Source organism: Acipenser ruthenus, chromosome 2 (assembly GCF_902713425.1).
Source record: "Acipenser ruthenus chromosome 2, fAciRut3.2 maternal haplotype, whole genome shotgun sequence".
In the NCBI taxonomy this organism is placed as follows: domain Eukaryota; kingdom Metazoa; phylum Chordata; class Actinopteri; order Acipenseriformes; family Acipenseridae; genus Acipenser; species Acipenser ruthenus.
In genome coordinates this window covers 46,187,599-46,314,109 of record NC_081190.1, presented here as the reverse complement: position 1 = coordinate 46,314,109, position 126,511 = coordinate 46,187,599, and the positions used below count along the sequence as shown (strand labels likewise).

At 39.9% G+C, this 126,511-nt stretch overlaps 1 protein-coding gene across 3 annotated transcripts; it reads right to left on the bottom strand.

Moving 5' to 3' along the window:
* Positions 1–26,043: 26,043 nt before the first annotated feature.
* On the bottom strand, positions 26,044–112,225 carry LOC117409388 (amyloid-beta A4 precursor protein-binding family A member 1-like). Of its 3 annotated transcripts, none has more exons than XM_058996596.1 (13): positions 112,118–112,225; positions 64,123–65,793; positions 49,114–49,215; positions 47,507–47,546; positions 45,927–46,072; positions 42,701–42,733; positions 41,815–41,901; positions 36,696–36,881; positions 36,313–36,492; positions 34,567–34,779; positions 31,765–31,884; positions 29,738–29,878; positions 26,044–28,407 (listed from the first exon to the last, which is right to left on the bottom strand). In XM_058996596.1, exons 2-13 carry the CDS (start codon positions 65,710–65,712, stop codon positions 28,336–28,338), a joined length of 2,910 nt encoding a protein of 969 aa, XP_058852579.1. In that variant the 5' UTR covers positions 65,713–65,793; positions 112,118–112,225; the 3' UTR covers positions 26,044–28,335. The 3 variants fall into 3 exon arrangements, with proteins under 3 accessions (XP_058852579.1, XP_058852574.1, XP_058852582.1); XM_058996591.1 differs by lacking the exon at positions 112,118–112,225 and adding an exon at positions 110,818–111,223; XM_058996599.1 differs by lacking the exons at positions 42,701–42,733; positions 112,118–112,225 and adding an exon at positions 110,818–111,223.
* Between the last annotated feature and the right edge of the window lie 14,286 nt (positions 112,226–126,511).

Genomic DNA, 126,511 nt, shown 5'->3' with positions numbered 1-126,511 from the left:
TAGTGGGCTTGAATTGCATTCGTGCCCATTCGATGTTATTGGTTAATTTGCCCAATAACCGATTAGTGCAGCCTACTGTTGTAGTCATGGTTGTCATGTCATCCATGTATGCTCGAGTTTGTGGTTGTTGCATTCCAGAAGCCAAGCACTGTCCTCCCACTACCCATTTTGATGCCCTAATAATTACTTCCATTGCCATGGTAAAAGCCAGTGGAGAAATGGTGCATTCTGCCTTTATTCCAACTTTTAGGCATTGCCATGTAGTGCTGAATTCTGAAGTTCTAAATTGCAAATCTCCAAAGTAGGCTTTCACTAAATTTGTTATTGTCATCGGTACACTGAAAAAATCAAATGCTGCCCAAAGTAGTTCATGTGGCACTGAACCATATGCATTAGCCAAATCCAGGAATGTCACATGGAGCTCCTTCCTCTCCTTTTTAGCTGATTGAATTTGTTGCCAGATCACATTGATGTGTTCTAAGCAACCTGGGAAACCTGGAATGCCCGCTTTTTGTATTGAAGTGTCAATGAAGCAGTTCTTTAATAGGTAAGCTGACAATCTCTGAGCAATAATGCTGAAGAAAATCTTGCCTTCTACGTTTAATAGGGAAATGGGACGAAACTGACTGATGCTTGTAGAATCTTTTTCTTTAGGTATAAAGACTCCACCTGCTCGGCGCCATGCTCTTGGTACAACCTGTTTTTCCCATGCCACTTTCATCAATTTCCACAGAATTCGTAGAACTCCTGAAGCACTCTTGTATACTCTGTACGGAACTCCATTAGGCCCTGGAGATGATGAAGCCCTTACTTTTTTCACAGCTTGCTCTACTTCTTTCCACTTAGGTGCACAGCCCTCCATTTGGTATTCTGGTGGATTGATAGGTGGGATGTCTGAAGCAATTGACATAGGCTCCTGCCTTTTTGAATCTGTATGTGTTTCCTCCACATATATCTCCAGCTCAAACTTAGATGATTTTAGTGTACCATTTTTCTCACTGGTGAATAAATTCTTTACAAATTTGAATGGATCTTTATAAAAGTTAGTTTCAGTAGCGTTTCCGTAGGCACTCAGCTCTGCACAATGTTGCAAGCTTATCTTTTATGACCCTTTGTAACAGATTGAGTCCCTCCTTCTGACCTTGTTCTGCTCTTCTCCATTGTTTCCTCAGCTGCCTCCTTTCTCTAACTAAGTGCTCAATCTCCTGCTGCCGTCTAGACTTTCCAGGAATAGTTCTACTTTTGTACTTTTTCCTTCCTTTTTTCAAGTCCAAACTTCTCGCTTCCATATGCGTAGATGATGTCCCCAAATGTATCCAGCTTCTTTTCAACTGTTCCACTAACCTTTCCAATGCAAAACAGAGATCTGTGTTTACTGTGTCCCACACAGTTTTCTCACAAGCTCTTGGCCATTTAACTCCAGGCTTGTGCCCGTTGAGGTTCTTTTCTCTCTTATGCTGGTTTGTCTGACCAGGTTCACAAGGATCATTATGTTCATCACTAGTTGTATCCATGCAAGTCCTCCTCACATCTATGACAGGGGTGCTGATATCCTGTGAACTGTGGTTTGCTTCCTGTCGCTGGATTTCATTCGACTGACTTGACTGACTTCGTAAGAAGTATTGATCAATGCGAGTTTACAAAGATGAAACATTAACATCCTAGTCAAAAAAAAAAAAAGACATCAAACATGATAGCTAAATTGGTAAACATGTTTAGTTTTTTTGTTTGACTAGGAACAGGAGTTTTGTCATGTAGCCTACCTAGGTTGGAAAATAAAAATGAGTACTGTCTGTAAAAATAAATGAAAGAACAAAGCGCAAATAAATAATAATAATACAAGTGCGTCAGTGATTGCTGTGCATCGTGGCCTAAGTTAGTAACCACAGCATGGAGCTCAATTTTGTCCATGACTGAAAACCATGCTTTAACTTTTTGATAGTCGCTTGCATACCTATCCTTACAGTACTGCTTACACGTTAAATATGTAACAAAATCATCTCGAGTTGCTATAACGTTTGTTAAACAAACAGACATATAAATGACACTGTAACAGGGCGAGGTGTATTGTACATTGTTGTGTTTATTTATTTTTAGAACGGGGATTTCCCCCTCCGCCTCCGTGTTATTTTGTATATTATTATTATTATTATTATTATTATTATCGTGTTGTATTTAAATTCAGTGACGGCAAAGTGCCGTGTGTTTTTGTTTTATGAAACCTTGTGGTAATGTGTGGCTGTCGGCTAGTGCGTTGTTAATCTAGCCGGCAGTCACACATAATTAATAAACTTGTGCAGATTGTGGCCGAGGGGTAATAGGATGATTACTAACTAGTGAAACCCTTCGGCCATGATATAAAAAGCCTGCAGCTCTCCAGCTCGTGGTGGGTGTTTTAGGAGCGGAGAGAGCGAGAGGAACGAGAGAGAGTGAAAACAAAACTTAAAAATAATTCCAGGATCAGTGAAGGCTACTGCCCAGCCTGACCTGGAACATTTATTGTTTATTTTGTGTGCGTGACTTGTTTTTGTTTAACTATTTATTTTGCTCTGTGAGCAGTTTCTTTTTGTTAAATATTTTATTTATTTTTGTTATTTAAAAATAAAACGGCGCGAGCGCCTTTAACTGCAGTCCCTGGTGTCAGTTATCCTTCCTGCTTCTGGTCTGACGTCAGACCACTTGTCCAGCCTGTCACAGACACTTATAAAGTTCATTTTAAATGATTTATTTTTAGTTAATATATCCGATGAGCTTATTCCCTGGGCTCGATCTACTAATTCCCCAGACGCAGTACTAGTAGGCATAAACCTTAGAAACAATGGAACCTCCCCTTTAAATTCTGGAATAACAGAACTAAATCAACTTGAACTTGAACAAAACTAAGAAAAAAAAACACAATAAAAGCTTTTGGACTGTGACTGTGAGCTTCAAGAAAAAAGTAAACCTGTTACCTTTTATTTATTTTCTCAGGAATGTTATGCTTCCGTAAGAAATAAAGATGGAGAGCAGTACAGCATTTCAAGCTTTATCAATCTATGAGCCGGTATCAATCGCTTTTTGAATGATCCACCGTACAGCAGAAAAGTTAATTTAGCAAAAGATGCTGCATTTAACACAGCTAACAACCCAGACAGCAAGAGTATGTTGGGCCAACATTGGCTAATGTCATTGGGCCAACGTCATTTTGTCCGTTGGGCCTACATTAACTTAACGCCAGAAACCAACGATGTTATGACATTGGTCCAACCTCCTCAGACATTGACCCAACGGCTGTCATTGGGCCAACATTAACATCAGAAACCAACGGGGCTATGACATTGACGCAATGTTGGCAAATGTTGTTGGGGCAACGTCATTTTGTCCGTTGGGCCTTGTGACAGAGATTGAATGATTCTTAGTGTTTAGATCTCCCTTCCGACCTGCGAGGGCACTGTGTAAAGGGAACAGAGTACCCTGGACTAAATGGCATGACAGTTTATTCCCAGAGTTAGGTGGAAGTCGGCCATCTAGAAAAGGGGCAGGGCTATGGTAGCCAAACTCAATGACCCGGACGGGAAACGGCGTGGCATCCGCGGATTGGAGGAGCGGATGCACTCGTTAACCAAGGGGTCATGAGGGAGGGTATAAATAGGGGACGTAGTAAAAGTGATCTGTTCCTTTGTAAATGGTTAGAACAACCTAGAAGGAGACCCTGTGATAAAAACGTGAGTGTTGTGTTTGTTTATTTGTCTAGTAAAAACTGTTTGTTTGTTATTTAAGACTACTAACACGGTCCAGAGCTGTAGCCGAAGGCCAACAGCACTTCCCTTGTTGTCACGAAGAATTGTATTCTGCACCATGAGCACTAAATTCACTCACTAAAGGAACTGTGTATGTGTTTTGTGTTACGTGTGAGTGTAAAAAGAACTGGACTTTTGGTTACCGGTCAAACCCAGGGAGTACAAGAGGTCTCCAGATACACGCCCCAGGGTGGTCGCACAAAAGCTATGTGACCACATGTAAACTGGCTCAACCCTGCCCAGAAGAACAGCCTGCAGATGGGAGAGGCAGTTGTGATTGAGCAGTTTTGCCAAGTGGTCGGTGCTGAGACCCAAGCGTGGATACGGCACCACAACCCCGACACCCTGGACAAGGCAGTGAAACGCGCCGAGGACTTTGAGGACTCCCTGGTGCCTGCCCAGACCGGCCTACTCACCGCTCCAGTCCAACGGAGCAACCGAGTACCACCTCCTCTCTCTGCTCCAACACCACTGGGACTGGGTCCATGACCTCCTAGACCACCAGCCCTAATGGGCAACCTTGTCTTCCCTCCATGGAGACCAAGGTTGACCCCCAACTGGGGTAGAGGTGCAGGTATCTGGCCGGGCAGCAGTGTGGAGTAGTGGTTAGGGCTCTGGACTCTTGACCGGAGGGTCATGGTTTCAATCCCAGATGGGGGACACTGCTGCTGTACCCTTGAGCAAGGTACTTTACCTTGATTGCTCCAGTAAAAAACCCAACTGTATAAATGGGTAATTTTATGTAAAATAATGTGTAAAAAATAATGTAATTGTATGTAAAAATAATGTGATATCTTGTAACAATTTTAAGTCACCCTGGATAAGGGTGTCTGCTAAGAAATAAATAAATAACACAGGGTGTGGTCAGACCTTAATTAGGACATCTCTCTTGGGCGGTGTGTTGTGGCAGCCACAAGGTCAAGTGGCAATCTCCTGTATCCATGGAGACACGGCAACATACCCCACAGTCAAAGTATACCTATCGGTCGGACCAATAAAACGTTACCTAGTTGTTGGGGTGATGGAAAGGCTTCCACACCCAATAATTCTGGGTCGAGACTGGCCAAACTATAAAGAATTGGTGAAATTAATGGCAGTCCCAACCACACACGTAAACGTGGCAGAAAAGAATGAAAGGGAAATGATTGGTAATGTTTTTCACTTTCAAACTGAAATATTTCCCCCCCTGTTCCATCCAAGAAAAACAAATAAAGAGAGACGGATGAGGAAATGGGAGGGAGCATTAATAAGACAAGGTTGGTGTCTGGTGGTGACAAACGCTAGTCAAAGGGGGTCAGAATGCAGTGTGACCGAGAGGGCGAGGGTACTGGGCCATCTAGGGCAGATGCTACTCCCACCCCTCTCAATATACCAGACATGTGGCACTCAAGCGCGGACATAGTGTGGGGCCAAAACAGCGACCCCTCACTAGTGCACACTTGGGGACAGGTCCGGTCTATTGAAGGTAAGGATGTTGAAGGTGCTGGGGCGCTAGTATTTCCACATTTCATTATCAAGGGGCAATTACTGTATAGGGTAAACCTTGCCACGGGCACAGGACAGTCTGTAACACAATTATTGGTTCCCCCATCTTGTCAACTGGAGGTCATGAGGCTGCCGCATGATATCCCTTTTGCGGGGCACCTCGGAGCTGACAAGACAAGGGAACGAATATTGTCTCGATTTTATTGGGTAGGACTTCATAAAGATGTGTCAAAATATGTAGCCACATGCCCACACGAGTGTGCCCCGTCCCTTTGGTTCCACTGCCGATTATTTCCACTCCCTTTGAACACATCACAATGGACATAGTCGGCCCTTTGCTACCTTCTGACTTGGGGTATACGCATATATTAGTGGTAGTAGATTATGCAACACGATACCCGGTGGCAGTTCCATTGAGATCCACTAGTGCCGCTGCGATAACAACAGAATTAGTGCAAATTATGGCTAGAGTAGGGATCCCCAAGGAAATCCTGACTGATCACGGAACTAACTTCCTGTCTAATACGTTACAGCAAGTTTATAAAATACGAAAAATACGTTCCATCAGGACAGATCTTGAAGCAGATGCTGAGACGATTTGTGAATCGAGCAAAAACACTGATCATCGCTTCTTCCCTACCTCCTTTTTGCAGTGAGAGAAGTGCCGCAGAGTTCAACAGGGTTCTCCCCCTTCGAGCTCTTGTACGGCCGACAGCCTCAGGGCATCCTCGAGTTGTTGAGAGAGGGGTGGGAGGAGCACAAAGGCTTGTCCAAAAATATAGTGCAGCAGTGCTCCTACTCAAATCGCCTAGATGTGGTTGGTCATTTTGCCCAGGACAACCTCAAATCGGCTCAGCACCGGCAACAGCAGCATTACAACAAAAATGCACTAATTCGAACCTTTCGATCAGGAGACAAGGTGATGCTGCTACTTCCCTCATCAGAATCGAAATTATGTGCTAAATGGCAGGGACCATATGAAGTGATTCGGGCTATAGGAAAGTGAATTATGAAATTAGACAGACGATCGCCGTAATGAACGTGAAATTTATCATGTAAATTTATTAAAGCCCTAGCAGGCAAGGGAGGTCTTATTTATAGCCCCAATGTAGAGGATGATTTAGGCCCCTGTCCAGAGACTCCTAGCACTAAAATAATTTTGATGGGGGAACAATTGGTTCCAGATCAGCAACGGAAACTGCGTAAGCTGATTGAGGAGTTCAGCAATGTTTTTTCCGACGTGACTTGGTTGAATATGACATTGTCTCTCCCTCAGGTGTCACAGTACGAGAGACCTTACCGGATCCCGGAAAGTCGACAAAGTGGTGTTCGCAAAGAGGTATGGGACATGAGCCTTCCAGGAGCGAGTGGTGCAGTCCAGTTGTCATAGTGTGGTCCAGTGGTTAAAGGGCTTGTAACCAGGAGGTCCCCGGTTCAAATCCCACCTCAGCCACTGACTCGTTGTGTGACCCTGAGCAAGTCACTTAACCTCCTTGTGCTCCGTCTTCCGGGTGAGACGTAGTTGTAAGTGACTCTGCAGCTGATGCATAGTTCACACACCCTAGTCTCTGTAAGTCGCCTTGGATAAAGGCATCTGCTAAATAAACAAAATAATAATAATAATAATAGTGGCCAAGAAAGACGGCACCAATCGCTTCTGTGTGGACTTCCGGAAGGTAAGCTATTGCCAAGTTCGATGCATACCCTATGCCTCGGGTCGACGAACTTCTAGATGGACTAGAAAAGGCGAAGTTTATCTCGACTCTGGACTAGAGAGTGATACGGGAATGAAACTTCAGTCCTGTCCCATCCTGTCCTGTCAAAAATTTTCCTGTCCCATCCCATCCCATGTTCCTGTCCTGTCCCATCCTGTCCTGTCCAAATTTTTCCCGTCCCATCCCGTAACTTTGTTTTTTCTTTAAATTCCTGTCCCATCCTGTCCTGTCAAAAAAAATCCCGTCCCATCCGATCCCGTGATAAACATTTTATTTGGAGGTACAGGTATTTTCGTATTCATGTATAAGATTAGGGTTTATAGGGTTTTGCATTAAACACTACCGGTATACGACTAGTAATTTGTTTTTAGTTTTTGTTTTTTCAGAAAAAAATACAGTGCAAGCACAGGGTCTTTATAAGCACAATGTGCAATATAATGATGTAATATATAAATTTGGTAATATAAAAACAACTGTTTAGAGTTTTGTGCGGCAGTTTCAGTTTCTAAATCGGTTACTAAGCAACCGGCTCAGAGATGTTAGTATGTCAATGCCACAATAAACTGTCATTGAAATACAGTACTGTATTACGAACCATTAATTCATTAAAAAAATAAACAAAAAAAAACATGGTATTGAAATAATATTTCTTAACATTCAGGGAGTATCCATCATGTATTTATTTATTAAAAATCGTAGTATTATACATACCCCTTCAAGGTAGCGCCGTAGCAGAACCTCAAATAATAGTAGCTGCTACGGCCAAATCGTAGCCGTTGGCATCTCTGCATTATGATTTGCACATCCTTAATATACTGTATAATGCATATAGAGAGAGATATGTTAAATACATGCCAGTAGCAATCCACAGCGTTCGGTTATTCTGCTAGTATCAATAATTCATGTATCAATATTGTTAACTAAAGGACTGACATAACTATACATAAGTATACAATTATGGGTAATATGAAATATTTTAAGTATCAATCTAGGTTAAACGTGAGGGTTTTTATTAACCATTCCGTGTTGTCTCTTTAATACGGAAGACAATCCCTGTTTTCTCTCTGTACATCAGATTATCACAACACATTCATAAGAGGTGTCTGAAACTGATAGAATTAGGCTACTCTCACTTTCACTGTCGCTGTCATCCATACTGGCAGATGCAAGGAGCCTGTGTGTATCTCCCTCTGTGAGGTCACAGTCTCCTGACCCCAAACCAGGACATTGAGATCGTCCTCTGTGTATTTCTGGGTATTATTTGATTAATTGTAGCGCGATTAAACATAATTTGGGGCAACATTGGACACTTGATGTAACTAACATCAATAGTCATTTTTCCAAATATAAAATGTACTTTATGTTTACAAGTTATATGAGGAGCTGTTTCACACACACTGCCACTGGAATGCTTAGTTATCGTTATAATGCCAGGTTTCTCAGCACTTCATGATTAAAAATGTTAAGAAAACCCTCTTGTAAGTCTGGACATGGTCTGCTAATTAAGATAACATTCTTTCAGAGCAGAAGTGAAAAGCATGTCATTTATATATAAGTTCACATACTATTTTAAATGCGTATGTGGGTAAAAAAAGTTTTTTTATAATAAAATAAACTTATAAAATTCAATGACAAACTTTTGGACTGTAGTCAAAATATTTGTTAATGCATTTTATAAGTTTATTTTTGCTGTTGTTTTTTGTACAAACAGATATCAGCCTCTGGCTTGTCCCTGTATCTTGTAACAGAAAACACTACAGTAATTATCATACTGGTATCATACTGAGTCGGCTGGATAAGAAATAGGCTATACAGTACCTTGCTTCCCAATGACATGTACTCTGCTGCCATCGCCAGGACATCTTTGTGAATGACAAATATATATTTTAAACAAATAAGCTTATATACACAGCCATGTATCTGTTCCTCACTCAAAATAACTGGATTTATTGATCCTGGTAACTCTTTCTTCTATAACAATTGTGACACGATGTCTGTTGGGGCTCCGTGCACTTAATTAGAAAAGTATAGAAAAGGTATGTGGGAGAACAGACTGACAAGTAGACTACTGATGAATGACAGGCAGGACAACAGAAATACAAACAACGGTAGGTTTCATTTTTAATTTCTTTCCTGTGGGGAAAAAGAAATCAGAGACAACAAAAACCTGTACCTGGGTTTAAGGGTTCAACCCAACTTAAAGTTCATCAAATAATAAGGATAACACACAAAAGTTCTGTGTTTTATAAAGTCCCAACCTGGTGCAGAGCTCCACCCACCGTCCATTTAAACCGCCTGGCGTGGAATGGCAAGGTGAGTATTTAAAACACTGTCCCTGAATTTTAATGAGCTCTGTGGTTTGGATGTTCTACTGTTTTTCGTCTTTTCCAGGTTTCCAATGATGACCAGTAGAGGGCGCTGCTGAGATGGCCTTCCCAGGTAAGTTACTGTAATTCCAAGGCTTGAAACAGACAGCACAGCTCCAGTGCTGCCACTCCTGGATCTCTGCGTTTTTACAAGACCACTGGCTCTGTACTGCCCCTCCTGGAACTCCGTGGAACCAGCGGTCACTTTGTGCTTGCAGTGATAAAAACAGTAAACAGTCCCCAACCCAACTCGGGGTAAAATAAAAGTCTTGCTAATCACTGGTTTCAGTGTGTTGTCTGCTTTCTTTACTAAAACCAGAGTGTTGGCTCTCTCAGTCTGTACCACATTGCTGGAGAGTTGTTATTGTAGTCCAGCTCTGGGGATACAGCGTTGTTCTCCCCCCCTCCCCCCCAGAGCCTTTTGGTGCAAAGTGTATTTCAGTATTGCTAGTACACAATACAACAAAAGTGCTGCTTTAACAGGTTTGCAGCCTGATACTACTATTTACTGTTTAGAAGCTTAATAGTCAGTATTAATAATTGATTTAAATTGGTGTGACGTGATGGAAATGGTGTTCAAAATGGGTGTAGGTACTGTAGGACTGCAGAACAGGTTAACGGATTTAAAAGTTTTAAAAAACAGTGCAACTTGTTACCCTTACTGTTTTTCTAATTTGCTTAAATAGGCAGAACATGTTTTAAAGTACAAGCTAGTGCTATGTTAAACTTCATTTATTTGGCCACCTTATGTTGGAAAAAACAAACAAATGTCAAATATATAGCATCCCTGAGCAGGCCCACCGAAAGCGCGGGGAGGACGTGGAAATTTCACTGGGGCCCATGCCCTGAAGGGGGCCCTGGTGAAGAGGGATTTTTTAAATTTTTATTTACTATATAAAATATTTTAAAACAAGTAGCCCTGCACAAGACCTTTGCATTATCACCACCACATAAAAAAATAAAAATAAAGAAAAAACTCCAGTACTGTACACCGGGCCGATGTCTTCTGTTGTGTAATTGTGAGGCGCCAGTGCAGGTGCTGTCAAAACACTGCCTTTCACGCAATGATTTTAACTTTCACATTTCATATTTTACTTCACCAAAAAGCTGAAAAAAAGGCATAGCAATTTTTTTTTTTAAGAAATCATAATTTAAAAAATGTAAAAGAACCGTAAAGTTGCACAATATATACCCAGTATGAATTATTATATTATATCTATAATTTGCTCAAAACAACGTGGTGCAGCAGTTTGTTAGAAACATTTTCTTCAGCTGGTGGTAAACACAATTAGAATGATTGGTTATATTGCTTAAAATACAAATATATTTAATAATACAGGTTTGCTGGAGTTTGTACAAAATAATGATATATGCACTTGCCTAAAAAATAAGTTTGAATACTGTAAATAACTTAAACATAACTATTTTGAGAAAAAGTAAACTATCCTGTTGCAGATTTTAATGAGATATTGAAACTTCTACGCATTGTTGACAGTTTCCTTCAAACCCATTATCAGCATACTGTATCAGTTGAGCAGATCTTCTTCAGACACTGCTAAGACTGCGAGTATCACTGCTTGGATTAGAAGCATGCCAATTCCTCCCCAGGGCCCATGACGGCTCTCGACGGCCCCGTCCCTGAGTGGTGGTTTTCAGGTCTGTTTTGTGCTATAAATTATACAGTACAAGTTCTCAAAAAGACGCAGGAGAATGAATCCGGTTTACCGCTTTTATTTGTGTCCGTCAGTCTGACTATTTTTCAAACTCAACACAATGAATGAAACTTAAATAAAATAAATAAATAATGTAAGTCTTAATTATATATATATACAGACGTGCTCAAATTTGTTGGTACCCCTCCACAAAAAACGAAGAATGCACAATTTTCTCTGAAATAACTTGAAACTGACAAAAGTAATTGGCATCCACCATTGTTTATTCCATATTTAATAGAAATCAGACTTTGCTTTTGATTTTTTATTCAACATAATATTGTAAATAATAAAACAAATGAAAATGGCATGGACAAAAATGATGGGATAGCTAACCTAATATTTTGTTGCACAACCTTTAGAGGCAATCACTGCAATCAAACGTTTTCTGTAGCTCTCAATGAGACTTCTGCACCTGTTAACAGATAGTTTGGCCCACTCTTCCTGAGCAAACTGCTCCTGCTGTCTCAGGTTTGATGGGTGCCTTCTCCAGACTGCAAGTTTCAGCTCTTTCCATAGATGTTCGATAGGATTCAGATCAGGACTCATAGAAGGCCAGTTCAGAATAATCCGATGTTTTGTTCTTATCCATTCCTGGGTGCTTTAAGCTGTGTGTTTTGGGTCATTATCCTATTGGAGGACCCATGACCTGCGACTGAGACAGAGCTTTCTGACACTGGGCAGTACGTTTCGCTCCAGAGTGCCTTGATAGTCTTGAGATTTCATTGTGCCCTGCACAGATTCAAGGCACCCTGTGCCAGGCGCAGCAAAGCAGCCCCAAAACATAACCGAGCCTCCTCCATGTTTCACTGTAGGTATGGTGTTCTTTTCTTTGAAAGCTTCATTTTTTCGTCTGTGAAAATAGAGCTGATGTGACTTGCCAAAAAGCTCCAGTTTTGACTCATCTGTCCAAAGGACATTCTCCCAGAAGGATTGTGGCTTGTCAATATGCATTTTAGCAAATTCCAGTCTGGCTTTTTTATGTTTTTCTTTCAAAAGTGGAGTCCTCCTGGGTCTTCTTCCATGGAGCCCAGTTTCGCTCAAAAAGCGATGGATGGTGCGACCAGAAACTGACGTACCTTCACCTTGGAGTTCAGCTTGTATCTCTTTGGCAGTTATCTTTGGTTCTTTTTCTACCATTCGCACTATCCTTCTGTTCAATCTGGGGTCGATTTTCCTCTTGCGGCCGCGCCCAGGGAGGTTGGCTACAGTTCCATGGACCTTAAACTTCTTAATAATATTTGCAACTGTTGTCACAGGAACATCAAGCTGCTTGGAGATGGTCTTGTAGCCTTTACCTTTCCAATGCTTGTCTTTTATTTTCTTTCTGATCTCCTCAGACAACTCTCTCCTTTGCTTTCTCTGGTCCATGTTCAGTGTGGTGCACACAATGATACCAAACAGCACAGTGACTACTTTTCTCCATTTAAATAGGCTGAATGACTGATTACAAGATTGGAGACATGTGTGATACTAATTAAAGAAACTAATTAGTTTGAAATATCACTATAATCCAATTATTTATTATCTTTTCTAAGGGGTACCAACAAATGTGTCCAGGCCATTTTAGAATATCTTTGTAGAATAAGCAATAATTCATCTCTTTTCACAGCTTCTTTGCTTTATTCTATGACATACCAAAGGCATGCAAGTATACATGATAACATAGCTTTTAATTTCATCACTTTTCAGGAGGAATGAAGCATTATTTCAATGAGCTGTAAGGGTACCAACAAATTTGAGCACGTCTGTATATAGAGGGGAAATTCCATTGGATGTACATCCAATCCGCAGAATGTGGCAAATGCACAACAACTCAGGGAGGCATCTGATTGGCTCCAAATTTATTCTGCAGCATGACGACGACCCCAAACATACAGCGAAAGTCATTAAGAACTATCTTCAGCGTAAAGAAGAACAAGGAGTCCTGGAAGTGATGGTATGGCCCCCACAGAGCCCTGATCTCAACATCATCGAGTCTGTCTGGGATTACATGAAGAGAGAGAAGCAACTGAGGCTGCCTAAATCCACAGAAGAACTGTGGTTAGTTCTCCAAGATGTTTGGGCCAACCTACCTGCCGAGTTCCTTCAAAAACTGTGCAAGTGTACCTAGAAGAATTGATGCTGTTTTGAAGGCAAAGGGTGGTCACACCAAATATTGATTTGATGTAGATTTTTCTTCTGTTCACTCACTTTGCATTTTGTTAATTGATAAATATAAACTATTAACATGTCTATTCTTGAAAGCATTCTTACTTTACAGCATTTTTTCACACCTGCCTAAAACTTTTGCACAGTACTGTACCTTGCAAGATGGGCCAGTGTTTGAAAAGCGTGAAGCACACCTCCATCTGTATTGCGATTCTGACTCTGATTCTGAATCTGAAGTTGCACTTTATCAACTATGTAATTTATGGTGACCACTGACATGGATTTTTGACTTCAAATTAATGTGCAGCAATGGTCGTTCGAATATTCATTAGTTTCTCAGCCGCACAAAAGAAAATAATTATTACTTCATAATAATGAAAATTACTCCATATCGCTTTTTTTACGTTGCAATGCTAAAGTCTTCTCTCGTTGATTAACGAATGAACACTGACACAAAGCGAAATGGGCTGAGATTTGTGACTCATGTCAAAATTAAATCTGATCAGAATGAAAGCTTGGCCAATCAACATGCAGTGATTATACTGACGTTCATGGTGGCCAATAGCAGCTAAAAGAAACAGAAGCAGTATGAGGAAACATAATGCAAGCAGCACAAACTGTGCTGAATGAAAAAGCACAGTGAGTGGATGGAATGCATCCGTGTTGGATGAAAAGCAGATTAAATAAGTCCTGGTACCCAGTACTGGCATCAAAATAAGTCCAGGTACAGAGTACCGGTGAGTACCGGCAGAATTTCACCTAATGCTTGTGACAGACTAGCCGTCTTCTGTGTGGATGCATGCATTCGCTGCTGAGTAACAGGCAGGCGATCCAGACGGAGGTTGAAGTTGACATGCCCCGCAGGGGTACAGGATTTATTTACATGTAGCGGTGAGATGTGGGGTTTCCAGGATATAATGAAACAGACAACAGTTGCAGTTCAAAGCAGTAGGAAACTGCTGTCTTTATTATTTTTTTAGCTTTTACTGAACAAGGCTCTCATTCTTCTCCTCTCACTCACAAACTCAGCCACTCTTAAATCTCTCCAAGGTTGCCAGATTTCTACTGTGTTTATAACTGTCACTTTAAAACTAGCCCAAAACTAGCCTTTTTTTTAACTTTTTGAAACCAAGCTTATTATTATTAACATGCATACTTTTTTTTTTTTTTTTTTAAATCTAAAGCTTTCGTAAGAAAAGATATCTAGTATAGATTTGATAAAAATGACAAGCCCCAGTACAGCTCATCCACACGTCATTATAAAAAATAAATCTGTACGGAAACTCTGAAGGCACAATCAACATTCATACCAACAACCGGATTACACTTTACAGCTTGATTCCTTTACTGAAGCACAAATGCTGCTACTGTTTCCCAAACAATAATGCAAAGAAAACAGTTAAATCTTTTAGTTATACCACCAATCTAATTAGATGATCAACATAAATTAAATCAATGAAACATCAACATCAATTAAATTCACCTTAACAAACTGCAAAAAATAGACCCAGAGCTTGTTATTTTTTTCTAATAAACACAAAAAAGTTAACAGTTAATTGTAAGTATGCCCCACACTTTGAGATATAACACATAAACATAAAAAAAAAAACATTTTTAACTTTTTACGTTAGCCTGCGTGGTTCAGGGGGCGTGGAGCTGGGGGCCTCTAATCTTCTAATCTTTTGATTTTCTAATCTCCTGTCAATTAGCATCTATTTACTATTTAAGATCTGATCACCTGCACCTTTTCTGTCTAGTGTTTCGTTTTAGTAGCAAACGCTCAGACGCCGTTGTTTCGTGCTTCACCGCTAATATCTAAACTTTGTTGTCTCGCTCACTGCAGGTCATTTCTCTGCACATCGCTGCCAAGATATTATCAATAATTTTCCTACCTGCTCAGGTGATCTTTCTTTTCATTCAGCTTCTCTTTTCGGCTTCAAGAACTCCAGCGTTACTCTTTCCTGTTCCATCCGGTCTCCACCTCGGCATCATAGCCGTCCAAAGCGCAGCTTCAATACTCAACTTGTCTGCAACTTTATCAGAAAGTCTGGTCCTCCGCTAAACTTTCAAGCTCCTTCGACAAGACATCGACATTTCCGTTGTCTGCGATTGCCTTACTTTAGCTCTATTTAATTTCCACCACGAGGCTTTGTCTGCGGAATCTGTTTGCTCCTCGCCTGCAATCAGAAGCCCCTCCCCCGCTCCCACAGAGCCAGCACAATTACCGTTCCATCAGAAGATCCTGCTCTGGACCTCCATCAGCTACGTTCAACCTTTTAAAGACGTATCCAGCCCATTATAAACTCCATTTCAACTAGTGGCGGCTCGTGACTTGACTGATCACAACATGCTCCAACTACACTATTGTACTGTAACTTTTCCACTGGCGCCTCACAGACCATGGTTACCACGGCAACGCCCTCATTGAGTGACTGCGGGGGAGTGGTAAGTTGCCATGGTGACCAGGCAGCTTCATCAGGCTCTGCGTGTTCTGTGCCTCAGTACTGCAATCTTCTGGCTTCCTGTTGCTGTGCTTTCACAACTGGCGGAGTCGAATTCAACGCGCCGAACCATGACATCTAAATACTGCGTTAACTTATTTATATTCATGACTAACTGTCCTAAAACATGTCTAGAAAATGTATTATTCAAATCTAAAGGAATAATCAAATGTTGTTCTACACAGACAAGGATTTTAATCGTAATAACTTCATAGATTCTACCCTGCTTCACTCAAGTCAATGGTTTAATTCCAATCATAACCTCTGGATGGCAGTATAATACTACAAGTTCTCTCTCTCTCTCTCTCTCGCTCTCTCGCTCTCTCGCTCTCTCTCTCTCTCTCTCTCTCTCTCTCTCTCTCTCTATATATATATATATATATATATATATATATATATATATATATTTTTTAAACCAGTTTGGTATCGCTGCGAAGCTCGGACACTACAGCTTTTCTATCTATTCTCGCAGTTATCACTGTGATGGATTCTCGGGAGTTCACCTCCTGCCTCATCCTTTGTCTATCTATATCAACTGACATTCTTCAATTTCAACTCTACCTGCCCCCCCGCCCCTTTGAGGACATGGTCATGAAGCCACGCACTTGTCGGCTTTCTGAGATGCTCCGAATTTACCGTCACATTAACTTCCAGCTTCCCTGCACCAGGCTTCCATTCCAGCGACCTCTCCCTGTTCCTGGATTCGTGCTTCCTCATCTGGCTCCTCTCCTTCAAACCGTGGTATGAGACTGGAAATCTGTCTTGATTATGAGACAAATTCACCAAGGCACCTTATTCAACCTTCAAGTTACCATTTCAGCAACGTAAGCTGCCAGTCAGAAACGGAAATCATGTCCTACAACTATAATCATTTCAGTCAAGTGTCCTCCTACCCTGCGATTAGACAATACACTCAGACTGCTCCCGACCAAATCAATAAATTTTGCAATAGTCTCAAAGCAACGCATTCTTCATCCTCTCAGGTTCTACAGCGGCCTCAGCTCTATGCATTCTTCATCTCTGGCTTAATCTAAATCACTTTCACTCAAAGACCAATATCCACCGCATTCAGCAGATCTCTGCGCTCTACAGCAGACCACCACACTACTGATGGCAGTCCACCGTTCACCATTACAGATCACTGCTTCAGCAGATCTCTGCGCTCTGCAGCAGACCACCACACTCTACCAATGGCAGTCCACCATTCACAATAACAGATCACTGCTTCAGCAGATCTCTCTCTCTACACCAGACCACTGCTCATCATTGACAGCGCTTCATCGTTACTTCTTCAGATCTCTGCACCGTTCAGCAGATCCCGTCCTCTACTGTTAATTGCTCCTCACTGCAGCAGATCTCTGCTCCCTCTTCAGATCTACTCACTATTATAGCATGCAAAGTTGCTTTAGTTTACAGTTTAAACCTGTAACTGCACTTCTCCAGAGCTTCCACCGGTCCCGCTTTCCTCCAATATGCAGATCGCGGCAGCATTCCGCAATCAAGGCTAAGGCTAATCCCCTTCTAATCAAAATACGAGGTGCTTGACCTTCTCAGCAATCTATTCAGATGTCCTCACATCCTCTCAAATATTACAGCATTAATGCATGGTGAGAGACGTGGTATGAGACTGGAAATCTGTCTTGATTATGAGTTAAGGAGTTCCACTACTAGGAGAAAGACTGGAGTTGTGAAACCCAATATCTGAATGTAAGTTCACCTTTTCCATTTCAAGCAGACAGGATAGTAGCAGACCGCTGATCGATCCCCTATTAACTAACACATAGGATGGTCAACCTCTCCTCTCTTCCCTTGTTTCCAGAAAATGGAGCACAAAGGGTGCTGAGCTTCCCCAGCAGTGGATTTACACATGTTCGTTCAGTTCCAGCCGCTACCTCAACCCTCAGTTCCAGCTCCCCTTCGGCCTCTACTTTCGGTATCCAAGTTCCGTCAGCTGGTCCCGTCTGCTGTCTCCCCCCCTCCAGACTCCCCAGCTTCATCAGCTGCTATTTGACTGAATTCTACTCTCAGTAACCGCCTTCAATCTGCTCCTCATTTCATGTCTGCAGCCCTCGCCCTTCTTCGAGAGCTTCACATTCTACAGCTTGGTCAGTGTTTTCAGCCTTCTGTGCCCAGAATCGGATTCATCCTATTCCTTCAAACAAAACCAGATTCTGGCTTTCATCATCCACGGTAGGGATTCTCTCTCTCTCTCTCTCTCCCCCATTTTCTCCATACCAGCAGTTCGTCTGATCCTCCGTGGGATTCTTAAGAGCCTTCCCTTCTGCCTCACCTTCCCGCCTGTCTACATCAATGAACATTCTCCGTTTGCTCATTCTACTCTTTGGAAACGCCACTTCGCCCAATACAAGGATCTACCTATGGAGATCATCTGCATCTGAGCCCTCTTCGGTCTTCTCAGGAGCTCAGAATCCACAGTTTCTTCTACTTCTAATTTTACTCCATCATTCAGTTGTGTACCTCCACGACTGATCCATTTCAGCGTGGTCACTTCATTCAGCGGTCAAGCAGAGTCCCCTATCTGCCCATTCTTTTCAACGTCAAGGTATCTCATCTGCATCTCAGCCTTCTTCAGTCTCCTTAGAACTCGCAGTTTCTTCTGCTTCTAATTTACTTCATTCGGTCATACCTCCAAGATGGATCAATTTCAGCATGGTTAGTTCATTCAGCTGTCAAGTAGAGCCCTGTATCTGCCCCTTCTTTTCAACATCAAGGTATCTCCCCAGCAAGAAACCTTAACTCCCCCCGCCTCCTAGACCCTCAGTTCATTGATTCCTCTCGCTCCTATCATCACTCATCGCTGGTTCTCAACCCACCTCTCCACCCTCCAGAGCAAGCCTCCCTCCTCTACTCTACCCCACTCCTTGGATCACTCTTCATTGGATCTCAACCTACTTCGCCTCCAGAGCATGCCCCTCCCCAAATCATTCTGTAGGCACAGCCCCCTCTGCTGCAAGGGCCAACATCAATCACAGCCATATCATGAATGTTCATCCAGCTCTCAAGGATTGAATCCTCTATCTGCCCTTTCTCAGCAATGTCAAAATATCTCTCCATCAGGAAATCCTTCCCCCCCCTGGACCCTCTATTCATCGATTCCTCTCACTCTCTTGTCACTCGTCACTGGTTCTCAGCCCACCTCTCCACCCTCCTTTCCAGAGCAGGCCTCCCTCCTCAGCTGTATTCTCCCCATTCATTTCGTATAGGTGCAGCTACCTCCGCTGCAGGAGCCAGCATCAACCACAGCCTGATCAAGACCATGGGCCGCTGGTCCTCTTCCGCAGTAGATTCTTACGTTCATTCATCTCCCTCCGATTTAGTTGAAGCCCAATTTAAAATCGCTAGCATGCCCGGAGTGGGGGCTACCTGTCCGCCAGGGCCACCAGAGGTTGTCCCCTAATCGGCCTCAAGGGGTTTTTTCCTCTCCACCGAGCGGCAGGTATACACATAGTCATATCCTACTAACAAATTACTAATCTCCCTCTGTTCGTCCTGTTCGTTCGTCCTGCTGTCTCTTGTTTGTCGCACGGTGTGGGAGTTTTCGTGAGGTGCCGGGGGTCCATCCTTTGGGGGGCAAGTCAGTCTCACTTCCCCGACCTCAGGGCTAGGCATCCGCCTCCCTTACCTTCAGGGGGGTTCTCACCATGTGAGTCAGAGCGGACCCCCGGCTCCTGTCGCAGCTCCTGCGCTCATCTTACCTTACTCGAGGCTCTGTTCTATTCTGCCTCTCTTTCCGGACGTGGTCACTCGTGCTGAGTCCTATACTAACCTCAATGCTTTGTCCTTATTTTCAGGTCCCAGGCAGCGTGACGTCTCGGCCAATCAAGGGTTTTACGAGCGCCCTTTACAGAAGCCTCAGATGCTGGGTACCTCTCTCATCACCTCTCGAGGGGTAGCTTTCCAAGTCATAACCCTCATATGTGTTTTCGGTTGCTGGGTCCTCTGCCCCTGGGATGTGTCGGCATCGTCGCCCTCAGTCAGCGACCATCTTTTCTATCCTGTTTTCGGTTGCTGGGTCCTTCGCCCCTGAGATGTGTCGGCATCGTCGCCCTCAATCAGCGACCATCTTTTCTATCCCGCTTCGGCTGCTGGGTCCTCTGCCCCTGGGATGTGTGGCATCGTCGCCCTCAGTCAGTGACCACACTCAAGTCCATTTTAAATACTTGTTATATTTGTTTTAGTTTCAAAAAAAGCTCCTCGAGTCGGCGTCACCTGCGTTATTTGCTTCATAGATGTCGCCGGTACACAGTGACAGCATTGCTTTGGATGGCTGAAATAGGTTGCAGAACATCTTTTTACGCTGCATATATGCTCTGACCCTGGGAATGTTTTCCAACAATTTCTTTTGCATTCTGTTCCTTAGTTTGGTTTCGATTAGGACCATTTGTGAAAAAGCATGTTCCACTGATGCATTGCAAAATGGTAGGGCTAAAAGTGATAAGACTAAACATGATAAGGCAAAAAGACCAGGTTCAGTGAAATCTTTATCACCAGCTGCATCAGTGTGTTTCGCCACTTCAACCCAGAACTCTTCAATGTGGCTGTCTTCTTCAGTGTGCACCCAGGGTACATTGTTTAAAGCTCACCATTGCTGTTCGAGTTTGCTGGCAAAAATGATACATTTGCCAGCTGTCGCTTTTTGGAACCGAATAAGTGACAGTTGGGCTGAGAACGGTAAGTGACTCAAGTTGCTGGATATTGGGAGGCAATCTTTGTTTTTATCTCTTTCAGAAACTCAAAAATGTAACCTCTGCTGCGTTTGATATCCTTCTGCTTTCTGAGGTTTGATCTTTGATTCTGACAGTTCTAAATGAAATTTTATCTCAAAGTCAACTGCTGAAAGTGGCAAGCTGTTTTTGTTGCACGTTATGTCAACATCCAGTACAGACTACCATGTTTGAAAATCTTAAGGTTTCATGATTTGTTGGATCAAACTGCGGTAAAATGTTATTAAATCAGCAAGAAGTTTTGCTGGATTGGCACTGTCAAGCTGAAACAGCTTGTTTATTCTGTTGACCTCACTGACAACAGGCTGAAGAAAAAACAGATACATTCTGTATAAGGGGGCTGAATACATCTTTTAGAGTAGTTCAGCATTGTAGTTCCTTTGTGTTCTTTGTAAGCTGAAAGTGCAACTTTAGCTCTTCGTATTGAGAAAGCACTCGATCAACACACTGGCTAATTGCGAGCCATCTACTGTCAGAAAGCTGGAAAATCTTCAGCGGGGCTTCTCCAACATTAAAGGTGGCATAGAGATCGCGGTACTTATTTTGACGCTGAGTGCTGTGGGAAACGTCTGTGATACCAGGTACTGAATGTTTCGAGGAAGTATGTCCATTGTTTTAGATGCACAGAGCGGCAGTGAATGACAAACACACCTTGATGTACACAATTTTTGGATTCACCTTCTGAAACTTTGTTAGTACCGAATTATTTTTCCCACACATTGTATTGCAACTGTCTGTTGCCAGTCCAATGCATCTTTCAACTTCCAATGTGTTTTCCTTTAAGAATTTAAACAAGGCTGTTGCAATTTTGTTAGAATCACCGGCTGGCAAGCTAACAATCCCGGCAAACGATGTCACGATACGTTCAAGTTTTCTGCAGAAGTACCTTAACACCACACAGAGTTGCTTGTTTGCACTGGTGTCTGTGCTTTCGTCCATAATTAGAGAGTATGGCTCTTTGCCGATGTCTTCAGGCATCACCTGATGAACAACGGTCCTGATAACAGATTTTATAGGTGCTGAGCATTTTGTTCTATGAAGACTAATATCCTTCTGTGGAACTTCCCTGACTATGCATCCCAAATGACCTACGACAAGGATGCTGGAATGGTAAGCAATATGGGCTGCCAGCAACTCACATATTTTAATGGAATTGTCAACTTGTACTTTCTTAAATTCTGTGTCAAATAAGCTTCTTGCATTTGAAAAGGGAGCCATATTTCTAATATGTTTCTCTGTCTTACTGTGAACTAACAGATCGCTGTGATGCGCTCGCACTTCACATTTACAGTGCCTACACACTGCTTGTGAGTCATCGCCAGGTACATTGCTGATCCATTCTTTTAACCCTTTTTCTTTCTCCCAGTCTTTGCAGTATTTTGTTTCGATGTTTCTACCGTTTCTTAAAATGGCTGCTTTTCAGTGTCATTTAATACAATTGTTCGTCTTTCACTCCTGAGTTCACTTGCATGGTCATGCGCAGTGGTGGTTGTGGACTCCTAAATATTTCCCTTTGGAAAACCGCAGACCTGGCAACTCTGTCTCTCTAGCTCAGTTCTCCCGCTGCCAGATCCCGCTTCTCTCTTTCAAACTGTCATCTCCACATATACACACCCCAGTCCCTCCCCCTTCCTCACTCATTGGTCCAACACTCCCTATCTCTGACTGGTCGTGTCAGACCTGCTCCCACCCCCGTCAGTGACGCACTCACACAGGCTGTCTTTCAGCTCTAGTCACACAAGCACCAAAACACACTAACAGATCTGAACAAGAAAAACACAGTTTACAAACACATCATTTATAGAGTACTCCCATCCCCTCCCCCAGTCCATAATCAGGTCCATTCCCACATTGTCCCCAAGTTTTTGAAGCAATGTTGCATTGTTTGCTGACTGACAGAGTTCCAAGCATGCTTTAGCAAGCGCACAGCATATCCCATATGGAAAAAATATATATAATTTGTATATGTACAAATTATATATAAAATATGTATACCACAACAGAGGGCGCTGTTGTTCGTGGCCTGGCTACCAACTATGTTATCCAGAACCTACGGAATACCACGGCAGGGTACACAGTACAGTTGCAGGTGCACTCGCAGGTGCTCAAAGAATAATGAAAACAAAAAGGCAAAAAGAAAAAGGGAAAATAAATGTGCTGCACTTTGCAGCAGGTTTTTTCCCAGTCACCGCTACCCGTATGACCCGGGTCTACGTCCTACACTTTGCTGTTCCTCAGCTAAGTTTAAAAACACTACTGTGGTCTGCCCAAGAATTTCCCCGCTTTCTCTCTATTTCTTTAGGTCCTTCTCTTTACGTTTATTTTAGGGACCGCTAGCTTGTTGTTCAGGTCTAAAGGGGCAGATCTGAGGAAACAACAAAGTATTAATTTATAGGACCAGCAATCCCCCCAAGACCCGCCTCCTAGCCACTCAGAGAGAGGGAAAGCCCACACACCCTCTTCCCCATCTCTCAGTGTCACTGCCATGACTGACAGGTGAATCCCACAGGGTTGCCGCCCTCTTCCTGCAGCATCTTGCATAAGTCAGACGGCCAGTCCAGGTCTCCCCTGTTACATACCTATACAGACCTAACATATGCACAACAATTTATACCTGTCCTTATTTGTTTCATACAAGCAAACTCATATGAACCATATAGTTATTGTGGTAAAATACGGGAATTTCTTATTAGGTGAACTATTAAAACATGTACTATGATTCATAAAAGCAAACTTGTACAAATCAAATTGTACAAGACAGTACTGTTTGCATATGTGCCTCATACAAGCAAACCAATGTGAACTATGTAAGTATTGTGACGAGACATGGGTATATGGATAACCCTTACAAGGGCTCCCCAGAAGCAATCACACTGATGTGATTGGCAGCAGAGAAAGAAAAGACTGACTATCAAACTCAATGACTGCTCAGGAAGTTTTTTTTTTATTATTATTGCAGAGCCCAAAGGGTGCTTGAACACTGGAAAAGCAAGGAGGGTCACAACAGAGGAGCGGCCACCCTCTCACGGTGACCAATGTCCCCCCAACCACTGCCACCCAGTGTCCCCCTATATTTACACAAGCATACACCCCCCGGTCTCTCCCCACATTTATAACAGCCCCCCCCCCAACGTTTAATTACCCCTTTTTCCTCAGTTACAAAAAAGCTTTACGATGCAATGATGGCCACTTTAGGTCACCTGACTATTCAAACACATGTACACACAAATACACATTTATACAAATATATGTTTTAAAAAAAAAACAATATGCACACTCTTTAGCCTATTTTGTGATAAGACTTCCAGAGTTAATCTTGACATATTCACTGCATCTTTTCTTATTAAGAGGTGTACTTTTACCTTTCAGGAATACAGTTATTAAAGGTGTCGTTGTCCATCCAATCAACAGTGTGAAGGTCACTCTTGAAATCAGAACTTAAAGGATGTGTTGCAGTAAGAATACCTCTGTTAAGAAAGGGGAACAAGACTAAAAGGCTAAAATATGCACAAGAACACAGAAATTGGACTATGGAACAATGGTCAAAGGTGCTTTGGACTGCTGATGGATGGACAGCGACACCTGTGCCTTCTGCCAGTTCTGTTGTCAATTCAATGCTTGTCTTCTTTCTATTCTAAGGATATTATTTTCAAGTATTGCTCATCCTTGTTAGGCAGCTTTCTGGGTCTTCCAGTCCTGGGTTTGTCAATTATAGATGATGTTTCTCTGTACTTGTTGATTATGCTTCAGATACCAAACCTTGAAAATCAAGTGATGCAAGCTATTTCACTCAATGTTTTTCCTTCTTTATGAAAGTCAAGGTTGTTATAATAGTAGAAAACACTAGTGGAGGCTTTGAGTAAATTGTTGATGCTCATAATGCATCAGAGTAGAAAAATGCAATATGTCTAAGACTTTTGCATAGCAGTGTATATATCTGACGGCTTTATAGGGAAAATGATATTACAGTCCTGCAATAGATCATTATTATAATTGTGCAATCCAGCAGGTTAGTTGTCTTTTACTGTACCCAAGTACCTTGGTTGTAAATACAGCTGTGAGTGTCTAGTTTTCTATTATTGTTTAACACACGTTAAACAAGGAGTCAGCATGTCCTGATGTTAAGGAAACATTTCTTTCTCTGTACACGATATTATTATATGCTTTTACAGTGGAAAAGAATAACACAGATCTATGCAGTGTATTACCACTTTATTGTAAGCACTAGAAATGCCAGTTTGTTTGCTAAGAAGCCTGAAGTTGCTGGTGTGTATTTAATTACTACCCTTGGTTACTTATACTGTACATCTTGTGGGTTAAAAGTAAATGCAAGCAACTCTACAGTATTTGATTTGCTGGGATATTTCCAAATACTGTTAAAAAAAAAGTACACAAAAGAAGCTTGTGAATACTATATATTGTTGCTCTTTTGAGGAACTTTTAGTTCAGCAATTGTTTCTGATTGTGTTGTGTGGTAAAGAAAAAAAAAAAAAAACTTTCAGCAACTTCATTTAATTTTTGTAGTAGGTCTTCAGCATCTGATGGCCCTGTCTCTGAACTCGTTTCAGAGCATACTTTGAACAGCAATGTCTTGTGCTTGTGTTATATGGCCTACCGAATTTCAACTGATTCCCTTCAAACTGGACGGGACCTTTTAGAGAACTGAATTAGCTGAATTAGCTTTATACTGAGTGCCTTTTCTGTGTTCCTGCCTCTATATACATATCACCACACCCCCTGAGGTAACTTACACTTTCCTTCAATAGACATTTCTATGGAACTCAAGAATCAGTATCTGCAATGCTCACATACTGTTACAGTCCTGAACCAGCTTGTCTGCAATCAGACTTAAGCCCCCAAATGGTGTATAAGTACAAACACACAACACTAGGGCTTTCAAGCAAAATTACATTTTTGTTAGTCTGCTGCAACAATCTGTCATCTGCTGTTGCATTCGGTTTCCTGGATTATATACTACATATAAGGAGGCTGCAGTTAATAGTGACCACTGGCTCTTGTATCATGACTGTGCCTTTTACACTTTTCACCAGAGTTGTAATTTGTGAGACAAATTGAGCCTTGGCAATTTAAACACAGCGGTGACATAAATATATAACGTTTTGGCACATTTAACTTCTGTTTTTTTATTAAGTAAATATAATTTTGTATCTCTTTTCCCAGAACTATATGACAATAAAATAGCAAATAAAAAACAGCAAATGTACAACATGTAGAAGTAGGTTTATACATTTTACTGGACATTCTTTAGTTTAGCCAGGAGAAAAATCAATTAAGCAATTCACTTCACAGCACACAGGGTGTCAGGGTGCAGCAGTCTAAAAGGGTCCCTTCCTTTAATTTTTAACCTCTTACATGAGGTAGTTGGATACAAAACAAAAAGACTGTTGCAACCTGACACAAAGCTCACACAGCACTTTTTATTTTTTGGCATCAGATGTTTTATATTGGATTATATTACAGGGTAGAAACAGCTTCAGGTAATATTACATCCTTTACATTTTGGAAACATCCTAGCAAATACCAGGGGAATGTGTGAGTGTCCTCAAACAAAGCCAAAAAAAGCACACCATCCTTCTGCAAGTTTTTTATTGTTGTAAATAATGTTACAAACATTCCTCCTCTGGTAAAGGAATGTATCTCAGTAATTGTAACAGCACAGAAAAGCTAGCAAATAAATAAACACTGCTGTTATAGAAAGTGTTTTTAGACATGTTGACAAAGAGTAACTACATTCAAAGTGCATTATTGACAATAGAGTTGCCAAATTGACAAGCCATCACTGACTCAAGTGCTTTACAAGAGGACAGCTTTGTTACAGTACAATACTCTACTCTCCCAATGCTTTACAAGGGTTTCTATTGCACCCCTTTACAGAACAATGGTATACTTCATAATCTAGCACTGTGCTAAATATATACTTTAATTTCACAAAATCATCTTCAGTTATTAGAAACATGACAATAAAAGCGCATCAGAATTTAAAATGATCTTTGATAAATAAAAACTCTGGCTTTTAAAATGTAAACATTGATGTAAGCTAAATCAGAAAGTCAGATTACACATTAAGGAAGAATAATGTTCTCACTACAGTTTCCTGAAAACTATATGCATGAATTATGAGCATATTGATTAGTTCATATAATGCCATGCTCAGCCCATAGCTGAGGACATATACTTTTGTGTTTTAAAAATTAGAAAAAAAAAATTAAGGCCAACATTATTTGTATTGTAAAATCAATAAAGATTTAAAAATTGTCAATTCAAATATTACACATAATTGGTTAACCGGGAAAATCTGTGTTATCAGACAATTTGGTGCTAAATACCGCAGCACGCTACACCCCATGCTAAATTATGCGAACAATAATCACAAGCACTTTAAATGCTTTAACCCTTCACATCCCTGCCTGATACTTGCAGTGGTGCATTAATGTATACAAATACACAATCATCACAGATAACAGTGGGGTTCTTGTGAGTGACCAAGGGAAAGAGGTTGGGTGGGATAGTAAAGCATGAAAGTATTAAACAGCTCTTTATATTTTGGCCCTTCATAGTCTATTCCTTCCATTTAAAGGTATTCACCTTGACAGCCCAAGTGTAAGAATGTTGACACGATTTAATACATTTACATGTCCTTCTAAAGAAAACAGCAATTCTTGCATTAAAATACCTTTTTGTCTTTTTTTCAAAAAAAGCTTGCTCAAAATCCAAACAAATTTGCATATGCTTAAGATAAAAACATCCAAAGAAATATTTTTTTACGTGCCTTATTTAGTTCACTACCTACAATACAATATATATTTCTACAGTATGTAAGCAATAGATAATCTTACATTTTACCATTTATATCGTGAAACAGTATCTGTTGACAATGGCATTATCGTTCAGGAATTCTTTGTAAAAATAGGACAAAAACATGAGGATAATTGTGAGGCAAAATACTTTTTTACTTTTACTTGAAGGATCGGAATCCAGTTGAGACTAGCCTCAAGGAAATATTGTTTTTATAATGAACAATATATGTGCTTCCGATTTAAAACCTTGATTATGAGAGGTTTAATTGTTGTTTGTATGCTGCATTGAATAAGCAGATAGTAGTTAATGATGTTTTAATTAATGTCACAAGTTTTCTTTTGTTTTTTCAGATTATAGTAATGATGATGACCAATACGGGTTGCAGCAGAACAGCAGTAAAACAGAGCAATAGTGTCTGCTTGAAAACAATGACTCTTATTTAAGACATACTGGTACTTGAGACTAAGCACTTTGTCAATATAACAAGCCTTCAAAATAAACTGACAGTAAAATTAACCATTGTACTTTTACCAGCCCATGTCATACTTTATGATGCATTGCAAAGCACTACATTGTTCTAAAATAATGACCCTTTTGGCAAAATATTATTTAAAGGTATAACAATCAAGCCAACCTACAGCAGTAGTGCAAAAATGTGGTTTAACTTTGCTTTTAAACCTTTATCTACACAAACAGAAATCAAAAAGGACATCTTTAAAAAAAAAAAAAAACAGATGTGTTATTATTGTAAGTAAGCAAATAATGTAGTGCTTGTAAATAACACATTTGGACCTCTAGTCAGAGCTGCCTCTTAGTTATCAGTCTGGGAGAAGTGCAAGGGGTTGACTTGCTGGAAATTGACTTGCAATAAATATTTGCAGCTCAACGTATGGGATCACATGAAGACGCGATGGTGAAAAAAGATACCTTAGGTTTCACAAAATGACACACACAAACACACTGGGAAATGTTTCAGTGGAAACAGAAATGCAGCACTATAAACACGACCACAACTGCAATAACAAGCCCTCCATGCATGTGAAGGCTCCGGGCTTGTCAGCCTCAGATGTAAACTGGCTGTTCCTGGGCAGTCAGCAGTCTGTACATGGCAGCTGGCATTGTCTTCATGTGGATCTAGGGTAACAAAGGAAAAAACAAAAAAAAGATGGGGAAAAATCAAATATGGTTGCTTGATAAATAAGAAGTATCTGACCCAAAATAAACTTTTACATTTTTTATTTAATGTGAACAAAAGCAAAGCATCCCCAGGAGCATGTAAGGGGACAGGCATATGTAGTCAAACTACTTGCAAAAATAAAGTAAAATGGATAGCGTATGCTGTACATCATTAATAGAATATAACTGTGTAACAACGGTCTATATTATTTATATGTTAAAACAATGTGGCAGTGAAATAGTTAATTTCACTGCACAGTCCCTGTAATGGATTTTTGCTGAAATAATCATAGAATACAGCTATATACTGTGAATTGAGTATCTCAAAGCAGTCTTCATCATCTGGAAACTAAAAAGCCACATGACTGCAATATGGTAGCCTTTTGCGCCAGAGGAGATGCCATTAAATGTATAAAGCTGGCATCTTAAATGGCTTATGAGGTATAAGCAGTTGAAATAGTGGAAGCAGGTTTACAAGAACATACAAGCTCCCTTGTGGCAATGTGCCCCGCCCCTGTGTGCATATTATGTGTTGTATGTTGCGTGCGTGTGTTAATGTTGGTGTATAGTCATTGGTACACGGGATATAAACGGGTCTGTGTTTCACATGTATTTAAAAAGTGTAGATTTGTATTTAGGCACGAGGAGGGCACAAATCACTTCACGTGCCGGTTAAATGTAATATGTAAGCACGGGGTTGCACAGAATTATTTCACGTGCTGGGATTCAAGTGAATAATTAATTAGTAATTGAATCCCAGCACAGCAGTATATATAGATGCACGTTTCTTTCACTCAGGGTTGGGTGTTCGGTGAGTGGAGAACGGGATTGGAGACGGAGGTAATTGTGAATTGTGAAAGTAAATAGTTAAAAGTATCTGCTCACCGTGTTTGTTTGTCTGTCTAGTCCGTTTTTGTTCGTCTATTTATTTTGGCCTCAAGTGCCGTGCCCTGTGTTTTGTCTGTTCCAACCTTTTATTTTCTGTTCTGTTTTTAAATGCTGAGCGAAAGCATTCGCTCAGCTTCATCAAACCACACCTCTCTGTCTGTTTATTTCCTGCTTCTGGTCTGACGCCACCCACTCCGGCCGTCTTTGTGACATCCCTTCACACGGACGCTTATTTAATACATTTAATTAATCTTAATGACATGTCTTTCGAAAAGTTGTTTCAGTAGATAACATAAGGTTCTCACACAAGGATTGTTAACAGGGCAGTAATTATAAATGACACTGCTATTGTAATTTTTGCAGCATTTATGCCTATTGAATGTTGTTATCTGCTGCTTACCTCTCCAACAGCGTTTGACAGAATGTGCACAATCTTCTCGTGTGGTGTTGCCACAACACTCTGTCCATTGATTTCAATGATCCGGTGACCAACTCGAACACCACCACGCTCTGCTATTCCACCCCTCATAAGGCTACAGATCTAGGCGAGGAGTGAGAACGGATATTTATAAAGACAGGAACAAATGCTAGCAAAAATATACAAAGAAACAAACATCCCAAGGTATAAACTACAGCTAAAAGCAGAGGTCTATAAAAAAAAAAAACATTTCTAAAAAGAAAGATTAATAATTTTCTATTAAAGTGTTACAGTCAGTGTCAGAAGGGGTGAAACACGTTGGTACTGCCTCGGATTTGTGAATTTGACACAATCCTGCTTAACACCCCCTCTTTTTTTCTATATACAGTGTTGAGAAAAAGTTTGTGAACCCCAATGATAATTATGGAAATTCCATAGTTTTACCATGATAGCCTTCTTGAATCAAAACCAGTCTTTTCTTAAATATCCAATAGGGTTTATATTAACCAATTCCATGTCTTTTGAAACAAAATGATGCATTAGACAAACAATGAGTAATTAAGATTCAGGGTATGTGAAAAAGTAAGTGAACCCCTGGTTTTATCAGCTCAATTAAGGGGATAATTAGAATCAGGTGTTTAAATAATTAGGTAGCTCTTCAGGGGTGAGTTTGGGAGGCCCCACCCTATATAAAGATCAGAAACTTTGTGAGTTTGGTCTTCACCATACAGGTGTGTGGAAACACGTCATGCCACGATCAAAGGAAATCTCTGAGGACCTCAGAAAAACAGTTATTGATCCTCATCAGTCTAGAAAGGGTTACAAAACTATTTCTAAGGATTTGGGGCTCCACCAATCCACTGTCAGACAGATGGAGAAAGTTCAAGACCACAGTCACTCTATCCAGGAGCGGTCGTCCTACCAAAATCTCTCCAAGAACAAACCAGAAAATCTTCAAGGAAGTCACAAAGAACCCCACAGTAACATCCAAGGATCTGCAGGCCACTCTTGCCTTGGCTAATGTGAGTGTTCATGACTCAACTATCAGAAAAAGACTGAACAAGAATGGTGTTCATGGAAAGATAGCCAGGAGGAAACCACTGCTCTCTAAAAAGAACATTGCTGCCCGTCTGAACTGAAGTTCGCCAAAGAGCACATAGATGATCCACAAGACTTCTGGAACAGATGAGACAAACGTAGAACTTTTTGGCCTCAATGAGAAACGTTATGTTTGGCGAAAACCAAACACTGCGTTAGAACAGAAGAACCTCATCCCAACCGTCAAGCATGGTGGTGGGAGTGTGATAGTTTGGGGCTGCTTCGCTGCCTCAGGACTTGGACGGCTTGCCATCATTGACACAACCATGAATTCTGCATTGTATCAGAATATTCTAGAGGAGAATGTAAGGCCATCCGTCCGTGAACTGAAGCTGACAATGATCCTAAACACACAAGCAGATCTACAAAAGAATGGCTGCAGAAGAGGAAACCCCACGTTTTAGAATGGCCTATTCAAAGTCCGGACCTAAACCCCATCAAAATGTTGTGGCAGGACCTAAAGCGAGCTATCCATGCAAGGAAGCCCTCAAATGTCACCAAGCTGAAGCAGTTCTGTAAGGAGGAATGGGCCAAAATTCCTCAAAACCGATGTGAAAGACTGACCAACAGTTACAGGAAACGCATAGTTGAAGTCATTGCTGCTCAAGGGGGTGCCACCAGTTACTGAATCTAAAGGTTCACATACTTTTTCACATATGGATATTGAATGTTGAATCATTTGTGGATAAATGTTGAAAAAGTATCATGTTTTTGTGTCACTTGTTTAATCAGGTTATCTTTATGTATTATTAGGACTTAGATTAAGATCTAATAAATTTTAGGTTTCAAAAGTAACTATTAAGCTTTGTGCTTCATTTCTATCCTTCTCATTTTAGTTTTATCAACATTCATGCTAAAACTATTCTAACCACTTTAATATATGATTTCATAACAAGTGCTGCCATGCTCACAATTCCATTCTGTACACTGAACCCCAGCTGGTATCTCAGGTCAGGTCTTCTGATGAGAACTGTTGTTACTGGGGGACATCTCACAATATTCAGCTTTATTCTGGACTGATTTTTTAAACCCTAAGAAAATAAAGGAAACAAAAATAACTTACTTTACATCATCTTTCTTTGTTTATACATGAGTTGGTAGCTTGTCATGTTTTTCTTTTCTAATGTAGCATAGACTATTGGTTATAGGTAAGGATTCAACCCTATTACCTATTTTTTTTACAAGAGGAGACTGTTGTGCAGTTACCATATTACATAACCCTTCTTAGTGCAGTCATCACTGATGGTAACTGAAGCCAGTGCATACATACTTAAGGTTCAATCAATCTGCTTTATTGCTAGCCTGTCTCGTATGTCTATGGTTGTAAGATACTTTTGCCAATTTAACCACAGCAGCCTAGTCTTCACCAAGAGCCAAGTACAAAGCTTTCCAAACCTCTTCAAGTCAGACGACCATTGCTCTTGCATCTGCAATTGTGTCGAGAGTTATGTGTCAGAGTTAGTAAACTGCACAAATTAATTTATCTGAGCTTAAAATTATTTGGGAGTTAACCCAGGCCAGAGACCCTACCAAGCTACCAGTTAGGCAAAGCAATCAGCTAGTGGAGAACCAATGATTAGGTGATGGGTTTTAATTCCCAGGAAGGCCATTGGGTGACTGTCATTCTATAGGAACTCTATTACGCTGTGTTCCCATTCATGAACAACTGGACACAAGGGGTCCACAATTACAAATGAGTGGCTTATGCCTTGGCAACCCATTTCATGCTTCATACCTTCGGCTCTAAATCTGCCTCAACTTCCACTCCACTGGTTTTTGACCTGAATTTGAAATTGTGACTGGGGTTAACTTTATTGACCCATTTTAGGAAAAAAATAGTACTGCCGTTTGTAACATTTTGTTTTATACACTTCTCATGGTGTTTTGCAAAGGAAACTATGTCATCTGGTAGTCATATTTTGGTTTCTTTGAATGAGATTTCTGCAAAGTACAGTACCCATGTACAGTGCCTTGCATAAGTATTCACCCCCCCCTTGGACTTTTCTACATTTTGTAGTGTTACAACCTGGAATTTAAATTAGATTTAATTGGGATTTTTACCATTTGATTTACACAACATACTTAACACTTTGAAGGTGCAAAATAGTTTTTATTGTGACACAAAAGTTAATTAAACAAACAAAAAAGACTTGTTGGTTGCATAAGTATTCACCCCCCTGAGTCAATATTCACCCCCCTGAGTCAATACTTGGTAGAAGCACCTTTTGATTAAGTCTCTACCAGCTTTGCACATCTGGATCCTGCAATTTTTGCCCGTTCTTGGCAAAATTGCTCAAGCTCTGTCAAGTTGGATGGGGACCGTTGGTGAACAGCAATTTTCAAGTCTTGCCACAGATTCTCAATCGGATTGAGATCTGGGCTTGACTGGGCCATTCTAAGACATTCAGGTTCTTGTTTTTAAACTACTCCAGTGTAGCTTTGGCTGTGTGTTTAGGGTCATTGTCGTGCTGGAAGGTGAACCTCTGCCCCAGTCCCAGGTCTCTTGCAGACTGAAACAGGTTTTCCTCTAGAATTTCCTTGTATTTGGCTCCATCCATCTTGCCCTCAATCCTGACCAGTTTCCCAGTCTCTGCCGATGAAAAGCATCCCCATAACATGATGCTGCCACCACCATGCTTCACCGTGGGGATGGTGTTCTCAGGGTGATGAGCAGTGTTGGCTTTGCACCACACATAGCGTTTTGTGCTAAGGCGAAAAAGTTCAATTTTGATCTCATCAGACCAGAGAACCTTTTTCCACATGTTTGCTGTGTCTCCCACATGCCTTTTGGCAAAATCCAAACAGGATTTGATATGGGTTTTTTTCAGCAATAGCTTTCTTCTCGTCACTCTTCCATAAAGCCCAGCTTTGTGGAGCATCCGGGTTATAGTTGTCCCATGGACGGTTTCTCGCATCTCAGCTGTGGATCTCTCCAGCTCCTTCAGAGTCACCATTGGCCTCTTGGCTGCTTCTCTGACTAATGTCCTCCTTACCTTGTCACTGAGTTTTGGTGGACGGCCTTCTCTAGGCAGAGTCGCGGTTGTGCCATATTCTTTCCATTTTTTAATAATGGATTTAACGGTGCTCCGGGGGATGTTCAAAGTTTGGGAGTATAACCCAACCCTGACTGGTGCTTCTCCAGAACTTTATCCCGGACTTGTTTTGATAGCTCCTTGGCCTTCATGATGCTGTTTGTTTAGATATGCTCTCTAACAAACTCTGGGGCCTTCCAGAAAGAGGTGTATTTAATCTGAGATCATGTGACACTTTAATTGCACACAGGTGGACTCCATTCAACTAATTATGTGACTTCTGAAGGCAATTGGTTGCACCAGAGCTTATTTAGGGGTGTCACAGCAAAGGGGGTGAATACTTATGCAATCAAGACTTTTCAGTTTTTTATTTGAAAATAATTTTGAAAAATATGTGGATTTTTTCCCCCACTTCGACATTATGGACTATTTTGTGTAGATCAGTGATAAAAAATCCTAATTAAATCCATTTTAATTCTAGGTTGTAACACTACAAATGTGGGAAAGTCCAAGGGGGGTGAATACTTATGCAAGGCACTGTAGCTTCATAAAGAGTTTAAATTGGCATTGGACATATACGCAAATGAATATCCTTTACCAGTGTAAGCCCTGGGGGAGATGGACTGAATAGATTTAATGGCTCTTCAAGCCACTTAAATTACGAGATTTGTTTTCCTTTACCTTTATGATGGTCTGACAAGTTGAGAGTGGCAGTCCCACCAGGCTGGTTCCATTGATGGACATGATCTGGTCCCCGATGTTGAGTCTCCCAGACTTCTCTGCAGGACCGCTGTGCATCATGTTGGCTATAATGACAGTGGGCAGGATGGAGCCCCAGCCAGACTCCACAATCACCATCCCCAGAATCTCACCCTTCTGCTTCTCAATGTAAACCTGCAAGATGACACTGCTGTTCAGTAACTCTGCCTTCTACCACCTTTATTTCCCATACCTCATCAAGAGGTTACACACTTGAGACCATCCAGTATACCCTCAATTCCACTTCAATCTCCAAATCAACATTTAGAAGGGCGATATTAAGTTGGTTATTCTTTATAATATCAAAACCTTCCAAACCCTGGAAGCTCATGAAAGTTGTTATAAAGGTATAGATCCTTTAATTGACTTGGGAGTTTATTCATCAACCCTGATGTTTGCTTAAATTCACAACAGTATGTCATATTCTTTTGCAATATTAAAAAAAAAAAAAACAATATCTAGAATATTAGTATGCATTTATACTGTCTTTGTCAAAAAGGAAAATATTTTACTCCCTGGTGCTGAAATATAACAAGCTAAAGGCTTCCCTTTGGTTAGCTAATAATTAAGCAAAATAACCCCTTAGAACAGGGCTTTAAAGCCCGCATTCTGCCATTAAATGCCAGAGCCCAAGGCCTTACCAGACAAGAAGGGCCTTCCCAGACGGTAAAGCCCTCTTAAGAGGGTTCTATTGCTATTAGAACATGGCTGTGTTTTTTAAAAAAGTACTAGTTTTTGTTGCTAATGAATACAAATGTTTTCCTCACTATTACATGAGTAAAGCGGTTTGATCACAGTTCCGTATGTGGTCGGCAGCTGAAGGCTTCAGTACCCTAGCGGTGGACCATATTCGGCTATGGGTATTTCCAATAGGGTAAATAATAACTCAATACTAAAAATAATCTTCTACTTATATGGAGCTGTTCATCAGTTCAGGTACCTCATACACAAAAGCAATCATGGTTTGTGAACTGTTTGCTTCTATCTACTGCTTAAAAAATATAAAAACATTAAAAATAATAAAAGTACCAGTAAAATGGTAACGTTTTATTTTTTAATTAGGATTTGAATGCACATTTGTGTGTTTGTGTAAAGACAGGAAGCTTTCTATTGGTGGAGCATTTTAAAGAAGAATACATTCAAATAAAAGAAGAGGAAGTCTTTGTTTGCACCTTCCTACCACTAAAGTCTTTAAAACTTTAATTCAAGTTTGATTAAAGAAAGTCCCTATTCTGTAATGATATATTCTTGCAAGGCTTGAGTGTAGGTGGTGTGCTAAATAAAACCTCAGCTTTGCTACAAGACTTTGGGTTTCAAAGCCTGCTCCAGGCAGTAACAGGATCTGGATCTTTACATCTTTCACTGTGAAGGAGAGAATACAGCCCATAAAGCTCTGTGACATATATCATTCAGCAATTTGTCTAAGGTACAGTAATAGAGCCCTCTTTTATAGATACAATGCGTTTTCTGTTTTGAGACTGGATAAACCAACCAGAGAAAATAAATCAGTTAAACAGAACAAATGTTATTCTGTACTAGGGGAATGATATTTCATTTGTGTACTTTCTAATCCAAGCTCTCATCTGATGGCAGCTCAGAGCACACTCGCAGTGTTAGTGAGCGTGGAACATGTCTGCTAATCCAGTGCTCTGAACCCTGTTAACATACGTCTTTGCAGTTCTCAGACTTGGAGAAGTGGATGAGGTCATCGTTGTACATGTCCTGGGTGTTGAGCAGGTCGCTGTACTCCTTTTGGCTCAGGTCCTCCGGATTAATCCCATTGGCTCGAAGGAACTCCTGGTATGCAACGCTAAACGCTTGCCCAATGGACTGAGCAATCAGCTGGGCCTGAAAATAAACATGTAACTCTTTGATTTCACAATTATAAAACAGCTGAGATAAAACTATATCATGCTGATAATTTAAATACATCTGAATAATTTTTTATTTTTTTTTAAAGTATGATTGTTTGTCCAGGATCAACATTGACATTTTTAGAATCCGAAAATAGGAAAGAACTGATACAGTATCATGGAAAAGACATTTCTTACATCCTCTGACTCGAAGACATGGCAGATCATTTTATACTGCTTCTTCTCGTCCTGTGAGGGGGTCGAGGACTCCACATTATCCTGTGAGTTGGAGCACGGCATTCTCCGGCGGGCCATCAGCACTACAATGTTCCCAATGTCAGCGATGTAGGAAATAGTTCTCAGGGGGTGGTCCATCATAGTTTCCTGCATAGAGACAAGAAATGAGGCAAGTGTAAGAGAAAGCTGTTTACCGTACAGCACTGAAAGTGTTATGACAAGACCAAGGGACCATATCCTAAATTCTCCCCTGTCCTGTAGCTAAAGGTTTCAATAGGTCTGTGATAGAAGAGGATGTCTTCAGCAACTGGATTGGATTTAGGTCAGAAAACACAAGATAATGGTCAGAGTCATGGATATTGCTACAACACAGTATCTCCAAGTACACCAACGAGTATATTTAGAAATACTGAATACCAGTGAGACTGCAATATAAATCGATCCTGCTCTTAAAAAATATTTGAATCAATTTACTGAATTCATTAACATTGTAACTGTGGTGTACACAGTGAAATGAATGCTAAGCCTCAGGTAAATGCATTTAATTGTATGTAGTATTCTTTGTATTGTTTTTAAATGTGACATTCGCCATCTCTGTTATGTTAAATCCTCCAACCGGTTGAGTTACCCAAACAGTGATGTCACTGTCAATATGGCGGAACATATCCATTGGATATGTTTGATCTTGAGCTCTATCAGCGCTATCGATTACCAAGACAGAACCTCCTTCGTCTTATAGATGAAATACGGGATGACCTTCAATATATGAACCAAAGGAATGCTGCCTTATCTGCTGAATTACGTTGACAACACGGAATGGTTAATAAAAACCTGTACGTTTAACATTGATACTTAAAATATTTCATATTACCCAAAATTGTATAGTTATGTCAGTCCCTTGATTCCCTCTGTCCCCTCACCTCCCCTCCCCGACCCTGGCTCTCCTCTACGCTCCGCTCAGCAAGAACCACACTGCGATCTGCTGAAAAGAAATGGAAGAGAACCAAGCTCCCTGCTGCCCTAGACCTCTACTGCACTCCTATCCTCCTTCTCCTCTACTCTCTCCTCTGCTAAATGTACTAATTTCCAATCTATAATCCAAGCCTCCACCAACAACCCACGTAAACTATTCTCTACCTTCTCCTCCCTCCTAAACCCTCCCCCCTCCTCTATCTCCTCTGATGACTTTGCCTCTTCTCTTCTACAATCTCTGATATCCGCAAACTCTTTAACACCTCTCCCTCCCCCCCACCCCCTCCCGCTCCAACCCCTACACCCATTGCATCCCCTACTAACTCACCCTCCTTCTCCACCTTCTCTCCCCTCTCAGACTCTGACCTCTCCTCCCTGCTCCCAGCACATCTCCACTCTGGCACGCACTTGCCGATTCTTCCTGAGCAACGTACGAAGAATCAGACCCTTCCTCACCAACTACGCAACTCAGCTCCTCGTCCAGGCCCCAGTACTCTCCCGTCTAGACTACTGCAACTCCCTCCTGGCTGGCCTCCCTGTGTCCGCCACCCGTCCGCTCCAGCTCATCCAGAACTCTGCTGCCCGCCTGGTGTTCTCTCTGCCTCGCTTCTCCCACGCAACTCCACTACTCCGCTCACTCCACTGGCTCCCGATCACCGCTCGCATCCAGTTCAAGACTCTTGTACTAGCCTACAGATGACTTGACCAGACTGCACCCAGCCACCACCAGACCCCCATCTCTCCCTACACCCCCACTCGACCTCTCCGCTCCGCCTGCACTAGAAGACTGGCTCTACCTCCACTACGCTCCCCTGCCTCCAGAGCCCGCTCCTTCTCCACCCTTGCTCCGCAGTGGTGGAATGACCTTCCTACAGATGTCAGGACTGCCCAGTCCCTGACGACCATCCGGCGCCTCCTCAAGACTCACCTCTTCAGACAGCACCTGTAGAACTCCTCTTTTCCCCTGGACACTTATCACTCTTCCTTAAATGCACTTTACTTGCTCTTATCTGCCCCCTATTTTACTGCATTTAATCCTGTACTTTAGAGTACTGTAATCTGTCACAAGTGTTATTTAATCTGTAGTATTTTGTATTTAATTATATCCTGATGTATCTATCACTGACATTATTATCTGCTCCTTTATTGAATCGTATTTTGTCATATACTTGTACTTGCTAGAACCAAAGTCATTGTATTTTTATCTTGCTCTTAATTGTATTATTACTTGTACTGCGATTCTTGAAATGTATTTTTGTTTACGACTGTAAGTCGCCCTGGATAAGGGCGTCTGCTAAGAAATAAATAATAATAATAATAATAATAATAATGTGTTTAACATATCTCTCTCTATATACATATGTACAGTATATTAAGGATGTGCAAATCATAACACTATGTAACACAATTTTTGTTCCTGGGTAGTAAGTGTTATTTCCTCATTGCTTATGCCTCAAAAGTATAGAAAATGGCTATTATTCCCCACAAACTTTGCTTTTGTGACCAGACAGTGATATTTTGAAATTTACCTATTTCCAATGAGAAAACGGGCGAATTTGTGTCTTTTCGTTCACATAAAGTCAGAAAAAAACAACATATGAATCCAAATTAACATGTATTTATACTAAAGTAATACAAAAATGACTACAAAAGATATAGAAGTGAGTAGTTTTTCGAGATTTACGATTATACTGTAAATCACTTTCACGAATCAGCCCCCAAATGTAGTCTCCCATCATGTTCTTGTTATACTGTCCTTGGTAGCGGCGTTCAAAGTCCAGTATATCCTGGTGGAAGCGCTCGCCTTGCTCCTCCGAGTACGCTCCCATGGTCTCCTTGAATTTATCAAGATGAGCATCAAGGATATGGACTTTGAGGGACATCCTACAGCCCATTGTGCCGTAGTTCTTCACCAGAGTCTCAACCAGCTCCGCATAGTTTTCGGCCTTGTGATTGCCCAGGAAGCCCCGAACCACTGCGACAAAGCTGTTCCAAGCCGCTTTCTCCTTACTAGTGAGCTTCTTGGGGAATTCATTGCACTCCAGGATCTTCATTATCTGTGGTCCGACGAAGACACCGGCTTTGACCTTTGCCTCAGACAGCTTAGGGAAGAAGTCTTGAAGGTACTTGAAGGCTGCCGACTCCTTATCTAGAGCTCTGACAAATTGTTTCATAAGGCCCAATTTGATGTGCAGTGGTGGCATCAGTACCTTCCGGGGGTCCACCAGTGGCTCCCACTTGACGTTGTTCCTCCCCACAGAGAACTCGGTCCGCTGTGGCCAGTCCCGCCTGTGGTAGTGCGCCTTGGTGTCCCTGCTGTCCCAAAGGCAAAGATAGCAGGGAAACTTGGTAAAACCGCCTTGGAGACCCATCAGGAATGCCACCATTTTGAAGTCTCCTATGACCTTGATGCCATCTCAGAAAAATGCAGATATGTATCCACTTAGGCAGCTGGAACTAAACTGAACTGGTGGGCTTAAGGCCCCTGTATTTATACTACTATTTATATTACTGGAAAGTTCTAGAAAGTTCTAGAAGTTACTCCAAGTTTACTCAGCACTGAATCTATCTGGAATGTTCTGGAAAATAGGTGAATTTCAAAATATCACTGTCCTGGTCACAAAAGCAAAGTTTGTGGGGAATAATAGCCATTTTCTATACTTTTGAGGCATAAGCAATCAGGAAATAACACTTACTACCCAGGAACCAAAAAAAAAAAAAAAAATTGTTACACAGTGTAATGCAGAGATGTCAAAGGCTACAATTTGGCTGTAGCAGCTACTATTTATTGGACGTACTGCTTCGGCGCTACGTTGAAGAGGTATGTATAATACTACGATTTTTAATAAATGACTACATGAGGGATACTCCCTGCACGTTTATGAAATATTATTTCAATACCATGTTTTTTTGTTGTTTATTTTTTAATTAATTAATGGTTCATAATACTGTGTTTCACTGACAGTTTATTGTGGCATTGACATACTAAAATCTCTGAGCCGGTTGCTTAGTAACCGATTTAGAAACTTAAACTGCCGCACAAAACTCTAAACAGTTGTTTTTATATTACCAAATTTATATATTACATCATTATATTGCACATTGTGTTTATAAAGACCCTGTGCTTGCACTGTATTTTTTTCTGAAAAAAACTAAAACTAAAAACAAATTACTAGTAGTATACCGGTAGTGTTTAATGCAAAACCCTATAAACCCTAATTTTATATGTGAAAACGAAAATATCTGTACCTCCAAATAATAATTGATCTCTGTTTATCACGGGATGGGATGGGACAGGATTTTATTTTTTTTTGACAGGACAGGATTGGAAATGATGACTCTTTCATGGGATGGGGTGGGACAGGAACATTTTTGACAGGACAGGATGGGACAGAACTGCAGTTTCATTCCCGTGTCGCTCTCTAGTGGACAGAACGACTGCTTGTAGGCCCATCCCTTGCGTGGTACTTGCCTTTAAAAGATGGATGGGTCACTATACATGCTTTCCAAGGGATCAGCAAGGATAGATAATAGCCAACCATTTATCCTTCTGACTAAATGTTACTGTCGTGTTAAGCTTAGAATTAAGAATGCCCTTGTTCTCTTTATATAGAGACAGCAGTGTGCGTATTTTGTGATCTGTAAAGTTTTCTTTTTCTTGACATTTCTGCTTATAGAATGCGAAAGCCACCACGTGAAACGATGGCAATTTCCGTTATCTGCTGCGCCTCGGTCGTTACTACACCAGGGATGGTTTTGCTTTGGTGCACTTGGAGTGGAATTTACTTTTAAATCGGGCTTAAGTTGGAAGTAGTACCGACGGCGTAAGCAGTAGCGACTAATTTACGCCAGCTTTGTGCACTCTGGCCCAGATTATGAAACCTTACTGTACTGTACTCTACTCTAAACATCCATAAGTCATTCCAGTTCAGAATGTCACAAGACCACAGCGCGTATTCATTTGATTTCTACAGAACTCACTTAAAATGAATGTGCAGTTTTATTCAGCCTCAAAAGGAGCATGTCAAAGTGTGGCGTCTCAACAGCACTACAGATTGATGAAAAACTGACAGTTCTGCCTGTGATATGAAAGGGCAGTGCTGCGTACCTGTGAGTCAGCATTGAGCACTTTGATTCTCTGAGTGGAAATGAAAAGATCCACCTCTGTCATGGGCTGGGACTCTCCTTCGGAAGACTGCAAAGATATTCATTAGAACTATTGTTACTATTACTATGACGATGAAGAGAAGAATAACATTCCCTTCTTATCATACTGCCACAGCAGATGTCAGCAAGATTAGTACCAGAGGAACATAAAAGTCAAGAAGCAAAAACAGCATATTTTACACATGATCTCTTAAGAAGGCTCTTTTTATAGCAAAAAGCTTTAACTATCTAGATCAGTTAATTAATGCTCGATATTCATGAAACTTTTGTAGGCTGCTTAAAGAAACTGGTAACAGCATGTAATAGTTTGAGAAATAGGAAGGTATCATTTGCCTTCAATTTAACTCTGGTGCCAAGGTTATATACATGCCATCCTTTTTCAAAATATGGTGATTAAAAGCCATACATTTTGCATGTGTTATACGGGGGCAAAAAGGCAGCCAAAAGGGTTCTGTCTGTAAGCCTTATAATGAGATTAAAGTGTACATAACAAAAAACAAAGACATTTTTCAGCACAAAGAACAGCATAACACTACATCACAAAATAAAAAACGAAACACAATAAAACTTAACAAAAGCTACCCAGCAACTTGTCACATCTTATTTATTTTCTGCATCCAGCATTCAGTTTTTGTATTGCATTGCATGAGAGAGAATCTTTTAATAACATTTATTTCACTACTTGAGATAACTTGAAATTAAAAATACAAAAATCTAATATATAACTGGATTCAGAAAACTTGATTAAAAATAATCAAAATGAAAGAAAATGCACATTGCAACAGGTATATAAAAAAAACATTAAGCTGGTGGGGGTTGTACTGCACCTTCTTCCTGCTTTTGGCTAATTTCTGGGCCATCTGCTTAACATGGAATAAATAGAGATAGAAGAACGGTTAGAGAAGAACCAAATAAACAGTCACAGTCAGACAGGTGAAGAACACATATGGCTTTGGGTTTGTGGATTTTACACAATCCTGCTTTAACACCTCCAGCTTCAAGTCTAGAAAAAAAACAAAAAAAAAACACGGCTCACAAAGAAACAACAACAGACAGGAAACTGTCTCTTGACTGCTCCAGGGTCACATGACGTTTTTGGGGGGTTTGGGTTAAGGGGAATGTTTTGGTTTGGTTTGTCTTTTCCAAACAAATATTTTAAAATCATATTTCTTACCTCTTATTAGCAGCATTATAACTCACCCCCCTTTTCTTCTGTTGACAATCTTTTGGTTTGAAATATGCAGGTAATCACTAAGCACTTCAATCAGTTTAATTCCAAAGATCTAGCTATATATATATATATATATATATATATATATATATATATATATATATATATATATATATATATATATATATATATATATATATGCATGTCCATACACACACACACACACACAGTAGTGTACAAATGCATATCCTTTATATACCTGCCTACATGAAAACCCCTGGGTGTGAGAATTTCAATTTTTGGTAAGTAATCAGCAACCCAACCCAACTGCTTTTCAGGTTCTAGACCTTAGTTCTGATTGACTTTCTACCAAGTTGCAGGATGTTTTACTCAAGTTATTGTGGTAGCGTTGTCTGTGGTAACAGATAATAGACAGAAGACACAGCATTGACAAAATGGACAATCATTAGTGATCATGAAAACAAGAAAATAACCATTTAATACAAGAAATGAAATAATGCTGCTAATACTAATGACACTGAAAATATTAAAAATGGAAGGTTCAGGGACAATGTCACTGGCCACAGTCAAACCCCCCATCTCTTTGAGCACAGCGCAATCCTCACATGAATTCTACCTGCGTCTCAAGACAAATAATATTTTGAAAACTTCGCTGAGTTTAATTTTACTCCCAAAAGGTGTTAGAGGTGTTAAAGATTGGAAAGGCTTTCATTTGTAAGTAATTGCCATGCTTTCAACATCACATTTTCAAGTGTAAACAACTAACAAACTGGGACCCGTTTCTATAGTTACAGATCATAATTTAAATGATTTCTCTTTTATCAGTGTGGTATGTATGGTTTAGTGTCTCCCGTTATCTTATGTACAAGTGTTTTATGACTAGCGACGGGAGAGTCTTTTCTCAAAGAATCACAGTATTTTAAACAGGCACATGTCATCCAAAAGAGAAAAAAACATGGCTATTGATCTGCATTAACTGCATACATTTTATCAGAAATGTGTTTAACAAGAGTAGGAAATGTTATATTCCATTGTGGAGATGCTTGTTGATCCTGTGTTTGACGACAAATGTGTAGGTGACGAGTTGTGAAGTTATCAGTGTGAAATGTGTAGGTGACGAGTTGTGAAGTTATCAGTGTGAAATGTGTAGGTGACGAGTTGTGAAGTTATCAGTGTAAAATGTGTAGGTGACGAGTTGTGAAGTTATCAGTGTGAAATGTGTAGGTGACGAGTTGTGAAGTTATCAGTGTGAAATGTGTAGGTGACGAGTTGTGAAGTTATCAGTGTGAAATGTGTAGGTGACGAGTTGTGAAATTATCACTGTGAAATGTGCTGCACGAATAAAGTCTCTTCTGACAGAATCCCATTGAGTGCCATTTCAGGAGGATTTAGTTCATGCAACAATGATGACATTCCAGTGCCTAAATCCAGAAAGAATCTACCTAGCAGGAAACTTATACAATTAAAATCACTATAGCTTAAATAAAACAATGAAAGCAGAAGAAAACAAATATAGGCTGTGAAAACACTGGTAGGTAAGCAGAAAAATGCATTTTAGGAATACAAATATGCATTTTAGGAATCAAAATACAACATCATTAGATGTTTGGGGTGTCAAATTAAAAAAAAACAAATATCTGGTTGTGTTTGGCTTAGTGTTGTCATCCAGAAATGTTATCAGCAATCAAAGGTGCTTACCCTAAATTCCAAAAGTGTACACTTAGTTATACCCATAGCAGAACCTAGGATCTCATTATTGTAATAAGAGGACGATGCTCTATCAATATAGATGTAGCACTTCTATACAGGTCTATTAATACATTTTTGACAATATTATTTAATAATACAAAAATACAAATAAAATGTTTAAATACATTATGGCCAAAGATTTGTTTGAATTTTTAAGCAAGCTCAATTAGAAAAAAGAAAATTTACATTGCAGCCTAAAACATGATGCATGATACAGTCAACAGGGAAGCTTGTGAAAGTAACAGGCATGCACGGGTCTTCAACAAAGAGGAAGGACAGAACAGATGGATTACAGCCAGTACACTAAAGAACAACTCGTAGGTTTATAAAGTATATTGTATTTACTGCATGAACTTAACACCAGTAAAAGAAAACCATTTGGAAAATGTAATCTCAAATCGTTATTTGCTGTATTTTATATTGATGGTATTGAAGTATGGATAAGGATGTATTTTTTATTTTTATTTTTTATTAATATATTTCATGTAATATAATACAAATGCATATTTCCTATAATGTATAAATATACATTTTGAAGTCCCTTCAATAAAGGCTAGTTTTCCATTCTATTTTAGGGCATACACTAAAGCATTATACTAAAAGCATGAAATAATGAAAATAAATGTAAAGGAAACTGCGATAGATCTAATACCAGGGCATTATAATAATGAAGACATTCAAACAATGTATTGTTTTATTCTTTTCCGTATTTAAACAAGTCAGATTCTGGCATCTGTTTAATTTACAGAGCCCCATTACGAAACAGTGGCAAACCATGTTAAGGGAAAACTAAATCCACCAAACTGTGGGATTTTGGAGACTATTTCTGGGAAATTAAAGGGTCCCCTTTGCCATAGTCATAATTCTTACTTGTGGGCAAGTATTATTTCCTATTTTTAGGAGAGACAGTTTAGCCACTCTTACTACAAGTCAAGTCAGGTCAGGTAAGATTTGGCTACAACCTGTGTAGCGGCACTAATCTAAATCCTGCTCTTTATCTGCAATCCTCAAATTCAATTCAGCAGTGTTTACAAGAAAAATGAAAGCTGGCAGTGTTGACAGACTTTGGAGGTTAACACTGTCACCGACAGACTCCCCACTGGATTTATCACCTTGATTCTGCTGACAGCTTCCTGGGCCTGCATCATCCGCACGTTCTTGGAGGGCGTTTTGTCTGAAAGCAGCTGGGTGGAACCAAGGTAATTAGCTGCAAAGATGATGCCATCAATAAGGTCTTCAGGGTCACAGGGTCCAGGAACTGCATAATACAAAGATATTACAACAATGTAGGAACTGTAACTTCAAATAATTGCTGGGTCTCAAATAATCGCCTGTCTCCAATACGCGTCAGGTCTGCTGGCAAATATTGTAAATAAACGCCGGGTCTGTGTCATTGCCATTGAAGCTGAAGATGAGGAGGAGCTTGAGCGTAATGAACTGCTAATAAGTGACAGCGATGAAGGTGACTCTCAGGATTAAAAAATAATAATAATAGAAAACGTCATTTAAGGTAGGCCTACATGTAATGCATATTTGTTTAATGCCGTTATTACATTATCAAAAGTTTTGATAATTTTAAGCGTGCTGAAAGTAGGCCAGATACAAACCTCTTGGTGTATTTTAACATGTTGTGTTGTATTAGCAATCTACAAGTTTGAGATTAAACAATAAATTATTTTGATAAATGATACTTGTTGCTTTTATTGTTCATTTTTAAAAACATTTTAGAAGTTTGTATTATTATTATTATTATTATTATTATTATTATTATTATTATTATTATTATTAACAATGGTAGATCTAATTCTGTTTTTAAATAGAAATTCATACTTCTGCTTGTTCATTTTCCAGCGTTTTGCATACTGTATCCTTGTTAACACTAGTGCATATAAAAAGACAGTATATTTTCGCTTTATACTGGAGGGTGTACAATACAATGTAATTTTGTTATAAAACAAAACTCTTACTTAGTTCCCACTGACACACAACCTTTTAACCACGTTGCTGGAATGTTTAAATTGAGTTACAATGTTGCTACAAGGTTGTGTGTTAGCGGCTTCTCAATGACCGCATGAAGCATGTGAAGCTAGTGATCTAATATAAACGCCAGTCTCAAATAATCGCCGGTCTCCAATACGCTCTGGGTCTGCTGGCAAATATTGTAAATAAACACCTGAGGCGTTTAATTGAAGTTTTACAGTAATTATGTTCATATATACAGTATGCACTCTACCACTGAATTGAGAGAAGGCTAGTTGATTGAGGAACAAGACCAGCCTATGCAATTATATTTCTGCAGTATGACGATTATTGAAGAATACAATGTTGTCTGGCAAAGAAAAACAATCCATGTGAAGATTGTCATTTTATTTAATAATATTTCTCAATATGCGGAAGTTACTGAACAGTTTTAATTTTGTCTTTTGAACTGAATTTTTCCCATCTCTTATTTAGAATACTGTAATAGCCAAACACTCCTGATTACAGGTGTTTAATATTCTCAATATGATATGTGTAGACACATTGTCCTTCTGTGTAAAACGTGAGCTACCAATACTATTTTGTTACTGTACATATATGTTGATATTGCTGTTTTTTCTGCACTATGAAAAATATCCACAGATGGGTGCAAATTATTGCATAATGCATTTTTTTTGTTTTGTTTGCTATTAACATAAATAATGATACTTACCTTCAACATAAGTTGGGAATGAAGCCAAGCTTTTCCTTGACTGCAATTAAGACAAAAAAGCATTTAAACCTAGTTTAAATTAGTTTCTTAACATTGTTAATTAGTTGCATGTTAACTGAATGAACAATCAACACTATTAAAAGTCAAGTAAAAAAAAAAAAAACAAAAAAAAAAAACACATTACAAAAAAAGGACATTGCAACTTAGGATTCATTACTAATCAATTATTAAACTTAATTATTTTTGTAAGCAAACTAAAACTGTTGCAAAACTACAAATAAACATCTCCGACTGTTAACGTAATTAAGCTGTATTTTACTACTCTGTCCATTTGTAACAATTAAACATTTCTCAAGCTTGAACAACACATTCATTGTCACTCAGCCTGTTAATACAGAATGTACACTTTTCCATGGCATACTGTTAAATGTGAAATTTGGGAAGCTGGAAAAATATAACATAGCACTTTGCTACACGTGGACCTAATATGTTTTGCAGAATTCAACTTTGGTATTAGTTCCAAATCTTATATGTACTGTAGCAGTGGTGTAGTGGTAAATAAAAAAGTGGCTAAACGCCCCTGTTTGGTGGAATTGATCAGATAGATTGAACAGATAAACATGAACAGATACATTGTTACTGGCCCTCAGCCCAGAGCCCCACACACAGTCATTTCCCCTCTCAGGTGCTGTACAGTCACAGACCCAACAGTGTGCTTCACAGAACAGTTCTGTGAGCATCCTTTCATGGGCTTGGATGAAGGCTACTAACACCGCCCTGCAGGTCCAGTGTGCCTAACAGAATATTAACAGCCAATCACAGAATGTGCACGCACGCATGCACGCACGCACGCACGCATGCACACACACAAGAGAACACGCAGTCCAGTGGCCACGACCCCCTGCTCGTTCTGACTGAGAGCTCTCAGCTGTCAGTCTCACGTTTAGCAACACAAAACAGATGCTCACCTTTAAAATATCTTGTCTTTAGCCCAGGATTTGCATATCGCAGGAGAATAGAAATTAGTAAACTCTGTATCCCTTATATGAGAAGTGGGTAAACACCATATACGCTGTTTACCTGCGTATACCCTCGACTACACCACTGTACTGTAGGTACTATTTAGCACAAAAGCATAGCAAAAGGTCTATCTACAGCTGTGAAACAATTGGGGATAAATCTGTACCCTACTTGATAAACATGCTACTAGCATAGCAACATCAACCTATCTCAGATTATAGCCATTCCATTGAAAAAAAACAATGGGGTTGTAAACAGTGATATTCATGAAGCAACACAGCAGATGACATACTGAATAGTTGCTGTTTTGTGCCTGCAAATATGTTTGAATACTTGAGTTAAATAGATAAACCAAAAATATTTGAACATTTTTTTTAATGAAAAAAAATCTCTTAAAGTGTGGCCCTGTACTTGGGTTGTTATGATTGGTGTTATTCTATACCAGAATTAAGAATATAGTTTAGCTTCTGTGCGTAGTGTTTTAATCCATTCTCCTTTTAATCCATGCTGTGCAACTACTAAACCTAAATAAATACATTCTTTCCACTGGACAACTGCAACGTTAACCCTTTTTCAGGTGCTCATACCTCTTTATTAAGAGGAGAGTCTGAGTTTTCACTGCCATCGTGGAGATGCTGTCTAACAGAGGATTCTGCCCCTTGTGGGGATGTAGAACCTGAGCCTGGAGACTAGAAGAAAAAAACAGAGAAACAGAAGTGTAAAGATAACAATGTAATCAATCATTTAGTCAGACACGCAGGTGAGGATTATTAATCAGAGCACACAATTGGGGTTTTGATAAAGCACGAGGCACCGTACTGAGTAGAAATTCCTTTTTAAAAACAGCACCTTTCTCAATGTATTTTATTAGTTTAAATTAACTGATAGTTAAGATTTTCTACACAAACACAATTAGTTCTTAAATATACAAATTAGACCATGTTATATTTATAGCTAGATAGAACAAAATCAAAACTAAAAAAAACACTAAGACTTCATAAAGATTACATCAAAACTGTATCACAACAATGGTGTAGCCCAGCTTTTTCCCAACATTTTCCAATGATTGTACTGTATTGTATTGCATTGTGATTGTATAGTGGTATACAATTTGTAGTTTTCATAAAACCTGTCTCTCTTCAAAACACATTTACCTCAATACATCCAGGTCTGGCAAAAGTCAATTATGAATATAAATGAAAGCCTAAAATAATTTCTGTTGACTTATTGTTATGCAATCTATCTTTAGTGTTTACCCAAAGATAACATTTCAGTTAATATGCACACAATGAGTCCCAGAAAGACAGCACTGAGCTTTGTTCTGGAACTGAAGCCAGTGTTTCAGAGTTACAAAGTATTACAACACCGTGGCCTATTTATGATAATTGATTTTGATTGCAAAGATATAAAAGCAATACATAGACACACACACACACATTCGCCTCCATGCTGCATTCATTCGGTTTCAAATATAGTTAGGCCTTGGCTAACATTCCTGAAGGTACTTAAAAACATAAATCAAACCTCTGCCTCTTCCAGATAATTTATTTGGTACATCAAGAAATTCTCCATGGTGATTTCTGGATCCATTTATACAGCAGTCTGAACTTCACAAGCCCTGACTGGAACTGACTGCCCTGGTGAATAACCCAGTCTCCAGTGTCAGTGTGTTCAGAATCCATAATGAAACTTGTGATGGGTTTCTGTTACATCCTTCAGAGTAGACTTTACATATGCTTTTCTGCCTACTCTGCCATACAGATTTAATGAAGTTTTCTTTATACTGTATAACATCTTTTGTATCAGAGTGCATACTAAACAGGTACATTTCAACAAATTCTCCTTATGAATTATATAGTATTTTGGTATTTATTTATTTCCTGTAATAGTTCCTTCTAGTTAACCTGTCCGTCCTTCTAGACTTTCAATGCATGCAGGTAGCAACAAATAAATAAGCGACCTTCAATAAAATGCAAAATTCTGAAAAACTAGACCTTGATTCCTCAGTCACTATCCAACTCTGACCTGAGACTAAACACAGATTCAGGGAGATAGGCAGATAAAAGCACTACCAACATAACATGTTATGTCTCAATGTTTCTCTGAAAAAAATCTAATATCCAATATGTAATATTCATTAATGCACAGTATGTACTACCAGTAGAACATAAATCATTAACTGCAAGTAAATAATGATAGAATAATACTTCTAGGAAATCTTACCTAATATTACCATCACCACAATGACTTCAGAAACTAATAACAAAATACAAAGACCATGTAAAAATCATATTTATCTTACCATAATGTGTTTGTGTTTCATATACGAAAATGTGAGACTGAAGAGGCAGCTAATATGTGGCATTTAACAGGTTAAGAAGGGCTAAGAAGGGCTACGTGATGTTTTTCGACCATGAAATGTGATCCTGAAGTGTTTAGTGTTGTTATGAGAATTGCTGAAAATGTGTTTCTCAAGAGATTAAAAGGGGTGTCGTTAGGTCGTTACTATATCGACCCTGAGTCGGGACCGCCAGACTGGGGAGAGCGAATCTTCGAGAATGTTCTGTAATTATGCTGACGTGTTAATCTGCCTATTGTTGCTACGCTAGTAGTGTATAAATATTGTGCTACCTTATCAATAACTAAGAGAGAGTGAATTGTTGTCATTGCTGCTCTTCTGTTGCGTGCATTGTAATAAACTTCTTGAGCTGCTATCGAGTGCAGTCATCAGTCATTTCGCACTTGGTAGGGGCTTTCCCTACTATAAGACCTACAAAATATTGAGAATACATTCACATTAAGTATGATTTACTGGAATTATTTTGTTACATTATCTATATTACAAGAGATAGCTTTGGTTCTCAAAGTAACCATTAGATAGAAGTATACAGTGCTGTGAAAAAGTATTTGCCCCCTGTCTGATTTTCTGCATTTTTGCATATTTTTGACACTGAATGTTATCAGATCTTCAACCAAAACCTAATATTAGATCAAATGGACCCTGAGTGAACAAATAACACAAACATTTGATACATATTTCATTTATTTATTAAAGAAAGTTATGCAACACCCAATACCCCTGTGTGAAAAAGTAATCACCCCCTTAGACTCAATAACTGGTTATGCCACATTTAGCAGCAATAACTGCAACCAGACGCTTCCTGCAGTTATTGATTAGTCTCTCACAGCGCCGTGGAGGAATTTTGGCCCACTCCTCCATTCAGAACTGCTTCAACTCAGTGACATTTGTGGGTTTTCGAGCATGAACTGCTCGTTTCAGGTCCTGCCACAACATCTCAATGGGGTTTAGTTCTGGACTTTGACTAGGCCATTCCAAAACTTTAAATTTATTGTTCTTCAACTATTCTGATGTAGACTTGCTTGTGTGTTTCGGATCATTGTCTTGCTGCATGACCCAGCTGTGCTTCAGCTTCAGCTCACGGATGGATGGCCTGACATTCTCCTGTAGAATTCTCTGGATACAGAGCAGAATTCATGGTTCCTTCAATGATGGCAAGGCGTCCAGGTCCTGATACAGCAAAGCATCCCCAAACCATGACACTACCACCACCGTGCTTGACTGTTGGTATGAGGTTTTTACTGTGGAATGCAGTGTTTGGTTTTTGCCAGACATAACGGGCCCATGTCGGCCAAAAAGTTCCACTTTTGACTCATCTGTCCATAGAACATTGTTCCAGAACTCTTGAGGATCATCCAGGTGCTTTTTGGCAAACTTGAGACGATCATTCATGTTCTTCTTAGTGAGCAATGGTTTCCGCCTTGCTAGTCTGTCATGAATCCCATTTTTGCCCAGTGTCTTTCTGATGGTGGAGTTATGAACACTGACCTTAGCCGAGGCGAGAGAGGCCTGCAGATCCCTGGATGTTGTTCTAGGGTTCTTTGTGACTTACTCTTGGAGAGATTTTGGCAGGACGGCCACTCCTGGGAAGATTCACTACTGTCCCAAACTTTCTCCATTTTATTTTATTATTTTATTTCTTAGCAGGCGCCCTTATCCAGGGTGACTTACAATTGTTACAAGATATCACATTATTTTACATACAATTACATTATTTTTTACATACAATTACCCATTTATACTTTTTTTTTTTTACTGGAGCAATCTAGGTAAAGTACCTTGCTCAAGGATACAGCAGCAGTGTCCCCCACCTGGGACTGAACCCACGACCCTCCGGTCAAGAGTCCAGAGCCCTAACCACTACTCCACACTGCTGCCCTGTGAACAATATGGCTCTGACTCTGGTTCGATGGAGCCCCTGAGCCTTAGAAATGGCTTTGTAACCCTTTCCAGACTGATAGGCATCAACAACTTTTTTCCGGAGGTCTTCAGGAATTTCTTTTGTTCGTGGCATGATGTGCCTCTAGAACCTGTGTGCTGACAACTTCACTCTGATGGCAAGGGCCAAAGTTAGTCAGATTTATATTGGGCAGGGCTGGCCCAAATCAGGCCTGGTTGTTAACCAAAGTACTCAAACAGGTGACTCTAATTATCCCTTTAATTGGGTTGAGTTAACTAGGGGGGGTAATAACTTTTCCACACGTGAAGATTGCATGTTTGATTACCTTGCACACCAAACAAATGAAAGAAGCACCAAACTTTGGTGTCATTTTTTCTCTCAGACTCCCTCTATATACTACTACAACCCACAAAACAATCTAACCAAATACAATGTGAAAAATGCAGAAAATCAGACAGGGAGCAAATACTTTTTCACAGCATTGTAGCTACTGAGAAGTTTTCAAGATTACAAATTGTGACACATAAAACAGCCATTCCTCTAGCATTGTCCCCAGTATACACTGCTGTGCTCATGACAGTGCAACTTTTTTTTTTTTTTTTACCATAAATGCTTAATACAGCTTGCAGCTGTAAGCCCACCCCCGCCCCCCCGTCACAGCCACTTAAAATATTTATTCCTAATTGATACTTGTTTGATAACTAGATTAAATTAATTGCTAATTTGATAATTGGATTTGGTTTTTGCTCAGTTGTTAGCTCAGCTAAACAGTTCAAATGTTTATTTTCACATTGCAGGAATGTTGTTATGAGTGCCTCAGTATTGAGTTTGAAATCCCATTTACACAGACAAAAGTGTCTGTTGTAAGTGAAAATAGTAGAGAGGACTATTTTTTAGATGTAGAACATGAAAATGGCATTAGAAAAATAAAACCAGTCGCCCGGCCAGACGGTGGAACCTCCTCTCTTTCAAAAACCCATTGAGGAATGTCAGGTCTAGGATGGGGCGAAAGCCGCCGCTGTCCTTCTTGGGCACCAGGAAGTATCTTGAGTAGAACCCTTCTCCATGGGAGATGGGATCTACAAGACGAATGGCTTGCTTGCACAGCAAAGGCGGCCACTTCCTGCTGGAGTGCCGAGACCTGGATAGGGTCCATCACGTAAGTGTTCGTGACCCCTCGGAAGGGAGGAGGCCCCATACGGAACTGTAGTGCGCAACCGTTGTGCACGGTGGCAAGCACCCAGGTGTGCGAGGTGCAAGCGTGCCAGTATTGCAGCTGGTGTCTCAAAAAGTGGGTCTGAGGCCGCAAGCCTTCAGGGCCCCTGCTGGGGCTGCTGAGGTTCGGGCGGAGCACACTGAGGTGGATGCCTAGGGCGACAGCCCTGGAACTGCCTCCTAGAATGCTGCTGCGTGGGTGTCCCACGGCCTGCATTCCCCTTGCCCTGCGGAAGGGCCCAACGGAGCCGTGGGAACCGGAACCGCTTTTAGTCACACACCTGGTCAGCGCGCAGCATATACCAGGGAGACACACAGGATAAAGCCACACCGGGGTGGGCGGCCCGAGGCAGCCAGCGAGGTCTACTCTACAGCGGGGCAGGTTAGAACGCAGAGCAGAATGCCAGTACCAATAACAGTACCAGTATCAAACACTTTAGCAAATAGTGCAGAATGACAGTACCAGTACCAAACACTTTAGCAAACAGTGCAGAATGCATACATGGGTTACTATGTGTGTTCCATAGTAACCATGACCCTATCTGCACTCTCTCAGGAGTTATATGCCAGTTTTACATTTGACCTTTAGGAGAGGTCAAAGGTCACAGGCTTCTTTGATAGAGCATACATAGGTTACTATATGTGTTCCATAATAACCATGGTCCTATCTGCACTCTATAAGGAGTTATTAGCCATGTTGATGATGTCATGCAACGTAGCCGTCATGTTTTTTGTTGTAGCAACTTCCCTTGAACAACCTTTAAAGACAACCATACTAGGATCATGTGTGGCAATTTTTGGTTCAAGCGGACTACCGATTTCAGAGACGAAGGTTTTTGTAAGCCAGTTTTGTATGTTGATGATGTCATCCAACGTGGCCACCATGTTTTTTTATTGTAGCAACTTCCCTTGACCAAATCTTAAAGACAACCATACTAGGATCATGTGTGCCAATTTTTGGTTCTTTGTAGTTTGTGATTATGACGTCTGTACCATGCGATTTTGAAGTCATGCAGCATGGCCGCCATGCCACACAACCTATCAGCTTCTTACGAACACCAGTTAATCTTGGACTCTCCTTCAACAACTATACCAACTTTCAGCACTCTGCAATAAGTGGTTTACGAAAGACGAATTTTTACATTTAGGCAAAATGTTTTTTTTCAATCCAATATGGTGGCTAAACCATGTGACCTACAACATATATTGATTAGTATTTTCCATCTTCCCATAAGCATCTACCAACCTACCGAATCTGGTGAGTTTTTGAGCAACTCTGGCGGTAAGAAAAATAATAAGAATAAGAATAATCCCAGCAATAACAATAGGCTTCCCAGCCCTATGGCCTGGAAGCCTAATAATACACACACACAGGGGCGGTACCCAGAACTCTGCTGCCCGCCTGGTGTTCTCTCTGCCTCGCTTCGCCCACGCTACTCCACTACTCCGCTCGCTCCACTGGCTCCCGATCACCGCTCGCATCCAGTTCAAGACTCTTGTACTAGCCTACAGATGCCTTGACCAGACTGCACCCAGCTACCTCCAGACCCTCATCTCTCCCTACACCCCCACTCGACCTCTCTGCTCTGCCTGCACTAGAAGACTAGCTCTACCTCCTCTACGCTCCCCTGGCTCCAGAGCCCGCTCCTTCTCCACCCTTGCTCCGCAGTGGTGGAATGACCTTCCTACAGATGTCAGGACTGCCCAGTCCCTGACCACATTCCGGCGCCTCCTTAAGACTCACCTCTTCAAACAGCACCTGTAGAACTCCTCTGTTTGTATCCTGGGACACTATCACCCTTCATGTAAATGTGCTTTATTTTGCTCTTATCTGCCCCCTATTTTACTGCATTTAATCCTGTACTTCAGAATACTGTAATCTGCTAAGTGTTTAACCTGTAGTACTTTGTATTTAATCATATCCTGATGTAACTATCACTATTTAATCATATCCTGATGTAACTATCACTATTATCTGCTGTATTATTGAATTGTGGTTTGTCACACTTGCACTTTGCTTGAACAAAAGTTATTGTATTTCTTGCTCTTATTGTATTACTTGTATTGTAACGCTTGAAATGTATTTGCTTATGATTGTAAGTCGCCCTGGATAAGGGCGTCTGCTAAGAAATAAATAATAATAATAATAATAATAATAATAATAATAATAATAATAATAATAATAATACCCAATCACACCCACTCTTTGTTGCTATAGTGCTTTATCCACCAAAGACAATGTAAGGAACCTTAGAACTGTGTTCAAAGGTATACTGTAAATAAAGAAGCGTTGTCACCATTTGTAATTATGAACACTTTTTTTTTACATTATGTTAATGTATAATTGTATTACTTTTAGCAAAAAATATGAAATGCTAAACTGAAACGGCAAGCCCTTTTCTAAGTATTACGTTTGAAAAGGGTTATGCTATAAATGAGGGCTTCTGTTTTTCTGTGTATATTTTTAGCTATTTTCGAGTTTTATCTAGATACCCTGAAATCTTTTATATATATATGCTGATCAATGTGGAGAAATTGTCATTAAAGTACTATATAGTGATGTTCAATTAAAATTTGCCATTTTGTCATTATTCTGATACAGAAAAATGCCAAACCCTATTATAGTGAACACCCTGATATAACAAACATTTCTCCAGGTCCCACAGGGGTATATATACAGACGTGCTAAAATTTGTTGGTACCCTTACAGCTCATTGAAATAATGCTTCATTCCTCCTGAAAAGTGATGAAATTAAAAGCTATTTTATCATGTATACTTGCATGACTTTGGTATGTCATAGAATAAAGCAAAGAAACTGTGAAAAGAGATGAATTATTGCTTATTCTACAAATATATTCTAAAATGGCCTGGACACATTTGTTGGTACCCCTTAGAAAAGATAATAAATAATTGGATTATAGTGATATTTCAAACTAATTAGTTTCTTTAATTAGTATCACACATGTCTCCAATCTTGTAATCAGTCATTCAGCCTATTTAAATGGAGAAAAGTAGTCACTGTGCTGTTTGGTATCATTGTGTGCACCACACTGAACATGGACCAGAGAAAGCAAAGGAGAGAGTTGTCTGAGGAGATCAGAAAGAAAATAATAGACAAGCATGGTAAAGGTAAAGGCTACAAGACCATCTCCAAGCAGCTTGATGTTCCTGTGACAACAGTTGCAAATATTATTAAGAAGTTTAAGGTCCATGGAACTGTAGCCAACCTCCCTGGGCGCGGCCACAAGAGGAAAATCGACCCCAGATTGAACAGAAGGATAGTGCAAATGGTAGAAAACGAACCAAGGATAACTGCCAAAAAGATACAAGCTGAACTCCAAGGTGAAGGTACGTCAGTTTCTGATTGCACCATCCGTCACTTTTTGAGTGAAAGTGGGCTCCATGGAAGAAGACCCAGGAGGACTCCACTTTTGAAAGAAAAACATAAAAAAGCCAGACTGGAATTTGCTAAAATGCATATTGACAAGCTACAATCCTTCTGGGAGAATGTCCTTTGGACAGATGAGTCAAAACTGGAGCTTTTTGGCAAGTCACATCAGCTCTATGTTCACAGACGAAAAAAATGAAGCTTTCAAAGAAAAGAACACCATACCTACAGTGAAACATGGAGGAGGCTCGGTTATGTTTTGGGGCTGCTTCGCTGCGCCTGGCACAGGGTGCCTTGAATCTGTGCAGGGCACAATGAAATCTCAAGACTATCAAGGCATTCTGGAGCGAAACGTACTGCCCAGTGTCAGAAAGCTCTGTCTCAGTCGCAGGTCATGGGTCCTCCAACAGGATAATGACCCAAAACACACAGCTAAAAGCACCCAAGAATGGATAAGAACAAAACATTGGACTATTCTGAGTCCTGATCTGAATCCTATCGAACATCTATGGAAAGAGCTGAAACTTGCAGTCTGGAGAAGGCACCCATCAAACCTGAGACAGCTGGAGCAGTTTGCTCAGGAAGAGTGGGCCAAACTACCTGTTAACAGGTGCAGAAGTCTCATTGAGAGCTACAGAAAACGTTTGATTGCAGTGATTGCCTCTAAAGGTTGTGCAACAAAATATTAGGTTAGCGGTCCCATAATTTTTGTCCATACCATTTTCATTTGTTTTCTTATTTACAATATTATGTTGAATAAAAAATCAAAAGCAAAGTCTGATTTCTATTAAATATGGAATAAACAATGGTGGATGCCAATTACTTTTGTCAGTTTCAAGTTATTTCAGAGAAAATTGTGCATTCTTTGTTTTTTGTGGAGGGGTACCAACAAATTTGAGCACGTCTGTATGTATATATATATATATATATATATATATATATATATATATATATATATATATATATATATATATATATTGTAACGGCCCGGCACTCACTCGGGTTCGTTGCCCCTTTAAAAATACGACCCAACACAAGAAATGGAGTTTTTAAGCGCGGTTGCGCTAATTTTTAATAAACACACAAAAATAAACAAAACATAAACAAACACCTAACTCCGATTTGGAGCACTTACTACACGTTTTATGCAGGTCCCTGACTAGCTCGCAGGACGGCTAAGCCGTTTACCTGTCATAAAAACCCTAAAACTACACACAGCACTTACTCAGGACTGCTCGGAAACAGAGCACGTCTTCTGTCTCCTTCTACTCAGCAGCCCCGTGCAGCCAAGCTGCACGTCTCAAATACCCCGCGCCTGGCATTAATTTACAATACCGCTCAGGTGCGGGTGATAATTAACCAATAAACAATAAAACAATTAAACAAAATGTGCATTCGCACATGTTTTCTTCAGGGAGGACACTAACCCCCTCCCTGATGTGTTACACATCCTTCCCCTCAAGTGTGCAACACTGATCGGCCATTCCAAGGCCACCCCCTCCCCTAAAACACAACCACCCACCCTCGAGTCCACAAATGTCAATTTTCGCCCTCTTGCACGGGCGAGCTTGAGGGTGGGTCGGTTCCTCCGTCGCGTCCAGGAAGGGACCTTGAACCGGCGACATGGGACCCCACCGGGCTGACAGGGGCGACCGAAGCGACGGCCGGGGAACAGGCGGCTGCAGCAGCGGGCAGAGGTCTTCACCTGGGGACCGGCGCAGCGATGTCCGATCACCCAGGGGGAGCTTAGCGGCGAACAGGGGGAGCACTAGCGACGTCTGGCAGCAGCTCAGCGACGTCTGGGTGCTTGGGGAGAGCGGAGTAGGGAACCAGGGGCAGAACTGTGGCCGATGGTGCAGACTCCTGGGCTCCAGGCCAAGCGCAGGGAGGTCTAGGAAGACCGGCAGGGTGTCCAGGAGCAAGGGGCAAGGGACCGCACTGACCAGCGCCGGATCCTCTTCCGGTGTTGTGGGCTGGAGCTGTGGTGGAGGTGCGGTGCTCACCTCCTCTGGCTTCGGGATGGTCTCTTCCTCCTGTTCTCCCTGCCGCAGCTCCTCTGGTGCAGGCGATTCCGCGGTTTCTCTCGCCGGCACCGCCTCTTCTGCCTGCTCCCACTTTTGGAGCAGCAGCTCCAATTCTGTCAGCTCCCGTTCTTTTACTTCTAACGGGGGCCACCCAAACTCTCTCTCCCATCTCTCAGTCTGCTCTATTTGAGCAGCAGTATTGCGGTTGAGCATTGCAATTAATTCTTCAATGCTTTCCATTTCTAGGGTCGTAGGGGCGCCCACACACTCTGACACCATATGTAACGGCCCGGCACTCACTCGGGTTCGTTGCCCCTTTAAAAATACGACCCAACACAAGAAATGGAGTTTTTAAGCGCGGTTGCGCTAATTTTTAATAAACACACAAAAATAAACAAAACATAAACAAACACCTAACTCCGATTTGGAGCACTTACTACACGTTTTATGCAGGTCCCTGACTAGCTCGCAGGACGGCTAAGCCGTTTACCTATCATAAAAACCCTAAAACTACACACAGCACTTACTCAGGACTGCTCGGAAACAGAGCACGTCTTCTGTCTCCTTCTACTCAGCAGCCCCGTGCAGCCAAGCTGCACGTCTCAAATACCCCGCGCCTGGCATTAATTTACAATACCGCTCAGGTGCGGGTGATAATTAACCAATAAACAATAAAACAATTAAACAAAATGTGCATTCGCACATGTTTTCTTCAGGGAGGACACTAACCCCCTCCCTGATGTGTTACAATATATATATATATATATATATATATATATTCTTTTTTTTTTCTCGCCCTTGCCGTTAAAGGTGTGTGGGCATGGGCCTATTGGCCCACCCATCTCCGGTGCCTATGACTGTTTCCAATACTCTTCTTCAGAAAATGCTCCATTTAAAATACTGCAAACAAAAAAAATATATATTATTGATATGGCGAAGAAGAAACACGGACAGATACTGGGTAGGGATAGAAAATAAAAGGAGATATGCACCAAATCACACAATAAAATAAAAAGGGTAAACAAAACAGTCTCATACACGACACTTTATCGTTTTCCAATCGGACAGAAACTCCTGCCAATTTCCAAACTAGCTTGTGGAGCACAGATTTCACCCAATATTTATACCCCACAGCCACCCCACAATGCAACATTTCATCAGCCCCCAACCAGTCACACTCTCCCATCTCATAAATGTATCTTCTTTAAATCCCTGTCGCTAATGTACAGTATACTGTCAAATGCCTTGAGGACAGCGCATTATCTACTTCTGTTGTGTTACATATACAAAATACAAATAAGTCCTTCAGGCTCCAAAAAGCAAACACATTTTATTACTTTAATAGGTTTCACTTTCAACTGCCAGGCCATTTGAATGTGTGTTTGTGTTGCTATTGTTAAGAAAAGGATCACAAAAAACAGAAAAATAGAAAGGAAATCCTGTTTCTGGAGAACAGTTTCTCCCTCTGTAATCCTGTAACTATAGTAGATGTGTGCATAGAGTCTTTTTTTGTCCATTTTCTAGAACAACATACACATAATTAAAAAAAAAAAAAAAAAAAAACCATTGCAATAATGAAAATCGACTGAATTGATAATCTTTGCTGTTCCGTGGAGTCACTGGATTGATTCTTTTATGGGGCTCCAAAAATAACAAAATACCTCCAGTAACCTATGCCATTACATTTCTATGATGCATACTTTTTTAAACAACATGGTTTTAGATAAAATATCAAGGGACACATTGTGACAGAGATCGAATGATGCTTGGTGTTAGATCTCCCTCCTGACCTGTGAGGGCACTAGGTAAAGGGAACAGAGTACCCTGGACTAAAAGGCATGACACTTTATTCCCGTGGGTAGGTGGAAGTCGGCTGGCTAGAAAAGAGATGGAGCTACGGTACCCAAACTCAATGACCCAGACGGGAAACGGCGTGGCATCCGCGGATTGGAGAAGCGGATGTGCTCGTTAACCAAGGAGTCATGAGGGACGGTGTAAAATAGGGGCGTAGCAAAGTAATCTGTTCCTTTGTAAATGGTTCGAAAACAACCAAAAAGGAGACCCTACATCACGTGAAAACCGTGAGTGTTGTGTTTGTTAGTCTGTCTTGTAACACAGTTTTGTTTGTGTCGTTTAAAGACTACTAACACTATCCGGAGCTGCAGCCGCAGGCCAGCAACAAACCCGGACACCAGCACTTCCCTGTTTCACAATGTACTGTCTTTATATCACGAGCACTAGTTTCATGCACTAAATAAACACTGTGTTTGTGTTCTGTGTTATGTGTGGGTGAGGAAAGAACCTGGACCTTTGGTTTCGGGTCAAACCCGCGGATTATAAACGGAGTGACACATGCCACTGTATCACTTCCATCATTTATTATTTACAGGTGTTTGCCTTAAGGCTCTGGACATTGCTATTAATTTTCAATAAACACCCTTGCACCTGGAAAACTATTGTCTGTCCGTTTCTGTATCCACTCTGCACTGCACGCACCTGTAATCACTCACCACTTTGCCACACACATTTATTGAATGCTTATGTAATGTTAAGTTTAAAAACTAATGCAGAAGTACAGCACTGCTATTACGTTATGAACTGTCGCAATAGCTACCGTAAATTGAGGTAGCTGGGTTTTGACAGCTGTCGTAAAATAGTTAGAGATATGTGGGTTTTGTTGTAACAATAAAGTTCTGTTCCTGTGAATACATAACATTTGGCGACGAAGATGGCTGAAATTACCTTGCCTCCGCCCGCTCCGTTCCTGTCAGTCCCAGCCAAACCACCTGTTCCGTGGAGCCGCTGGACTGACTCTTTTCAAATGTACCTGCTTGCACTGGATCGACAAGATGTTGCGGCCCCCAGAAAAAGGGCCATCATGCTGCATTGTCTAGGCATGGAAGGCCAGCGCTTGTTTTCCACATTGCAGCCCACGGACGATAGCTTTGAGGCAGCTACCGCAGCACTGTCGGACCACTTCAGCTCTCGTCAGAGCGTGTTCATGCACCGTTTCCAATTTTGGCAAAGAGCTCAGAGACCGGGTGAGTCAGTACGTCAATTTGTTTCGTTGTTGAGGGAGCTGGTAAAACACTGTAAGTTTGACGCTATACAAGACGAGCTCATTAGAGATCAGCTCATTGAAAAAACATCAACACAACTGTGGGAAAGACTGTTGTTAGAATCAGACGATTTGACATTAGAAAAAGCATTAGCTATAGGGAAACAAGTGGAGGCTACATTAGCAGAAGCCTGTACATTAATAAGCACTTAGAGCGTGCCATTTTCCAATGTAACAGCACAGATTCCAGTTAAAAATGTGTACAACACACCTCCTGCAAGGCGCTGTGCAAACTGTGGCTCTACCAGACATGAAACTCGTGCTCCCACTGCCCAGCACAGGTTAGCGCTGTAGGAAATGCAACAAGCTCAACCATATTGCCCACTGGTGCCACTCAGTGCCTGCACAGCCACCACCCAACTCAGAATCCTCCACACTGGTTTCCATCAATTCAGTGCTGCATAGCTTGACAGCGTTCAAAACATGTGGGTGTTCAAAACATTTTTTCTGCCATGTGCCCATGCATAGGCCTGCAGTCTCCCTCTGTGGATATGGTTATGCCCCCATTACTGTTATAGGGACTGTCTGTCTGCCAGTGCGCTATAAGACACATTCAGCGTCCATCTCGGATGATGGCATTGAGTAAGCAGAGATTAACGCATTCACTACTGCAGAAATTAACACAATCGGTATTGCACAGATTAAAGCATCCAATAATCCCCCTTGAGACTTTTGTACGGGGTGCTCCTTTGACCCTGATCAGAAATAATAACAACAATAATAATAATAATAATAATAATAATAATAATAATCCCAAACAAAGTCAGTGACAGACCACCCAATCCAGCGTAAATAAAAATAACAACCAATCGGGGAATCTCACCCGGCTCTTCCTCGGACCTGCCGCGCTTGAACAAGTTTCCAGCCAGAAAGGAAAACAGAGGTGAAGTTTTGTTTTTTGTAAACAACTGGCCTCATCCCTGACGCTGGTCTTAGGTGAACAAGTAATTGTAATCAGTAGTTTGTTCCTGGAAAGTACTAAACTAACTGGATACTTTAACAGTGGTGAATGGTAGATTACTTTTCTAACAAACCAGTTAGTTATTTTTCTAACAAATCAAAAGTGTAACGCTTAAAATTGCTGCCACGCAAACTCCCCTACAAACACCACCTCTCCCTTCCAGGAAGTAAGCGTCTTTTTTAAAGAGAAAACAATTAAGGCACTTACTGCTATAATCATACCGATTAAGCTCAAAAAGCCATTTGAAAAGGTAATTAATGAAACACCTGAATAGAATCAGATTCAGTTCTAGTTACTAGGAATTATACTTCAATCCCATTGCACCGAAGCCAGGCTCCAGTATACAAAACAAGTTTGGGGTTTCTCAGTATTCAGCAATTCATTTATTCAAAACCAAAACAGCTCTATCCTGTGAATACATAACAGCTTACTAAACTGCAAGGGTTTCAGTTTCTCAAAATGTTAAAAAAAACTGTTTAATAATATTTTTTAAACATAAATTTGCTTTCAGTGTTCTTTTATTATTATTTTTTTACAACTAGGTTTGTAACACAGAAAAAAATGGTTTAGTGATCTAAAAGAATACCCAAGACTTCTCTCTTACAAAAAAATATAATAATGAATACTTACATCTCCAACTAGTGGCCTTTGGTTGTCACAATCTCTGGTTGGGCTGATGTCTTGTCTCATGACCCAGATGGGTTCTTTTGGCTCGTCTGGTGTGTAGGGAGAGCGAATGGTCCTTGTTTTAACCTCTTCAATGGCTTCCTTAATGTCCTTGATAGCCAGAGAGATGGCGTCTCGTTTCTCCTTGCTGTGCCTCTGTATGGGCTGTTCCCCGGTAGGGCTGGTGGCTGAGGGCCTTGGGGGACTGCCTTCCTCCTCATCCTCATCCTCCTCCCCTGCTGGCTTGCCCTCCTCGTACTCCTGTGAGTTCTGCTCAGATTCGGGCCTGTACTCATCAGCAGCCTGGTCCAGACTGTGAGAGCTCATGCTTTGCTTGACCTCAGCCACAATTTGATCAATGTCCTCCTCCTGGTCGTAGCTGTCCCTGCGGGGGTACGGTGCGAACTCTGCCTCCTTCTCAGGGCTATCTGACTCCCCGTCTGAACGCTCATCATAGTGGTGCAGCCGGGCGCCCAGCGCCTCTTGCCGATAGCTCTCATGCTCAAAGAGACAGAAGTCGCTTCCCTGATGTTGGGGATGATCCCCCTCTAGTGGGGTGTCCCCAATTTCCTCATAAACATGCTCCTGCAGCCCGTAGTCAGCATAGGGTTCTGAGTAGGGCTCATCCCCATCACCCCGCTCCCCTTCATTGCCATGAAACAGACGCTGAGTGTAGACGTAGCCTGAGTAGGTTGCATTCATGGCCTCCTCATCCTGTTCAAGATGTTGAAAGTGTGGGAGTGGGTTCAGAGGGGTTGGTGGCTGAGGCTGGGGCTGGTAGGGCCCCCTGTGCTGCTCCGCCTCAGCACTCTCTGTGTACTCCTCCGCCTCAGGACGATAGTGCACTGCATAAGCATTCTCATCCTCCAACGCCTCGCCTCCCAGCGCTGTTTCTGCCTCCCCTTCTGAAGCCAGCCCCACATCTCCCTCGGCTCTGTCTGTGTGGTTGTGGAAGCCGCTCTCGGTGCTGGCTGACCTTGCAAGCCCCAATCCCCCTTCTTCCTCCTCCAACTGCTCATCTTCTGCCTCTAGTTGCTGTGGAGGCGGTGGGGGTTGTGAAGGCTGCTGCTGTTCTACCTCCACCATCTCAGCCTCTCTTTGCTGCTGTTGCCTCCTCTGCCTCTGCTGTTGAGCTCTAATCCGAGCCTCCCCGTCAGCCTGTCTACGGTATCGGGTTGCTGCTGGTCTCTGCAGCGGCTGTTTCTGCTCCACCTCTGTGTCCTCCTGTGGCTTTCGCTGCCCTTGAACCCGGGTCCCCCCTTCTGAGGTGTCATACCTGCGGTACCAGGCTGCAGGTGGTGGCTGTTGTTGTTGATGTTGTACCCCAGCCTCCTCGTTGTTGTTGTTCTGCTGCTGTTGATGTACTAGCCCCCGACTGCTCTTCCTCGCCGCTGTAATGTCCTGGCACTGGGCTACAGGGATAGTCACAGGGATAGTCACAGGGATGGCGGCGGCGTGCTGCTCCTCCTCTATACTAGGCTGCTCCAGGTCAGCCTCCACGGCCTCATTCACCTCCCCCCTGATGCTGCTGGGCTCCTTTTCCTGGTGGTTCATGGCTGGTTCAGGAATGTGGCCTGCTCTACACTGAAGACATTCCCTCTGCTCTACCAGGGGACACACAGCACAAGGCACAGGCTGGAGGGAGACAAGAGAACATACATGTCAAATAAGACAGTGAAACACAAATAATGGCTGTAACACTAACACCTATTACAGCTGTATTTATATAGTATACTTCTGAAGTACAGTAGAACCTCAGAGTTACAAACACCTTGGGAATGGAAGTTGTTCGTAAGTCTGAAATGTTCATAACCGAAAAAGTTTTCAATTGTTTTCATAAATGTGTACAGCTGCTATTAACATTCTTAATCTGTGTGGAGTAGTGGTTAGGGCTCTGGACTCTTGACCGGAGGGTTGTGGGTTCAGTCCCAGATGGGGGAAACTGCTGCTGTACCCTTGAGCAAGGTACTTTACCTAGATTGCTCCAGTTAAAACCCAACTGTTTAAATGGGTAATTGTATGTAAAAATAATGTGATATCTTGTAACAATTGTAAGTCGCCCTGGATAAGGGCATCTGCTAAGAAATTAATAATAATAATAATAATAATAATAATAATAATAATAATAATAATAATAATAATCTGGTGAATAATACAGGGATACAGCGCAGTAATGCAATACTCATTGTTTGAAAGGCTTTAGAACTACTATTCATAGGAAAAATGCTAAATTGAATTACCATTCTAATTGTAACTGTAGCACAAACACAGATTTCAATGTCCATGGAAAACAAAGAAAAAACAGCTTAAAGAGTAAGTAGTGGGGTTCCAAAACAAACTGCGTTACACGTCCCCACATGTTGTTACAATTGTTTAAATAACGTGCCTGTAATTTTATATTTCATTGTTAACATCCTGACAACTTTTTACACTTATAACTTTAAAATCTGTTTCAAAGCTCTTTTCAAAACGGCCGCTATAGTGCACTGGGGTTTAAGATCTGTCCTGTAAATCACTTCAAGAAGCGTGCAGCACTGTTTGGTGGACTTGAGCCGTAACAATACTTAAAGAGTAAAGAAAAGGTTGATTAAACCTTCAGTATCTCAAGCCTTTTTATACTCAGAAACCAAAGATGAAAGACAATAATTATATTTTGATTAATATTTACGGGTTCAATAATATAACAAGGAATAAACAATTACTCTCTACTATTTGCTCCCTAATTAAGGAATGGAAACTGCTTTACTCGACTGATAGTGTAATATTAGCTGGTGACTTCAACATAGCGCCTGACGAATGGCTAGACTGTTTCTCAACAAAACATGAATCAATTATAACCCATCGATCCTTGAGTCGTGTAATGAGCTAGGTTTGATAGACATATGGTGCCATATTCATCCCTATATAAAGTAATTATCTTGGTTTAATTCTAGCAACAATTCTCAAAAATCTCGTATAGATTATTGGCTTATTTCTATCTCATTTCAATTTATTAAAAAGCGTGTCTAACTGTTATACCTCAGCCTCTCCATTATTGGATCACTCCTGCATATATCTTTCTTTAGATCCTCATAGCCACAAATATGCATTTTTTAAATCTTACTGGAAATTTAATTGTAACTTACAATTAATCTTTTTGTAATCAAATTAAGGACCTTATTAAGGAAATACACACAAAGGAAGAATCAATAGCTTATATCAAAAAATGGGAAATGTTGAATTATCAGATCCATAAGCTGTCTATTAAAGTTGGTAAAAAAAATTAGCTAAATTCAGACATATTAATCAATCCAATATTATTTTAGAAATAAACTTAATTTGAAACAAAAATGAACTAAATAATGAAGTTAGATCCAAATGAACAACATTGCAATCACATAACTATATAAAAATAAAGCTTTTCTTTGTTCTAAAGTAAAGTGGACAGAAAAGGGTGAAAATAATTTGTCTTATTTTTTTTAATTTAGAAAAACAAAAGCAATGTAAAAAGTCTAAAACTACTCTCTTCATTAATAATTAAAAGATAGATGATAAAGGTAAAATCGCTAGTGAAATTTATAATTTACCCAAATCTATATAATTCCTCATGTTCCTCAAAATATTAAGCGCATAAATTCTATCATCTTTAAATGTATATGGCATAACAAAACCCATTATATAAGAAAGTCACAACTAGTAAAGATTATTCAGATGGTGGGCTCAAAGCCATTGACTTTGAATCCTTGATGGGGTCTTTTAAGCTAAAATGGTTAAGGGCCTGCTTATGCAATAGTGATTCTATGTGGTTTCATAATCCAAATAATTTATTCAGAGAATTGGGAGGTTTGGAATTTTTGCTTAGTTGTGACTAGATGCTTCACGGCTCCCCATAAAATTACACCGTGTAACAATTTTATTTTTTTTTTGGTTCCTGGGTAGTAAGTGTTATTTCCTAATTGCTTATGCCTCAAAAGTATAGAAAATGGCTATTATTCCCCACAAACTTTGCTTTTGTGACCAGGACAGTGATATTTTGAAATTTACCTATTTTCCAGAACATTCCAGATAGATTCATGCTGAGTAAACTTGGAGTAACTTCTAGAACTTTCTAGAACTTTCCAGTAATATAAATAGTAGTATAAATACAGGGGCCTTAAGCCCACCAGTTCAGTTTAGTTCCAGCTGCCTAAGTGGATACATATCTGCATTTTTCTGAGATGGCATCAATGTGACCAGTCTGTTCGAGGCAATCAGAATCGCCTGTAACCAGAATGAGTGGCGCCTCTTCATTGACAGCTCATCCAGGAGCCTCAAAGCCGTGCTGCTCCATAATGGTAACAAGTACCCGTCTCTTCCCCTGGCTCACTCGGTGCACCTCAAAGAGGATTACAACAACATCAAGACCTTGCTGGACGCCTTGAAGTATGATGAGTACGGATGGGAGGTCATAGGAGACTTCAAAATGGTGGCATTCCTGATGGGTCTCCAAGGCGGTTTTACCAAGTTTCCCTGCTATCTTTGCCTTGGGGACAGCAGGGACACCAAGGCACACTGCCACAGGCGGGACTGGCCACAGCGGACCGAGTTCTCTGTGGGGAGGAACAACGTCAAGTGGGAGCCAATGGTGGACCCCCGGAAGGTGCTGATGCCACCACTGCACATCAAATTGGGCCTCATGAAACAATTTGTCAGAGCTCTAGATAAGGAGTCGGCAGCCTTCAAGTACCTTCAAGACTTCCTCCCTAAGCTGTCTGAGGCAAAGGTCAAAGCCGGTGTCTTCGTCGAACCACAGATAAAGAAGATCCTGGAGTGCAATGAATTCCCCAAGAAGCTCACTAGTAAGGAGAAAGCGGCTTGGAACAGCTTTGTCGCAGTGGTTCGGGGCTTCCTGGGCAATCACAAGGCCGAAAACTATGTGGAGCTGGTTGAGACTCTGGTGAAGAACTACGGCACAATGGGCTGTAGGATGTCCCTCAAAGTCCATATCCTTGATGATCATCTTGATAAATTCAAGGAGAACATGGGAGCGTACTCAGAGGAGCAAGGCGAGCGTTTCCACCAGGATATACTGGACTTAGAACGCCGCTACCAAGGACAGTATAACGAGAACATGATGGTAGACTACATTTGGGGGCTGATTCGTGAAAGTGATTTACAGTATAATCGTAAATCTCGAAAAACTACTCACTTCTAAATCTTTTGTAGTCATTTTTGTATTACTTTAGTATAAATACATGTTAATTTGGATTCATATGTTGTTTTTTTCTGACTTTATGTGAACGAAAAGACACAAATTTGGAAATAGGTAAATTTCAAAATATCACTGTCCTGGTCACAAAAGCAAAGTTTGTGGGGAATAATAGCCATTTTCTATACTTTTGAGGCATAAGCAATTAGGAAATAACACTTACTACCCAGGAACAAAAATTGTGTTACATTGTGTTATCAAGCTATTACAAACAGCCATTGTTATATTGGAAATTGGTCTTTTCTCACAATTTCACACCTCACAACTCAATGTTATGGAATAATAGAGTGATCAAAATAAACAAGAAATTGGTGTTTGAAAAATAATGGTTTGATAAAAATATTATATTTGTCAGAGATTTACTGGATGCACAGGAAGTACATAGATTGTATAATGATTTCCTACAAAAATTCATCCTCTTGATTACAAACGATTGAGGCCATTCCCAAGGCTCTAATACACCTCATTGGAGGTTTACTGCAGTATTAGGAAGTTTGTCCTACCTACCCATCCTTATTGATTAATGGGTTACACTTTCTAAGTAATAAATGTATTTAAACTCACTTTTAAATCATTACCTCTATATATCAGTCCAGTGGCTTTCTTCATAAAAGCTTTCGTTTTGAAGATATCTCTTGTGTATTTTGTTGATCTAATATTGAATCTTTAGAACATTTTTTTTTCTCATGCCGTCATATTAAACATTTTTGGAAGGGAATTCATACTTTGTTATCTATAAATATTTCAGATTTTCTGGAATTGATATACGAGGACATTAGATGATATTTCAGTGCCAATTGTGATAGTGATATTTTGTTTATTGTAAACCTTATTATTTTGTTAGCAATTAATTTTATTCACAAGTGTAAATGGGGAGGCGTGAAGCCTTCAGTCATAGCTCTTATGCACGCGATTGAAATTTATGTAAAATCTATAAAATTATAGATATAATTTTTTTTTTTTTATATAATTATATTATAAATTATAAATCTATAAATAAGCTTTTAAGTCATATGATTTCTTAACCAAATACCTTATTGTTTAATGTGTAATTCAGTTTTCAGTTTCTTCCTATTCTTTTGTCAACATGTCTTCAACATAATTTGAATGTGTTGTATCCACCCACCATACAAAAAAGTTTGCTGCAAATCTGCGGTTAATTTACAGCAAACTAAATAATTAGCCAGAAATGTTTGCCAGAACATCTAATTAGCATGTGAAAAGTGACCTTGTGGCCAGTTTGCTGCAAATATTCACCACATGTTTGCAGCAAACTTGGGGAAAACTTGCCACTACAGTTTGCCAGAAGGTCTATATTTTGGTAAGGGCCCAGGTATCATTGTTGTTGTTCATGTTATTTTTGAATTGTTCTTTTCAATAAAAAAAAAAAAAAAACACAAAAAAACAACACATATATATATATATATATATATATATATATATATATATATATATATATATATATATATATATATATAAAATGATTGAGTCCAAACAGCCAATCAGCTTCCAGATCTAACGGGCTTCTATTTTACATAGCTGCCCGCTGGAACGTTGAAGTGCTTAACTGTGAATTCAATTTTAAATCAATCCGAGCATAAATACCGCTTTTTCCCTTAACATTCTAATCTACAACTAATCTGATAACATAAAAAGCTATTTTCCTCAGCGGAAGGTTACCCAGTGAAATATCAGAAGTTCAAGGTAAATATAGGTTTTAAAATGTTTTTAAAGCGAAAATAAAGAAATAAATCATTTTCTAATAGCGATAGAGCCCACTCGATGCCTACAGCTCTGGACGCATAACTCTGGACGCATAAGTTGCGGTCATCTACCACACGGTAGAGCCTGCATCGACGGGCTCTATCACTGCGTATATATATATATTTGCAACACTATGCATCCTCTGTTTTAAAATTTTGTTTTAAAAAAAAACCATGGCATCCAAACGGAAAGATTCTTGACATGTTTTAAAAAATAAAATTGTACAGACAAATTACCAGAATCATGTTCTGAAAGACATAGCCCAAGGAATACCAACCATGTACACACAACTAAAATATGACCGTGATAGTCACAGGCAGGTGAAGCAGTCATGGTTTCAAACAAACCCTCTGGTCTCGAAAGAACATTTCTACAGACGGCAAGCCAGAAACACACAGCTTCAAAAGATCACAGCTAAGTTTTGTTTTGGTTTTTTTCGTTGTTATTATTATTATTATTATTATTATTATTATTATTATTATTATTATTATTATTATTATTATTATTTATTTCTTAGCAAACACCCTTATCCAGGGCGACTTACAGTCGTGAACAAAAATACATTTCAAGAATCACAGTACAAGTAATACAATTAAGAGCAAGATAAATACAATGACTTTGGTTCTAGCAAGTACAAGTATGACAAAATACGATTCAATAATGGAGCAGATAACAGTGTCAGTGATAGTTACATCAGGATATAATTAAATACAAAATACTACAGATTAAATAACACTTGACAGATTACAGTACTCTAAAGTACAGGATTAAATGCAGTAAAATAGGGTGCATATAAGAGCAAGTAAAGCGCATTTAAGGAAGAGTGATAAGTGTCCAGGGGAAAAAAAAAATGTGCTGAAATATATTTTGGAAATTGTAACAGAGTGGATTCGAAAGAGGAACAATTTAATAAAAACATAAACACATTTATTATTTTAAAAAGAATGATTTGTCTCACTACGACATATTGAGTTTTAATGTCAGAATCGATGCAATATTACTGTCAGTAGTCCCAGGTGAAAGAACATGGTAAAAAAAATAAGTTTTTTAAACACAGTAGTGGCTGTACAATCCTATTAAATATTATTAATCACATTAGTACAAACTTGTGTAACTAGAGCTGTGGTTGGTCAGGTAGGCATTAACACATACACTAATAGCACTGTCCTGCAGTGGAAAGAAAACCATGTTACAGTCAAAATAATGTAAAGATGTTTAACTTGTTTACAGTATTGTTAAGTGGCTTAAGTGTTTCCATTGTGGCTAAAAAATGTTAAGTTGCTTTAGCCACAGTGGCTAACTAAATGAAAGTCTTAGAGGGAACGTAGGTAAAAAAATCAGGTATAAATCAGTAAAAATCAACTTTCATTTAAAAAAAAAAAAAAAAAAAAATCCTGTAATTTTTCCATAAAGTTCAGAATAAACCGGAAACGGGGAACACTACTTATATATTGTACAGCAACCTATACGGCACTCTGTATATCATATACTGAGCTGCATGTTTTCTACATGGTGATTACATGTATTTTATAGGGATTGTTTAATCCATGTGAACCGTGAAAAAATACAGCCTTAATCATATATAATACTGTCAGTTCTTTTGCAGACATCATTCCACTGCACTGCTAGTGTGTTTAATAATGTTAATAAGGGTGTGTGACAAAGACAGAATGATTCTTGGTGATAAATCTCCCTCCCGACCTGTGAGGGCGCTGTGTAAAGGTAACAGGACTGGATGGCCAGACAATTCATTCCCAGGGTTAGATGGAAGTCGGTCATCTAGAAAGGGGGTGGTGCTACGGTTCACTAAATCATGGACCCGGAAGGGAAACGATGTGGCAGCTGTGGATTGGAGGAGCGGTTGCACTAGTTAACCAAGGGGTCATGATTGATGGTACAAAAGGGGGCGTAGCGAAGTGATCTTTTTCTTTGTATGTGTGATGGTTTAGCTGTCTGGAGATAGTGAACACGCCCATTTATTTAATTTCCTGCTTTGATTTTAATGTGTGTTTTTAAAATGTATCTTGTGTATAAAATGTATGAAATACTGACGGGTAAATATATTATTAAATGTCTGGTAAATGTTTATTCACTTGGGAAGAGGTCAGAGGTCAAGTGGGTAAATAAAAGGAAGATGGTCGCTGGGCGTGAGGGGGGGTGTGGACCTTGCGTCCATATGTAGAAGCTGTTTGCGTTTTTGTTATTTTTAAATATTGCAATCTACTATTACCTCGAACTGTGTTTGCTTTTAGTACGCTTGCACACTGTCTGTGTTTCTGGATACTGCACTACGCACTTTGTTTTGGATTTGTTTACAATATCACCGCACTTGAATATCCGGAGGTATGAACTGTTTTTAAGAAAAAGCCTTGCTGTCTATGTGCTGCTGTTTTTATGTAATATTTCTAAAGACTCTGAACTGAATTACTGCCTGTGACTGAATTACTACTGCTCTGCACACAACACTGCCATAGGATGTGACTTGAACCCTGATTCTCGAAGTTTTGTGATAGTCTGCGGGACAACGCCGCTCGGCGCCGCGACAGTATGGTTAAAGCTGAACCAGAAGGAGAACATGTATTGTAATCATGAGTGTTTGTTTTGTTTTGTTTTGTCGTATCTAAGGAACCACTTTGTTTGTTGTTATTAGATGGCTGAACACGATCCGGAGCTGTCGCCAAAGGCCAGCACTTATACGGACATCACTGCACATTATTCACGAATAAACTGTAAATTACACCACAAGCACTAAATCACTCACTGTGGACTTTTTTGTGTTTGTGTTTTGTGTTATGTGTGGGTGTTTAGGAATGGGACTGTTATTATTTCAGAAACCAACCTGTGGATTAAAACAGAGCAATACACGCCGCTGTATTGCCTGTTATCATTGTTATTATTTACTGTCTTTGTGTCATCAGACCAATTGGAATACAAATAAAATATCATTGCACCTGGATTATCATTGTCTGTCTGTTTCTTGATCACCGCTGCATTCCTGCACCTGCACACTGTTAACCACTTTGCCACAGGGTGTCAGTTGAAAAACACTAGCAGGATTAAAACAGAGTTAAAGGCAAGCCGTATCTGTCACTACTGAGATCATGAAATGTTGAAAGCATGACCCCATTGTGTGCTTTTGTATATGTACCAATTCCAACCCCAGAGCACTGTGGTTCAATGATCATTGTGCAGAAAGCTGAGCACACCAGAGTCGTTTACACTTAAGACTAAGGCTGCTGCATTATTCAACTGTATATTACACATCTATACAGGTTCAGTAAAGCTTGAAACACTGAGCAGCTCAGTTCACTCAGTGTTCAAAAATACCAGAGCCCCTGCTGTTCAGACAGACAATAAAACAGACATAGCCCATCACAGCGAAACTGATTTGCGCTTCTCATTTAACAACAGGGTGAGGTCAAACAGACCTGTAAATAAAGTCACGCTGCAACAATCAGCTGCTGAAGAAATTAATGTTCCAGAATTAATCACCAGCTCCAGCTGTGCTTCTCTTCTGGGAATGGAAACTGCCTTCTGTGCAATCTAGACTGCTGGCTCCAACCTTGATGTACATCTTTGTACCCATACAAATCACAGTTCAATCAAACACACACCATGCTGAAAGCTGAACATCTGCATAGGGGGCCAATTATACTTTATATTCTAGTGTATTAAAATTCAAAAGCATTTTATCACCTATATTCATAAAACAAACAAAAAATAACAAACCAAAACAACAGGCATATAATATATAATAATGCTTCAGTATAAACATAAGTACAATGTTGAATTTTTCCCCTGTCGTTTTCAGTCCCTTTACTGTGCATACTAATATTGCACATTAAAAAATGAACAAGGATTGATTAGTCAATATGCTCTGCCATGTTACTTTGATCCAATTAGGATCAACGACTAATGCAAATTAATATATCCACTGATCTGAAGCTCATTAAAACATCAAACCATTTTTACATTACAGTACAGTGGTACAACCTGTATCTGCAATGTGTTATAAAGCAGAACAGAGGTTGGTTGAGGATTATCTGTATTTCACTAGCTATGGAGGCATGGGTTGGAATCTGGCTCAGGTCACGGCTGAAATTAGCTTGATTGTCTCCATTTAGCCCCCAGTCGAAATTAGCTCACACTTATTGTAATTGTACCACAGTACATCAGCTTTCATGCACATTCAATTCAAGTCTAGGATAACAGAGGTGCGCCCGCAATACAATCCAAAAAAGCCTATAGACCACGTTCTGTATTGCATTCAGGGCACTTCACCTCAAAGCTCACACAGGAACTTCCATTACATAGGTCTTTATTATTAATTAAGCTTGCAATAGACACCTGTACCAACGACCCCGCCCAGCTGCATATAGCTTTGAATTGCAGTTCTTCACTAAAGTCAATAACAAAATGTCCAGTGGTAGGGATGTGTGCCAGACAGTCATTTTTCTTAATAGGCTGCAGCACCTCCAGCTGCTACTGTAGCAACACAGCCTAGACTCCGTGGGATTTTGAGACATTTACGGTATACAGCACTGCCAACCCTCTCACATTTACAACTGTCTGGCTTCAAGGCTATGCTATAATAGCCTGGTGGAGTACTACAGTCTGAAAACTATGTTATGACTGTGTTCATGGTGTGAACAGTTAATATCATTCACAGAGGAATGCAAGGGACACTGGTAACATTTGGTTAATTCAAATGTGCCTGTGAATTAATTTTAAAAGTACATACATGACCGGACCCTCAAAGAAAAGTAGTTCTTCTGTTCTTATCTGTACTCTACTAAAAATTCCTTTTTTGTATTATGTCTTTGTATTATGTAATATCAATATGCATTGTTTGGATTAATGGTTGATTTGGACTACCATGGTCTACTGTAGTGATAAATGCAATTGTTATGTTTTTGTCCACCTTTCCGATTTCTGATACATACTATAATGGGATTTACACAGATTAAAGAATGTTTTATACATTTCTCTGAGACTATTTTTGGCCTTGGTTCTCATCTGAATTTCATGTTCTTTCCCCGACAAACACTTCTTGTCAGCAAGTGGTTTAACATACAGGACCTTAACAAAGGCAACAATTAAATACCAGGCAATGGTTCTCTTCTTGTAAGGGTCCAGCAGGGCCGGCGTCAGGGGGGGAGGTATGTGAAGAGGCAGGAAATATGTGATGTGATATCTAAAGGGTTAAAAACGATTGTGTGTTGTGAGTACTGGGTATTATTGTGTTGTATTCTGAGCACAGCACATTCTGGTGAGAACTGCTTGAGATGTGTTTGAGGCAAAGATGCTTAGTTAAAAACAACCCCTTATAAGGGAATCTTCATCTTTGAGAAAGTTCTAGAAAGTTCTATAATCGTGACGTGTTAATTTGCCTATTTGTTGCTATGCTAATCCTGTATAAATATTGTGCTACCTTGTCAATAATCAAGAGTGTGTTCCTGTAACCGCTGTTGCTCTTCCCTTGCGCGCATTGTATTAAAGCTTCTTGAAACTGCTATCGAGTGGAGTCATCAGTCATTTCACATTAAACAGGATTTTACCGACTACAGGTGCAAGGGACGCAACTGCACCCGGGCCCAGCCCAGAGTCCATTTCTTTTTTTTCTGAGCCCACTTCAATGACTAGACGTAAAAAATATATAGATGCCGTCTACTCCACTGGGATTAGAAAAAATAAAAAGGTAGCAAGGTAGTGTTGGCGGAATGTCAATCAAAACACAAATTCACAAATCACATCTGAGATTGTCTATCTGGAGGGGGGACGCAGAGCGAGCGCTCTGGCAATAGGTTGTGTTCAGGTCAGGTGATTACTCTTCTGGGAGATGTGATACTAAAGGCGTAATTTTTGTGAGTCCGAACAGACTGAACAGAACTGGACAACCTGATTTTGCGAAGCCGTTCCACCTTCCTGCCGTGGAATGTGTTCTGCTTGTTTGGTCGAACAGCCCAGTCTGCTCAAGGAGCAGTTCCACACAGTGAAACATGGTGGAGCCCCGCAGGCACAGCTATGGCCAAAAGTTTTCATCACCTACATTTTTTTTTTTTTTTGGATTGAGACATAATTAAAAAAAATAATAAATAACCCTAGATTAACATAATTTAAATATTTTATTTAACACCATCTAATCAAAGAAACCACAGAGCAATATTGCAAAAGTCTACCAGAATCCATAATTGTACAATAGTATTTCATGTTGCATTACGAAATGTCACATTTTTAAATTGTTTTTCATTAAGTATGGAAAACTACAAAGTGGTATGTAATTCAATATGTTAAAGTAGCATTATTCCAAAAGGTTTCATTCGACTATGTGAAGCAAAATTATTTAATTATAAAGATGCAAAACGTTTGGCCATAGCTGTACTGTACTGTTAATTCACTATACATGCAATACTGGCAACATACAATAAACATACAATAAACGTAGCCTCAATTTACGATGGTCTGTACTGTATAGCGAGATTTGTTTATGTATATTGACCCATAATATTAATCTTAACTACTGCTTGGAACTTTCTGTCTAACAAATTGCTGTCAGCCATGATGCTAGAATAGAACTAAATGATTTTACAAAAAGGCTAAAACATGTTCCTGTTCCACATAGAACAAACTAAACGTGTCTGTCTGCTCACGAAATTCCACCTTAACTAACGGATGGTCAAATTCAGTATTTTAAAAAAAAAGACATGCTTTTGGGATATTAATTTGTTAAGTGTTTTCGCTTATGAGTTGTAACAATTGCATTTGTATGTGTTTAGTTTTCATACTAACTTTTGTACTTGATAACATTAATTTAAAAATCCAATTGATGCCTATGATTAATACGTTTTATGACTAATTTGAAGCTATTGATATGTTTCAATATTAACTAAATCGAGTTATTAATCAAATTGATTAAACTTGTTACATCATTTATTTACTAAAATGTTTGGATATAGTGTTACTTGATTGATTACTGTCTTGTTCACATTCATTTTAAAATAACGTTAGAATATGTTTTGCTGAAAAAAAATGTTTTTGACGGATTCAGATTTTGCTGCTGATGTATTTATTTTGAAAAGTTTTTCTTTAGGTTGTGCTGCAGCAGTGCTGCGTGTTTTTGTCTTTTTATTTTTTTTTTGGGGGGGGGGTTCTACTTCACTGTCTTGCACCAGGGCCCAGTAAATCCTACTGGGGTCCAGATTTAGATTGTATTCACCTCTGTGATCAACAATGTTTGATATTTGTTACAGGGCAAATTGCAAAGGCCAGTCATTTGGTATTTTATTCAAGGGATGATAAGGGATTGCAAATTAAAGTATTTCGGCGTGCTTTACCATAGCTCTGGGAGAGTCTAACCTGGTCCAGACTGGCTGAAACACTTTTTTTTGTTGTTGTTTTTAAAGCACCTGTAAATTACAGGGTTGATGCTAGATATAATGTTGCTGTATATGCTGCTGACTTCCCAACTCCAAGTGGGAACAAGAGTTAAAACAACACCACTAGGGTAATTTAATCAAATGATAACAGAGCCTTGTCCCAGGTGGTAGTTTGGACAGCTGGCAGCAGAGGCGCCTTCAGTCTCCAGAGTTAATGATGCTTCTCAGCATTGGGGCACGTCCTGCTGTAGCAAATGGGCGCCTCCACAGAGGAATGGATCAGGAGGCAGATCTGCTGTTCGTCCTATTAAAGAGCACGCAGAATGATGGAATGGGGAGAAGTAGGGATGAGTGACAGCGGGGACTCCAGTATACATACATGGCCAAGGGAGCTGTAGAATCTGTGAAGGTTACATAGGCATGTGTGTGTAGAGATGTTAGTGTACTAAATTAATCCAAAAGTGGCAATGCTCCAGATTGTTTTTTGCCCCCATAAAAGGGATCAATTACAGTACATTGCTGCATATTCCATGTAACTTCTATAGTTTCAGTATTGATTTTTGAATAGGATAAATAGTATTGATTACTGAATAGGTTAAACATTACATTAATTGGTCTTGCATGGGTAATGCAAAGAACACAGTATATGTTTGTGAAGAAAACTTTATAAGTTGTGTCCTGCTAGTTTCAAACTCTTACAGTTGTTTTATTCATCTCTGAAAATCTACCCTTGTACTTGCTTCAATATTGAAAGTGAACTGTCTTACATTGATAATAAAATCTAAAAACAACTGTTCCTTCTCTACCTGGTTAGATGGGCAAAGATTTTTAGTATATGAAAATGGGAGAGGTTTTATTGACAACTTGCAGTTAACATGGCTTAATTGTTTTTTCCCTCCCAGATACAAGATCCAGATGGATGGGCATAACCATCCCATCTGTCAACATTCTCTCTCATCTGTCAAATTAAGTGTAAACTTTCAGATAAACCAAAGGATCTGCACACAGTTAAATAAATAAGAAAAATAAAACTATTAAAAAGGTGGCAGTTCTAAACACCTGTAAAATAAAACTTGAATTAATGAATCAATTAATTAAAAAGATTTAAAATGATGAAGAAAATTACAAATTAAGTTAAAAATGTTCTTTTTGCCCTCTGCACTGCCTTCCATCTGGTCCAAAAAACATTGCAACAGGTTACTTGTTCCTCAGGAACAAGTGATTGCTTCTGAGGAAGACCACATTATCCATTTGACTTGGGAGTTGTGGAAGAAGACGACTGGCTTCTTTCACAACTCCAGACTTTGATGTGTCATCCCAGGGCCGTGGTAAAATAGAGCTCAAAGCAATAAAAACTTCCTGGGGAGAAGCTCTCCTAGCCTTGTCAGTCACTGTACTGATTGATCCCTTCCACAATATCTGAAAGTACATCTCTTCTATACGGAGCAAGAACTGCATTGACTTGATTAGTTATTTTTGTGAAAATGTCCTTTTCACAATGATCTGTATCTAAACCACTGCCTCCACTCTTAATAACATCTTGCACCATTTCTCCAACAGTATCAAATGTGCATTGAGCTGAGCCTGATGCCTGTTTTCTAAGGCCTAAATGTATCCGACTGCCATCCTTGAAAAACATCCTTGCAGTGCCATATTTGTGTCCTAATTTAGTAGTACCATCTGTAGCAAGAGTGACATCATTTTCTTTCAAAATTCTGAACTGCACATGCAGCAAAGATGCCTGTCTCACTTCTAAAACCTTATATTTCTAAATGTCTCCCCTGGGAGTGTCTACTGTGTGTCAGCTAGTTTTTCCAACACTGTCTGACTACCTGAGATGCCTTACATGCACCAACATGTTGGCCACCAAATCCACATATACACCTCCCTCACTACATCTGTATATCTGCCTGTGTTGTAAGTAAGTGTTTTATCACTAAGGAAACTATCCAATTCTGCCTTCACATCAAACTCTCCCTTTTATTTACACTCCTGATGTGAGTTTGACTAAATGTCACTGTATCTTTACCTAGCTCTTTCTGTCATTTAATTTCAGCTTCTACAAAATACAGCTTCAGCCCTCTTTCCTTAGATTCATCATAAATCGTCTCTTTTCTAGCCGATGAATCTGTGCATAGCAAAACCATGTCTTCCACATGTTTTAATTCTCTTTCTAGAGTACAAATCAATGCATTTACGTGGTCTACAGTATTTAGCTAATCAGATTCACCCTGAATTGTATACATCCTACTACTAATACTAAAACTGCTTTCCCTGTGTGTGTCTGCACTGTCTGAACTGCTCTGTGACATATGACTAGACATACCATCTGTCACTGTCAATCACTTGTCTACCTGCAAGAGGTAAAGTAAAAATGTGCCTTTTAAATTCATCCCGCGTATCCTTATGCACACTAATCATTTTCTTTATATATTGTGATTGAAATAGCGCTGTTTCTCCATATTTCTAATATAAATATCAAGACTGAAGTTACGATTTAAGACGCCATAGACTGCAAGAGATCCACATCTGTCTTTCTCAGTACTACTGGCAAATGTATTCATGCATCACCCCATTTATTAATAATATGACACACTAATTTCACTTTTGATTTATCTGTACTTTTGTCGTGAAGATCTATCCCTAATTCTGCTCAAAAGGGAAACTTCTGCTCCCCCTTAGCACTCTTTGGCGCCTTCTCAATACCACCACTCACACTGGAACTAGCACTTACTGTTGACGTTGTCTCAGACAAGCGTAAAATGAGTTAAACTCAACGCTGTAAAAATCTCAATGCACATCACTTACTCCAACCCTTATATCTGAAAAACCTCTCCTGATAGGTTAATAATTCAAACAGGTATGATTTCCTGCCACATACCATGAACCAATCATCTGTTTTTTGGGCGTCAGAATCGTGGGTAGGTGTGGCAAAGTGGTTTGCAGTATGCACGTGTATGGGTGATGCAGTGCTTAAGACAAGGACAAACTGGTGAAATGATGGTTTATTTTGTAATCCAAAGTCTGATGACAAAGAATAATTATAACAGGCAATACACAGTGTTTGCGTATTGCTCTGTTTAATCCACGGGTTGTTGCCAAAATAATAGTCCCAGTATTTAAACACAAACACGATCACAAGTTCACAGTGATGCTATTGTGCTTGTGGTGCAAATAAAACTAAATCGTGAAAGAAGTGCAGTGTTGTCTGGGTTTTGTGCTGGCCTGTAACGACAGCTCTGGATTGTGTTAGCCGTCTAATAACAAACAAGTATATTTTTTAGACACAACAAACAAACAAACAAAACACTCATGATACAATACAGTTCACCTTCCTGTTCAGCATGAACCGTAACAAAGGAACAGATTACCTTGCTACGTCCCCTAATATACCGCCAATCACGCCCCCTTGGTTAACGATCGCAACCTCTACTCCAATCCGTGGCTGCCACATCGTTTCCCTGCCGGGTCGATGATTTAGTGTACCGTAGCTCCACCCCCTTTCTAGATGGCCGACTTCCGCCTAACCCTGGGAATGAATTGTCTGGCCATCCAGTCCAGGGCACTCTGTTCCCTTTACACAGCGCCGTCAAAGGTCAGGAGGGAGATTTATCTCCAAGACTCATTCTGTCTCTGTCACAGTAGGGTTTCGTAATACTGCCCGCAAATATCTATTTGACTTTTTTAATATTCAGATTGTCAGATTTAAATGCTGACAGGTATGCAGGTATGGGTGAAATGACATTAAAAAAAAAGTAATTGTTGAGTGCAGCTAAACTTTGTACACATGTCCTGAAAGTTTCATTCACATTCGTTACTTATAAAGCGGGAAAAAAGGCAAATTTGTGGTTCGACAGTTTTCAAACCCCTTCGAGACCTCTACCTGGAAGAGCGCGCGTGCGTGACGTCACACCAGGACACTCACTGTTGTAAACAAATGCAGTAGCTGGAGGACAGAAGAGAAAGCGATGTTACCGGTTCAGAAATGTTGGTCTTCTGTTGCTTCATTTATACTGACTTCACAAAGTAAAAAAAAAAAAAAAAAGCTTTTTTACATTTGCACTTACTTCTCTCTCTTCCGTGGTTTGTTGTAGTCTGTTGATGGTAGAATAGCACATGACAGTTTTTTTTTTGTGTGTCAGTTTTAGGTTTTTTAATTTGAATTTGTTTCTTTGTTGTATTTTCACGACTGCTTTTAGTGAAAAGCTTGTGCCAAGCATCCTTATTCAGACGGTGAATTTATTCTGAAGAATATCGCTTGATTGTTGCATCTATGCATCCCTTCTGTAGCGTGTTACTGGAATTTAGTTATTAATCAAACAAGAGGCTAAATGATCAATTGTATGTTTTGACTACGCCACCCTCAATAAAGGTAAGGGACCTCTAATTATCTCCCGCACAGGTATTTAACTGGGCAGAACATCAGTGACTGATAGGAAGTATACAAAACAACAAAGATTGCAATGAGCATTCATTGTTCAGGTTCACAGTAAAAACAAGACATAGACCCTGAAGTATTCTGAAAGTTTTAGTTATTGTTAATTTCTTTTTATATAATAAGATTTATATGATATGATAGGATTTACTTGAGGTAACACCAGACTTTACATAATAGTACAGTCAATCACATAGTGTCACACACACAACGGTCAGATGACACCCTTTAAACATAAACAATTAAACGAAAAAAATACAGACTCTACTGTCTTTGTTTTGAGACACAAAGAACAAAAAGAAAGGTGTGTTCTCCCAGCTCAGGAACTCCGTACAAAATAGCCAGTCTTGTTTCTTCACTGTGGGGTTTTTAAAAGCCAAGCAATAAACAAAGAGTGCGTTAGATTTCCGTGGCAACAGATCAGCTGCAATTTAACATGCAAAACAAGTACAGTAATACCTGTCAACTTATGAAAACACGAGAACCAGAGGTCTCCTTTTTCAGACTCACTGCACAACTTAATCAATAAAATAATTCTTACATATACAGTAAATAATACTTTATTCTTAACTTGTAGCCTATTAGAATCAACATCATAAAGTAGCCTAAGACATTTTCGCCGGTCAGATGACGAAATTAATAATAAATAAATAAAGTTAAAATTTTTGTTAACACTTTGAGTAGTGAGTTCTAAAATGCACTGCCGGTGCTATGGGAGTGAGTTTTTTTTTTCTGTCTTCTAAATGTTTGTATGCATGTAATGAATACTGACGAAAATACAGACAAATAATCTTTACCGTAAATAAGTAAAACAAATAAATATATTTTCTTATTTTGTCATAGGGAAAGGTTTTGACTAAAAAATAACATGTAGGCAATAAACAACGGGATGGAACAACCACAACAACACAAAAAGGGAGAGAGAGCGACATGACTAAATAATATCCGGGTAAACAGGTTGTATGATACTTCTTGAAGCATGGAGCAAGCCACAGAGCTTGGCGCCACCCCTTGGCTGTCACTTGATGTTGATGGTAAATATTCTTTGTTCATGTCTTCACTGACACACATCCGATTCAGTGGAAGAATTGTATGTATTTGAGTTTAAATCGGAATCTGAATTCAGTATTATTACTAATGTGATTTTCGCTGGTTTACAAACACTGTTGACATTTTTGTGAATGGGTTTATTATATGTAATTTAGTCAATATCTGGCAGAGGGCACAAGATAAATAAAAGGTGTTACAGAAACCTAGTGTTACAATATCTTGTTATCAGAAGTTTTGTAGGCTCAGTAATTGCAGAAGATACCTGTACATTCGTACTACTCAAAGGGTTAAGACTGGTAATGTAAATAATCCAGAGGCAGAAGATCTTACCCGGGAGTGACCTGACGAAATCGAGAGACCTCACAGGAATGCATAAGAAAATGTGACATAACGTGATCATTTTATCACATTATTTATTAATAATGTACATGGGAGGTTGTTGGCTATATAAGCGCATCACTTTATACATATTTTCAAACAGTAAGAGAATTATAATGAAATGATAGGATCATGCCTTTACTCTCTGCACCTCTTTTCCTGACAGCCGCTCGAGTCCCAGTGATTTTACGTTTTTTACTAGAAGAAGATGCTGCTGTCCTGCAGGTACCATCCAGATAAATGGATGGTACTGCATCGTTATTTAATTTAACTTTTTTAACAGCACCCATCTTGAACATCATTAAATTAATAAAGATGTCTTCGGTAAAGTGGGTGCTGCAGATGCAGCTGCTGTTGGGCTTAGCATCCCAATCCCTGGTCCTCCTCATGAACTTCACCCATTGCCGGCATTGTACCGGCTCTTTAGGAAACTCGTGGAGAGATACCAATGGCCCTGCTGTGTTGGAGCAGCCGTATATTACACACCTATTTACCACGGTACCTCTCCCCTGGGTGCGTTGTGTTTTGGTGAGCGGTAATGCTGGAAAACAGCGGGTGGGATGGCGAGCTTGTCCTGGTGTGACGTCACGCATAAATTAGCTGCAGCTTTGAGTGAGCTGGACTTTTCATAGAGGCGTTAACTTCAGAGTTGTTTTTTATACACTTAGCGTTAAAACCTATATATTAAAACTATACAGATACGTTTATTGACCTACTAACAGTACTATACAAGTGAATTCTGAAAAAAATGAAAAATCATTGCACCCCACCTTTAAATGTATTAAAAAAAATAAATAATTGTAGGTGTAATATACATCTGACGACGAGGCTGGGTCGAAAAAGGAAGACAGCAACCTAAAATGGCCGAGCCACACACGTGACTCAGCGTCTACGTCTCAAAATACAGCGTGCCGCTTGTCCTTACAAAAACTTTTATACAATGAAATCTACTAAGAAAAAAAAATTGTGCCTAATGCAATCTAGGTGAACTTTACAATCAAAATAATGATATTTTATGAGATTGACATATTTTGAGAAATGATCATATGTTAATGACATGTTCCTTTGTCTTTTTGCGATTTGTAGTGACTTTATAGCTCTGTAAACATAAAACCACCCAAACGTATTTAAATATATTAAGACGTTGTGGCAGGGGACCCATGCACGTGAAAATGTGTTTGTGTGCTTTTTGTAATTGTGTTTAATTAAACAATTGTTTGCAAGCGGGTGCTCGGTTGGGACTTGCTGCCTTTTATGCTTGGTTGAGGGAAAAGGTAGCAAGCGATTGTTACGGCTAATCCCTGACCAGCAGGTGGGCGTGTCCTAACTGAGTGTCCGCTTCCTTAAAAACATCCGGTGATTGGTCGAGGCTGTTGCAAGGCCATGAGACTCTGAGCTATGGTCTGGAATCCCGCTGGAGAGAACTGGAGACTGCCGACGACTGCATGTGTTAACCAGGGTCAGGGTTCCAGCATTCACGCAAGAAGAAACTTCAACCGCCGGTGGTCGTGTGTATACCAGGGCGGGGTAGGAACAGAGCTTAGTCTCGGGCAACAAAAGCCTGCAGTATAGAGAGAAGTGTATTGCAGGGGAGTTTCGCTAGCCGTTTTTATGGCACCTATTGTTACGGCACCTATTGTGTGTAGTGTTTTGGTACTGTGTTTTGTTTTATCGCTGGTATTGTACGTGGTTCTGTGTTTAATTTCTGTTCTGTTTTGCGTTAATAAACCCTGGCGCCTGTGGGGCGTGACAAACACACCAATCCTTCACGTCTCTCCACTCACTCAGCGACATACCCATGCAAGTGACAGACACTCTGTCACAGAGGTGTAGTGGACAAAAGGTTCTGTTAAAAAATATATTTATTTTGCTATTGATGATTAACGGCTGCATCCACGACACGCACACACTGTCCTTCTAGGGATCTACCGAATTCGCGATTTCACGAAAAACAGGAAATTGAGGGGTCACCGCAAAATTCACTTTTTTAGGGGCCAATGCATACCGGACTAGTATGGTGAGAAAAGAAACCTAAATTAAATGTACTACTGCACACCACAAGAGAAGCAAACTACGTATCTTAAATTCTGTAGATAGGCTTTTTTTTCCTTTATCCCTTCGCTGTCCTGTATGCATAGGCAAATAAAAAAAACGTCCTTAAACAAATACAATTAAAAAAAAATACTCCAAAGTGGTTAACTTATTGTTTACTGTTCCCATGACAACAATGTTTAAATCAGCCTATCAGTGCCATCTGTACTGGCTTTTCTGTGACCTGTACTGTACAGTAGGAGGTGGGACAAAGTGGTGGATTGTTATTTTTATTTAGGTTGCTAAAATCTAGTTTTCAGCATTGGAGGTAAAATAACAATAATGGACGACAGAGCAAAAAAAAGCAAAGTATATTTTGGGTGAGGATCCTATCAAGAAATGTCCCAAAGAAACTTTACATGCAGATGGAGGTAAATTGTTTTGCACATCTTGTAACGTGATTCTGGAGAAAATATGATTGATTGCTATTTAGCTTCAGAATCACACATTAAATGAAAGGCTTCTAAAGACGCTGCTAAACAGAACATAAAACAACAGCTTTCAGAAAACAAACTTGAAAGTCAGAGCAGACAAAAGTATTCCTGTCTGTTGTAGCCAAGTTAAATCAGCACTGCAGGTAAGATCTAGCACAGGGGTGCCCAATCCTGGTCCTGAAGGGCCGATGCCCTCCTGGTTTTTGTTCAAACTGTACACTAAATTGATTAATTGGACCAAATAAGCTTCTAATAAGGGCTTGATTGGTCCAATTAAGTAATTTAGGGCACAGTTGCAACAAAAGCCAGGAGGGACATCGGCCCTCCAGGACCAGGATTGGGCACCACTGATCTAGCACAACCATATTGGTTCAAACAACCTGCTACTTACTTTTTAAACGCACGTTTTCTTTCTTTTGACTCTGTACTAATAAAATAAATTCCTGAATGGGACAAACAGGACATTGAACGTGCTGCATATATGGCTTTTATTAAAGAATGCCAGATGTCCGTGGGTAATAGAGTTATTTCAGAGGGAGCACGACAGATTACAAAGCAGAGGAAACACAAAATCGTTGGAAACACACACAATAAATACCAGATATGGATACATTTTTAATTTGACGGTCAGCATCAAAACAACACAACCCACAGAATTATGAAACAGAACTTCCTTCAACAAGTTCAACCTTAAGGGCTGAAGAACAGAGAGGAGTGGTGTGACCAAAAAAGCCGTTATTAACCCTGCAAACTTAAGGACATTTTGTTTTTATTTGTACTGGAAGTAGAGATATACCTCAACCACAGTGTGTAATTTGTGCACAAGTACTGTCCAATGAATGTTTGAAACCCTTCAAATTACAGAGACATTTAATTACCTAGCATGAAATATATAAAAACAAGCAACATTCATTTTTTGAGCGAAAGTCTAAGGAACTGCTTGGTACTAAAGCCATAATGAAATCCACAACTACCGCAGTGCAGATAAAAAGCTTGTAGTGTCATTGTATATAGTGGTGCAGAAAATTGCTTAAAGCAAAAAAATTGCATATGATTGCTGAGGAGTTGATAATGCCATGTGCCACTGAAATTGTAAAGGAAATGTTTGGAGAGCAGAAGGCCAAGGAACTGGCAAAAATACAAATGTCAAATGACACTTTCAAACGACAGATCGCTTTTATATCAGAAGACATATAGTAGTTTTCGTAGTGCACTGAACATTGACTTTGATGTAATCAAACCGCAGCAGGCAGCGCATCTGTCTGGTCTACTCAACAAATGTAATACTTACTTTCCTGAACTCACAAACTCCATTAGTGAGAATATTGAAGCTAATCTGCCACCCTCTGTCCCATCAAAGCTGTTAGAAGAGCTCATTGACATTTCAGCAAACAGCTCCCTCAGAACCAAGTTCAGTGAAATGCCGCTGGATACATTTTGGTGTGAGTGCTCCGATGAATACAGCACTGCTTCTTCTGCAGCACTGAAAGTGTTGGTCCCATTCCGTACAACCTACTTATGCGAAACCAGATTTTCAACCATGACATCAATGAAAACAAAGCACCGAGCCAGGATGAACATTGACCATGACATGTATGTGAGCTTGGCAAAGATACTTCCATGTCATGACAGAACTGTTGCTCAGCACCAGCAACAAGTTTCACATTGAGTAAGTGAAACAAAAATAATTATATATGTATATATTATGTATATATATATATATATATATATATATATAGATATATATATATCTATCTATATATATATATATATATATATATATATATATATATATATATATATATATATATATATACAGTGCTGTGAAAAAGTATTTGCCCCATCTGATTTTCTGCATTTTTGCATATTTTTGACACTGAATGTTATCAGATCTTCAACCAAAACCTAATATTAGATAAAAGGGACCCTGAGTGAACAAATAACACAAAAATTTGATACATATTTAATTTATTAATTAAAGAAAGTTATGCAACATCCAATGCCCCCCGTGTGAAAAAGTAATCGCCCCCTTAGACTCAATAACTGGTTACGCCACCTTTAGCAGCAATAACTGCAACCAAACGCTTCCTGTAGTTATTGATTAGTCCCTCACAGCACCTTGGAGGAATTTTGTGGGGTTTCGAGCATGAACTGCTCGTTTCAGGTCCTTCCACAACATCTCAATGGGGTTTAGGTCTGGACTTTGACTAGGCCATTCCAAAACTTTAAATTTCTTGTTCTTCAACCATTCGGATCATTGTCTTGCTGCATGACCCAGCTGCGCTTCAGCTTCAGCTCCAGCTCACAGACGGATGGCCTGACATTCTCCTGTAGAATTCTCTGATACAGAGCAGAATTCATGGTTCCTTCAATGATGGCAAGGCGTCCAGGTCCTGATGCAGCAAAGCATCCCCAAACCATGACACTACCACCACCATGCTTGACCGTTGATATGAGGTTCTTACTGTGGAATGCAGTGTTTGGTTTTCGCCAGACATAACAGGGCCCATGTCGGCCAAAAAAGTTCCACTTTTGACTCATCTGTCCATAGAACATTGTTCCAGAACTCTTGAGGATCATCCAGGTGCTTTTTGGCAACCTTGAGACGAGCATTCATGTTCTTCTTAGTGAGCAATGGTTTCCGCCTTGCTACTCTGCCATGAATCCCATTTTTGCCCAGTGTCTTTCTGTTTGCTTACTATACCAGAATCTAAATCATTAATGTAGATTATGAATAGCAGAGGTCCTAATACTGATCCCTGTGGTACACCACTGGTTACCCCGGTCAATTTTGAGGTTTCTCCTCTAATCAGCACTTTCTGTTTTGTACATGTTAACTACTCCCATGTGCATGCATTTCCTTGAAACCCTCCTGCGTTCAGTTTCAGGATTAATCTTTTATGCTGGACTTTGTCAAAAGCTTTCTGGAAATCTAAATAAACCATGTCATATGCTTTGCAATTATCTGTTGTCGATGTTGCATCCTCAAAAAAATCAAGCAGGTTAGTTAGACACGATCTCCTTTTCCTAAAACCATGCTGACTGTCTCCTAGGATACTGTTACCATATAGGTAATTGTCCATGTTGGATCTTATTATAGTTTCCATAAGTTTACATATAATAGAAGTCAGGCTTGTTGGTCTATAGTTACCTGGTTCGGTTTTGTCTCCCTTTTTGTGGATCGGTATTACATTTGCAATTGTAAAATGTTGTGTCAAGACATAACACAGCTGTCATGTGGTTCCAAGATTTTTTTTTTTCACCCAGCAACGCCCAACTGATCTAGTCTGCTAGAAGTGCAATCAGTCCTTATTGTTAAAGGCACAGTAGCATCTGCAAGACGGGCGGATTGGGTTTTTTCAGCCGGGCGGCGACAGCCACTTTGCTGGGCAGCCTGGCCGGCTGAAAAGGCCTGGGGAGAACCCTGCTACTATTTCATGTATTATGCATTTCTCTGTATTTAAATTATTATGGATTTTCTTGTTACTGCATCTTGTAAAGCACTTTGTGATGGTGGTCCACTATGAAAGGCGCTATATAAAATAAAGACTGATTGATTGATTATATGATTACAACTTAAACTAGTCCAAATACAAATATACCTTGCACACTACAGTAATGATACCCAAGCCTCTGCTTTCGATTGGTCTATTTTATTTAATATATTCTGTCATTCAATTTTTTTTTTTTTTTTTTTTTTAGCAAATCACATATGAAAGTGATGTTGCTGACAACCAAACAAAATAAAGGAGGCGGTGCTTGCGCTGTGAAGTGATACAGTCCGTCAGCATCTCTCTCTAGTTTAAGAATTGAGGTTAGTTTCTGATATTTACTTAATTAAATCTTAAAGGATTTTTATAAACAGCTTTTGTTAATAAGACAGTATAAATATTATCGTATGTCATAGATGTCATAGATGTACATTTTAAAAATTCTTACTGCTAAATTAGTTGAAATAAAGTTTACATGTTTTTTTCTTCGGATTGATTTACAATAAAGTAAAATATTATTTTAATACATGTGGAAAATATTTTACCTGACAACCAATCAAGAAAATAACTTAGTAAGTTTTCAGTGTCTGGGTGTGAAGGGCATAGCAGACAGCTTGTCAGATTGAGTGCCGCGGGACACTTACAAACAAACCCCCTCAAACACGTCTTGGGATGGACTCTCTTTCTCTCTGTGATTACTTTTTACAAATGAAAATGCTACCACAGAACAGCAGAAACAGTTCAGAAAAAGTTAGTGAAAATGCTGAAAATTATTTTCACTGAAGAAAATAAGATCGCCCTAGCAGTGCTGTCTATTTATGTCTTGAATTACTCCTCTTGCACTGCAGGCTGCTGGTCTTCTATTTGCTGACCAAGATAGTGAGCCTGAAAGTTGTGATCCTCAGGACAGTTTAGCTAGCGAGATAGGAAGAGACAAGAGAGGAGCGAGGAAAAAAAAACACTAGCAAAAATAAATAAATAAACATTGTATATAAGTGTAATCATATTTTTTCTAGAGTACTATGCAAGCAAGATATTAATTTTTTTTATTTTTCTTAAAAATATTTCCCAACATAAAACCAATGTCACCTTACAATAATTGATTTTGAGTTTAAGTGTTTTAAAATAAAATATCAAACAGAACGAAATTTCAATGTACCATTTGTAATTCAGTAATATGAGAGAATTGGTCAGGGGTCTGAATACTTTTGCAAGGCACTGTATATAGTATATTACATAGTTTTCATACACTATCCTCTCCTGAAGACATACGGTGTGTAAAGTACTGTATAAAATAATTTATTAGGAAATTATTTCACATTTACCTATATTGTAGCCAGTTCTCCAATCAAATAATAAAATGCATACCTTTACAACCAACCATTTCATAGCCTGCAAAGTAGGGAACATATTATCCTCTTGTACTTTTGTTGTATCATTATTATTTTTTTTGTTTGTTTAAGATATTCAAGGATATATAAAACCACTTACTAAATCATGCGGGAATCATGTTTGTGAAAGACAACAATGTACAGGAAAACAGGTGGCATTCAAAGTGTTAAGGCCGGTTTATATTCCATCGCTCGACTGTCGTTGAAGAGCAAGGCGACCTGCGATCATCGCTGTCGTGTCGCTGTGCAGTTTATACTTTCTACCAGCAATCGCCCTGCTCAACTGAACTTTGACCTCGTCGCTATGGTTATTACAACGCCAAAATTGATGACCGGTAGTTTGTCGAGAAGCTGCTCAGTGTTTATCCCTGTGTATATGCAATCGATAGAGCTGATTATAAGATCAGCTGAAAAAGGAGAATGCATGGGTATCAATTGCTGAACAAATCAACCTGTGAGAATTTTAACCTCACTGAAAGTGTAACAGGTGAAGTTTTAATTTTAATACAGCGACTGCTGTTTTAAACACTTTGTATATTACGAAGTGCCCCAGGTCCACCATGTTGTTGTTATTATTAGTAGTATTATTATTACTGTGCTATCACATCCAATATTTTCTGTAATAATAATAATAATAATAATAATAATAATAATAATAATAATAATAATAATAATATGCTACAAGCTCTGAAAAAGGGGTTAAAATGATTGCTAGTAAACTATAATGCAACCACGTTAAAGTAAACTCTTATTTGGTATTTAAGATTAATTTTAGTGAATTTACTATTTACTGGAATCAAATGTATCTTCAACGGACTTGTTTTAAAGCTTGAAAAAACACAGTAAGTTAATGCTTAGCAGATCCTCAGTCAGAAAGTATGACAATAGAAAATAGGATTTTTTTTTTTTTTTTAATTATTTAAATTATTTTTAATAACATAGGGTTGATGAACAGACCGGGCTAAATCTAGGAATGACAAATAAGCAAGAGTATTTTTTCACTATAAATGAAATTTATAATTAAAGTTCGGGAGGAGGGTCAGACACCAATCTCTGCATCACCAAATTGAATCATTCAATTTACACATTAGCTAATTAAATTGTTAGCACTATAAATACCCTCTTCACTTATCTCTCAGTTGCGTTTTGATTTCATTGTACATGCACGCATCATGGTCTGCATTCTGGATTATTCCGTTTCGACGGATGATGATCTGTTTGCTGTTTCCCTGGAGCCGAGATCCACGCAACCAGTTCAACCAGCCCTTCCCGGGCCAACTCCACGACAACTTCGGTCGGCGGTATTACCACTCCAAACTTCTCTGCCCAGATGTCTGCTTCTCCTGTCTGCTGTGGCTCCCGCCTGGCCACTCGTTCCTCCGCAACTCCTGACATCAGAGGCTGGACAATCTCCCGGCTCCAGCTTTATCTTCGTAGCAACAACATCCCATTCAAATCTACAGCACGTAAGGAGAATTTGTTTACTTTATTTCATCCTTCCCGTCGCAGGCGCTATGACGTCAGCACTGATCGTTGCTTTACCCAGTGTTGCCAAGTATCACGACAAAACAAGCCCAACCCATGTCAGTATGGGTGTTTTTACAAATTACAACCCGCGACTCAAGAAGCAAGCCCAATTTCCGTGTATTATAAGCGGACTTGAAACACCTCGCCCGCACCGACTGCATCTCCACGAAGCGCGTCTACTACTGGAAAAATCCGAAAGCAGGACCTTCGCACCTGTCAATCAAAGGCTCATTCAGAAGTTCCTGAGCATTCTGGCTCCAACTATAACCTTTCAAGTTACCTCCCCTCACTGCAGGCGTCCATTAACATTACTTCCCTTGATTTAAATTCAAAACTTCTCACAATATATCTGAGCATCTTGTTGGCCTTTTTACAGCTTCCCCACATTGTATAGATGAAGACATATCTGAGTCAACATAAACTCCTAGCTCTTTTTCAAAGATTCCTTCAATTTCAGTATCTTCCATATGATATTTATAATGCACATTTTTATTGCCTGTGTGCAGTACTTTACACTACTCTACTAAATGTCATTTGCCATGTGCTTGCCCAGTTCTGAATGCTGTCTAGATCATTTTCAATGACCTTCGCTGCTGCAACAGTGTTTGCCACTCCACCTATTTTTGTGTTGTGTGCAAATTTAACAAGTTTGCTTACTATGCCAGAATCTAAATCATTATGTAGATTAGGAATAGCAGAGGACCTAATACTGATCCCTGTGATACACCACTGGTTACCTTGCTCCATTTTGATGTCTCCTCTAATCAGTAATTACAGTTGGGAGCGGCTGCTCCCGCGTTCCCCACCCGCCATCGCTGCAGGCGTCCAGCAGGCCCCTGAAGTGACCTCGCTGGCCACTATGGGCATCCAGCAGGCCCCCCATAGTGCTCCCTTCACCTCCAACTATAACCTTTCAGGTTACCTCTCCTCCTCTACAGAGACAGATGTATTTAATCTGAAATCACGTGAACCACTTTTACTGCACACAGATGGACTCCATTTAACTTCTTGTGTGAATTGTGAAGGCAATTGGTTGCACCTGAGCTTATTTAGGAGTATCATAGCAAAGGGGGTGAATACTTATCTAATGAATACTTATCTAATGAAGACTTTTCATCAGGTTGTAACCCAACAAACTGTGAAAACGTCCAAGGGGGGTGACTACTTACTATAGGCACTGTATATATTATATCTATATCTATATCCATATCTATATACAGTATATATATATATATATACACACACACACACACACACACACACACACTTATATTTTGTCTTTATGTTCCTCTTCTCTTGTTTCTCCAGGTTTCACTTCCCTCTACCTCTGGCGCCGATGATTATGCTCTGAATAAGCCTGCCTGAGATGTCTCTTTCGAAAGGCAAACACAGCACCCAGCGTCGGCTTTGCACCGCATCAAAATCACTTCACATGCCTCAAAAGTTATGCCTATCACTGGCGTAAGCGCTAGACCCAAAAGACATTGCAAAGCATGGCTCCAAAATCCTGCCCAAAGACCTTTGCGCCAGCGCCACTACTTTGCGTGACGTCATGAAAATCGGACTCAGGGTGTGATGAAGTTGAAGGCAATTTGAAATCGTTCCTGTTCATTTCCATCAGTAGCAGTGTTACCAACTGGGTTTCAACTGGCAATTGGGACTCCCCTAAAACCCCCTGTGGCAGGGCAGAGGAAAAGCCCTGCACGTAATTAGAGGGGGCAGGCCAAAGCCCTGCTTGTAAATATATGTTTGTTAATTAAGCAGGGTGAATGTATTGTTATGATTTTAAATGTATTGGTTTATTATTATTTAAATGTATTGCAAGTACTGTAGTGTTTTATGTTTATTTAAATTTGTGTATTATTTTGTCTATTTAAAACAAGTACATTTTGTTAGTGTTTGGTTTAAATGTGGTCTTTGTAGCTCGTCTCTGCCAGACACTCGTGAGAATGTGGCTGGTGCCGTCTATTGAATTATTGTTTGAGTATTTGTAATTATTGTTAGATGGTCACTAGTATAAAAGCAAGCAGCTTTTGTGGTTCAGGGTGGGTGTTCAGCAAGGAGGAACTGTGCAAGAGAGAGCAAGAAACAAAACGAAACAAAGTAAAGAATAACAATTGCTACGTGTGCTGGAAGCACCAGCACGGTATTTGTTTATTTGTTTGGTGTCAGTGTGTTTGTGATTTGTTTTTGTTCAAATTTTTATTTTGTTCTGTGAGCGGTGTTTTTTTGTTTAAATATTTATTTTATTGCTGTGTAATAAAAATGGCACCACAGAGCGCTTTTCACCCGAGTATGTTTTCACCTGTGTTGTCTGTCAGCTGTCTGGTCTGGGGACGTCGTCACTGCTCAGCTATCTTGTCACACCCACCAAAATAGCAGGGAGTACTGTGTGTTTTAATTTTTTTAACCTAAACAGAACAACACAGTACATTTGTATTACAGTATGTGTCGCAGTAAATTTCAATCTGGTACAGTAGCAGACTGACAGAAAGAGTCTGGATTGGCAGCACTGTAGACAGTTCTGCATCTTGTAAAATTCTCTACTACAGAAAACCCAAGAAAAGTTAATACATTCCATCATAAAAAATCCCTTTATCAACCAGAGAAGTAATTTAATGTGTACATAAAATATATCAAAACCTAAGTTCTAAGTGTATTCTCTGACTTAGTATACATGGGTTGGGAAGAGGCTTCTTACAAATGCAATAAATCAGTTATTTTAGGTTGCTGGGATCACAAACATGACTAGCCCTGATAAGGGTTTCTAATATTTGTACAGCATTGGTTAATTTGTGCTCGCCTCGTTTCAATATTTAGCCTGTAAGAGTGCTTTCAGGAGGGATGACAAGGCATTTCCTCCACAAGGAGAAAAGGCATGCCAGTTGGAAGCAGGGATTTTACAGCACCAGCTAAACCCAATGTACCATTCTGTAGTCACTGAACTGCTCTGATCCCCAGATAATAGAAATCTAGGACACCAAGCTGAACAATAGAGAACACTGTGAAAGACGCTCAAATATATACTGTAAACACTCTGCGGTAAATCGACCTCGCTGTCATGAGAAAGAAAAAAAAAGCATGGCTTGACAGATATAGCAACATGTATTGTAATGGGAAACAGTAACCTATTAAAATTCAGGTCGTCTTCTTCACACTTAACAGTGTTTTGGGCTCAGTATACTAACTGCACATTAATCTATGTTCACTAGTATTGCAAATACAAACAGAATCCACAACTTACAAAATATTAAAATAACAACCATGGTATTCAAACCTGTGATTCCCAGAATCCGTTAATATTAATGTCGATTCTTTAGAACTTTAAAAAAAATTAAGCAGAATAGAAACTTTCTATTCAGCCAAAAAAATAAATGAAAATTACTAAAATGTACACATTTCATCTATATAATATTACATGTAGATGTATATTTTGTCTACAGAGTCTAAAATGGATTATTATCCTGATACTCAACCAAAAGCAACATTGGGTTACCATGCTAACAGGCACAGTTGGCCCAGTTAACGCCAGACCACATAGCATGTTAAACTGTAGTCTATTCAGACAACTGTGTGCATTCCCAGGAAAGCTGTTCAACAAATGTCCATTACAGTGCAGCACAGTATAACTGCTGCACATAAAAAAAGAAAAATCGATGTCTTAATAAATCCTGCAACCTCATTTTTTCTGCAATAACAGTTTCCTAATGCAAATCAAATCATGGCTCAACTAAAATTCTATTTTATTAAATAAAAGGAAGCCACATGTTTACTAATTAAATCAAATAGCAAGACAGAATAGAAAGTCTTTTATTTATGTTATAACAAAATTAAAACATAAAAAGAAATAAGAAAGAATTAACAGACACTCAGAATACTGTCAATTACAGCTAGTTTAATTTAACCCCTTTTGCATATTGTTTCAGTCTAGAATTTCAAAAATGAATCTTTCTTAAAGATAAAAAAAAGAAAGAATGGTTCTTTGGCCCAAAAACCCCTTCTTAGACAGGTTACTTTATGCTTATCTTATCTCTAAAAACTACAGCATGAGATCAAGTGCCTACTACTTCTGGTCTCATTTGGCAATTGTGATTCTAACCATCAGTCAGCTACAGTACCTGAAAATGACTTCATCAGTACATCTAGGCCAAGTTACCACGTGGGTGATATTGAACCCACAACCTCCCTATCAAAGGCACTTTTGCTAAACAAAAAATACTACAGTACATGTAAAGTCACTTTTGTAGTTGCCTTATGTTTCATAACCATTCCGTTTTTTTTTTTTATTTGCTCTTTTCCACTGTAAAATACATGTTCCCTGCCTTATAATCACAGTCCCAAGGTTACTGATACAAATGCATGATATATTCTTTCATGCATTTCTCAACAATAAGGACAACGCTCTGTACACAGATGTAATAAATAAATAAATATACATTGAAACAATGTTCTTTCCTAACAAAATGATCTGGAGATTTCAGGTAGGGAAAGGTTTATTTTAATAGACCATTTTTGGAATAACTACTGTACTGTAGCTTACTGACATGTTAAAAAAAATTATGTGTTTCATTATTTGATAATGGTTAGTTTACATGCAGTGAATTGTTTATCATTTTCTGGTAAAGTGCTTTGCCCTCTCCATCCCCAGCTTAATGATTCTCTACTCCAAACCATATCAGTGAAATTGGTTTAAATTTGTTTAGATCAGGGGTCGGCAACCTCAACGTAGCCAGGAGCCGCTGTGGCGGCCTGAAAAACGACGTGTGGGCCGCCACTACAAAACTGAACAATTTTTTAATTAATTAAAATTATCAATTATCAGGTTGTAATACCTACACAATACCAACAAACTTACAGAAACATTGGGCAAAGCATGGAGTACAATTATACTGTACTTATTAAAAATAAAAAAAATACCAGCAGTTTTCTTATTGTTAATAGATTGCGTTCTCGTCTTTGCCCTGCAAGCAAGGCACGTCTCTGTTTTTATTTTATTTTTATAATATAAATATTATTAGACATTTTTTGTTGTGCTTTGTTAGTAAGTACTTTATTAATTTATGTTGTATGTTTTAGCGCACAAGTTGCTGTGGCGCAGTGGCTAGAAAATAAATGACAGTTTTGAAGCTCCTTTCTGTTTCATAAAGTAAAAAAGCTTGTCTAACTTCTTGCTTATGGTCTAAGTTATTGTTTGTTAACCCTTTTGCAAGCAATTATTTGTCATGTATTTATATAATGCATTTATATAGGCATGGATGCTGCTAATAGGGAGTAGGCTTGTTATATGTGATTGTTATTTATTTATTTTAATTAGAGGTCAATTATTCGAACATTCGACATTTGTGGCACTGGTGTATTCGAATGTCTTATTATTCGAAATTCCCACCCTTAACACTTAATATAAGACAATTCAAGAAAACATGTTAAATACAAGCATTTAGTGAACATTAGACACTAACTAATATGACAAAGAACAAAATATACAATTCCTGGTACTTAAACAATCTTTATAAAAAACAGGAGCACTTAAGACATTTTAAATATTTGTTCATGACAAAAGTAGTGGCACCTTTACATTAAAACATCTATAAAATATTATAGAACTAATTAAATATATTCATTGATTTAAAACCATTACACTGTAATTAAGCTGCATTATAAAGTTAATAGGGGCAATAATTTCCAGCATCTGTTGAAGAAGAACATTTTGACAACACAGATGATGGTCAAGACAAAGGAGATTTTTTAGAAAAGTACTCGTACAAGGAAATGGCTACAGAACAGTATCAAAGAAATACGGAACTCCAAAATTCACAATCAGAGCAATAATCAAGAAGTACCACAGAACAAATTCAACTGAAACGCTTGAAAGAAGTGGCTGTCCAAAGAAAATTACAGTTACAGCAGGTAGGAGAATTGTTCAAGCAGCTAAAAAAAATCCAAAGATTAACAGCCAAGGACTTAAAGAAAGATTTAGAAGCATCAGGCATAATAGTGCATGAAAGAACTGTACAAAGGCACCTGAACACAAAAGAGTTGTTGTATGCTGGTAGTTCATAAAACAAAACATTTATAAAACAAACCATCTAAAATTTGCCAAAAAATATGAACTGGAATCTGATGCATTCTTTAACAAACTAATTAAACTTTTCCCCAAAAATGGACAGCAGTATTTTTGGAGAAAAAATTGTTTTCTTCTCAATGAAGAAAACTGTGTACCTACAGTTAACCTTGAGGTGGTTCGGTCATGATATGGGGTGTTTTAGCAGTTCAGGGACTGGAGAAATTCATGTTATTAAAGATTGAATGAATGCAGCCATGTATCAAATTCTTCTACAATGTACAATCATGGGGTTTCCATGTTTTTGTTTTAACTCGAGACATTTACACGAGAAAAATGTCTGGTGTAAAATGCTTTTTAGGATTTCCATTCGCTCAAGATATTTTACTCGAGTAAACCGGGCTTTTCACTCGACATCGTGCAAATGAATGGGAAAGGTGGGGGTTGATATGTAAATTAGCTATGCGTAACGTACTCGTGCTGTTTTTGAAGATTACTAGTGAAATTTTGTGAAAATGTGGTTTCCATGCGCAGAGACCTGCTACACGAGTGAATCTAAGTTGCTGTAATAAAGCAAAATACCTTGTGCCTGGCTGGTTAATGTGTTTTACTACTCTTGCCCAAATTGTTTTTCAAATGACATTAGTAGTGAAAACTGTTTCAACTAACGTATCTTACGACTCATTAATTAAAAATAAACTAAAGTTTACTACATGCTTTTCCTTAATCTGTTACCTTGAATTGTGGTATAATAAGCGTAGAGTGCCGATACTTTAGTCTGCGACTGTACCTCCCAGCAGACAATGGTAAGTGATGTGTTTACAATCAAACACAACAGCCTGTTCAGAAATACTTTAACACTATTTGTCTAAAACATAAATAAAAACAATTATAAAAAAGACAAACCACATCTCTAAAGCTTTCATACAATATTCCACCAAGAGGCTAATGCAGAATAGTGATAAACATCAGAGAAAATCAATGATTTGTTCTACCTGGAAGGAGCATTTCCCACATCTGTCTTAAACGCATTTCAACAAATATTAAGTCCACTGCCAAACAAACATCTGCAGACACAACTGACATCTCTTATGAAGGTGAAGATGTCAGGCTTTGTCAAGACATGTCTGTTCAGATCAGATACAGCCTTAGTGATACAACAGCACTATAGCGATGTCAGTGAAGGGAAAGTTAAAAAATGATTTTTAGGCAAACTGCCTGAAGATGTACCCATGGCTGGAGTTTAATAACGATAGTGGTCAAATGAGTTGTTCGGTCTGCAGTGTAGTTTGCTAACCACTGTTACAAAACCAGTACAAACAACCCGGCTTTGAAAAAAAAAAACTGAAATAGAACAGAGAGTGCTCTGCATCACAATGATGATCGAACAGCTGGATGTACATAATGTTAGATGTTTACATTTGAGAGACTTTATATAGTTTCACAGTTTTTAAAATTTACAGTTGCAAAGGATCTGCAGTATTGCTATGGTGCATTGCTGGACACTCGATTCAGGAAAAAAAAAAGCTATGCTGTTTTAAAGCATACACATTCTAACCCCTTTCGTGAAAGCACGTTTTACTAGTTAAAAAGCAGAACTACGTAAGGTAGTGAGAATGTATTGCACCAAAAAAAAAAAAAATGAAAACAGAAATCAATGCACTTCTGAAGGTTGTGTTTTGTTCATTATTATGTTATCTCTCCTACTCATTTCATAATGAAGGGGCGCTGCTACTTGAACCATGTCATAGCTACTTGCTCAGTTTTTGGTTTTTTTTGTGTGTAAGAATGTGAGCAAAACTAATAATGATCTACCTATTGTGTGTTAGCATTGGTGTTTTGGGGGGGGGGGGGGAATAACACAGAATTACAAAACAGCAATGGTCATTTAAATGAGATATAAATACGCAATTTATACACTGAAGAAATTAAATGGGTTAGAATGTGTATTGCAGTTTTATTTTCAAGTATTGGAATTTTAAGCCTGTTATGTCACAATTCAATTTAATTCCTTTCTGCAGTACTTGACAACTGTAAATTGACATTAATATTAATTATTAGGGGTCACCCAAGTGGCGCATCCAGTAAAGGAGCACGGTGTGGTGCAGGATGTGCCCTATAGTCTGGACGTAGCGAGTTCAAGTCCAGGCTATTCCTTTGCCGACCGAGGACGGCAGCTTCCAGGAGGCGGCGCCCATTCAGCTGAGCACCGCCCGGGGGGAAGGAGGGTGAAGTCGGCCAGGGTGTCCTCAGCTCACCATGCACCAGCGACCCCTGTAGTCCGGCCGGGCGACTGCGGGCTTGCATGTAAGCTGCCCGAGAGTTGCGTTGTCCTCCGACGCTGTAGCTCTTGGGTGGCTGCATGGTGAGTCCACAGTGTGAAAAACAAGCGGTCGGCTGACGGCACACACTTTGGAGGACAGCGTGTGTTCGTCTTCGCCCTCCCGAGTCAGCGCAGGGGTGGTAGCGGTGAGCTGAGCATAATAAAATAATTGGCCATTTCAAATTGGGAGAAAATAATAAAAATAACTGGCAAACGACTAAATTAATTTTATTTATATATATATATTATATATATATATATATATATATATATATATATATATTATCAGGGACGAATTGTTGTGTACCCATTGCTTACCTGAACATTAGGTAAATCCCAGAACACTTTGCTGCCGATTTAGACAACTCTTCCTCCTTCTTTCTTTTTAAACGTTTTTGATTTAGCACGGGGTTCACAGACCAAAAATCACAGTGACACTGACAGTGAATACGTGTGATCGAAAAATCCTGGAGGCGCAGTCATATTGAGCTCAGTCTAACATAACAACGTCTCTCCCTCTGTTTGCCCGTCATTAACCAATGATACAGTATGTCTTTCAAGTGGCTTAGTGCCATTTCAAGTATGTGAATGTTATTTTGTTGTGATACATTATGATTTTAAAATTATTAGCTTAGTTTACAATGTAGAATTTTGTTTCCATTTAAAATGTAAAATTTAGTGAATGGGAACTGATGTACAGCTGTTGCACTTGACATTGCATTCTATTCAGTGTTTTATGTATTCTGATTGTCTACTGAATAAAGTTTTAAAGCTAGTTTTCACTGCTTTTTTAAGTTAGTAAAAGGGGGCCAATGAAGGTGTGGGATCTAAGTATCTGCCATTGAGCCCATTAAAATAGGACTCATCAATACACAGGCATAAAATGTGACTCATTTATTTAATCTTTGATACATACATATTTACATTCAAAATTACTTTTTAGGCTGATAAAGATGAAGAAAATATGGATCAATAGCTAGCTTGAAATAACATGCTTGTGTTATAAGCAGAAATGCGGTCAGCAAAACCCTGGAGTGTAACAAAATAGTTTCTATGTTCTCTGTGACTCTAGGATTACAATGTGTAATGAGAACATGTACTATAGGAATATTTAAGTAAAGATATTAACATGTTATTGTGTTCCGCTGTTTAATACGTGAGCTGAATTATCAAAACTTTAACCCAAGCTGGTGTGTATACTTTCTTATATATATACAGCTCTGGAAAAAATTAAGAGACCACTGCAAAATTATCAGTTTCTCTGGTTTTACTATTTATAGGTATGTGTTTGGGTAAAATGAACATTTTTGTTTTATTCTATAAACTACTGACAACATTTCTCCCAAATTCCAAATAAAAATATTGTCATTTAGAGCATTTATTTGCAGACTGGTCAAAATAACAAAAAAGATGCAGTGTTGTCAGACCTCGAATAATGCAAAGAAAATAAGTTCATATTCATTTTTAAACAACACAATACTAATGTTTTAACTTAGGAAGAGTTCAGAAATCAATATTTGGTGGAATAACCCTGATTTTCAAGCACAGCTTTCATGCGTCTTGGCATGCTCTCCACCAGTCTTTCACATTGATGTTGGGTGGCTTTATGCCACTCCTGGCGCAAACATTCAAGCAGCTCGGCATTGTTTGATGGCTTGTGACCATCCATCTTCCTCTTGATCACATTCCAGAGGTTTTCAGTGGGGTTCAGGTCTGGAGATTGGGCTGGCCATGACAGGGTCTTGATCTGGTGGTCCTCCATCCACACCTTGATTGACCTGGCTGTGTGGCATGGAGCATTGTCCTGCTGGAAGAACCATTCCTCAGAGTTGGGGAACATTGTCAGAGCAGAAGGAAGCAAGTTTTCTTCCAGGACAACCTTGTACTTGGCTTGATTCATGCGTCCTTCACAAAGACAAATCTGCCCGATTCCAGCCTTGCTGAAGCACCCCCAGATGAGTCCAATTTTCAGCTTTGCCCAACACCTGGTCATCTAATGGTTAGACGGAGACCTGGAGAGGCCTACAAGCCACAGTGTCTCGCACCCACTGTGAAATGTGGTAGAGGATCGGTGATGATCTGGGGGTGCTTCAGCAAGGCTGGAATCGGGCAGCTTTGGCATGAATCAAGCCAAGTACAAGGTTGTCCTGGAAGAAAACTTGCTTCCTTCTGCTCTGACAATGTTCCCCAACTCTGAGGATTGGTTCTTCCAGCAGGACAATGCTCCATGCCACACAGCCAGGTCAATCAAGGTGTGGATGGAGGACCACCAGATCAAGACCCTGTCATGGCCAGCCCAATCTCCAGACCTGAACCCCACTGAAAACCTCTGGAATGTGATCAAGAGGAAGATGGATGGTCACAAGCCATCAAACAAAGCCGAGCTGCTTGAATTTTTGCGCCAGGAGTGGCATAAAGCCACCCAACATCAATGTGAAAGACTGGTGGAGAGCATGCCAAGACGCATGAAAGCTGTGCTTGAAAATCAGGGTTATTCCACCAAATATTGATTTCTGAACTCTTCCTAAGTTAAAACATTAGTATTGTGTTGTTTAAAAATGAATATGAACTAATTGTCTTTGCATTATTCGAGGTCTGACAACACTGCATCTTTTTTGTTATTTTGACCAGTTGTCATTTTCTGCAAATAAATGCTCTAAATGACAATATTTTTATTTAGAATTTGGGAGAAATGTTGTCAGTAGTTTACAGAATAAAACAAAAATGTTCATTTTACCCAAACACATACCTATAAATAGTAAAACCAGAGAAACTGATAATTTTGCAGTGGTCTCTTAATTTTTTCTAGAGCTGTAGATAGATAGATAGATAGATAGATAGATAGATAGATAGATAGATAGATAGATATTTAAAAATACATGTTAGGTTTTTTTAATGCTTCATATATTTCCACTGCATCTCTACAAAAAAAGCAAATCACAATATTTACAATAGTTCACCAAAAGTTTGCTATTACTACACCATAAATATTTGCCAGATCACCACATGTTTGCAGCAAACTTGTGGAAAACTTGCCGCTACAGTTTGCCAGAAGGTCTATATTTTGGCAAGGGTGAAGATTGACAAATATGTTTATAATGACAGAAATGAAGTGCTTATATATGAGATTATCTGTACAATATTTTATTATTTTTAAATACAATATAGACTGTAAATCTCAAGTTTATGTATTTATCTTTTACTGACAGTAGTGCAAAAAAAAGCCATCCGGGTATGAAACCAGGATCACCCTGCTGCAGCAGTGTTCATGTTAGCCATCATGAGACAAGATGTTAGATGAGGAAAAATAGCTGTAAAATGTTGCACACTTTTTTTTTTTTTTAAGTATATAATAGAAATAAACAAAAGAAAAAAACATTTTGTCATATTATACACTGCAAGAGTCCTGCAACATTGTTCAAATAAATAGCGGGAGCTGAGTTGTGGTTTGCTGCAGCAGAAGGTAGGATAACGTCTATACATGCAAGGGTGCAAGAATCAAAATAACATTGTTTTTGTTAAATGTAAATGTTATCTGTACAATGCGTTCTGTTCCGTACATATAAAATGAAAGGCAGTTTAATCCCATTAGATTCTATAGTGGGGCCCCAACCTTCACCCCCAAAAAGCTTTTCATAATCATACAGTAGCCCCTCGCTAAACCGGACATTTGTCTGACATAAGGAGGTGTTGGGTTTAAAAACAATACAAGAAAATTGCACACACATATTTATAGTGCCCAATGCATTTTAAAAGTAAATCATTGCAATGAAATAACACTAATGTGTTTTGGGTTCGCTGCACATTACATTACGGCTCTTAAAACAGGCACAATCCTTTAGTACATCTAGCCCTTAGTATGTTACTTAAATTTACTAGTAAATGTGTTCCAAACTGCACTGAAAGGAACATTTCCATAAAGTATGGTATACATTTGTTGAGCTGAGGTGAGTCACAGGGAATCTTTTGTGTATCTTGAAGAATTCAGTGAACACGTCAAGCTACAAGGCTAGATCCGCCCGTTAATCACTAATTGACTGATTGTGTTCACTGTTAAATAAAAACCAAAATCCTACAAGTTATATTCTACTTTGTTGTGTGTTTTGTGCAACGGGGAAGGGGGCAAGTAGATTTTTAAGAAGGACAAGTAGATTTTTCTAGCATTTTGACCCTTGTACAACAGTTTTTTTTAAAAAATTGCACACCCCTGTAGTGTGTCCTTAAACACAAATTAGGCCTATATTTAAATGTTCTTATGCTCATGCTTTTAATTATGGTCATTAATTTCACTGTAAAAGACCCTGCTCATGTTCAGTCAGTCACCATTGTCAATGCAGGCATTTCCTCTGCCTTGTATGATTATACATTAACAAGCAAAAATGAATACAGAACAAGATATTTGATTAAAGTTGACATAAACTAGAGTACAGCCTGCCAGTATTCAGCCTTCCAGGCACATGCAGACATCTATATTTCTCTGTGCAGTATGGGCTATATAGATAATAGGTGGCATGTTTTCTTAGAAGCCCACTGATGTAACTTAAAAAAAAAGGATGGTGAGTAAGTAGATCTTTTCTTCAATCAGTTGTTAGGTTTATTGAAATATGCAGGAGTCTGGTCCCAGGTACAGGACAAACAGAATACTCGTTCTTACAATTTTTGCATGACATTAAATACCCTTCTGTATAGATGGTCCACCTCCTCTTTCTCTGACACTTAACCAATAGCAAAGGTACAACACATTATTCTGTTACCATATTATTATTATTATTATTATTTATTTCTTAGCAGACGCCCTTATCCAGGGCGACTTACAATTGTTACAAGATATCACATTATTTCACATTATACAGATATCACATTATTTTACATACAATTACCCATTTATACAGTTGGGTTTTTATTGGAGCAAACTAGGTAAAGTACCTTGCTCAAGGGTACAGCAGCAGTGTCCCCACCTGGGATTGAACCCACAACCCTCCGGTCAAGAGTCCAGAGCCCTAACCACTACTCCACACTGCTGCCCATATATTTAATTTAGTGGGTGCGTGTGTGTGTGTGTGTCTGTGTGTGTAGTCTAGTGTGACGACCTCTGAACTCAGTGCATTCTTCAGACCCCTGGTGGTTCCCCAAAAGGTCCATACATCTAGTTTTTGTCATCTTCCTTGTTCATATCTCTCTGTTTTGCCTGAGACCCTTTGAGTCCAGTGGCATTATCTCTTATTCTCCCTGTGAACCTTTGGGTCCAACAGCAGTCCCTCCTTTATGCTTTGTATTCCAAAAGTCTTGTTAGCTTGCAGTCAATGTTGGACAAGAAGCTTGTAGACGCAAGGTCTCTTATCAATTGTTAGCAGTACGTGCAATTTGAACCAAACAGTCTGCTATCTGCAATATTAGTCTCTTTTCAGAAAAGAACACCAGTATAGCTCTGCCAGTCCACATGCGTAGCAAACTGCTAATCAATTCTCGATCCATGTTTTCCAACACCCACTCTCAACAATACTGGCACTGGCTTGCAGCTAAATAAGCATCTTTAACACACCAAGAGAGATCAAAGGGACAGAGTGTGGGAGCCGCTGTACAATGAATTGCACCTCAGGTGGTTCAATGGAGACTGCACTTTTGGGACATACAATAAATACAGTAGGTGAGAGCGTGACATTGCTATTCATAATGTAAGGGCACTCTATCTCTGCGCACCCAAGTAAAATCACACACACACAAACTCTATGTTAAATTGATCTACTTGTCAAAAACATAATATGCAACTGTTTAAAACAACTGAAAAAATAAAGCCAGGACAATCTTCAAAAGAAAATGTTTTCCCCTGCTGACAATGGAGTTGGTGTCATAACATAAGCACACTATACTTATAGTTCTAGGCTTGTCCATACTGTAGTCATGTAGAACTCTGTTTAGAATAAATGAAACTGGCCCTTTGACCCATCAATGAAAAAAAATACATCTTCAGGTGAGAGACAATTTTCAGTACAAATTGTGCATCCTACAGTTGCTGAAACATGTCACTTCCCCCAAGGACTTTGCATTCTCCCTATAAATAAAATAAGTTTACTATAAAAGCTATAAAAATGCACTGCTGTGCAATATGATAAAAGCTTAGCAAAGTGTACTAACACAAAGTAAAAGCACAAGCATGGTAAACTGCAGACGATAAAAACAAAAACAAAAAAGATAAATCATGGTAGCCTCAAAATGCATTATTCATGGGATTGCCCTAATGTACAATACGGATGTGCTTTTGGTACATTTTTATGAACGTTTAAACACTTTGCAATGTCAGCGTTTAAAATGTTTAAACCATATATACATACACACACACACTCTTTATATTACATTCTGATACTGACAGCCCTGGTTAGTATTTTTTAAGCAAATAAATCCTAAATAAGCAAATAACGTTTTAACATCACAAAGACTTCACTACAAAGTAAAGTTGCTAGTGGAGAGATAACTACATACATACATATTATTGAACACATTTTGGATAGTATAATATTTTTAGAACTTTGCCCAAAATTATATGGTTTATAAAATTAAAGAGACATCACCCACTGTACAGCGCTAATGCAAAATGGCTACAGGAAAGCGAAATCGAGTTGTGCTAACAATTGGAAAAAAGTTTCACCTCTGGAAAAGGTAATTACCAGCGATAAAATAGCACAATATTTTGAAATTTTAAAAGAGCACTGTGACTGATATTAAAAAGTCTGCCTCAGAGATTTAAAAGTTTGCGGTCTTTGGTAGTAGGGGTGGGATTTTTGAGATCTATTGTTGTTCAAGACGAGTACTTGAGCATTGCAATTTCTGAGTACTCGAATCAAACGCCACTCTCCTCTACATACTGTACTAGTGTACATAAACCTCCCAAAAATTGCCACAAGTCCTATTTTAAATGTCAAACTAACACACAATCAAGTAATATATTAAGTGATTAACATAATGTTTGCCTTCTTGTGCAGTTAATTGTATATGGTCAAGTAATACTAACATACATGCCAACAGTCCATGGTTGTGATTTCCTAGCAAATGTACCACGTCCCGATGCACAGGAAGAAAGTCCCGATGCTTACACATGGAAAAAAATGTATTTATTCTGCACAGTAGAGCTAGTGAAAACCACACGCTGTGCTCTTGGTGCGGCTGACACAGCTGCTGATCACTTACCGGTATACAAAGGTATGAACGCTTCATTGTGTCAATGTTTACTGCCATGCTGGTCGTGAGGGGTTACGTCTATTATTATATGATAGAGTGTTTTTTGGGTATGATCCCTCCCATGTGTATGATGCGTATAACACCCCCCTGGGGACGAGTGTCCCGCTGAACAGTTTACAAATGTTGGCAAGTATGTACTAAATAACATGAAGTATTCAAATTCACGGATCCATACAACTTTACATTACATTGTAAAAAGAGATGCCTGGCCTACCTGTTTGAAGTGTGTCTCAGGGGTGTCTCCTTTACTTTAGTGCAGTAGTTCCAACATACAAATAAAAATTGTACTAAACATAAACGTCTGTTCGGTCCAAAAGCTTACAGAACAATTTCAAGTGAAAAAAGCCTTCCACCTATGGGAAGATTGGGGAATGGGGTCCATGAGTCTGTGGTAATTGCAACTTTTTCTTCCATTGAAAGTTTTGTATGAACAGCTGCAACACGATTATCTAAGTTTTTTCCAGCTTCGCTGTTATTATTTTATGGGTCAGCACAATAGTGGGATCATCTTACATCGATTTAAAAACTGCAGCATTCACAATTCACACGCACTGCCCTCATAGGGGATAACGTGATCACGCCCTGTTCGGATAAAACTATAGCAAATGTTATTGCCATCAGTAGTTCCACCCACAATAATTCTGAATGTTTTCATTTCAAATTGTGAAGCATTGAACTTGTGTTTTGGTGGTATGGCAATTTTGTTTGGCAAAATTATTTACATACCATGGTTTTCTCGTTCCTCAAAATACTTCCAAAAGTGGCTTCCTTTGTTTAGGGATGCCATTTTAAATATAGAACAAACTCAGAAAAAACACCTGTCATTAACATTATTACCCTGCCATGGAAATGATACCATACCACACCTACTACAGACACGAACACACACAGTGCACCAATGAAGCGCCAGATCGACCAAGAATAAAACCCGCCCCAGTGTCAATCTTTCTGTTGCACCAATTAGAAAAGCTACTTGGCTGGGGCTTCCGAGTGGGAATACAGTAAAGGCGCTCCACGTGGAGTGCAGGATGCGCCCTATAGTCTGAACGTCGCAAGTTTGAGTCCAGGCTATTCCTTTGCCGACCGAGTACGGGAGGGAGGGAGGGTTAGGTGTCCTCGGCTCACCGTGCACCAGTGACCCCTGTAATCTGGCCGGGCACCTGCAGGCTTGCCTGTAGCTGCCCGAGAGCTGCGTTGTCCTCCAACGCTGCAGCTCTTGGGTGACTGCATGGTGAGTCCGCAGTGTGAAAAAAAGCGGTCGGCTGACGGCACATGCGTCGGAGGACAGCTGAACCTAAAAATAATTGGCCATTCCAAATTGGTAGAAAATAATAAAAAAATAATTGGCAACGACAGACTACTGATGATAAATTACTAAAATTCATCCATAAAAAAACATGCGTTTGGTGACATTTGTCATGTGACCGGTTATGCCTCTAGCATATTATTAAATGTTTAATCACTTCTTTAGAGTTTATACGGTTAAATGTTTAAAATTCCCATCCCTACATATTAACAGGACAGAATAAAGCAATATTACTATGAATTGTAATTTACTGAACACAAGCAGGCTTTACTTCAAAATCTGTGACTGTTCTGAAACTGACAAATGTATAGGCAAGTCAAATATAAAACCATAATATCCCTCACCACACCTTGTAAGTTACAACATATTGTCTATTCAATAAAATGTCCACTCATTAACACGTGGGGTTTACCTGTGTGCACCTCCTACAGGAAAAGCAGCCTACTCTGGTGGTACTGGCTGGCTAAAAACACAAATGTATAAACAGAGACCTCGTTGTTGTTTATATCCAGTTAATGTGGAAAATAAATATTCTACTACTCCCGCGGTTAAAGAAAGGGGTTTATTACCAGGAGGTTCCAGGTTCAAGCCCAGCTCAGCCACCGACTCACTGTGTGTGAGCAAGTCACTTAACCACCTCGTGCTCTGTCCTTTGGATGAGAAGTCAAACCGAGGTCCTGTTGTAAGTGACTCTGCAGCAGTTGTGATGCATACATCTGTAGTTCACCATCAAGTCTCTAAGTCTCTTTGGTAAAAGCGTTTGTTAAATAACTACATAACAATCATATCTTCAAAAAAAAGGTGCATTGCTGCAGACGCCTGGAAAATCACTTTAAATACCAAAAATCCGCATAAATATGTTAATTTATTCATTTAAATACTTATTTTCAATTAAGATAATACCCGACATAACACGTACTACTGCATCACAGCTCTTCCCGTCTGGATGTCTACTACAAATGTGTACCTCAATGAAAGCAACGCTGCAACTGGGTGAGTATTTGGCAGGAAGCCTGGCCAGAGTCAAGTAAGGCGCAGGCGCACTGCGGTCACCATTCAGCTGTATGTATGGTGCACTATTTGGCAGTGGCAGCGGCTACAGCAGCAGGTCCCCCTGGATCTGTATACAACAACCAGCAGCTGCAGTAACAACTAACAAAACACACGCAAATGCACGCACCTCAATAATTGGTTTGCTGTTCCTGACAAGTTAGATCGCTACACAGAATGTCAAAACAATTTTATTGACCGATTCTTGTTTCCCGACCCATTGAGCATCCCTTACGCTTAGTCTATTAAGTTTCATGTACCACATTAACCATATTATACTGTAGAGATCGATTTAAATACTGTCAATTAAACACCTAATCATTAATGTCCAGTCTGCGCTATTCACTGTATATACATACATTTGATTAATTTAGGTTTAGCGCAGACTGCGCCCTGCCAAAAATGGTACACAGTACTCTTGTCTCTATGGGAAGAATAACAGTTATTTATTTTAAGATTTTAAAGATTTTAAAGATTCTCGATCCTATAAATAATCTGCGTTTGAAATCTCTTGCGTTTGTTCTGTGGCCATAATGTGAAGCTTCAACTGGGCTAAACGAGTTCCACTTCCACATAATAAGCGTTATCCCTGTGACATATTGAGTTTATTAGCATAGTTTAATAACATGATCATTGATAGCACCAGAAAGGCCCACTGGCTGTACTAGTGTAAAGCTTATCTCCCAGGTGCATTTCCAAGTAGTGCCATGACTATTTCAACAGGGAGATCTGCATTAATTATCTGCATATTATTAATATTCCACATGAGATATGTTTATGCTAAAGATTTTTTATGTTGTACAAAAATACATCTCTTACCTGTTCATCAGAAGAACTATTGCAGCAAATAAACCTTTGATACTGCCCCTGTATGCAGCTCCACCATCTTCCCCTCTTTCAGCTGTCAGTCTGTGTGCGCTCGCGGCCCCTCCTTCCAGTGACATCAGAAGGGATTACAAACAATGCGAAAATAATCTTAAAAACAGGCGAAATTGCATTGCTCCAAATGCGAGGATTCCAGGTGTTTGCGTGGGCTTTTCTTTAACAAATCGCAGTTTGGTATATATAATACGAATGATTTTGTATAATAACTTCTCAAAACAGTAAACTGCGATTTGGTTCTGTAGCTGCTGATTAGAGTTCACCAAACCAGGGTTCTTTATTCTTCAAAAATAGGATAGAGTGAGGATACATTCTTTACTGTATGTCCTTGTGTTGATTTACCTTTGTTCAACCCAGGTGTATGAATGTGCAATTCATTTATTTAACAAAGCAAGCAATTAGCAATATCACCCATTCTCTTTGTTATTGGAATACAAACATTGCATTTTAATTTTAGCATCCTTTGCTAGATGGCTATAAAATCCGAGCATCCTCTTGAGATCACCCAGTTTGTTAGATTATGATACAATTATTTAACTGTTCAATACTTTGTGTTAAAATGCAAATGTGTTGCTTTTTAATGTTTATATACCCTAGTTACATTGTATTGCTATTAATACATAGAAAATAGCAACAAAATGACAAAACTGCATACAAATACAAAAAAGAGTTATCTTTAACCAGTTGTTTGTGTTATTTCACACTGTAAATACCCTGACATGTAATTTAAATGTAATACTAGGGTTCGTTGTGAGTTAACATATGGATGTGTCTGCATATATCCATAGTTATTTTGAGTGATCATATGATGAAAAATGGTAAACCCTCCAGTAAAACTATGATTGGGACTGGTTCAGAGTTGTTTTTAAACATTTGTGTTTATTAGATACTGTAGCTGTAGTCATCTATACAGAAAAAAAGACAACTCAAAACTCTTTAATCAAAGAGCAGAGCATTTTTCAAGCTTGTTTGGTGGGGAAATCAAATTATCATGTGCATGTACAGTAACTAGCATTTGTGTATGACTATTGTCTCACAAGTGAGCCCTGATTTCTTATTATCATTAACAGCTGTAGGCGGGTTTGTTAAAGACAGCAGCATTATCCTAACAATTGATATTAGATGTAATATCTTGTGTTGAAGATATTTTGTTTCTTTAATTAGTTATATTCATACAAACTATAAACCACTCACTGGTGGTATATGTAGTAAAAGAAAAGAAGAATACAATTATATAACAAATGTTTCGGTGAATGTCTTCATCAGTATTATTGAGGTAAAACAAGAAGAATGTAGTAACATTAAAAGGAGCTGTGGCAATGTGCCCCGCCCCTGTGTGCATATTATGTGTTATATGTTGTATGTTGCGTGTGTTAATGTTGGTGTATAGTCATTGGTACACGGGATATAAACGGGTCTGTGTTTCACGTGTATTTAAAAAGTGTAGATTTGTATTTAGGCACGAGGGCACAAATCACTTCACGTGCTCGTTAAATGTAATATGTAAGCACGGGGTTGCACAGAATTAATTCACGTGCCGGGATTCAAGTGAATAATTAATTAGTAATTGAATCCCAGCACAACAGTATATATAGACACATTTTCTTTCACTCGTGGTTGGGTGTTCAGTGAGTGGAGAACGGGATTGGAGACGGAGGTAATAATAATAATAATAATAATAATAATAATAATAATAATAATAATAGTTAAAATCTGCTCACCGTGTTTGTCTGTCTAGTCCGTTTTGTTTGTCTTTTTTTGTTTTGGCGTATAGTGCCGTGTCCTGTTTTGTGTTCCAACCTTTTATTTTCTGTTCTGTTTATTAAATGCTGAGCGAAAGCATTCGCTCAGCTCCACCAAACCACACCTCTCTGTCTGTTTATTTCCTGCTTCTGGTCTGACGCCACCCACTCCGGCCGTCTTTGTGACACGTGGTGTCAGAAGTAGGATAACAGCGCCTCTAAGCGTCAGACCAGGAGAGGGGGTTTTGTGTTTAAAAAAAAAAAAAAAAACACAGGACTGTTTAAAAAAAAAAAAAAGTGAAAATGGAAGGCTGGAGAGACGGCTGCTGGGACCTGGAGGAACTCCTCGGGGGCCTCGAGGACCAAGGCTGGTGCATGGCCTGTGGGGTCTACGGACACACGGTGGCGATCTGCCCCTTCCAAGGTGAGGAGGAGGAGGAACCGGCCCAGGAGAGGAAGGTAGGGAGGAGGAGTAAGAAGAGAAGGGGGAAAGGAAAGCTGCAGCAGCAACAGCAACCACAACACCAGCCGGAGGAACAACAGCCCGGGTGTTACTGCTGCGCTGAGCCTGGGCATTCCAGCACCAACTGCCCCTGGTACCCCCTCGGACAGCTACCCCAACTATGCCCCATCTGCAGAGGTGAGCACTTCGTGGCCTGCTGCCCTGTCCATCAGGAGAGGGAGGAGCAGGGGTCGCCTCAGTCTCCACCACCAGCAGGGGGAGGTAGACTGTTGCTCCCACCGCCCCAACCACAACTGCAACAGCGGCCAGAGGAGCCAGAGAACCTGTTCCCCTGGTGCACCTGGTGCGGAAAGGTGGATCACCGCTGGAGGGACTGCTCTGAGATGCCACCGAGCTGGTGCGGGCGATGTGAGGAAGGGGGACATGACTGGTCGGGATGCCCCTATGCCAGCTCACCAGTACCTGAGTGGGAGGAGCCTGAGCGTCCACAGCCCAAGCGGGAGGAGCCTGAGCGTCCACAGCCCAAGCAGGAGGAGCCTGAGCGTCCACAGCCCAAGGGGGAGGAGCCTGAGTGTCCACAGCCCAAGCGGGAGGAGCCCGAACGTCCTACGCCTGAGTGGGAGGAGCCCGAACGTCCTACGCCTGAGTGGGGGGAGCCCGAACGTCCACAGCCCAAGACGGGGGAGTCGGTGCGTCCACAGCCCAAAAGGGAGGAGTCGGTGCGTCCACAGCCCAAAAGGGAGGAGTCGGTGCGTCCACAGCCCAAAAGGGAGGAGTCGGTGCGTCTACAGCCCAAAAGGGAGGAGTCGGTGCGTCCACAGCCCGAAGAGAGGGAAGTCGGGGCTTCCACAGCCCTAGAACCCAAGCTGCCAGCAGAGGGAGAATGCCTGCTGGTTCCACCTCCACCAGCAGAGGGAGAATGCCTGCTGGTTTCCCCATCACAACCAGCAGAGGAAGAATGCCTGCTGGTTTCCCCTTCAAAGGCGGAGCCGCACCAGTTCCCTGCAAGAGAGGCAGAGCAGCACCAGTCCCCTGGAAAAGGGGGAGACTACACGCTGCTTCCACCTCCATCGGCAGGAGACTACACGCTGCTCCCACCTTCACCGGCAGGAGCAGAGCAGCCGGAGCTGCTTCTGCCTCCGCCACCTTCACTGGCAGGAGCAGAGCAGCAGGAGCTGCCTCTACCTCCGCCACCTCCACCGGCAGGAGCAGAGCAGCAGGAGCTGCCTCTGCCTCCGCCACCTCCACCGGCCCAAGGATGCCGGGCTCGCTTCGCCCAAGGATGCCGGCCTCGCTTCGCCCAAGGATGCCTGCGACGCTTCTCCCAAGGATGCTTGCCACGCTTTGCCCAAGGATGCCTGTCTGGCATCGCCTGGGGTTGCCAGCCGCTCCGCATCGCCTGGGGCTGCCAGCCGCTCCGCATCGCCTGGGGCTGCCTGTTGCTCCGCATCGCAGCAGGAAGTACTGTGCCCGGAACCCCACCAAGGGGAGCTGCCGGCCACGAAGAAGGTGGGGGAGGTCAGGAGACCTGCTCCCACTGCAGCAGTTTTGCTGCCGGAGATCGTGGGGGAGGTCCGGAGACCTGCTCCCACTGCAGCAGTTTCGCTGCCGGAGATCGTGGGAGAGGTCTGGAGACCTGCTCCCACTGCAGCTTCTTCGCTGCCGGAAATACTGTGCTCGGAGACCCACCAAGGGGAGCTACCGGCTACGAAGAAAGGGGGAGAGGTCAGGAGACCAGCATCCCCCGCAGCAATTTCGCTGCAGGAGTGGACCAGCATGCTGTCAGCCGTGCCACTACCGGCAGGGGTGCTGACAGCATGGCCAGCCATGGGCCCACTGAAGCCTCCCTTCCCAGCCCGAGACTTTGTCCTGGACTGCTGGGTTTTTAAGGGGGGAGGTGGCTGTTGAGGCCATGTGTGCTTTGCACAGGGGGGGGTATATGTGGCAATGTGCCCCGCCCCTGTGTGCATATTATGTGTTATATGTTGTATGTTGCGTATGTTAATGTTGGTGTATAGTCATTGGTACACGGGATATAAACAGGTCTGTGTTTCACGTGTATTTAAAAAGTGTAGATTTGTATTTAGGCACGAGGAGGGCACAAATCACTTCACGTGCTGGTTAAATGTAATATGTAAGCACGGGGTTGCACAGAATTAATTCACGTGCCGGGATTCAAGTGAATAATTAATTAGTAATTGAATCCCAGCACAACAGTATATATAGACACATTTTCTTTCACTCGTGGTTGGGTGTTCAGTGAGTGGAGAACGGGATTGGAGACGGAGGTAATAATAATAATAATAATAATAATAATAATAATAATAATAATAATAATAATAGTTAAAATCTGCTCACCGTGTTTGTCTGTCTAGTCCGTTTTGTTTGTCTTTTTTTGTTTTGGCGTATAGTGCCGTGTCCTGTTTTGTGTTCCAACCTTTTATTTTCTGTTCTGTTTATTAAATGCTGAGCGAAAGCATTCGCTCAGCTCCACCAAACCACACCTCTCTGTCTGTTTATTTCCTGCTTCTGGTCTGACGCCACCCACTCCGGCCGTCTTTGTGACAGGAACACATACAGTTACCTGTGTTTCATACAAGTGTCACTTGGTTCTGTGGAACCTGCTGCCTGGTGCATGATGATTGCATCTGTGTTTTTGCAGATAGAAGGCTGCACTTATACAGTCTGTGCTCAACAGAATCTCCAGTGTGCTTCTGTTCAGACTGCCACCTTGTGTGCAGTCTATTTGTTTCTGAACAGATGGTGGGTGTTTGCAAAGCTCCAGGAATTCTTATAAATAAGGACTGTCAGTAAATAAGCCACAAGTGCTTGTGAAGAATCTATATAAAAAAAATCTGTATTAAAGCCATATGTATTGTTAAGTCATAGTTAGAGGGGAAATGTAAAAAAAAAAAAAAAAAAAATGTGTACTTTGTTTTCCCAAACAAATGTTAGCACTGTAGATTAAAAAAAAAAGAACAGATCTTACGGTACCTGACTGATTTAGATATATGTACAGTATTATCAGAACTTGGACAGATGGAAGTGGGTGGAATGGACATTAAGGGCTGGATTCACAGACCTGAACACTAATGCTGGGCAACCTATAGATACCTTAGGTAAAGATTGGTGCTAATCATACTCTGTTGTCCTTCGTATGCTTCCTGCAGACTTACAGTGCAGTTCACAAACATGCAGGCACTGACAAATCCAAATCTCCTTGTCATTCCACTGATGCTCAGTTAGACTGAGACCTGGGTCCATGGCAGACTACTGATGCCTACCAGCTCAACTGGACTGAGACCTGGGTCCATGGAAGACTACTGATGCCTACCAGCTCAACTGGACTGAGAACTGGGTCCATGGTAGTCTTGATGCCTACCAGTTATTACCAATGTCATTCCCCCCTGTAGACTAACAGACACTCCCATCCATCCATCCATGCAGACTCCTCAGAAGTTGTTTTTTTAGAGGTGACTCCTCCTTTAAGACACTGCTGCAGTAGAAGTCACAGACACTGGTGCAACTATCTACAGCTATACACAATTCATAAACAAATGTTGGTACCTGATGAATTACAGCTCAAGATCTACAGCTAACAAATACAAATACCGCTTTGTAGTTTTTCCATATACTTAATGAAAAACTGCCAAAAATTTTAAAATGTGACATGAAATTGAAATCTAACATGAAATACTCTACTACTATTATGGCTTCATGTAGTTTTTTTGCAATATCATTTTGTTAAATAAAAAAAAAATATATATATATATATATATATATATATATATATATATATATATATATATATATATATATATATATATATATACACTATTATAACTGATGGACATTGACAAAATCTTTTTGGTTTCTTTTTAATCACTCGATCATTCATCCTTGACCATGACACGCTTGAGTGACTATGACTGAAGCATATGCACTTAATCACCTAATTAGTGAGACAGTTGATTGGACACTGGATATGGAGTGATTTCAGCTGTTGAATTGCAAGCTTGAATAAAAGCAAGAAAAGCAATAAAGAAAATCACAGAAAAAAAACAATATGCCATTTCTGGCAAGAGAGCAGTGCCTTCGTGCAATCGGAGGCTGGACTAGGGCAGCGTACTGTGGCTCGCCATCTTGGGTGCTCACAGCCAGCAATTTCAAACCTGGTGAGACGGTATTACCAGACACACTCTGTCAATGACAGACCACGAACTGGGAGACCAAGAGTCACAACACCTGCCCAAGATCGACAGATCATTTTGCAGCATCTTTGTGATGTCAATTGTTAATCAGCACAATAACAAGTCACTGCAACTGCTCTAAAACACAGTTTGTCATTTTTCGATCACGTCTAGTGAATTTTATCCAAATAAAAGAGACACATTTTTTTTGATGCTCAAATACAAGTGATACGTTTCTTTTGATGCTCAAATACAAGTGATACGTTTCTTTTGATGCTCAGTATATACAGTATATTATTATTATTATTATTATTATTATTTATTTCTTAGCAGACACCCTTATCCAGGGCGACTTACAATCGTAAGCAAATACATTAAGTGTTACAATACAAGTAATACAATAAGAGCAAGAAATACAATAACTTTTGTTCAAGCAAAGTACAAGTGTGACAAACCACAATTCAATAATACATCAGATAATAGTGATAGTTACATCAAGATATGATTAAATACAAAATACTACAGGTTAAACACTTGGCAGATTACAGTATTCTGAAGTACAGGATTAAATGCAGTAAAATAGGGGGCAGATAAGAGCAAAATGAAGCACATTTAAATGAAGGGTGATAGTGTCCCAGGATACAAACAGAGGAGTTCTATAGGAGCTGTTTGAAGAGGTGAGTCTTAAGGAGGCACCAGAATGTGGTCAGGGACTGGGCAGTCCTGACATCTGTAGGAAGGTCATTCCACCACTGCGGAGCAAGGGTGGAGAAGGAGCGGGCTCTGGAGGCAGGGGAGCGTAGCGGAGGTAGAGACAGTCTTCTAGTGCAGGCGGAGCGGAGAGGTCGAGTGGGGGTGTAGGGAGAGATGAGGGTCTGGAGGTAGCTGGGTGCAGTCTGGGCAAGGCATCTGTAGGCTAGTACAAGAGTCTTGAACTGGATGCGAGCGGTGATCGGGAGCCAGTGGAGTGAGCGGAGTAGTGGAGTAGCATGGGCGAAGCGAGGCAGAGAGAACACCAGGCGGGCAGCAGAGTTCTGGATGAGCTGGAGCGGACGGGTGGCGGACGCAGGGAGGCCAGCCAGGAGGGAGTTGCAGTAGTCTAGGCGGGAGAGTACCAGGGCCTGGACCAGGAGCTGGGTAGAGTAGTTGGTGAAGAAGGGTCAGATTCTTCGGATGTTGCTCAGGAAGAAGACTTACAGTGCAGTTCACAAACATGCAGGCACTGACAAATCCAAATCGCCTTGTCATTCCACTTTGTGAACTGCACTGTAAGTCTGCTCAGGAATATATATATATATATATATATATATATATATATATATATATATATATATATATATATATATATACAGTGCCTTGCGAAAGTATTCGGCCCCCTTGAACTTTGCGACCTTTTGCCACATTTCAGGCTTCAAACATAAAGATATGAAACTGTAATTTTTTGTGAAGAATCAACAACAAGTGGGACACAATCATGAAGTGGAACGAAATTTATTGGATATTTCAAACTTTTTTGACAAATAAAAAACTGAAAAATTGGGCGTGCAAAATTATTCAGCCCCCTTAAGTTAATACTTTGTAGCGCCACCTTTTGCTGCGATTACAGCTGTAAGTCGCTTGGGGTATGTCTCTATCAGTTTTGCACATCGAGAGACTGAAATTTTTGCCCATTCCTCCTTGCAAAACAGCTCGAGCTCAGTGAGGTTGGATGGAGAGTATTTGTGAACAGCAGTTTTCAGTTCTTTCCACAGATTCTCGATTGGATTCAGGTCTGGACTTTGACTTGGCCATTCTAACACCTGGATATGTTTATTTGTGAACCATTCCATTGTAGATTTTGCTTTATGTTTTGGATCATTGTCTTGTTGGAAGACAAATCTCCGTCCCAGTCTCAGGTCTTTTGCAGACTCCATCAGGTTTTCTTCCAGAATGGTCCTGTATTTGGCTCCATCCATCTTCCCATCAATTTTAACCATCTTCCCTGTCCCTGCTGAAGAAAAGCAGGCCCAAACCATGATGCTGCCACCACCATGTTTGACAGTGGGGATGGTGTGTTCAGGGTGATGAGCTGTGTTGCTTTTACGCCAAACAGAACGTTTTGCATTGTTGCCAAAAAGTTCGATTTTGGTTTCATCTGACCAGAGCACCTTCTTCCACATGTTTGGTGTGTCTCCCAGGTGGCTTGTGGCAAACTGTAAACGACACTTTTTATGGATATCGTTAGGAAATGGCTTTCTTCTTGCCACTCTTCCATAAAGGCCAGATTTGTGCAGTATATGACTGATTGTTGTCCTATGGACAGAGTCTCCCATCTCAGCTGTAGATCTCTGCAGTTCATCCAGAGTGATCATGGGCCTCTTGGCTGCATCTCTGATCAGTCTTCTCCTTGTATGAGCTGAAAGTTTAGAGGGACGGCCAGGTCTTGGTAGATTTGCAGTGGTCTGATACTCCTTCCATTTCAATATTATCGCTTGCACAGTGCTCCTTGGGATGTTTAAAGCTTGGGAAATCTTTTTGTATCCAAATCCGGCTTTAAACTTCTCCACAACAGTATCTCGGACCTGCCTGGTGTGTTCCTTGTTCTTCATGATGCTCTCTGCGCTTTAAACGGACCTTTGAGACTATCACAGTGCAGGTGCATTTATACGGAGACTTGATTACACACAGGTGGATTCTATTTATCATCATTAGTCATTTAGGTCAACATTGGATCATTCAGAGATCCTCACTGAACTTCTGGAGAGAGTTTGCTGCACTGAAAGTAAAGGGGCTGAATAATTTTGCACGCCCAATTTTTCAGTTTTTTATTTGTTAAAAAAGTTTGAAATATCCAATAAATTTCGTTCCACTTCATGATTGTGTCCCACTCGTTGTTGATTCTTCACAAAAAATTACAGTTTCATATCTTTATGTTTGAAGCCTGAAATGTGGCAAAAGGTCGCAAAGTTCAAGGGGGCCGAATACTTTCGCAAGGCACTGTATATATATATATATATATATATATATATATATATATATATATATATATATATATATATATATATATATATTCTTAAATAATGTCTTAATCCTAAAATTCTAGGTGATGCACAACTTTTGGCCAGAGCTTTATATACTCCACTTAGACCACATAACTCATTAAGCTGCGGTGCATTATTCCCAAATTGGACTGATTCAACACATTGTTTAATTAAGTGCCTGGACCCTATTCCCGGTAATGTGATATATACTATAGATCTTTAGCATGTTTTGCAAATGCAGAATATATTATTTTATCGTTAGAACACGCTGGATTAAGAATCCTCAAACCTCTTTAAAGCAGTATTTGGTAAAAAGGTAGTATCTGGAGCGAGACTTACTAAAGCATTTGAGGTTAATAAAACTACATTGACCTGCCATGCAAAAATATAACGTTATACGTCCCATGTGTTGCTACAACTATTTAAATAACGTACCTGTAAGCCCATGTTGTAGTTTTCTAAGCATTTTTTTCAATCTTTGTTTTCTTCTATTTAGCTGTGCCTCATTTAATCATATGTGTCCTCTGCTGACAGTTTATGTAGCTCTTACTTTTTTCAGGTGGATTACTGTCTTCACTGAGAAAGTTGGCGATGTACCATTCTCTGGAGTTTCACATATTCGATGCCGAGGGTTAATGAGTAATTGGAGGAATTAGGCAAGGTCAAATGTATTATTTATTTATTTATTTATTTATTTATTTATTTATTTATTTATTATCGCCCTATTGTCGCCCTTATCCAGGGCGACTTACAATTGTTACAAGATATCACATTATTTTTACATACAATTACCCATTTATACAGTTGGGTTTTTACTGGAGCAATCTAGGTAAAGTACGTTGCTCAAGGGTACATTGGCTCTAACCAAGGGTTATTGGCAGGTCCCCTTTGCACCCTCCTCTAAAGAAAAATCAGTGTTTTAAACCCCAGCAAGTTTGTTTCAGTTCACAGTTTTACCATCTAGGCTACATGGCACAGCAGCCACCTTGCCTGTAAGCTGGCCGAGAGCTGCGTTGTCCTCCGACGCTGTAGCTCTTGGGTGGCTGCATGGCGAGTCCACAGTGTGAAAAAAAGAGGTCGGCTGACGGCACACGCTTCGGAGGACAGCGTGTGTTCGACTTCGCCCCTCCCGAGTCAGCGCAGGGGTGGTAGCGGTGAGCTGAGCCTAAAAATAATTGTCCATTCCAAATTGGGAGAAAATATCATGTAGAACCCACCTTTACCGAAATAATCAAACTAGACAACACTTCTAGTGAATATAAAAGGAACTGTTTTATTAGAAATAAAACTAAAAGGAAAAATTAAAGGTGCAACAACTAAACTAAAATACAGAAAGGAAGAATTAACTAAACTAAACAGTACAGAAAGGTGGCTCCCGAGTGGCGCATCCAGTAAAGGCGCTACGCGCAGGATGTGCCCTATAGCCTGGAGATCGCAGGTTCGAATCCAGGCTATGTCACAGCTGACCGTGACCGGGAGTTCCTAGGGGGCGGCGCACAATTGGCTGAGCGCTGCCCGGGTAGGGAGGGCTTAGGTCGGCAGGGAAATCCACGGCTCACCACGCATCAGCGACCCCTGTGGCCGATAGGGCGCCTGTGGCTCTGCAGCGGAGCCGCCAGATCTGTGTTGTCCTCCGGCACTATAGGTCTGGTGGCATTGCTGTGGATCTGCAGTGCGAAAAATGACGGCTTGGCAGGAGCACGTTTCGGAGGACGCGTGTTCCAGCCTCCGTTTCCCGAGTCGGCGCGGGGGTTGTGAGCGGTGAGCCGGGGATACAGATAATAATTGGGCATGCTAAATTGGGGTGAAAATTGGGGTAAAATAATTGGCGACGACTAAATTTAAAAAAAAAAAAAAAACAGTACAGAAAACAAAGTTTAAACAATGACACCCCACTCCCGCTGATTGATTAGCGATCCAGCGCAATCTATGGGAGATTCCCTTGAAGCAAACTCACTGCATTCCTGACAGCTATTTAAGACGAAGGTATATATATATATATATATATATATATATATATGTTTTGGTTCAGAAGGTAATTTTTTCTTGCGAGATAGACGCTCTCTACGTCCAGACAAACTATCAAGAATTATCTATTACCAAATTATCTAAATTTGGATTCTAGACTTAAACGCAGAATGATAATTGCCTTATAAAACCCACATCAATGTGTATAAATCACATACAAACAAATACTATAGTGTTCATTAACTCAAAGCATGAATTGAAAGCAATAATACTTTTCTTACATTCTACCTAAAACAAAACGTTAATTTTACTTAAGGTCTGCTTATTCTCAAGATCATAAGAGGATTAAAACAGTACTTGTTGAATACTTATCGGACGTTCGCTGCCTCCTCCAGCTGATCCGTGTCTTCAACAATACAGGCGCTCAAAGGCTCTCCTGCTGGCAAGGACAGGTCCAGGTTCCAGGGTCTGCGTTTCGTCTCCACTTCAGGGTACGAAACAAATGTCTTTGCAAAGAACAAGAGTCATTAATTATTTAGGTATTCCACTGAAACAGCAATTCCTCCACCAATATGTGCACTCTTCGTCCGGTTATGTCTGAGATATTTCACTCCACGTGGAGTGTTTCCTATTGGTTGTTCTCGTTCCAAGACGGCCTCTTGTCCTCAATTGGTCCGCTGTTTCGGCTCCTGTCGGCTGGATTTATGAGATGGACTGTTTTCTGTCCGAGGTGTCAAAGCACCCAAAACTGTCTTGCTTGCGGCGCTCTGCAAGACACTGCCGATGCCAAAAGATTGATTCAGCTGATGGTGGAGATAAGCCACTTGTCCGATATGTAGTTTATGACTCTTTAAAAGCATTCCTTGTCAGTGGGGGAGTTTGTGACCAGAAACCAAGTAAACACAGAGAATGGCTTAGGACCTCCCCTTTGTATATTTCAATTCTGTTAATTTCATACACAGAATGATATTATGACCCACTCTGACGCTATAGGAGGCAGTTCTGAAATCTTTAAGGAAAGCGGGTTTAATGGCTAACATAAGTATTTGGGGTTCGCCAAGTATTTGGAAACCAAGTATTTGGGGTTCACACTGGGCTGTGTTTTAATAAAGCAACAAAGCAATAAGGTTGAGGCCATTATGTCCTGCAGTCGCCCACTGAACAAAAAACAGGTCAGATCATTTTTAGGGTAACTGGGATATTACTGCAGATTCATTAAATATTTCGCCATCAGAGCAGTTCCTCTGATAGGTAACTGGAGGTTGCACACCCAGTACAGTTGTATGGTCAGCAGAAGCCGAGAAGGCTTTTATGGACTTAAACAGCAATATGTTCAGACTCTGTACTAGTAAGTCAGGATTTTAACAAACCTTTTATTCTACAAACAGATACCTCAGAAGTAGGTTTAGGGGCAGTATTGTCTCAATTTCGGGAGGAGGAACACCCAATTTTATATTTAAGCAGGAAACTGCTTCCTAAGAAAGAAACTATGCCATAATAGAAAACATGTCTTGCTGTGAAATGGGTGATAGAAGCCCTAAGATATTACCTGTGAGGAAGAAAATTTACCCTGGTAACAGATCATGCCCCCTTACAATGGTTACATCGACAAAAAGAGAGAAACACAAGAACAAGGTGGTTTCTGGCCCTACAGCCATATTGTTTTGAGGTGAAATACAGAAAAGGCAAGGATCACATAAATGCTGATTTTCTGTATAGGTTCCTGCAAATAGCGGAGAGTTTGTATGCCGGACCCCACAGGATCGTGCAAAAGGGGAGGGTAGTGAAGGTGATGACATAATCAGTTTACACAATGGGTTAATGGTTTAACTGATAAAGTGATTGAGGTTTAATATAATAATTGATAGCTCTTTAAAAACCTGTTGAGGACAGCTGTGTGTGTGTGTGGGGGGGGGGGGGGGGGGGGGCAAGAGATGAGGAGTAAGAGAGTCTGAAATAGAGAAAAGCAGCAAGAGAGAAAAAGTAAAAGTAAGATACTTTTTTTTTTTTTTTGGGACAGGAGCAGCCTGTCCCCGTTTAGATAGACTTATTATTGTGTTAGGACCCGACAGGGATTAGGTTTTGTTTATTTAGTTTTGTGTTAAAATAAATATAGACTACGGTGTTTGATTTGCAGTTCCTGGTTTTGTGCATTTTTCCTGAAGACAATATGAAGTCTATTAACGAAGTAGCAACCGAAAAGCACAATATAGGTAGCTATTTCATTACAATATATAGATATATATTTTTTTTAATGTGCATTATTGCCCCTCTGTCTTGACCCTGTCAGCATACTGTAATTCATTCCCTGCAGCACTATTCAACTCAAGTGCATTCAACACAATAAGTGCAGTCATTGTTTGAAAAGAAAGTCAGTTACGGAACTGCATTATGGAGCAAAGCGCTAAAAGTGAAGGACTTATGAATGGTGAAACTTATGAAAGTTTTTTTTTTCAACTTTGACAGTTCATTGGATGGAAAGACTGTTATTCTATCTGTTAGTCCCTGTATCACAGAATTCATCTAGTCTGCTGTACTACCTGCATGCTGTAAAAACACCTTAAATTCTCAAAATAAACTAGCATATTTCTAGCAGATCTGCTACAGGCAGCAATAACAGAACAACAAATGAAACACATCAGTTTCGACATAGTACTTGATTAAAAAATGCAACTACTGCAATCCCATCATATCAAACTTGGGGGGGGGGATTGTAAAAGCAGCAACAATCAGTGGTATTGTGCATCTGACAACACAATAAAACAATGAACAGCAAACAAAAAAAGAGAGTTGTGATCGCCCTGCTCTACTGGAGAAAGAAAAAAAAATAAGATCCATGACATCCTCAAGAAAAGAAAAAGGTACGGCGAATATCATCGTCTGATACAGGAGCTCCGGTTTGATGAAGGCAGATTTCAGACCTACTTAATGTTGTGTTATACAACTCT

What these genes read in the sequence shown, in the direction of transcription:
- LOC117409388 (XM_058996596.1), bottom strand. Translation starts at nt 65,712, where the DNA reads ATGAACCACCAGGAAAAGGAGCCCAGCAGCATCAGGGGGGAGGTGAAT. An exon ending in ATGTCTTCGAGTCAGAGGAT is followed by an intron (nt 36,493 to 36,695) that starts GTAAGAAATGTC and finishes GTTTATTTTCAG; the next exon opens with GCCCAGCTGATTGCTCAGTC. An exon ending in CTTGTCAGACCATCATAAAG is followed by an intron (nt 31,885 to 34,566) that starts GTAAAGGAAAAC and finishes TTATTTTCTTAG; the next exon opens with GGTTTAAAAAATCAGTCCAG.